The sequence below is a fragment of the Lissotriton vulgaris genome, chromosome 2_2 (assembly GCF_964263255.1).
Source record: "Lissotriton vulgaris chromosome 2_2, aLisVul1.2, whole genome shotgun sequence".
Lineage (NCBI taxonomy): Eukaryota > Metazoa > Chordata > Amphibia > Caudata > Salamandridae > Lissotriton > Lissotriton vulgaris.
In genome coordinates this window covers 195,658,023-195,802,201 of record NC_141688.1, presented here as the reverse complement: position 1 = coordinate 195,802,201, position 144,179 = coordinate 195,658,023, and the positions used below count along the sequence as shown (strand labels likewise).

The 144,179-nt window shown below is 44.9% G+C and overlaps 2 protein-coding genes across 4 annotated transcripts; both read right to left on the bottom strand.

Moving 5' to 3' along the window:
• Positions 1 to 37,339: 37,339 nt before the first annotated feature.
• Positions 37,340 to 129,608, bottom strand: SMIM38 (small integral membrane protein 38). Of its 2 annotated transcripts, none has more exons than XM_086959892.1 (3): positions 129,215 to 129,608; positions 75,949 to 76,005; positions 37,340 to 39,097 (listed from the first exon to the last, which is right to left on the bottom strand). In XM_086959892.1, the coding sequence occupies exon 3, from the start codon at positions 38,509 to 38,511 to the stop codon at positions 38,368 to 38,370; it is 144 nt and encodes a 47-aa protein (XP_086816018.1). In that variant the 5' UTR covers positions 38,512 to 39,097; positions 75,949 to 76,005; positions 129,215 to 129,608; the 3' UTR covers positions 37,340 to 38,367. The 2 variants fall into 2 exon arrangements, with proteins under 2 accessions (XP_086816018.1, XP_086816017.1); XM_086959891.1 differs by having other exon boundaries at positions 38,507 to 39,097.
• Positions 53,643 to 57,366, bottom strand: LOC147729221 (uncharacterized). 2 transcript variants are annotated; one of them, XR_015309208.1, is made up of 3 exons: positions 57,262 to 57,366; positions 56,382 to 56,507; positions 53,643 to 54,592 (listed from the first exon to the last, which is right to left on the bottom strand). XR_015309208.1 is itself a non-coding variant. In XM_086959889.1 (2 exons), the coding sequence occupies exons 1-2, from the start codon at positions 56,518 to 56,520 to the stop codon at positions 54,195 to 54,197; spliced, it is 537 nt and encodes a 178-aa protein (XP_086816015.1). In that variant the 5' UTR covers positions 56,521 to 56,574; the 3' UTR covers positions 53,643 to 54,194. The 2 variants fall into 2 exon arrangements, 1 of the variants encoding a protein (XP_086816015.1); XM_086959889.1 differs by lacking the exon at positions 57,262 to 57,366 and having other exon boundaries at positions 56,382 to 56,574.
• Positions 129,609 to 144,179: the final 14,571 nt, after the last annotated feature.

Here is a 144,179-nt window from a genome sequence, read left to right as displayed (position 1 = left end):
GAAAATTGCCATTTGCGATTCTGTAATAGCGAAAAAAAGCGAATCGCTATTCAGAAATCGCAAATCCGACTTCATGAAGAATTACGATAAAAAAAGCGAATCGCACACGATCGCAAATTCCGTTAGCGATGACCGATAATCGCAGAATAATCGCTATTTCCGGCTACCCGCGCCTGGACTGCGAGCTCGCAAATAGCGATATCGCTATTTGCGATATCGCTATTTGCGAGATCGCAAACTCGCGAGATCGGGAAAACGGGAAGTCGCATTTCGAGCCCAGTGATGACATCACAACCAGGAAGCTGCCGGTTCCCACCACCATTTTCCATAGTGAGGCTGAGAGAGAGGGAGCATTTTGGAGAGCTGCAGCTAATCAGGAAAAATACCACAGAACCACAACCCTGGTACAATGGCTGAGGAACCTGCACCTGGCACCAGCAGCTCGTCTGGGCGCAAAAGAAAATTGAAATTCTCGGAGCAGGAGCTTGAACACCTCATAGAGGGGGTGGTGGCAAACCATGACAGACTGTTTGGCACAAATTCTAGGAGGGTCCCTGAACAGGAGAAGCGCTGGATATGGCAGGGGATAGCCTCGACTGTGAACTCCGTTGGAGTGACGGACAGGTCCCTCGAGGAATTAAAAAAGCACTGGTACGACCTCCGACGCCGTGCCAAGGAGAAGGTGGCGGCGCGCCTTGGGGAGTCCTCAGGCACTGGAGGAGGAGGACCAACTGTACCACCCAATACTGCCATGGAGGACCAGGTCGAGGACACCCTGGAGAAGGAGGCCTGTGTCGGATTTACAACACTGGACTCATCCCGCACCACCCAACACACCCAAGGTAAGTGGCATGCGACTGCGACCCTGCCCCCTATGGATGTCCATGACCAAATAGGCTCCCTCAATGTCCCATAGGCATGCCATAGTTGCACATCAAGGAATGTCCTGAAGCATTGTGGGAGATGTAGTCTGGCCACAATGTTGTAGTACCACAATGCAGCCAGACAGGTCCCAAAGCACACAAAGCCACTGCCATTCAGGGAATGTCACCCAGCATGCATGTAGCAACTGCACGTCTGCCAGATACATGCAACTAATGATCCACCACTTACCCCCACAGGTGGCGATAGCAGCGACAGCGAAAGGCTGGAAATAGATGAGGGCGTCCAGTAGGAGGAGGTGCCACCACCAACCCAGGCACCAGCCCCTGCCGCTGCATCAACACCAGCAGCAAGAACCACCTGCAGCGTCCCCCCTGCGACTGGTGCAGCACCCACATCCGCTGGCAGGCCAGCCACCATTGTGCCTCCTGCTACCGCTGCTCCTCCCAGAGCCGCAGCCAGGCAGTCACTACTGTGCCCCCTGCATCTTCTACACCAGCCACACCATCAGTCACACCCCCTGCATCTGGCGCACCTGCAACACCTGCGGTCATACCCCCAGCAGCTGTCGCCTCTACATCCGGGGCTGCGCCAGTGTCCACACAGTGGCCAGCCACACACTCAGGCCAGCAGGGCAGGCGTGGCAGGTCACGCCAGCACTCCACACCAGCTAGCAGGCGGGCCAATGATCAGGGACTGGCGCGGCTCAGCGTCGAGAGACGCATGCTTCGGATTCACCAGCGCCAGGCACAGCAGCAAGGAGCTATACAGCTACAGCTGCACATGATAGGGCGCAATGTGGCCTCTGTTGCAGGCCACATGGAAGGCATGAGGGCAGACATGGCAGGTGTGGGAGAACGATTGGACAACATGACTGCAGCCATGGCAGGTGTGGGAGATGGAATGGCCCGCATGGCTGCAGCCATGGAGGCCAACACCGCTGCCATGTCGAGACAGCGCAGTGGAGCACGCCGGCGCCACCGCCAACTTATGACCCGGCTGGCCACTTACAGCAGGGCAAGTTATGTGGCAGCAAATGCTACTTCTCTGTTGGCGCGGCGCTCCCTGACCCAGCAGCACCAAATAATATATTGCAGCGAGTATATGACTAGGGTGCTGGAGCACCTCACCACGGCCGTTATAGCACTTCACCCTCCAGCTATACCATCTGTTGTGGGAGGTGATAATGCGAGTGAGGGGGCGTCCAGCGTCAGCTCTGAGTCTGCCTCACAGGTCCCACCACACATCCGCAGCACCAGGCCCACGCCATTGCCAGAAGCCCCGGAGGAGGATGCCCCTCAGAGGCGCTATGGCGCAACGCGCACTAGGCGCTCCTGAGAACTTCAGAATATGAATGGCACAGGCTGAGGTTAAGCCTGCCATGTAGTGATGCACAGCAGTATAGCGTAATACTGTTTGTTGTAGTTATTTGGACTGGAACCTTATTTTTATTTTTGTGAATTGAACAAATACATTTATTTTGCTACACACATTAGCGTTGTGTCATCATTACATTTTGCATGCATTGTTGATTTGTGGGGTGATGGAAGTGGTTGTACTAGAAACTGTTCACTGTGATGTGGTTGCGACGTCTGTGCCCTTCTGCTGGGTTCTCCCCATGTGCATGGCGCGCATGTGCAGGTGGCCGGTTGTCCCCCTCAGATTCACTGCCAGAGATGTCAACAGGTATCCTGCGCTTGGTTGCAATGTTATGTAGTATTGCGCAGACAGCCACAATGCGGCAGCACTTTTCAGGACTGTAATACATGGCCCCACCTGTCTTGTGCAGTATGCGGAACCGGCTCTTGAGCAGGCCAAATGTCCTTTCTATGCAATTCCTTGTCCGTATGTGTGCAATATTGTAGCGCCGTTGCTGGGGTGTAGCAGGGTTGAGGTATGGGTTCAGGAGGTATTCACGGAGGGCGTAGCCACTGTCACCTGAATGAGAGGAGCAGATGGTGATTGCCTGTGCTGCGCTGTTACATCTTAGCAATGTGACTTTTCCAACAAAGTGTACTTACCAAGTAGGTGTCCTTCCCCAAACTCTCCCCTGACCAGTCGTGTGTGGAGGCCGCTGTGCCGGAAAATGAATGAGTCATGGGTACTCCCTGGGTACTGTGCGACAATGTCAGTGATGTATGTCTTAGCATTGCAGACCATCTGGATGTTGAGGGAGTGGTAGGACTTTCTATTGCGGAACATATACTCCATGCCAGCTGGTGGGCAGATGGCGACGTGGGTACAGTCTATGCATCCGAGCACATGTGGAAAATGTGCTACATTGTAGAATTGTAGCTTGGTCATGTCCAATTCCTGTTGGCTGGCGGGGAATTTGATGTGACGGTGTAGCTGGGTGAGCATGGCGTCAACAAAAGTGTGGAGGCAGCGTGACATGGTGGGCTGGGATATCCCCCCAGCAGCCGCTACTATCCCCTGGAAACTCCCGGAGGCCAGGAGGTGCAGGCTACACAATACCTGCACATGTGTAGGCACAGCATTGGTACGGCTTGTTGGGTGCTGCATCAGGGGGTCAAGGTCCTGTATTAGCTGCATTATCATTTCCCCATTCAGCCTGTATTTAGCATATATCTGCTCTCTGGTTTGGCCCAGCAAGGTGACCCGCTGGCGGAATATCCTGTCCTGTATCCTGCGTCTCCTCCGTGCTAATCGCTCTAGCCTTCGACGCCTCACCACCATGTTCATTCCTGGCATTGTGGGACTCCTAATGCTGCTGATGATGATGGTCCTTATGTGTGATTGGTCAGGCCAGTACCAGTTGGTGATAGGACAACGGTTTTTTGAATGTTTTTTTTGCATGGCTTTCATGGTTACCACCTGCTTTGAGTTGTCCTTATTTTGCGCGGTGCAAATAGCGATTTTTGGGTTTTTCGCTAATAGCGATTTTTCTTGAATACCGATTGCGATTATATTGCGAATTCGCTATTATTTTCGCAGAATCCGTGGTGTGTCGCTATTTCCGATTCGCTAATGCTCACCTGCCGGGATTCTGCGAATATATTAGCGAATTCGCAAATATGTGTTTGCGAATTCGCTATTTTGATGTTGAATGCCGATTACGGAAATTGCGCCCGCATTTGCATTTTCGCAGCGATTGCGGGCGCAATTTTACTTCATGAATCAGGCTGTAAATACTTACATTAATGTTGTGCTCTAAAATGAACGGTGGGTAATGTGATCATAGGACAGCGGGTGAACCAGCAGGATCCCAGCTGAAGAGACATTAAATAGAGTGATATCCTGAGGATGAGCTGCTAAAAGGAGTTCCTGCAACAAGTGCATAAGAGAAGTGGAATGACTAATGTATGCAGGTTCCAGGCATGTCAAGTGCTTTGGTGGGACTGGGCCTCCATTAGGCTTGTGATGCAAAAAGCAGTTTGTAATAAGGAGGACAGACAGTAGGGTAAAGTGAAATCATAGTATGTGTGCCATCTGTTGGTGTTGCTGAGTTAGCTGCATTAAGAAGGAACAGGTCAGGTCTACTGTTTTATGGTTCAAAAGCATGACGAAACAGAAGACGAGGCCACAAATGCACGGGTCCCAAAGCAAATAAGTCCAGCTGCCCTCTCTGTGTGCTGCAACTTTCCGATTTTCATTGCTTTTTGCAACATCCCTTGGCATTAAGTAATTGCTGCTGCAGTGTTTTCATGCTATAATTCAGGGATGGGGTTTGTAATCAGCTGTCTGACAATTACTATGTGGGTTGTCCATCTGATTATTAATATTATTATTGTCCAGCATTTGTAGAGCGTATAGCTACCCAAGGTCACCCCAGCGCTAGCGGCTAGACAGTGGGGGGTGAGATAAGATTATGGGGTAGAGTGTTGAAATAACCAGGTTTTGAGAAGTTTGTGGAAGGGAAGATGGAGGGATTTTCATCAACGGTGTAGAGGCAGTATGTTCCAAAGTTTAGCTGAATTATAGGAAAAGAATCTTTCTCCACCTCTTAGTCAAGTCAAGTCAAGTCATAAAATTTATATAGCGCACTACATACCCAGAGGGTTTCAAGGCGCTTGGGGAGGGGAGGGGGATTATTTGTCAAATATCCACGTTTTAAGTTGTTTTCTGAACGCTAGGTGATTCTGGGTGAGGCGAAGGTAAGCGGGGAGTGATTTCCATGTTTTGGCAGCCAGGTATGAGAAGGATCTGCCTCCCATGGTGGTTTTGTTGATGCGAGGGACAGTGGCGAATGCTTGGCTGGAAGAGCGAAGTTGGCGGGAGGGGGTGTAGAAGGACAGTCGAGAGTTGAGGCAATCTGGTCCGATGTCGTAGAGTGATTTGTGTGCGTGGGTAAGCAGTCGGAAAGTAATCCTCTTATTGACGGGTAGCCAGTGGAGGTCTTTAAGGTGGCCAGAGATGTGTTCATTGCGTGGGATGTCTAATATGAGCCTGGCTGAGGCGTTTTGGATTCGTTGTAGTTTCTTCTGGAGTTTGGCGGTGGTACCTGCGTAGAGGGTGTTTCCGTAGTCCAGTCGGCTCGTGACCAGAGCATGGGTGACTGTTTTCCTTGTTTCGGTGGGGATCCAGCGAAATGTTTTTCTGAGCATGCGAAGGATGTTGAAGCAGGATGAGGATACGGCGCTGACTTGTCTGTTCATTGAAAGTGAAGAGTCCAGGATGACGCCAAGGTTCCGTGCGTGGTCTGTCGGGATGGGTGCTTTTCCGAGGGCTTCCGGCCACCAGGAGTCGTCCCATGCAGAGGGGGATTTACCTAAGATGAGGACTTCTGTTTTGTCTGAGTTCAGTTTCAGACGGCTTTGTTTCATCCATTCGGCGACTTCTTTCATTCCTTCGTGTAGGTTAGTTTTGGCGGTGCTGGGGTCCTTGGTGAGAGAAAGGATCAGTTGAGTGTCGTCCGCGTAAGAGATGATGTTGAGGTTGTGTTGGCGGGCGATGGTCGCGAGGGGGCTCATGTATACGTTGAAGAGGGTGGGGCTGAGTGAGGATCCTTGTGGTACGCCGCAGATGATTTCAGAGGCCTCGGACTTGAATGGTGGGAGGCGGACTCTCTGGGTTCTTCCGGAGAGGAACGAGGTGATCCATTCCAGTGCCTTTCCTTGGATTACCCTCCTGATTTTGGGGATGATTACGAAGTTAAGATTGGCCGATCGAAGGCCATTTCTGGGACGATAGGGGGTAATGAGGGAGCTATTAATAGCAGGGTCATTATCCCACATGGTATTTTGAGCTATGCACAGGGCCTGGAATTTAAATATTTCCAGAATAGGCAGCCAATGTAGGGACTTACGGTCTGGCTTGGCTGACTGAGTTTTTCGGGACCCCAAGCAACAGCCTAGCAGAGCAATTCTGCGCAATTCGGGGCTTCCTTACCGTTGCTCTAGGTGCTCCTAAGTACAGAGAGTTGTCATAGTCAAGGCGCGATAGAACCAAGGTCTGCATGAGGATCCACCTTGCACCCATCAAAAGGTGAGGGAGAGCCTTCCGAATTAGTTTAAGTGTGCCAAAGCAGACCCCTGTGATTTTCACTGGTTGGTGTTCAAACTTAAGAGAGTTGTCCAATCAAACGCCCAGGCTTTTGATCCTGGTCTTGCGGGTAGGAGCAGTGCCCAAGCAGGTGGCCCACATCTGTTTAAGATCCATGTTACAGGTGTTGCCTAGACACATTAGTTCTGTTTTTCCTCTGTTAATTATGAGGCAGGAGTGTTCCATCCGAGAGGCCACTTTCTCCAGACAGGTTTCAAAGTCTGAAGGGAAGTTTCGGGGACCATTCAGGGTCATCACCAGCTGTGTGTCGTCCGCATAGGTGACGTTTTTGATACAGTAAGGAAGGTTGATATCAGCGAGAGGACGCATAATACATTAAATAATGTGGGGCTCAGTGTTGATCCCTGCTGGGCTACGCAGCTGAGTGCTAGGCTCCTAGACATCGACTCCCATGAGAAGACCTGAAAGGTTCCACTGTCTAGGTAGGAGTGGAACCAGGCGATCACCTCGCCTCTCTCTAGTAGGATATTAAAGATGACTGTGTCAAAAGCTGAGCTTAGGACAAGGAGGAAAGCTACTGCTCCTCCTTGATCAAGAATGTGCTTAGGCTCTTCGACCCCTGCTGAAGGGCTGTTTCAATTCCATGTTGAGTACAGAATCCGGTCTAGGGAGAGTGCAGAGGGTCATGGGTTTCCAGAAAGTCCGAGAGGGGGTCAAATTCACATGCTTTTCTAGGATCTTGACGATCTCTGGAAGCAGCGAGATGGGACGGTATTTGACTAAGTCATATGGGGCTAAGCTCAGTTTTTTGAGTAGGGACTTTTACCATGACATGTGTCCATGGTGACCATGACATGTGTCCCGTGGAGATGGACACATTTACCATTTTCTTTCTATTTCCAAAATGGTGGGGAAGGTCACATTTCCAGCTTTGCGTAGGCGTGCTCAATGCAGTACTATTTGCATTTAAATTCCTTGTGAATTGACAAAAATTAAAAGAAGTATCAGACAATTAAAGTAACCTCTGCTGCTTGATGTATGGACTGTGTAGGTCCCAGCGGTATGCACTGAACAATGCCCATATTTTCTGTTGCTGTTGGGCACTAAAATTATGAACAGGCATTAATATAGTGCCTAACTGTGACAGGCAGTTTTCAAGGACCACAATAGTTGGGGGAGCAACACTACACTGAGCCACCGACTGTCTTATGGATGACAGAACTACTGTTGCATCATATATATATAAGGCAGCAGCGATGTTTTACTGCCCCTGTGAGACAGATTTTCCTTTGGGGATAAGGGTTTGGTATCTCTGGGTGGGGTGGTGGGCGATACTGTAAGCACCCCCCTGTCTTCGCTGCCTGGAAAAGTCTGTGTTTTTTTTAGCAATTCCTGCCCCTTTAAGGGATACAGCCTGCTTAAAATCATGTTTCATAACAGGGTATGCAAATGCAGAAATGGAGGTTTCCCGCCCCTTGCAAGCCCTTATCACTGCAATTGCAGCCATTGGGGTGGAGGATTAACAAAATGTCTTCCACCTTGAGTTAGGAGAGTTTTTCCACCTCCTACAAATTTGCATTTCACTATGATATTGATGATTACATGAGAGACATCCTAAAACACACCCCACTACACAAACTAGTTAGGACCGCTGTTGCCTTGCAGCAGCCGACAGGGAACCACCGTTCCACGGCGGTGTTGCGGCAGGCAGGAGGCGTCAATACGGTTGGCAGGACCCGCCAAGCATATTAGGAGTTTCCTCTCCACCATGATTTTCATGGCTGTTCCTCCTCCATGAAAACTCTGGCAGAGGGGGAACAACCTTGTGCCTCTGCACCCTTAAGTGCAGGCAGGGGAGCACAACATCTGCTCTCCTGTGTGCATGCACCGCAGTTCCTGCGCTGCATGGACGTGTTAGTCCATGCAGCGCAGGAACTGTTTTAGCTGTTCCCATTGCGGTGCCCATTTTTAGAGGCACCTCTGTGGGAATGTCAACCAAAAGGCCAACAGACAGGAGAATCCACCTAATCTGGCGGATGGCCCAACCACGGTTATGGCGGTGCGACGGCGGAGCGGACTCGGCGCTGCATCGCCAAAATCATAATCAGGCCCTAAGAGGGAAACTTCTACCTTCTGGTTTGTAAACAGGGCTTCCTACATCAGCTCCATAGTTCAATCTCGATTCAAAACAAGCCAAAATAGTGCAAAAGAAGTTTCCTCGAGTTTTTTGCTCCAGTGGAAATATACCCTGTACCAGGACATGAACTAATCTGAAACTACTCGGGATTCTCTACACACATAATCATATAATTCTTAACTTGTCAAATCCTCTCCACTGGGTAAACAAATATATTAGTATTACTCAGCTGATGAACAGCTTGAACTAGTCTCACAATAACTGTGTAACCTTTAATCACCCTGGTGCAGCGCAAAACCCAACTGTGACCCATAACCGGCCCTTCCTTTTAAACTACACATTATAACACATTAGCATTAAACTGTGTTTACCATGTAATACCACATTGTTAATACATACATTATTGCTGTACTGAAGGTGAATTCCTATTAAAACCAGGGCTTGATTTCAGCCAGTGGTTTCTGGTGCTCTGCACCAGCACTTGATAGTCAAAATCGGTGCTTGTGACAGTCTGCCACAAGGTGGTGCTGTCTCCATAATTTAGAGATTACCTCAATAATAGTTACTCATTAATAATATATACATTAAAAATGGCTATTAACTGCCTCAAAAGCCACTCTTATAGCTTTAGAGGCCTGAAATAGTCCGAATTGTCATACTTGTTGGAGTGTGATGGTGAGTAGTTGTGTTGTGACTATCATTGGCAGCGTGGCAGGGGCAATGTGTGGTGCAAGCTGAAGTGCCCTCCCTCCTGGCCCCGGCAATTGTAATTTTTTGTCACAAATTAAGGACTGATTAAAACATGAAAATAATTAGACATTTTTAGTTTTCTTGGGCCATGGTCTGCCTTCCTGAATATATATCAGTCTGACCAGTGGAGAAGTTTCGTCCATCATCTTTAGAATCCTGTGAATAATTCTGTAGAAAAATCTTTCTTTTTTTTAGTTCTCAATTGATGCTCATCTAGTTTTATTATATTTTCATTACTGTAGTTTGTTATCAATAGTTTATTATATATATTATCACATTTCGTACATCAATTACTTTGATTTTGCTCCTAAAATGATTAACATTCCTAGATAATTTTCATGTGGACAGCTCTTCCTTTACACATTTCTAGTTGACCAGCAGTAAAGGGTCTGCTCTTGAATAGAGGCTGCCTGTTGACTTCGCTTCATGTCGCACAGACCTTGTGCCAGTAATTGAACCCTGTAGAAACCATCTGAAACTTGCTAACTGGATTTCGACAGGGGTTGTCGTTAGGGCGTCAGTATTCAAGAGTGAAGCTACAGCCTGGAGAGTGTGCAGGGACAGCAGGTAGAATCATGATAATAATAAAACCACCATGAATTACAGAAACCAAACAAAGCCGACTAACTCACTTTAAAACTAGTGAAGAAGAGACGAAAGGGGACGTTTCCACCGAGCACTGTGCTAGTCTGGTCTATGAACACTGCTGCAGCTCCTGCAATGCTCCATAAAAATTGTGAGGAATGGCATATCTCATTGGAATCTGATAGCCTACTACATTTGGGCGAGTGTTCTTCTTGCCAGCAGTTTCACAAACCGCAGTTGCTGGTTGATTCGTAACGCCCAGCAGCTGCATCCTTCCTGTCCATGCAGCCTGGAGCATGCCACAGGAGTCTGGGGAGCAAGGTCAAATTCAAGGACTGCTGCCAAGCCAAGAATTTGAAAAAGAAAATGCAGCTACTTCCTGAGAAGTTCCTATGGGCCGTTACTCTCTTCAGTGAATGCAATGTCTTCAGCAAGTAGGTTTCACTCCAGACTGGACTTTTACAGACTATGGGGGATATTTTCAACCAAATGCCAGATAGCGGTGTTACGCCAAAATTGGTAACACCATGCTCTGACATTTTTAATATGCAGGGATGCGCTGCATTTACAAAAATATGACACAGCCCTGTGTTTCTTCTATCACTGGTGCTAATGAAGCTGCCTAGCACCACAGCAGGCATCCTGCTGCCATGCTTCAAGGGTTCAGGGGCGTTTTTTTATGTGCAGGAAAGGGGGACCTTCCTTGTACATACACAATCTTGAAAGGTGGTTTGGTCTTTCTTTGTGTGTGGAATGCAGCACATATGGAAAGAGCAAAAAACGAGGAGAAATAAACAATTTCTCTTTGCATCGCCATCCAACCAGCTTTTACCAGGCCTTAGTTTTTTTAGGCACTGCCCCAGCCTTGTAAATACGGAGCTGCGTCACAAAGCAATGGGTGTTGTGGCAGAACATCCACTACAACACCCACTGCATTCCCCTTTCACACTAGGCACGAAAAGGGGCCTTATTTACAAGGTTTGCGTTAATCCACGTCAAATGGCCATACACAGCTTTGTAAATAAGGAGAAGGCTAATGTTTTGTTTAATTCACAAACGTAAAATATAGAGAATTCACAATTTCAGTTTTAATGGAAGGGTTCAACTTTTCGAAATGTGTTTTTATTTTAAAAAGGAAAGTGATGTGCTAGACTCCTTAAGCTTAAATTTCACTGAAATGTCCCAGCCAATCAGATTAGAACTCAGTAGTCCATCCTGGCATTTATTATCTGTTAAACGACTATGGGCCAGATGTACGGCAGTTTATGCATGCGCAAACAAGTTTGCGAATGCAAAAACCAATAGGGGTATGTACCATACAAAAATAACAAGTTGCAATTTATTTGCGACTAGCTATTTGGGAATTGTGAGTCTCTATTAGAAAGGAGCATTCTCTTCCTAATAGTTAGCGAATTCCAGGTACAAATGTTTTTGCAACTGCAATTGAGGTCGCAAAATACTCGCAAATTACCACCCTCTTCAAGAGGGTGGTAATAGGGTCCCATGGACCACTGCCTGCCCTTAAAATGCATCCCGTTTTGCTTTAAAGAAAATGGGCAGCATTTATAAAAAACTACTGCTTTATTTAAAAGCAGTCCCAACCATGCTGGTCTGTTGAGTCCAGCAGGCCGCCATACCTGGAATGCTTGTTATTTCCAATAGGCTCGGAAATTGCGAGAGGCTCATTAATATTAATGAGCCTCGCAATTTGTGACCCCATTGGGAATCGCAAATAGTGTTAAATACACTGTTGTACATGGCAAATTGCAACTTCGAAATTAGTCGCAATTTGCGAGGCGCAATTTTACTGGTCGTACATCTGGCCCCTAATCTTTCGAAACTTATCCAAATGAGTCTATTTGAGATATTCGTTTTATGCTTAAAGAAAGCTATTGTGAATGCAACTGGGAGAAGGAAAAGGGATTCCAAATAACTTCAACCCAGTATATATGTTTAATAGTTTTTTTATCACCACTCAGTGAATCTGGAGCTATCCAAGAGTGAAATATCCAATATTGCTTTATGCCTCTATTAAAAGGGATAAAAACGACATCCATTTAAAGCAATCAGAATCCTTAGCTATGAATACTTTGGGCACAGATTATCAGTTGCAATATATTTCAGGGCTCCTCAATATATGAGTGTGATTACATTTAAATATAGGATAGGGTTGAATCCCATATATTCCCAAAGCTTAGATGTACGTTTTCGACCAAATACTTAGGTGGCCTCTGAGACTAAAATGTGCCTCATCTCAAGTGTACTTGGTTGCCTTTCAATTTCATCACTTCATCCAAAAATTCTTATAACCCTTTTTATTAAATACGAATGTTTGACTAGAAATGGCACCAAATTATTAATTTCTGAAATTAGATTTATGAGTGTAACATTAGCACAAGGTCAATTTTTAACTTCTGGTGGTTAGGGCAATAATGTTTCAATTCCTCATCATTAAGGGCCAGATGTCACTACATTGCATTTTGCAATTCTAAAATCGCAAATTTTTGCGGTTTGTTATTTCAGAAATGCAAAATGCAATCCACGTATGTTTCGCAAACAAAATAGCGATTTCTAAATATGCCTCGCTATTATGGAATGCATTCCAATTAATTCCTATGGGCTTAGAGGCCCATAGAAATGAATGGTAAGGCATTCTCAATTTGCGAATACCAAATAGGTAATTGCACCTATCAAAAAAGGTAAGTGTGTAAATGCGGTGCACACACATGTCCTGAGGGCATGTGTATGCGCAAAATGGCACTTGGAAAAATTCAATTTTGTGCATTTTTCTAAGGATTTGCAAATTACCACCAATCTGAAGTTGGTGGTAATTTGTGATTCCTTAAAGTAAAGCCACATTCTGAGAATGCTTCTTGTATTGCATTTAGGGAATCACAAATTGCTATTCCCTGACTGCATTCGCAAAATATGTAATCGCAAAAATTGCGATTGCCTATTTTACGAATGCATTTTCGGTTGATACATCCCAAAAGGCTTTTTGCCGTTCATAATCAGGCTGTTTCTGCAAATCGCCCCGTTTGCCACCGGCAAAACCGTTGATATATCTGGCCCTAAATATGGAACCTTGACACGTAAGAGTGGCAAATTGATAATTGCTGAAATTAGATCTATGGATGTAGAATTAGTTCATGGTAGAGTTTTACCTTCTTTAAAGGTGGTAACACAATAATGGTGGGATTCCTAATCATATAAATGTAAGTAAAAATTAAGGGCCTCATTACGATGACGGTGAGACCGTCACCGACAGCTCGTCGGTGGCGGTCCCACCCTAATCCATGGAAGCGGTTTGATTGCCGGATTACGATCCTGAGGTCGGTGGCATCATTCATATGGACAGACTGCTGCTATTCCGGGTTAGCAGTCGGACTGTAATCCCAACAATAGGGGCGGGGCTAGCTCAGGCGCTGCTGTAGGGATTACGATGTCTGTTTCCCTCTGCCTGTACACGGTGGTCCGACTGACCGCCAGGTACAGGCAGATAGAAAGGGACTTTGGGGGACCCATTGGCACATGGTGCATGGATGTTTAAAACATGCCTATTTCTATTGTGGCTTATGCTACGGCCTTTTCTGGTCCACTACACAAGCTGCAATAGAAAACTGCATGTTTATGATCGTCTGCACAGCAGTCAGATCGTAATTTGATTCTTGGAACTGCCAACTACATGTCTGCCGGTATCCATCACGCAATGATGGCGGTCGACCGCTCATCTAACATCATAAAAAGGTCCTTAGTCGTAAACATTTTTTAATGTACTTCTCATGTGTTGGCGACCTTTTATGACGTACAAATATCCCAACATATTCACAATTGATTATTACTGATACTGATAGTGGGCTAGTATCATGTACTAGTGTCCCCATGTCATTGTACCTATGTTTGTGTCCCTTTATCAGTGCCACTTAAGTTTCCAGTGCCAGTGTGGATCACCATCTCAGAGTGTTAGCCTAAGTATCACACATAAAATAACTGTTTACTTATAAACTATTTTCACCATCTTTTGTCCAATTGAGACTATTATGGATCATGAGACTTGAGAGCTGGGTATATAGATTAACAAATAGGTAGTGTCAAGAATGTTAGAAATAAAAACTTGAATAAAAGATGTAAAAAAAAAAACATTTTTGTTACAGAGTGAGTCACTCCAAAAAATACAGCATTAAGATCACTCCACACCCATAACACTAATAATCGTCAATGTGATTACGTTAATTCATTTTAACCAAGCGGGTTCTAAGTGCTAGTGATGTATTGACTATGTAACCCTAGTGGATCAATGAATTGACCACAGTGCCCGCTATCCTCGCCACCCACGTGCAATAGAGTCCTGCTAACGTAGTGTGATCCTCTGCTCTGAGTCAACCATTAGGAGCGGGCAGGTGCAAGTGTGTTAACCAAATTCCCTACTGGACAACAGTGGGGCAGAAGTGAAGTATTACATATCTCACAACAGCCAGCTAGGTCTATCCGATGAGAGTGTCCGCAATCTGTGGGCTCACCTATGGCGGGGTAACCGAACCTTACCGAGAAGTATTGTTGTCTTCCACTTCATCGTCTGATGTGAAGATATGAGGGCCCTCTCACTTCCCAAGGTGGGCCCTATTTCTGCTGCCACTTGCAGGGCTCTGCGACGCTCCACTATGATTTGTTCGAGGTTTTGGGGGCCTCTTGCTGATGTCTCCAGGTGGTGTCTGAACTGCTTTTCAGTAGATCTTCTCGTTTGTTGATGTTTATTTTTAGAGTTTTGCTATCCATGGCGGCATCTTGGGGTCTCACTTTTTGTAGATGCTGCTCTGCCCAGTCATATGCATCTTTGGCAGTCGTAAAGAAGAGGGAGCAGCCCTATTTTTAGCCACGCTGGGAAGAGCAGGGAATATTGAACCGCTTTATTCCGGAGCATGCATTTGACCTCCAGGAACAATGCCCGTTGCCATTGCACAGACCGGGAGTACTCTGGAAACAGCATAACTGTCTTGTCTTCTACTTTTATGGGTCCATGTTGTCTGCCAGCCCTAAGCACTGCATCTCTGTCTCTGAAATGCAGGAATTTCAGTAGTAGAGGTCTAGGTGGATTTCCTGGAGGTGGCTACCTTGCAGGCACCCTGTGTGCCCTTTCCACCGAGAAATATGGGGTCCATTCAAAGAGCGGAATGATTGATTTGAGCCAGGATTCTACATATTTGACGGGATTGTGGTCCTCCACTCCTTCCGGCAGACTGATCACTCTAATGGTCAATTTGGACCGGCCTTCAAAATTGTCTGTGTTTACCTCCAGGGCTTGGACTCTGCATTGAAGGTCTGTCAGAGTTTCCTGCTGAGTTTTGAGTTGGGGTACAATTGACTAGAGGGCTTTGTCTCCTTGTGCCACCCTATCAGCCAATTTGCAGTGGTCGTCTACGAGTAGGTTGAGGTCTGTGGCTAAGGCCCCAAATCTGTCTACCATTCTTACTTGTGAGTCTTCACTTGCCTACAGTTCTTTGTCCAGCTTGTCTGAGATTGACGTTGGTGTTTCAGCATCCTCAACTGTTGTGGAGTTTTTCGTGGACGGGATGGATTGTCTTGTGTTGGCTGGCCTTTATGGGTTCCTGGTTATGCGTTGCGTGCGATTCTTAGGGTAGATAAGGGCACGGTAGTATGTGGTACGGTGACTATCTATGCGCACTCCCGCGCCGGACTATTTCGTTTAATATTGTGCTCCACTGTCCAGGGACTCTCCTTTTTTTGAGGCTTATTGGTCTCCTACTTGTCTTTGGCTGTCCGTCTGGCTCCCTGCTAATCATTTTGTTCGTAGTTTGTAGTCTCTACCCCCTATAACCGCACCTCGGGTTCTAGCGCCGATCTCGGAGCCCACTGTATTAGGGGAGACAGTGGGTCTAGGAAGGCGGGAGGAAGAATGAGAGGATCCTCGGCGATCTAAGTGGGATTGTTACTGTGTAAGTGGGGTGCACCTTTGAGTTTGGGTAGAAGAGGTCGATTGACACTCCTGTGCCTGGTATCAAGCATTTGTGGTATCTGTTGGTGTTGTCCTCTCTTATTTCTGTGATGGTGCGAGGTTATGGTAAGTGACATCCACTGCGGGTTACGCCTGCCCTAGCACCGCCCCAAGGGATCCAGGTATCATGTGACGACACTGGGCCTTCTGGTTTCCAGCCAAGAGTCGACTCCCGCCAGGGCCTACAAGTGCCTTCTCAGTTGCTACGCCTCAGCCCTGGTTCACAGCGATAGTCTCCCTGTTATCAAGATCCTCTTTGACCTTCCCCTCTCTGGGGGTTCACTAATCATGTCCGCGATACTGCTGGGGAGAACGCTGGACACCGAAGTGGGATTTTGCTTCTGCAGTGTGACTTGTGACCCCACTGAAATCCACATCTTCTCCCAGTTTGGCCGTGCAGAGCACTCAGGCCTGTCTGGCCTGCACAATGTGATCGCCAGCGGGTCTTCTCCCTGCTGCATTTCTCCCTTGCTGATCGCTCAGTCGGGCACCGTTGCATGCTGGCAATTTGCCCTCTGACGTGGGCTCAGCCCCAGTCAGCGTGCCTGGGAAAACTTCCTGGCATCTTCATGCGAGCGTAACACCAGCCTCCCTGCTGCTGATCCTGACCCAGGCGTTCACCTGCAGCTGAGAAGCCGTGCGGACACTGTAGATGTCCGTCTCGATCCCTCCGAACACTCCCCGCCGTACTCTGGAATTATCGCGGGGATTCCCTCGCATCTCCGGGTGCCGCCATCTTGGGGAGATGCCTCTTACTTCAACAGGCCTTACAACCCGTTTTCCCCACGTACACTCCTTTGCAGCCTGTCACCGATTCTGCTGCCTCCCGACCACCCGTGCTCTTGGCATTGGTGTGGGGACTCTGGCTTGCACTGCCATCTCGTCTTCTCCACCGTGGGGAGCTAGGAGTCGGGCGCCGCCATGTTGTCACCCCCCGAACGGCTCGCCAGTCCCGTCCATGAACCGTAGCTGCAGCCCAATCCCGCCTATCTCAACAGATATGGAGTGTTGGGATCCTCACCGTTTACCGAGTGGTACTGCTTTGGTTTTCAGAAATCCCAGGCATCAGCAAATGCTGGTAATTAGGGCAGCCTGCCGAAGCTCTATGCTAGCGCGTCCGCCATCATAGCCACGGCCCCATTATCATGCTTGTAATTATACTATGCGTCATGATCATGCGTGCGTTTATGCTGTGATTTGTGATCATGCCTGCAGTTATTGAGGTTCCGTGAATTCTGAACCCGTTTCATAAAAGTCATGGTTTTGTTACGAATTTGATAGTAGCGAACCGTAACTAGTGAGTGCGGCAAGTACGAGTGAGTTCGCCATGTTTGACTAATGGATTCACTGTGTATTTAGGGATTTCGTTCTGAACCCTTGGGTTCCATTTTGTGTACGGCAGCCATTTTGTGGTTGCCCTCACATACACTTTAGCTGACTCCTATGTGACCTGAGCGAACTGACCCTGTTGTCTGAACATAACCTTGCTAAGCCAGTTACTTGTCCGGTAGTGGATCGAGATTAGGAACAAAGAACAGGACATTGCTGAGTTTATTGCACACCCACACACCCTTTATCTTGCTTCTCATCTGTTTCTGCTCCTTCTTTTATGGTCTGTTTATGGTTTGGGTTGTGGTTTTTCAATATGGGTTTGTCCGGCCTTTCCGAGCAAGAATGTTGGGCTTTCTTGTGTAATTGATGGTGGGCTGGACAACTGAAAAGTGGGTTTGTCGTCATGCGATACCTTTTGCAAAGTTACCTTTGATTGGACAGTTCGTAAATAATGAGTGTTTGTCAGGAAAGTGATTTTTGGCATAAAAGGCGATGTCTCTCAATACGAAAATTGAGCAGATTCTGACGAACCTACTTGTGTCGTACTTCGTAGAAGTTCTGTTCCTGGTTGCAGCCAATAAATGTGATCTTTGACGCCACCGAGAAGTATCCTGTGTCTCTGTATTCTAAGACAGGTGGACCCGAAGACTTTGGGCGTGCCCCTGGCGCCGCTGGGTTCTAAAACCCGGTTCTTCATTATGATGTGGTTCATGATCATGCCTGAAGTTATGCTGTGTGTCTGCAGTTATGCTGTGTTTCATGATCATGCCTGTGTTTCATGATCATGCCTGCACTAATGCTGTTTCATGATCATGTACGCAGTTATGCTGTGTTACATGAGTATTCCTGCAGTACTGCTGTGGTTCATGATCATGCCTGCCGTTATGCTGTGGTACATGATTATGCCCGCAGTTATGCTTTGGTTCATGACCATGCCTGTAGTTATGCTTTGGTTCATGACCATTCCTGTAGTTATGCTGCATTTTTTGATCATGCGTACAGTTATGCTGTGTTTCATAATCATGCCAGCAGTTATGCTGTGTTTCATGATCATTCCTGCTATTAAGCTATGTTTCAAGATCATGCCTGCAGTTATGTTGTGTTTCAAGATCATGCCTGCAGTTATGCTGTTTTTCATGATAATGCCTGCAGTTAATCTACGATTCATGATCATGCTTGCATTTATGCTGTGTACCATGCCTGCAGTTATGCTATATTTCAAGATCATGCCTGCAGTTATGTTGTGTTTCAAGATCATGCCTGCAGTTATGCTGTTTTTCATGATAATGCCCGCAGTTAATCTACGATTCATGATCATGCTTGCATTTATGCTGTGTACCATGCCTGCAGTTATGCTATTTTTCATGAGCATGCCTGCAGTTTTCTTGTGTTTCATCATCATCATGTTTGCAGTTGTACTGTTTTTCATGATCATGGCTGCTGCGGTAATGCTGTGTTTCATGACAAGGCTTGCGTTTATGCTGTGTATTTTTTATCATGCCTGCAGTTATGCTGTTTTATGATCATACCTGCAGTAATGCTGTTTCAGAAGCAGTGTCTAAATGATGATAAGTTAAGGTCTAGACCACTTTCTCCTTGGCAGTGACAGCTGAGGCTCACAGACTGTTGCCGGAATAGATGTGGGCACAGGAATTGAGATGGCAGGCTGTCAGTGTCAATTGGGTATAGCCAGGGACAGAAATAACGGTTTTTCCTCTATTTCAATTTTTTCTTTGGGTGTGGGGTACTATCAATTCATTGTAGTGACACAAGCAAAGTACAATAAAGTTTCTGCTCAAAAACAATCCCACACTGAGACATAATATTTTTTTTCACCCATTGCTGAAAATTCCTATTTGGAACTCTAAGGTGTGCAATCTAAACTGGTGATGGTTTGGTAGAAGGTTGTTCTATATTCTGCCATAGCATATGATACACACATGGAGAAGTGTGGCTCAGGGGTTGGAGGCGGCAGACCTGGAGCTTGAGTTCGGCCCTGGACCAGGGTTCAATTCCCCGCCTCGGCGGGTCTTGGGCTCAATAATTCCACGGACTCGTTAATTCTCGCTCCGGTGCCTTCTCGACTCACAGGTTCACACTCTGCGACTCTGGGCAATAGCTTGCTTAATCTCCACATCGGCCCCTCGCGGTGGGATGCCTGGCTTTCACCTTGTGGATACCCTGCCAGGGTTATCTCACAGGGGAATACCAGGACGGGTTCCCTAAGCAAGCGCGGAGATGCCCCAGGGTAAGTCATGCGCTATATAAGCTTCATACATCTTCTGCCTGCCTGTTTGTGACTGCTCTCTCTACTGCCTTAGCGCACTGTTATTGAATTTTGGATATTTTCAGGGTACACACAGAAGCCATTTTTGTATGCCTGTGTTTTCATCATCAGGACATGTAAAATGTATGGAGTACACCTGGACCTTAAGAAAGAATCAGAGACCTAGAGATGAGTTACTAGACAGAACAGAAAAAAGTGATAGAGAGGAGAAGACCAGAGAAGAGAAAAGAGTGGAGAAAGGGAAGAAAAAAGGTAAACATGGGGAGAAAAATGGCATGGAGACAGAATTACTGACTCAGGTGTCCCAGCTGGGGACATGAAAGCCTCAAAGGTCAAAGAATGGGAGGATACGTCTTAGGTAAGTTAGTTACATGTTTGGATAAGGTTGGAGGTGGTATTCTAAGTAGTTGAATTAGCTACAATGGTCAAATATCGAATAGATTTCTTGTGTACAGAGCGGAGAGGTGAATATTGTGGTAACCCATATGAATTGAGGTGAACTGGGTTCACACTTGTTATAAAATACATACTTCAGAATAAATCACATTAAAAAGAGAGTCCACCTAGCGACCCAATGAACGAACAGAGAATAAATGATGGTAGGCACCAACATCTCGAATGTTTACAGTGCAGCATGGTGCACACTCAAAGAGGAACTAAGAGTCAATCAGGAAATAGGCCTAAAGCAGCATTGGTTAAGCCAATAGAGTGGATTGGCATGGAGGGAGTTATGAACAGTGGAGTGTAGTATCGTAGAGTAGAGTGGCACCAAGTGGAGTAGATTATTGTATAGTGGAGAGGTGTAGAGTGTAGAAGAGCGTAGTGTAGTTGTATGGAGTGGTGTAGAGGGAGTTGCGTAAAGTGGATTTGAGTGGCATAGATCAGAGTAGATTGTCATAGAGTGGTGTAGCATGCAGTGGAGTAGAGTGTCATGGAGTGAAGTATATTGGCGTGACATAGAGTGGAGTAGTGTCAGAGAGGGGAGAGGCTTTGAGTGGAGTAGAGTGTTGTAGAGTGCTGTATGGGTGGAGTGACATAGAGTGGAGTAAAGCTACATGGAGTGGAGTGGCACTGAGTGTCTGCAGCACAGATAGAAAGAGCAAATCACCTTTATTGATTGTTTATGTGCAGGAAGCTTACCCTTCCTGCACATAAACAATCTCCCCTGCAGCGCAGGCATCCTTCCCACATGGCGGCAGGGAGCCTCCGCTGGTGCTAAGCAGCTTTCTTTCCACGAGTGCAGGGGAACTACAGAGGTGCGCCATATTCTTGTGAATACAGCACAACCCTGTGTTTTATGAATGTTGGATCATGGTGTTGGAAAATTTGGTGTAGAACAGGGCTCCAATATTTCATTTTACATATATCCCAAAGTGTCTTAGAAAGGAGTAGCATAGAATGGAATACTGTAGAGTTGAGGGGCGTAGAGTGGCATAGAAGGTAGTAAAGTGGCATAGAGTAGTGTAGAGTGGAGTAATGTGTGGTAGAGTGGAATAGCGTAGAGTAGAGTGCCATACAGTGAAGTGGAATGGAATTTTGTCAAGTAGCGTAGAGCAGATGAGAATACAGTGTCAGAGAGAAGTGGTGTAGATTGCAGTAGAGTGTGGTAGAGTGGAGTGGCATAAAGTTTTGTAAAGTAGAGTAGAGTGTTGTATCATATAGTGTTGTTTTGTAGAGTGCAGTGTCATAGAGTGTTGTTTCGCAGAGTGGAGGTACGTAGAGTAGAGTGGAGTGGTGTGCTGCAAAGTAGAGTGACGTGCTATAGAGTGGAGTGAGGTAGAGTGGAGCGTTGTAGCATAGATTGGAGTAAAGTGTTATAGAGTGGATTGTCGTAAAGTGGAGTAGAGTCTCATAGAGTGGAGTGCTGTAAAGTGGAGTAGAATGTTGTGTCCTAGAGTATTGCATCATAGAGTGGAGGGGCATAGAGTGGTTGAGCATGGAGTGAAAGGGTGTGGAATAGAGGGACATAAAAAACAGTAGAGTTTCACGGAGTCAGGTATTGTAGAGTAGAGTGGCATGGCATTGAATGAAGTGGTATAGAGTGTAGTGGTGTGTCATAGAGTACAGTGGAGAGGTGAGTCGTAGAGTGGAGGAGAATAGAGTGAATTAGAGTGGCGGGTCATACAGTGTAGTATCGTGTCATAAAGTGGAGTGGTATATAATAGAGTTCATTTGTATGTCGCAGAGTGCTGTGGTATTTTGCAGAGTGGAGTGACATGTTGTAGAGTGGTGTGGAGTGGCTTACAGTGTAATGCCATAGAGTAAAGTGGTGTGTCATAGAGTACAGTGGATTGGCGGGTCGTAGAGTGGAGTGGAGTGTCATAGAGTATAGCGGGGTGGTGTGTCGTAGAGGGGAGTAGAGTGAAGTAGAGTGGCGTGGCGTGTCGTACAGTGGAGTGGCTTGTCGTGAAGTGGAGTGGCATGTCATAGAGTCCATTAGCATATCGCAAGGTGCTGTGGTATTTTACAGAGTGGAGTGACAGCTTGTAGAGTGGTGTGGAGTGGCTTAAAATGGTATGCCGTAGAGTAGAATGGTGTGTCGTACAGTGGAGTGTAGTAGTGTCATAGAGTAGTGCAATGTGTCATAGAGTGGAGTGGTGTGTCACAGTGTGTAGTGTCATAGAGTGGAGAGGTGAGTGGTAGAGTGATTTTAAATGGTGCTGAGTAGCGTAGAGTGGTGCAGAGTGGAGTATGAATGGTGTGGTAGCCATTGCAGTCAACATATTTTAAATTTACATTTGCACAGACATACAGTTTTACTGATAAAACTACAGCACATAATTATGATGTGTGGTAATGGCATCACCTAGTGTATTGATTTGTTTTGTTTGTATTCAAATATTTGTTTCCACCACACAGAACTACAATAAAAGTGCTTCATCTGTGCTGTCCTAATTCCGATATATGCTGAAATATCTGCACAGTTCATTTCCAGACATCTAGACATCAAGATCGTCACATCAATCCTCGCACTTTAAAGTCAGAGAAAGGAAATTAAACGCCAAGCTCCTTCAGAAGGCAGGGCCTGCCCAGTTCATTTACAGACATCTAGACATCAATATTGTCACAGAAGTCCTCTCACTTTGAAGTCAGAGAAAGAAAAGTAAACACCAATCTCCCTCAGAAGGCAGGGCCTGTCATTTGATCTCTGTCTTTGAATGTACAGCAAATGTTACAAGATAAGAAACAAAATATAAAGACCTGTTTACAGAAAGCAAGCACATGTGGAAGATACCAAGGAGCCAGAAAAACAGGCTATGCTCCAAAGGAGGGACTAACTCAAGTGTAACAGCCTAAAACAAATAACTATAGCTAAAGGTAGCAAATAGATAGCAAGCATCTGTGAGCTACAAAAAACAAAGACGATGGTAAGTAATGGCTGGAATACATTCCCAGGAAAGCTTTCAGAATGTCCTCCAGATGTCTTTAGCAAACCAGATATCTGTGCTGCCTGGTTGGCTTCGACCTAAAAAGAAAAGTTGAGGTAATCAATAGTGAAGTATCATAAGAATGGGTAGACTTCACAAATAAAATAAAATATGGCTTACCCAGAAGGTGGAACAGTCTGGTGCACAAGAGACATAAAAGAGTGATGAGATTTCCTTAAGAGCAAAAGTTAGTTTGGAGGCATATTGATATCAACATACAAATTTAAAGAATGAAGAGAAGTAATAAGAAATTAAAGATGAGACTCAAGAGATAACATGTAAACAAATAATAGACACAAAATAAATACTTGAAAATGTGGACCCAAATAAAGAATGTTTGTGCAAGGCAAGCTCCTTTCTGAAGTGACTAATGTTTTTCCAATAATCTATGGAGCCCAGACAGTTTTGAATGGATCAATTTGCATGCACATCTATTGAAATATATTCACTGTCCAGGTGAAAGAATATGTAAATAAAAAGGAAATCTTCCCATTTCCTGCAACTGCAGGTATCTTAATGCTTTCAGCCAATTATCCACGGCTCCCAGTTCAAAATTGACACATCTCTAAAATGTATGTACAAATCATATTAGAACATTGGAATGTTGGGAGCTCCATTGCAGACAAAGGAGTGCTCCCTGCTTCTACGGGCCGGTAAATGCCTGCAGAGCAACTTTTTAATGTTCTTCAAAGGCTTCTCGAAGCTCGAGGGGATTTATATCCCCTCGAGCTTCGAGAACCCTTTGTTTAATTTGTTAGAACATTCTGCCCTCTAGTGGCAGAATGTTCTAATAGTCTTATAGCCCTTCGTAGCAGGGCTATACCGGCTATTAAAGTCCCGCTGTCTCGTTAAAGTTCCTCGCCTTCGGCTCGGGCCTTTAACGATTCAGCGGGCCTTTAATAGCCGCTATAGCCCGCTACGGCGGGCTATAAAGCTATATTAAATGCCTGAACAAACAAATAACGAAACAGGGATTGACACCATGAGTTTGGGGACAAACACGAGAGACCTAGAGGTTGAGCATATATTAAAGGAAGAAATAGTGATGCTAGGGAGAGAGAAGAAATTGGAGGAGTAATACCAAGATACATTTGAAGGCAGTGCCCAGTGAGCAGTATTGACGAGGTGTTGGAAAAGGAAGCCAGTGAGGAGAAAAAGAGAGGGAGAGATGTGGGCAGTTCGAAGGAGCAAGCAAAGGGGGCCGGAATACCGATTGGTGATGATGGAGAAAGGAGCACAGATCTAGAAAGGGGAAAACAAATGTTAGCTATGAAACATGGCTGCATCTGAGGGGAGAAAATGGGAAGCAACATTACAGATGTTCAACAGTTAACATCTACAAGTACATGTAGTCATGGAAATGTGGATAGAGAAAGGGACAGGCAAGAGCGAAGGTTTTTTCCCTCTTTACTGGGTGAGGGTGAGGGAGAGTTAGAGAGGATACGTAATGGGGGAGAATGATAAGCACGAGGAGAAGGCGAAAGAAAGAACATAATTACAGCTCAGATGAAAGATGGGAGGTCATCCAACAATGAATTACTGGAAGGCAGGAGGAGGTGAAATGGTGATGTTGCAAATTAATTGAGGAAAAGGAGACAAGGATATGCTGTTTACCTGCAGTGTAAATAGTAGAGCAGAGAATGACTAATGCGTCATCAAATGATGCCAACAGGTCAAATAAAATGAAAAGAAAGGATAACCTAGAGTGAGGGCGTTGGGTGACATTATGTGGAACAGTACTAGGGATCAACTTTTTGGATCAAGTAGAGGGAAAGGGGAAAGGCGAGAGTTAGGCCCTTTTTACAAGTATCCAATTAATCTAAATTTGGAGATGAAAGGACGTTAGGAAATAGGGTTTCTAGTTGAGGTGGGTAAAACCCTAAAGCACGAACTACAACTCTTGTTAAGGTGAAGTCACAAGCAGACCCCAAATTTACTTGTGATTAACCCTCTGGTAGTTTGGCATGAAAAAAGAAAAACTTTACTTAGAGGCAATGTGTGAAGTATGTATGCAGCACTTCAATCAGTAACAAAGTGAATACACAACAAAAGAAAAACCTGGAACAGAAGATGTGCAAATGTAAAGATTTTGTAGTAATTCATCGATAAGAAGCAAAATGCATCAATTGTAGCGAGATGGTTGTGGTATGCTGGCATCACGTCACAAGTAGTGTTCGGCCGAGATGGAACACGGGCTGGACACAGACGGAGTTCCATCAGCTAAACAGTACCTTGTGCCTGGGTGTGGGTGTGGAGATATGAAGCCCTTCCAATGGGTTAGGCTAGCCAGCGCTGAGGAATTGTTGACGGGAGCTTGCGATGCTAGGTGCTATGTCAAGATGCATCACACAGTGGAGTATAGATCCATCAATGCTTGCTTAGTCATTGAGAAAGCTTCTGGGGGTTGCAAAGATTTGCATTGTGTTGCTTTAGTGCTGTGGTTGAGGTGCATCATACTTGAACGGTGCTGGAGTAGTAACTGGGACTTGTGAGGATTTGCCTTCAGATGTGTCATGCTGCATCCAGCCAGGCTGGTTGTATGTGTCGCACTGAGTCAGTGCCTGTGAAGCCACAGATCAGAAGTTGCGATGCATGGTTCTGCATCAGCTTACAAGGAGCTGCTTCACACTGTGTCAGTCTTGCAGAGCCCCCAAGGTGATGCGCGGTCCTGCCTCGAGTTGGGTGGTGCAGAGAAGCCTGTTGTGTCCCTGTGGCTTGAACACGAGGGCAGCTGACTCACCCTTGGAGATCTTTGGAGTCCTGGGACAACACAGGCAGGCTGGATTTAGCAAGGCTGCTTACAGCAGAAGAGTGATGGTGCAGCACCAGCAGGCCTTGGGCAGCAGAGCAGTTCTTGGTCAGCAAGCAAGTCAGCACGGCATACTGCACAGCTGGGCAGTCCTTCCTAGCAGAGTCCACCGGTCCATAAGTCTTCTGAATAGTTAGATCTGAGAGTCCAATATTTATATTAGGTGTCAGCTTTGAAGTAGGAGATGTTTCTAGAGGTTTCCACTCCTAAATGTACTTGGAATTCCTTTACTCCCTGCCCCGGCCACAGCTTGTCTGGGGGCACAAATGACTAGTGTTAAACCCCTTGTGAATGTGCTGTGGCACATTTGTTTTTGATGAACAAATGAGGTAGGTGATAGCTCTTCCCACTCAACCTGACAGAGATAGCCTATCCGGCAAACACCTATTTCCCCTTTGTCTCATTGTCTGGGTGGAATACGCAAGGACCAACTGCTAGCTACACTTAGTCATGTGACCCAGGATGCAGGCTGCAGGTTCCAAATAGTTGGGAAAAGAAAATGCCTACTTTCTAAAGGTGTCCTTTTCAGAATTATTACTGAAAATCCAACTATACAAATTCAGCACGTTTTATATAAAAATTCTTTAGACACCAAACTTGTCCTTCCTACCAGCTCCCAACTGACAGCTATCACTTATTAAATCTAATAATGTAACCCAATAGGAAAGGCATTAGGCATTGTTGTACTGAAAAACGAATTTATGAGTTTTTCAGTACTAGGACAAGTAAATTGTAAAAGTACATGTCCTACTTTTTAAATAAACTGCGCCCTAGGGTCTAACCCAGGAGTGGCTTCTATGTATTACAAGCATTGGCATAGCCAATAGGTCTCGCCTTTGGGACATTATTAGTGTTTAGCCATTCAACAGTTGATGTTGCACCAAGGATATTGTGCTGCTTAATTAAATACTTATAAGGTCACAAAGGAGAGATCTAGTGGCGATGCCAATGCTTGTTGTATTTGCTTTCTACCTCTGCCTGTTTAGTTAATGTAATGCCCTCTCTTACCTTTAGTTTTCCCATGAACCTGAGAGCTGCTAAATTAAATAAATCAACTGTGCAGTATTATTCATTTAATTTAGAACACAATCCTAATGAATTACAGCCAATGTAATCACTTTGGTGTTTTTTTGGGCAAAAATATCAAAGGTAGTTTACATTAAAAAAACGAAATCCAGGACTTTATTTACAATAATAAAAACATAATAAGATGAAGCCTTGGTGAGCACATCTCATTGGACAATATAAGATCTCTGTGCAGCACATTCTAGCGGTTAGCTGTGTCCCTCTCATATCACTGCTGCCTTTGTTGCTTCTTATGCCAAGCTCTGCAAAGAGGGTACAGAAGGCCTCGATTCATGCCAAATTTTCTCGGCAGTATAATAAACTTAATTTAATATGTAATCTAGTTATCAGTCATTTACTTTATCAGAATGTTTCCTTTAAGTAAAATAGTTAAAGAAAAGGATTTAGTGCACACTGTTCAAACTGATGCTTGAAGCAACCAATAGCTCTGGACCAGGGTGACAGGAAATGGTCTGTACTGGTCGAGTGTTTGTAAGGCAAGTCTTAACTGCTGCCTATAATGATGATGTATTGATTAGGTTGCTTTGTTAATAAGGAAAGAAATGTGAAAATCTCAAGTGAGGCAAAGAATATAAAAAACGTATTTACTACAACTGCCTTTACTTTCCGTCTACATCAGCTTTAAGGGGTTTGGGCACTGCCCTGAAGTCGGTACACAGCGTGTGATAAGTAAAAACACATAATGCAACCACAAAGTGTTACTTGCCTCTAACCATTTGTTTGCTGTTTGTCGTGCTGTAGGTGTTCACGCACCACCGACCTCCCACGGGAATGGAAATGGAGTGGTTATTAGTTCGTGGGCATAAAATGAAAAGCTCAGTAAGGCCAGATACTATTTCCAGGGGGGGGGGGGGGAAATATAGTAATCTAAGAGGAAATCTTTGTGCTGATGAGTTGTGAATTTTGTTGTTTGAACAAGATTCATGCTGAAAATCAAAGCTTAAATCGTAATATAAACAACTTTTAATATACCGAACTCAACACTAGGTAGGTGGCTGGATAGTACACAACATGTAAATATACAATGCATGCTTCAATCAGTTGGTTAAAGTTAAGTAATGTTTTTCTCTTAGGTGAATCAGTGAAGCTGCTAGTTCTAAACAATCAATGTATTAAACAATGAAATTATACAACTACTCCTGCTCAATAAACCTCTTTAGAAGGTAGCCTATGAACTGCAGAGTGTTAAATATTGAGGTTAGTTTTATTTGTCCTGCGGTATGTAAATAGTCCATCTCATCGGATCGGCTTATTTGTATCATGAATGTAGGCATTTATTGTTACAATAAAGTGCAACAAGCATTTGAAAAGCCGATAGGACTCACATTTGTGGAAGTGCAGCATCAGCTAAAGCCTTTTTTGATATAAGACTAGTAATTTAACATAAAAAGCCAGTTTGAGGCATGGTTAACTGTTGTCTAGCATTCATGTATCAAGATATATATACATTCATGAAATCACTTTGCAATGCCGCCCAGTCTACCATCCACTTTGCTCAATAAAAGAAGGCTTAGTTGCCATACGTACATCCTTGTTTTTGTTCCTGTGTGAGGTGAAGCACCAGACCACGGTGACAGGAAATGGGCTATACTGGTCGAGTGTATGTAAGGCAAGTGTTAACTTCTGCCCATAATGATGATGTTTTGATTAGGTTGCTTTGTTAATAAAGAGAGCAATGTGCACGTCTCAACAATGCTTTTATGGGCATGTTGTGGGGATACAGCGGGAGCAAAAATAGAAAAAAGGGCTGGCCCTTTGGGGGCGGGGCCAACAACCACCCAAAGAACGAAGCTGCTGTTCTATGAGTGCACGAGCAAAAAGGAGACAGAGAGGGCAGAGCAAGTAAGTGGCCGGGGCCTGTGGCGAGGAGAGAGAGGGAGATGAGGTAGGGAGCAGGAGGTGAGCCTGCGAGTGGTGCGCATGTGCACGTTTGGGAGAGTAGTCTTCACTTTTCAAGCACTGCACTCATGCGTATGGCCCGCCGCTGCTCGCTCCTGCAAGGTGGATGCCGCCACAAGCATGAGTGCAGTGCTTGAAAAGTGAAGGCGATGGCTAAAGGCCCTCCTAGTGCAACAGATGCGCTCTGCATAGGCGAGACCTAGGATTGAATTGGCTGTTTAAAACGGAATACACAAGCAGCAATGACTGGCCTGACACATGTTTAGAAGGCTGCTAACGTGGGTGGCACAATCAGTGCTTCAGAGTCACTCCGAGCATTTAATTTTCATTCAATGGGTACATATAGTACCACTTTATTTGTTACATAAAAATAAATTAAAAATGCCAATATATTGTAAGCCAATTTCACCAAGTTTAAAGGAGAGAGCACAAGCCCTTTAGCACTGATAAGCAGTGGTAAAGTGCACAGATTCCTAAAAGTCAACAAAAGTGGGTTCAAAAAACAGAAGGATGAAGCAAAACATTTGGTGATGACCGAGCTAAAAGGGCCAAGTCCTACAAGGAGTTTTTAACTGAGTCAAGATTGTCGAGTAACATGAATATTAAAGTTTTTCTTCAACCATACTTTCTCAGATAGAAGAAGGTAGAATTTATTCTGGCTAAAGTGCCTAGAATGAGTGAGCACCTGCATAACTCTGTGTGATAACCAATAGTGGTGCAATTGTACCCCACACTGTAATTATGGTACCCTGGTACCCAGCAGTATCAATAGTTCTCAGTGCAATACTACCGTAATAGTTTGCCCCAACACCTCGTATTGGTAGGTTGGTTAGCAACAAAACCTTTAAGGTTATTCTATCCTAAGCAGTGTAGAGCCATGGGGTCAGATTTACCAGCTCCTTGCAACACTTTTGCGCCACTGTTGGATCACTTTTGAGACGCAGAGGTGGCGTAAAAAATGCAGCCAATTTACAACGTGACGCATCTAGGTAGATGTGTTACTTTTTAAAGCCCTGGGTTAAATTATACCTGCGTCAGGTATAATGTACGCAGAAAAAATCTCGTAAAAGTGACACAGTGAAATCTATACAACTACACTGCGTCACTGCTAGGACGTCACTGCATCAAAACCTTACGTCTGCTTCAAGCAGGAGTAAGGAGTGATGCAGTGCAGTGGGAATATGCCTCAGAATGCATTGCTGGAGTTGCGTCGTGATTGCGACACGACTCCAGCACTGTGACTTTTTCCCCAAAAGATGCATTCGAATTTCTGACGCATCTGTCAATCCTTGTGCCATGGTGTGCCGTACTGTAAATACGGCGCCTCCATAGTGGCGCAAGGGTTTCTCAGGGTGGCGCAGGGAAAGTGACGGCTCTCTACAGATGCATCTCTTTCTTCTACAGCTGCCCCAATGTCTTTCCTCCTCATGCTCACTGCTAACTCGATGGCTAGGCTGTGTGACTTTTAAAGTTGCCTAATTTGCTTTTGTCAATTTAGCACATACTCGAGGCTCTATATGTTTTCTCTTTGAGATTACTCATGCTGATCAATCACAGTTTATTAACTGTGCATTAATCTCCGTTTTTGGGGGGGGGGGGGGGGTTACATTGTAAATTTTAATCACTGAATTCTCTTTTTCTGCTTTTGTTTTCCCGGATAGGTGCAGTCCTGCACCTTCATGTCTACCTTTACAGTGTACCTATTTCCTTCCTTTTACTTGTAACCTTCTGTCTGTTTTTATCCTATATGTTTCCTTTACACCTAGGAAAGCCCCTAGTACAACCTGCTCTTTCCCTTTCAATTTCCCTTTAAAGTAAACCCGTCTCCCGTGCTATACATTTCCCTTAGTATCACCTATACAATCTTCACTTGTATGCACGTTTCCCAGTTTTTCCCCCATAATATTTTTGGTACCCCAAACTTAGGTATTCAACAGAGAAAGGATTTCACCAGCTAAAAATTTGCAGTATCTGGTCATGAATTATTAACAGCACCTTTCACTATAGCATCACATTCTTTTCAAATAGTGAAGGGAACATTTTGAGCACATCCAGTGACAACAGGCACATGTCAATGTATGTACTAGGACTGATGGTTTCAACCAGGGATCAGGTATACCAGGGCTATTCCTAGGACTGAAATAGGGTTTGCTGAGCTCCTAAACCAGAAGCAGGAGACTAGAACGCATATGACACCTCATCAGAAAACTCTAGGGGCATATTATCAAGGAACAGCGTTAAAATTATCGCCGCTTTAGCGGCAGGAAACTGCTGCTAAAGCAGCGATAATGGGCTTGATAATATGCCCTGGAGAATTCCAATAGAAGTCCATGTTCTGGTGTGAACACAGGCTTCTTTTGGAATTCTCCAGGGCATATTATCAAGCCCATTATCGCCACGACGATAATTTTAAGGCCGTTCCTTGATAATATGCCTCTGTAATTTTTAAAATCAGCATTCAGCATGTGTGATTTTAGGCAGAGCTTCCTAAAGGAGAATGCTGCCTTTGTTTCTGGTTTTAGTTCACGCTGGCTCAACCCATCCATGATACTTACTGTTGAGAGAAGAATCAGTAGCGTGAGATCCGCTTAGACTTTCCTTTGCACAGGATAGAATTTGTGGTCTCAACACTACACTACTTTCACTTGTGAGATGCTGTATTGAGAAGATAAGCCTCCTCCCCTTCCTTTAATCAAGAGTTTCCTTAATCAGCACCTAGCATTTGAGGATGCCTGACATAAAAGGTAAAATAAGAAAGACTGAGCTTGGAAACCGGAGCACTTCTCTAACTATAGCATTTCCTAATTCCGTATTTGCTTGTTTTGGTTAATGGTTGTGTACACGACCAATGCTGTCCTATGCACTCTACAGCTCAAAGGGATGTAGAAGAAAGAAAAGAAAGACCATCAACAAAGAAAGTATGCAAGAACACGTCACAGGAAAGAGGACAGTGGAGGAAGTGCTTCAGTGAACAACGGGGTCAACAAGTTCTTCTTAACTAGGCTACTTGAGGGCTCTCCTCTCGGTGCATTTAGTAGACAATTAACAAGTCCTTCAATCAAAGAATGCTCACTCTCTCCAAGGAACTGTTTCTAAACCTTGAGGAGCACCAAAGCGCTATATCCAAGGTGGTCAAAGGCAGGCATGCTCAGAGTATGAGCATCATTGCTGAAAACAAGTTGGGCAATGAAGAAAAAAATTAAATAAATTGGGATCTAGCCTTTGAAAGTGATGTGTCACAGGTCAAGGTTTTGAATGTCATCATATATTTTTAAGGATGACTACATCAAGAACGATCCAGGCAGAGTAAATGCATAACTAAAGTTATGATATAAAAATAATAAAATGAATTCTAAAACTTCTTATTATGAACTAATAAAATATTCTGGGGGGAACCCCCCAAAGATGATACCTTGATACCTTTCTTCTTACAGGTGCCGGGTTAATCGTAATGGTCACCTGTTAAAAGATCCGGATCAAGGTATCATCTTTGGATTGATCCCTACCATAATATTTTCTGATAGCACAATTGCAGCTGCCTGGATGGATCTCATCCGTGAAGATGTGAGATATATCCTACATTAGACATTTATCCAAAATACTCGGATTAATTTCATAAAGAAGATGAAAGAATTCTCCATATTGGACGATAAAGCATACACATATGCAAGAAACAGGACAAAGTACAAAATCCTGTTTGAATGAAACAACTTGGCAGGATGTTCTGTGTAGGAGAAAAATGTATTTATGGACACAAAGCAAAGAAAGAATAAAACATTTTGAAATATATATACTCTATGAACTATGATCTTTCTGGTGCACCTCTCCATTTACTATTGCAATTAATTTCTGATAGACAGTGGTACTGAACAATGGTGGATAACGAAAAAGAATTGCACAGAGCCATCATTTGTAGTAACTTTGAGTGAGGGGCGGTCTTCCTAGTCCGCCGTAGATTTATGCTTTTGATTACTATCATTTAATTATTTCTCAAGTGGTATAATTCCCTACACTCAATGCTATGCTTGCTATCTGTTTAAAGTTGTCAGAACACGTCAGAGGAACAACTCTTTATAGTTGTGTCTAGGTAGCAAAGTATTGTTGTTATCAACTGATCATGGCACTTTCCTTTCTGTTTGCATTTCTAAAAGGAGTTTCATGTGCCTCACACTGCAATACTCTCAATTCAATGAACTATTGCACCTAACGTAAATACTGGGGACCTCATTTATGAAAAGTTATGCATTGTTGAGTTTAGACCGAAATGCGTCACATTTCATTGCGCCCTCCTTGCGACATGCTGGGTGCGTCATATTTACAATATGATGCATTATTCGCAAGGAGTTACAGATACATCAGTATTCCTGACATATCTGTAGGCTCAGAAATGACGCATTGCTGGAGTTTGTCACAAAAGTGACGCAACTAAAGCAATGGGTCATTTAACATGGGCAAGTCCCATTTCAATGTGCCCGTGTCAGTCTTATACCTGCTGTGAGTCAGGCATAAGATGTTGACGCATTTGTGTCCTTGAAGTGGCGCAGTGAAATCTTATAGATTTCAACGCGTCACTTCTATGAGGCTTACTTGCGTCAGAATGCACACCCTGCATACATTATACCAGGCGCAGATATAATGTGGAGCAGGGGTTTACAAACTGACGCAACTACCTAGTTGCATCCCTTTGTAAATATGATGCAACGTGGAGCATTTTTACGCTGCTGGTGCCTCACAAAAAGTGACGCACCGGTGGCGCAAACGTGACGCAGGGCTCATAAATTAGCCCCTCTGCCTTTGACCACAAATATCAATAGAGGAGTTCTTCTGCCGATGCACATCACATTTACTGCCAGTGGAGCACTGATATTGCCTTACTTGATCTTGACACTTTCTTATTGTAATTTGCATCAAAGCAATCGCGCAGAGGGCATTTGTGTGTACTTTAGCCTTCTACACTTGGATCCTCATGCTAATATCTAGCACCATTCCTGTGTGGTGCACACTTTTTGTGTGGATATTTTGCCATCAAGTTGTGTGTGTGGGTTGAGTGGGTTAATATGCTCAAGTGTTAATTTCAGGCAGGTTTTCTATGTGAGTATGTCTGACCAGAGTCAGTTCCAGACTGATATGATAACAGACCATATATCACTCTATTTGGTTCTTAAATTCAAGGGACTACATATACCTAAAGTACAAACGTGCACCCAGTTGGCTATAGGACGTGATCAAGTATTTATCATGAGGTGCATCCACTGCATTTCATATAGGTGGTTGCACAAGAATCAATATATTCACACTGGTGAAAGTCACACATCTCTATCAGTAATACTGGGTCCTAGTCATCGTCAATCTAACCGCACCAAGTTTGTAGGGTTTTCTCATAGAGGTAGGTAATGGAGACACCTCGACCTCATCAAATGTACCCAGAGGCTTGTCTCACTTTTCCTCCAATTAAGGTAATAATCTTGGCAGCGATGAGTCTTGTGAGTAGGTGAAAGGGATCAACCGATCTATGTCTTTGTCTAGGTTACTTCATATATGAGACTATTTGTCATGAACTCCTAGCTGCAAGTATTAGTACAAGTATTAAAAGTCCATCTCATCATCCTGTTTTTACCAGTAATGTTTCAATGTTTAAACTATAAGATATATTGTATTACTGTAGTGTCTTTATTATGATAGTATTGTGTTCTTTAGTACTCATGCCATTAAGGAGCTTCACATTGTGACTCATTTGCTTGTGCTGACTTGAATGACTTATTCGCAGCCACGGCCGGCAGTGGGAGTACCTGCAGGGTGGTGACGTGAGGAGGGGGAGGGGCAGGGTGGGGGGTAGTAATGTATGGATTACAGAGTTTTACAGGTAAGTAAACATTTAAATAAATAAAACGAATTTCGTACCGCACACTGCATCGCATTTAGGGATGCAGTGCACTCAACGAAATTCTTTTTATTTATTTAAATGTTTACTTACATGGGAAGCTCCGTAATCCATACACTACTACCCCCCACCCTGCCCCTCCCACTTCTCATGTCACCGCCCTGCAGGTACTCCCACTGCCGGCTGCTTATTTGTTGTTCCCCTTGGCACTAGGTGTCAGTTCTAGAACATGCTGTAATGACCTGCTGACGCTGATGACTCATTTGTTTATGCTGACTCTGGAGACTTCATTGTTGTTTCCTTTTGGAAGAAGGTGTAGGTTCTAGAACATGCTTGAGGGTATCGTCTTTCGTGATGGCACCACTATTTAAAGATGTGTGTCCTTTGCGCTGCACTTGCTATTCATGTTTGGTTTTGAAAGGAGTTGCCACTGATAGGAGCCAAACACCTAAGAGGTTTTCTTGATTTCAGAGAGGTGTTTCTGTCTACCTACAAATTAAGTCTGCATGTTTCCTGACACTGTTTTCTAACTGTGTTTATCAGTTCCCACTCACCTTTAGCTGTTCTGATGAGGTGCCGCCTCGGGTACTAAAGCAGATATTCTTCTGGTGAATTGGGAAAAACAGCACTCTCGTAATGTGGCGAGTTGGGCAGAATGTTTAGGTCTGCACTAGTGGTTGGTAAAGGGAGATCAATCTACCATAGCATAAGAGAGACATTGATACTTACTTCTAGTTCCCCGTCAGTAGAGATGTGTCTGTGTATATAAAGGCGTGTTTTGGGAGCTCACAATGAACCTTAAATGGTACTGCTACATCTCTTGCTTCAGGAATATGAAGTGCCTTGTGTTATTTATCATAAGCAACTGTGATTGTGGGCTGTGCTCTCTTAGTGGAAACGACCAGGGTTTTCTTGTTTGAAATGGAAAAATAATGATTTGTAATACTAGAAGTATGGATTGTTGACTAACCCTTTTCCTTTTGGGTCTTCTTCCCCGCAGTATCCACCCTAACTACTCTACACCCTCGCTTGACAATATCAATACTCTGGTGAAATATAAAATTTAGAGTTGATGCTGCTAGAAGGAGGGCATCTTGAGAGAATTACTTTCGAGGAACCGAGCCCGACACTAATATTCCATTGTTGTGGTTACCTTGCAAATATATGTTTAGTGTGTGCATGGTAGGTTCAGTGCACTTCCCCTCTTTCCTGAAGTAGGGCCCGCCTAGCCTGTCTGTCTGCCTGAGTCTTACCTACTCAGGCAGGTGGCACCCTCATAGTGACTGTCATGCATCACCTTCCTATGTATTTCTAAGATTCTGGAGTTGCAGGAAAAGCTGCATTATTCTTTCAACATAGGGATTACTGTTTATCTTTTGTCAGACTGCAAAGTAAGAGGAGTTTTAAAGTGAATTAAGTGACAATCAAGCTGGAATGCAGTGAGCGTAAAAGGAAAGTCTGTAGGTTGTTAAAAATGTAAAAACCTGTATATGAACTATATGCATTCAGCAGCTAGGAAAGCAAAAATGAAGCACATTTGTTTTGTAATTCTGAAGTGCTCTGGACACAGAGATTTTAATAGGATCAAAACAAATCAAGACACTTCACTTGGTGATGCACAAACGATAATTTTTCACAGACACCTGATTTCCACATACCATTTGTGTACGATGTCGTTTTATCAGTAAATCTGTTTGTTTCAGTAAAGTTAGTCGCCAATTCAATGGTAAATGTGGTGTCCAAACGTTGCTTTAGTTATTTTCAAAATGTGCCTTCCTCGTGTTCATTAAAGGGAGATTCTAGAAAGTGTGGGTACCACTGCCTCAGACGAGCTGGTCATTGGTGGCTTTAGTCAGCCCGGTGTGTGCCTCTACCACTCTTCGGTCTTAAGTCTCTTAGGAAAGGCTTTCTCGCTATAGGGCCTCCTAGAGAGCATCATGAAGCGAGCTGCAAGGTACAGCAGACTCGTAGTACAGATTACAGGGCTTCTTGACCTACATTGTACATAAACTCCTAGAGCAATTAGATTTCTCCTGAAGGCTTATGCTTCAGATTATAGATTGCCACGCCTCTGCAGCTTTGCAACCAACATACCCCGGCAGGGTCCATCGGTCACACCAGCTCTGTCCTTGCACTCTACCTATCTTCTCAGGACTTGTCTCCATTCGTACTCTCCCGCTCACTTGCAGGGAAAAGAACCCCACATTTTGTAAACACAAATCCGACAGTTGTAATAGGGGCTTCGACAAAGGTTTTATTTTATTGATCCTTATCCTACACCCCTACTTTGCTTAGTCTCTAGCTACTACTTCAGATGCTGCCTTAAACATATTTATGGGCTGCGCCCTACAGTGAGCTTTTTGTATAATGAGCTATTGCTGGTAAATTGGACAATAACCTGCACCCAACTAAGTCCAATCAATAACTTCATTTGCATGTGCTTCACACCACAGGCATATTCTGAGTGAGTTGTTGCTGCTTCCAAAATGGAAGTACATTAGTCACACCTGTCCCTCATTCCGTATGTCAGTACCTCCAGCAATGATGACATTAACCATCATCAACAAGGTGAAAATGTGAAGTGGGGATTGCATAAATTTCTGTACACTTGTGCTGGCAGCACACTGAAAGCGTGTAACTTTAGGAGCGATAGAAACCAAGAGCATGCTTCACTCTGAATGCAACTGTACCTTAATATTACTGACTAGGTACATGCCTTATCGGCGATGGGGCATTTGACGGAGTGTTGGTTTACGCCTGAAGCTCCATCATGCCCTCTCAGCTGACATTTTAACAAATGTTTAGACTTTGCAATGACTTTGCAAGTACTCTTTACTTGAATCCTACCTCAATACTTTGCAGACATTACTTTGTGTAGCACCTAGAGACGTGTTTGAGTGAAGCGCATTATACATCTGTGTTCATCATCTCATCATCAACCAAGGTCCAGATTCCATTATAGTAAGGTGATCTTTATTAACTGTTAGTACAGATAAAAAAAGTTACAACTTTCACATGACAAACTTTGTTTCAACTGATTCTCCCCCTATAGTACACTCACATATGCCCTGTTACGTGGAAATATTATAGTGGGGACAGAATCCTTTTTCCATTTCATAATCTTTGCTCAGAAAGTAACAAATATTAACAGTCAGTGCTGAGTTTGTCCCTTCCTAAGTCTAGCCTCCTTTGGCCTCTACACGCTAGTTCAGCACACCAGCCCTGACTACTGTGACAAGGAGAGGGTTGGGGTGAAAAACGCGCGCTCGCCATTGTCGCTACCCCTGTTTGGGCTTGATTTTCAATAGCCTTCGTCTATTCACTGCCTGTGAGCACAGTCTTTTGAAATGGGGGCCCTTTTGTGCTGGATTTTTTTCTACAGATGCTCCAGTTTGCCTTGATGCACCGCTCCCCAATAAGACCCTACCCAAAATTCTGTTTATCTGCACTACTCTGAATGGCCTGCTAAGCGCCATCTTAAGAATAACGCTGAATAGTCACCAAATAATTACCCGATAAGCTGATAAAAGGACACGGTGGAGTAACAATGGAGAAGCAAGGCGCTCTGGGGTCTGAAAGCCCGTTGGAATGTGTTGTATTATGCACATTATGGTGATAACTAACTAACAAGTTGCTCTGATGAGCGCCGGACTCTTTCGTCTTCAGCTATTCAGCATGGGCCACTCTGCGAAAATGTTGTTCTCCGCACAGCAGACCGTATTTGGCATTCCTTCGATTTTCTCTTGGACTTATTAAAATGGAGGACGCTTTACCCAATGGAGTGTCTATGGCCTTCGTGAACCTCGTGCGGCAAGTCAGTCCTCCTTCGGGCCCTTGAGCGACTGCTTAGGGAACCGCTTGGCGAGGCGGTAGTCAAGGTAGGCGCTGAGACAAGACCACAAAATGAAGCGGGTCAAAATTATGAAAACCAGCAAGCCCATCAGGATTGGAGACTCCATACTGGTTGCTGGAGTGTGGGGATGTGGTCGAAGACAGGGTTCTACAACAGAGCGTACCCGCTAGAAGGCCACAACGCTGCAGACTTGCATATTTCCAAAACGGTCTCCCTAAATGTGATATAACAGTACAGCTGAGAGATTTGGGACCTGTAATGTACCATGAAGTCGAGAGAGGCCCCAGTAACTCGCTCATAAAGAATTAACAGCTCTCCTACTCACAATGACTCTATTGTCGGTAGAAATTCTAGAAAAAAAACGAAATAAGACCATAAAGCCGCTCCAGCCCCCTACCCCTGATGTCTCTGAAGTTCAGACTTTTTTTCCCTCCTTGTTTCCGATGCTGACGTAATCTCAAAATATCTTCAGCGGCAGCTGCTCGGCGAATCTGGGCACCCTCCTCGTCTTTTTTTCCTCTTTTCCCTTTTCCTATTTCTTTTCAGCAGCACACGCAGCAGTTTGCAGCTCAGAGCAGACAATCGCGCCTTTTATTTCGCCAATTAGCTATCACTTCAAGAGACGCGGCGCTGCCCGACAGGCCCTTAAGAATGGTCTTGCAGGAAACGAACACTGAATTTTTTGGGACAAACTGAAAGAGAGGGAAAGAAAAAAAAAATCAGAGCATAGAAATCACTGAAAATGCGTGTTCTAGTCAATTAGCCCATCCATCCTGCTTTATTCTCCGGAGCCAAACCCGGCAAACCACAGAAGCAGTGTTCACACTTTTGGAAGATTAGTTTAGACTTTTTTTTTAACAGCCGGCTCAAAGGGAAACGGAGCTTGTTATAGGAAATGTCTGGGAGTTATTAAAACAAAAAGAAAATCACACGTCTCTTGTGTTTTTGTCAGTTTTTGTTTTTCCTGTCCAACCCTTCTTACCCTGAGCATGGAGGCCCATTCAGAAAACACTTTGTTCCCTTCGAATTGGTGGCCGCGCTTCCTGGCCCGCGCCCAAGGTGTACCCGAGGTGCATGACAAGGAAGCGGCGCATGTATTTGCTCAACATAGTCGGTCGGGCCCGACCACAGGCTGTGACGCTTTATCTGGGCCCATGGCCGGGGAGCGCAGACAAGGACGTCAGAGCGTGCGCATGCGCGGTGCCATCACTCAAGTAAGCCAGAGGTGTATCCAGGGACCCTGTGGTGCACGGGGCTTCTTATTAAGGGGTACCCTGCTGAGCGCTGCATATCTATGTTATGCCACTACCTCATTTTACAGGTGCTCCATCTTTTATGCTGTTCAACAGAGCATTTTCACGTTCATGGAGGTAAGGTGTTAAAGAGATATACATGCTCAGCAGCAAAATAAACGTCTTGACACATTACTGAATTAAGACTTACACATCTATTTGGTAGAGGAAACATTGGTTAATGCAGGGGAGTCAAAATCTTCATCACGGAGTGGCAACCAGGTCGGTTCAACTTTTCTAGAGAACGATTGTAGGGGCCGTCCGATGAATGATGTCATGATATGTCTCAGAACCTCATCAAACAAATACATATTCTAGAATGTTTATTAATGGTGATTTTTAGAAATGCAGGACTTGGTAAAGACAACTCTTCTGTACCCTTCACTGGCCAGGCTCTGTAATTAACTATGAATCCTTGTCAAGGAGCCATCATAATTCCACGCCATGGCATGGCGTCCATAAACCATCACGCTCTGGCACCGTAGTCGTGGTGAACTATAATTGACTGCATTGTTAGTAGAAAGATGGTGCCTCTTTGACAAATCAGGAAGGAGATTGTTTCCTGTCTTGGGCTTGCGTGTGGCAACCTAAGTCATTCTGGATGTTGCGGCCTGCATTTGCTTCCATTGACTTAATCAGAGTAACACGCCTGGTACCAGTCATATGTGGTTGTAGTGCCCAGCATCCACATGGACATGGAGTGAAGTGGTTACCTTAAGACATACACTCTTATAGTCCACGTTAGTGAGATGTAGGCAATTCTACTGAATGGCCCTTGTGTTGCCCTCAATGAGTTAGACCAGAGGTTTTAGTTCCTTTTCCAGCTGCCAAGCGTGCACTTCACAGAATGACCGTCATTGTAAGTGCATATTGTAACACATGTACACTCCCTCAGCAGACTGGAAGAGGGTTGACTAGGTGTTTAGTGAGGGTGCTCCCTCCTAAGCAGGGTTGAGGCCAGTTTGTGGCACAGGACTTGGATCTTTGCAGTGGCCTTTCTCGTTCGGTGCCTGATCTGCATTGACACTGGCCACACTGGGATTTATTTAGAGTTCGGCTAAAAAGTGGCGAATGAGCCGCTGCCACTTTAGTGCAAATGTCCCGCATCTAGCCAACTCTGAATAAGTCCCTCTGTTTTTTAAGATTTAAAAACAAATGATTTTCAAGGTCGCTAAGCATACATTTAACAGTACAAATTATCTTAATTTGAGTTTTATTTTTTACCTCTGTGTTTTAGAGGCAAAGTTGAATACCTCTTTTCCTGAACCACATCTTCTCAATGAGACATATTTCTTGATTTTAGCTGGATTTCATGGCTGACTGTGAGCAACACTGCAACTCTTCTCTCATTCAGTGCTGGTTAAAAACACTTTCACATTGGCAGTGCTACCCTCAGAGCAATAATCAGCACACCTTTGCACTAAGCGTGGGCGGAAAATCCGTTCCGCTCGCGGATTTTGCGGATTTTCGGGAAATCCGCAATCCGCGAGATTTGCGGATTTCCCGCAAAATCCGCAAATTCGCACGCAGCGGATTTTTTTGGCGGCGCGCGGCGTTGGTGATACAATTTTTGCGGCGCGCGGCGTTTATCATCGTTTGCCGAGTTGTTTTTTTCGATAGTTTGCGAGTGCTGCGCCATTTTGGATCTTGCTGTGTGATCCCGCGGGAATTGGCGAGCGCGATTACGTCATCGCGGCTTGCCAGCGAGAGTTTGTCAACGCGAGTACGGCGAGATCACGTCTCGCGGTACTTCGCAATTGCGAGATTTGAGATGCGGCGCGCGAAAATATAAATTTGCAATTCTGCACAAGAAATCCACCAGCAAGCAGCATAAACCTTCTAGAAATGATGATTTTCATGTGAATAACTCCTTAGTTTGACATTTGCCTGCACTTTTTTAGCGAGGAGTCCATTTTGGGGAGGGGGGCAGGGGGGTGGGAGGAAGGAAGTGCCCCATAGTCTTCAACTTCCTGTTCCTGTTCAGCAGGCTCCTCCCAGTGCTTTGTCCATCTCCTGGTCACTTTTCATTCGGATGTGGACCTGGAAGGATTACCTTTTGTGGATGCTGCTGGATCTTTGGATTTGAGGCCTTTTTGACTTTCTTTGGATCACTGTTGGATTAGAAATTTTACAAGTAAGTTTGTTTGGGGCATTACAGTTGCTGCAACTAAAATTTTGGGATTTTCGATTTTTGGGCTGTTTTGGGGCCTTTTCCCAGGGGTACTCAGTGGTGGGTGGACTGATTCTTTCTGTGGGTTGTCTTGAACTTAAACATCATGGAGGCCATAGATGAATTGGGATTGTGCTGATTTTTCTGTGTTTTTCGATTTTTTTTTTTTGTAAAATTTTGTGTTTTTCGATTTTTGACCTGTTGTTGGGGCCTTGACCAGGGGTATTTGAGTCTAGCATGGGCCTAGTCTTTCTGTGGGCTGTCTTGAATTTAAACATCATGGAGGCCATGGATGGAATGGGATTGTGCTGATTTTGCAGTGTTTTTCGATTTTTGGGGGTGTTCATGGGGAGGGACATGCCATGTGGCTGGTGGCCATTTTGAGTGCAGCTACAGGCACTGGCCATGTGCTGGCAGGCAAGTGGCCATTTTGAATGCAGGCTTTGTTGTTAGGCCTCCAACCATTTTGCCTACTTTTCAACCTTTATTTATGCCAGGGGTAGTGAGTCTTGCATGGGCCTAGTATTTCTGTGGGTTGTCTTGAATTTAAACATCATGGAGGCCATGGATTGAATGGGATTGTGATGATTTTGCAGTGTTTTTCGATTTTTGGGCCTGTACTTGTGGCCTTTTCACCAGGGGTATTTGAGTCTAGCATGGGCCTAGTCTTTCTGTGGGCTGTCTTGAATTTAAACATCATGGAGAGGCCACGGATGGAATGGGATTGTGCTGATTTTGCAGTGTTTTTCGATTTTTGGGCCTGTACTTGTGGCCTTTTCACCAGGGGTATTTGAGTCTAGCATGGGCCTAGTCTTTCTGTGGGCTGTCTTGAATTTAAACATCATGGAGAGGCCATGGATGGAATGGGATTGTGCTGATTTTGCAGTGTTTTTCGATTTTTGGGCCTGTACTTGTGGCCTTTTCACCAGGGGTATTTGAGTCTAGCATGGGCCTAGTCTTTCTGTGGGCTGTCTTGAATTTAAACATCATGGAGGCCATGGATGGAATGGGATTGTGCTGATTTTGCAGTGTTTTTCGATTTTTGGGGGTGTTCATGGGGAGGGACATGCCATGTGGCTGGTGGCCATTTTGAGTGCAGCTACAGGCACTGGCCATGTGCTGGCAGGCAAGTGGCCATTTTGAATGCAGGCTTTGTTGTTAGGCCTCCAACCATTTTGCCTACTTTTCAACCTTTATTTATGCCAGGGGTAGTGAGTCTTGCATGGGCCTAGTATTTCTGTGGGTTGTCTTGAATTTAAACATCATGGAGGCCATGGATTGAATGGGATTGTGATGATTTTGCAGTGTTTTTCGATTTTTGGGCCTGTACTTGTGGCCTTTTCACCAGGGGTATTTGAGTCTAGCATGGGCCTAGTCTTTCTGTGGGCTGTCTTGAATTTAAACATCATGGAGAGGCCATGGATGGAATGGGATTGTGCTGATTTTGCAGTGTTTTTCGATTTTTGGGCCTGTACTTGTGGCCTTTTCACAAGGGGTATTTGAGTCTAGCATGGGCCTAGTCTTTCTGTGGGCTGTCTTGAATTTAAACATCATGGAGGCCATGGATGGAATGGGATTGTGCTGATTTTGCAGTGTTTTTCGATTTTTGGGGGTGTTCATGGGGAGGGACATGCCATGTGGCTGGTGGCCATTTTGAGTGCAGCTACAGGCACTGGCCATGTGCTGGCAGGCAAGTGGCCATTTTGAATGCAGGCTTTGTTGTTAGGCCTCCAACCATTTTGCCTACTTTTCAACCTTTATTTATGCCAGGGGTAGTGAGTCTTGCATGGGCCTAGTATTTCTGTGGGTTGTCTTGAATTTAAACATCATGGAGGCCATGGATTGAATGGGATTGTGATGATTTTGCAGTGTTTTTCGATTTTTGGGCCTGTACTTGTGGCCTTTTCACCAGGGGTATTTGAGTCTAGCATGGGCCTAGTCTTTCTGTGGGCTGTCTTGAATTTAAACATCATGGAGAGGCCATGGATGGAATGGGATTGTGCTGATTTTGCAGTGTTTTTCGATTTTTGGGCCTGTACTTGTGGCCTTTTCACCAGGGGTATTTGAGTCTAGCATGGGCCTAGTCTTTCTGTGGGCTGTCTTGAATTTAAACATCATGGAGAGGCCATGGATGGAATGGGATTGTGCTGATTTTGCAGTGTTTTTCGATTTTTGGGCCTGTACTTGTGGCCTTTTCACCAGGGGTATTTGAGTCTAGCATGGGCCTAGTCTTTCTGTGGGCTGTCTTGAATTTAAACATCATGGAGGCCATGGATGGAATGGGATTGTGCTGATTTTGCAGTGTTTTTCGATTTTTGGGGGTGTTCATGGGGAGGGACATGCCATGTGGCTGGTGGCCATTTTGAGTGCAGCTACAGGCACTGGCCATGTGCTGGCAGGCAAGTGGCCATTTTGAATGCAGGCTTTGTTGTTAGGCCTCCAACCATTTTGCCTACTTTTCAACCTTTATTTATGCCAGGGGTAGTGAGTCTTGCATGGGCCTAGTATTTCTGTGGGTTGTCTTGAATTTAAACATCATGGAGGCCATGGATTGAATGGGATTGTGATGATTTTGCAGTGTTTTTCGATTTTTGGGCCTGTACTTGTGGCCTTTTCACCAGGGGTATTTGAGTCTAGCATGGGCCTAGTCTTTCTGTGGGCTGTCTTGAATTTAAACATCATGGAGAGGCCACGGATGGAATGGGATTGTGCTGATTTTGCAGTGTTTTTCGATTTTTGGGCCTGTACTTGTGGCCTTTTCACCAGGGGTATTTGAGTCTAGCATGGGCCTAGTCTTTCTGTGGGCTGTCTTGAATTTAAACATCATGGAGAGGCCATGGATGGAATGGGATTGTGCTGATTTTGCAGTGTTTTTCGATTTTTGGGCCTGTACTTGTGGCCTTTTCACCAGGGGTATTTGAGTCTAGCATGGGCCTAGTCTTTCTGTGGGCTGTCTTGAATTTAAACATCATGGAGGCCATGGATGGAATGGGATTGTGCTGATTTTGCAGTGTTTTTCGATTTTTGGGGGTGTTCATGGGGAGGGACATGCCATGTGGCTGGTGGCCATTTTGAGTGCAGCTACAGGCACTGGCCATGTGCTGGCAGGCAAGTGGCCATTTTGAATGCAGGCTTTGTTGTTAGGCCTCCAACCATTTTGCCTACTTTTCAACCTTTATTTATGCCCAGGGGTAGTGAGTCTTGCATGGGCCTAGTCTTTCTGTGGGTTGTCTTGAATTTAAACATTATGGAGGGCATGGATGGATTGGGATTGTGCTGATTTTGCAGTGTTTTTCGATTTTTTTGTGCTCTACAACTGAACTGATGTTCCTCTGTCTTCCATTTTTTTTAGGTGCACAAGACTCAAGAGAACCACCAGTGCCAGGAAGAAGTCCTGCAGCGGTGTGTGTGTGCAGCATAACGTCACGCGACGTCACGTCTGGCCTCAGACAACTCTACAATTCGTGCAACTGCGGCCTGCTGTCTGACCTGCTCTGAAGAAGATGGCCCCAAAGAAAGTTCTCCGTAGCTCCTCTAGCAAGAAAGTTGCTAGTAAGGAGCAGAAGAAGCAAGTTACCAAGGAGGCTGGTGTGCCACCCGCCACTTTTTTTGGGAGCAAAAAAAAAAGTACGCCTGCAGCAGCAGGATCTGCTGGGGACCAACCTGAGAGCAGCACCCCTGCTCCATTGGGTTCAGTGCCTCCACCACCACGCCAACTTAAGTCAAAGCCCTTGAGTGCTTCAGAGGCAGTCAGTGTACTTCTCCAATCACCATCGACCAGTGATGTTGGCTCATCGCAAGAAAGTAGCAGCAATGTCCCTGAATCAACACAGGTTGTTGTAACTCATCTGACAAGTGTTGAACAACCACAGCCGCAACAACAACACCATGTGCAAGTACACGCCCAAGTACATGTGGAAGGAGAGGCAGCAAAAGGAGATGCGCAAGCAAAGGTGCATGGACGTTCACAAGTGCCCACAATAGTTGTTCCTCCCGAAGTAGGGGCACATTTGGAAATCGACATTGAAGCTGAGGTATCATTGGAAGCCACTCCTCCTGATGATCATTCATTGTCTTCCACATCCCTAGCAAGGAAAAGATCAAGGGGGGTGTCTACATCTTCTTCAAGCCCACCTCGTTCTGATGCAAGTGATCCGTCTTGGGAACCACAACTGCGGTCTGACAGTGAGGCACACCATGATCTGACACCGGTACCTAAGCGTAAAAGGAAGGTCGTCCAAAAACTCAAACCTATGGAGTGTGATGAGGCTCAACAAGAAGTGACAGATACTGCTGGTGATGAAGCCTCTCACGATGACGACGAGCCAGTCATCACAAAGGTCACTGCAGCCCCACCGGGCATGCAGCAAAGAGACATTTTGACCCTATCCCGAGAAGCTGCTGAGCGTGATGATGATGTCGGCGAGGAGGCAATGGAAATGGAATCATTAGATTTGGAGTTAAGTAGTACACCAAAACCTACCGCTTCCATATTTCTTCGCAAGAAGGTACCCACCTCGTCCTCGACCTCAATTCGTGGTGGTGAAAGTGCAAAACGTACTGAAGTTCGGCAATCCACATCCTCCACTTCATCTGTCATTAGCAGCAGGACCACCACCACCAGTATCGCCGCCTCCTCCGGCCCCCGAAGACATTTCAAGTCTCCAGTTTGGGACTTCTTTAGTGTTTGCCCAAATAAGGAAAACATAGCCATTTGTAGCCTTTGTAAGCTTCGATTTAGTCGTGGTAAGCTTGGTTCTAACTATGGTACCGGAGGCCAGAGAGGTCATCTTGAGAGAAGGCACCCTGTCCAATGGTTTCCGCACCTAGAGGCGGTCAAGAAAGCCGGAATTGCACGTAATGAAAACGTTGATTTGTCATCTGCTGATGACGAGGAGGTAGAAGAAGACGATCCAAACACTTCACTTACACCCAGTTCCCATGTCAGCAGCACACCCCATGGGAGCCACACTAAGAGTGTGGGAGAGAGTGAGACATCAATGCGGAAAAGTTCATCAGCGAGCGTAACTGGGTCGAAGAGATCATCATCCCGTAAATCATTGGTCCAGGGCAACATTAAAAAGATGTTGTTTACAGAAGCGCAATATGAACGCAACCACCCAATGACCCGTCTGTATAACACTAAGCTGGCTAAAATGCTAGCTCTGGACCTTCTCCCTTTTTCTTTTGTCGAAGGGGTTGGTTTTCTAGAATTAGTGACAGTGCTCTGCCCTAAATGGAAGGTTCCTAGCCGGTTCTATTTTGCCCGAGTTGCGGTTCCAGCACTACATGAAGATGTTCTGAAGGCGATTGGGGCAGCTTTGCAGAAGAGTGCTGTTCACACTATACATCTGACAACAGACATGTGGACCAGTGGCGCAGGCGCTGATTACATGTGCATCACTGCACACTGGGTCTCTTTTTCAGGGGCTAAAGCAAAGCTAAACTCAGGTGTTGACACTAACATTGTTTTTAAAGGTGCTCGGAAACATGCAACACTAGCCATGTTTGGTTTGGAGAAACGTCACACAGCAGAAAACATTTTGGATGTCTTTAACACAAAGGTCCTTAACTGTCTGTCCCCACTAAAACGCAAGGTTGGTTATGTTTCCACGGACAATGGCTCCAATATAGTTAAGGCCATGAGGGACGGTTACTATTTCAGAGTGCCGTGTTTGGCGCACTGTATAAACCTGGTTGTCCAAAAATTCTTGGGTAATAAACTCAGTGCAGCGTACAGTGTATTGGAGAACTGCCGAAAAATTTGCAAGCATTTCAGGCATTCTTTTAAGGCCCGCAAGCAGCTGAGGAGCATGCTATATCAATGTCAAATGCCAGTGAAAGCACTCATCCAGGAGGTGGTAACACGTTGGAACTCAACCTTCTACATGCTTGAGCGTCTGTATGAGCAGTATACGCAACTCGATCAATATTTCTTGAAAGAGGGTATAGAGGAGCTGAGGATGGGTGGGCCGCAATGGAACATAGTTGAAAGCCTAACACGCATGCTTCGTCCTTTTGAGGTCTTCACGCGTGCAGTCAGCAAGGAGGACTCTAATTTGGGAAAAGCTATCCCATTGTTGTACATGCTGGAGGACCAACTGAAGGAGGTGTGTTCTGTGTTTCGAAAAGATGACAAAAAGAAAGACTCTTCTTTGCTTCTGGCTGAGCAATTATTAGAGCTCCTACAAGGTGATGAACGTCTTCAAAAGATCCACTCAGAACAGCATTACATTTGTGCTACTATTCTGGATCCACGCTACAAAAAGGCGCTGGCAGGCAGAGCATTCTTTCCTTTTGCTGATGAAGATGTTACAAAGTACAAACGTTGGCTAGCCTTGTCAGCCAAGAAGTTTGAAACAGAACGGCTGGAAATTGAAGGAAATGGCAGTACATCAGCAGGCCATCCCCAGTCAAAACAATCCACTTCTGCACCTGTGGCTGTGGCACAAGTGACCTCTCAGCCGTTAAAGACACCGGCAACCGCATCATCTGCACGAAAGACAGCAGAAACATTGGAGGCTGAAGAGGATTGGCTAGCTCTGCGTGGGTTTGGTTCTCAAAAGGCCAGAGGCACAGCAAGAGCTACGCAAAGTGGAGGAACCTTGGAGGAGGACCTTGAGTCGATGGTGAAGGACTATCTGAATGACTCCACAGAGGTCTATGTTAATTCTGACCCATTGGCGTATTGGCATGGGAAAAAAGAATTGTGGCCACAGCTCACCAACCTGGCTTTAAACTACTTGTCTTGCCCACTCGCAAGTGTGTCTTCTGAACGGGTTTTCAGTGCGGCTGGTGGGATTGTAACTCCCAAACGGAGCCGCCTCTCGCCCAAAAATGTGGAGAGGTTAACAATGATCAAGATGAATCAGCACCTCATACCACCAGATATAAGAGTACGAGAGAGCGTGCCGGATGAAGAGGAGGTGGCCAGCACCATAGATGAGGGAATTTCTACTCTGTCAGGTGGCACTGACCTCACCCGGGCTGAATTCGCAGAGTATGATGACGAAGCCTTATTCTTATTCCTGGACCGTGATTCCGACTTCGAGCCCTGAAAATGAGACAACGAATCAATAACTTTCTTTTTCATCCTTATTCACTTTTATTCCTGTGTGTCTGTCTTTCTTTGTTGTGCACAGTTAATATAATTCAAACTTTAATCAGATTATCACAAAGACAAGCCCATCAGCAGAACTGTCTTCACTTGTTTGCTAATTTATTTGAAGGTGCCGCAGTCTGCATTCCTCAGGTTCACAAGTTCAGAAGAACATGCTCCTCTATCCTCCTCCTCCAGACTCCTATTTCCATCAAAGCAGAGGGCTGGTTTACGCCCAATGAAGAAAGACTCAGCACTTGTGGGGGTGTTGTTCTACCTCTTTGCAGGTGAGTTGACGGGTCTGGGGCCATTGCTGGGAAGCACTAAAAGTGGTTTGTGCCAAATCCGAGGCGGAAATTTTTTTGTGTTTTTGATGACTTGCTTGCCTTTGAGGTGCTCTTAGGGGGGGTTCCGTCTGTTTGTGGGTGAGTTTCATGGTCTGAGAGCATTGCTGGGACACTCTAATCTTGATTGCATTTGCTTTTCAGGAAATCCGTCGTGCCAACCCCGACTTATGGCCTAGCTACGCAGCGCGTTTGGACCGAAGGCCCAGAAATATTGCAAGTATGAGATTTTGCTTTTGGCCTGTTTGGGGGTGTTATGCTTCTTGGCGGGTGGGTTGCCGGGTCTTGGGGCATTCCTGGGAAGGTCTAATACCGGGTAGAAGTGGTTGGGACAAAATCCAGGCCGATTTTTTTTGGGCTATTTCAGACATTTTGCTCTATGTAGCGTTTTCGGGGGCCTGTTTGGGGGGCTTCCTGGTGTTTGCGGGTGAGTTTCGTGGTCTGGGAGCACTGCTGGGACACTCTAATCTTGATTGCATTTGCTTTTCAGGAAATCCGTCGTGCCAACCCCGACTTATGGCCTAGCTACGCAGCGCGTTTGGACCGAAGGCCCAGAAATATTGCAAGTATGAGATTTTGCTTTTGGCCTGTTTGGGGGTGTTATGCTTCTTGGCGGGTGGGTTGCCGGGTCTTGGGGCATTCCTGGGAAGGTCTAATACCGGGTAGAAGTGGTTGGGACAAAATCCAGGCCGATTTTTTTTTTGGGCTATTTCTGACATTTTGCTCTATGTAGCGTTTTCGGGGGCCTGTTTGGGGGGCTTGCTGGTGTTTGCGGGTGAGTTTCGTGGTCTGGGAGCACTGCTGGGACACTCTAATCTTGATTGCATTTGCTTTTCAGGAAATCCGTCGTGCCAACCCCGACTTATGGCCTAGCTACGCAGCGCGTTTGGACCGAAGGCCCAGAAATATTGCAAGTATGAGATTTTGCTTTTGGCCTGTTTGGGGGTGTTATGCTTCTTGGCGGGTGGGTTGCCGGGTCTTGGGGCATTCCTGGGAAGGTCTAATACCGGGTAGAAGTGGTTGGGACAAAATCCAGGCCGATTTTTTTTTGGGCTATTTCTGACATTTTGCTCTATGTAGCGTTTTCGGGGGCCTGTTTGGGGGGCTTCCTGGTGTTTGCGGGTGAGTTTCGTGGTGTGGGAGCACTGCTGGCTATATATACTTTACTTTGCAAGAGGTTTGAAGCAAATCCATGGTGGCTGAGGGGACTTAGGGCCTAGCTGCAGAGCGCGCGCGGAGTGATTTGGGAAATTTGTGAAAAAGTGACTAAGTCCCCATTTTTGTACTTTTGCTCTTTGGCTGTTTGGGGGTCTTCTACTCGTTTTCTCCTGGGTTGACGGCTCTGGGGCCATTGCTGGGAAGCTCTAATACCGGATAAAAGTGTTTTGGACCAAATCCCAGGCGGAATTTTTTTTGTGTTTTTGATGACTTGCTTGCCTTTGAGGTGCTCTTAGGGGGGGTTCCGTCTGTTTGCGGGTGAGTTTCGTGGTCTGGGAGCACTGCTGGGACACTCTAATCTTGATTGCATTTGCTTTTCAGGAAATCCGTCGTGCCAACCCCGACTTATGGCCTAGCTACGCAGCGCGTTTGGACCGAAGGCCCAGAAATATTGCAAGTATGAGATTTTGCTTTTGGCCTGTTTGGGGGTGTTATGCTTCTTGGCGGGTGGGTTGCCGGGTCTTGGGGCATTCCTGGGAAGGTCTAATACCGGGTAGAAGTGGTTGGGACAAAATCCAGGCCGATTTTTTTTTTGGGCTATTTCTGACATTTTGCTCTATGTAGCGTTTTCGGGGGCCTGTTTGGGGGGCTTGCTGGTGTTTGCGGGTGAGTTTCGTGGTCTGGGAGCACTGCTGGGACACTCTAATCTTGATTGCATTTGCTTTTCAGGAAATCCGTCGTGCCAACCCCGACTTATGGCCTAGCTACGCAGCGCGTTTGGACCGAAGGCCCAGAAATATTGCAAGTATGAGATTTTGCTTTTGGCCTGTTTGGGGGTGTTATGCTTCTTGGCGGGTGGGTTGCCGGGTCTTGGGGCATTCCTGGGAAGGTCTAATACCGGGTAGAAGTGGTTGGGACAAAATCCAGGCCGATTTTTTTTTTGGGCTATTTCTGACATTTTGCTCTATGTAGCGTTTTCGGGGGCCTGTTTGGGGGGCTTGCTGGTGTTTGCGGGTGAGTTTCGTGGTCTGGGAGCACTGCTGGGACACTCTAATCTTGATTGCATTTGCTTTTCAGGAAATCCGTCGTGCCAACCCCGACTTATGGCCTAGCTACGCAGCGCGTTTGGACCGAAGGCCCAGAAATATTGCAAGTATGAGATTTTGCTTTTGGCCTGTTTGGGGGTGTTATGCTTCTTGGCGGGTGGGTTGCCGGGTCTTGGGGCATTCCTGGGAAGGTCTAATACCGGGTAGAAGTGGTTGGGACAAAATCCGCGCGGAAAAGCCTTTAGTTTTGGCACTTTTTGTAACTTAGGGTTCGTTAGGGTTAGCCCTAGCAGCAGGATTGCATGTGTATCGGGGTGTTCTAGATTTTTCAAACTGAGTTCTGGGGTCTTAGAGCACTCGTGAGAATGTGTAATTTTGGTTGCAAGTCATTTGAAGAAAATCCATGGTGGGAAAGGGGGGATTTGGCACAGTTAAAGAAAGCCTTTGCCACTATTCTTAACTTAGGGTTCGTTAGGGTTAGCAGTATTTCTATTGCATGTGTTTGAGTGGGGGGGATTTCGAGTCTTGGAGCGATGCTGGCTATGGCTACTTTTGCTTGGTTGCTTGCAAGTGGTTTGAATACAATCCACGGGGGGTAATGGGTAATTAGGGTACTTCGGCCTACTTTTACTTTCAAAGTAAGTTTTGTCTCCAGTTTTCTGCTAGGCCTCGTTTTTTGGGTGGGAGCACTGCTAGGAAGATCTATTTTTGTTCTAAAACACAGTTTACAGTACACCTAGCTTGAGGGGCAAGATCCGCTACATTAATTTGCCCATACTTACTTATCCTTCAAAAGGTGACTCAGAGTACGCACTTTCAAAAACATTGTACTGTCTGTCTACTAGGAAAAACAAATTGTGACTTTTTGCACTCCACAGCCTACATACCTTATATTTATTTATCAGTGGTGTTGTAATATTATATCACTTCCTGTTTTTCGTTGAATAATTACAGGCCGGGTTTCAGTCTCTGCAATGGGGAAAAAAGGATGGAGTCAGGCTTCACAGTAGCGAGCCACAATTCAGCATCAGGCAGGCAGTGGACAGGGTGTCTTCTGGTGACCAACATCGGTGGACGAAGCGTCGGCTGCAATGGAGGAGTGCCGCTAATAGGAGGATTTTTTTTCTGCGGGCAACTTACTTACCACTTCCAACAGGACCACTACAACCACATAGATACAGTATCCCTTGCCTTTTTCTCTGACTGTGACTGCATTTCTTTGCTCTCTCTCGGCTTCTACATTGATCCCTTAACACATCACTTAGTCCACTCCACTATCTGCACCACACATAGTCATTTGTAAGTGCTCCTACGTAATTCGCAAGTCGCAGCACGCCCCAGGCCGTAGAGGACTGGGATGGCCCCAATGATGAAGCATGTCACCAAGGGGCAACCCTGGTGAGTGAGGGGACACCTAGAAAAAAAGCAATTTCTCCTTTTCTATCTACTATACCTTCTGTCAGGTTACGCAGCCCCTAAGCGCCTACCGTACTATGAAACTACATTTCCCATGAGTAGGCGGGAGACTTGCAGACTATTTAGTGAGACTATATGAGAGTACCCTTGTATGTTAGGACATCACTTCACTGATGCCTGTCTTGTCTTCTCTTACAGGTATCCTTTCCCTGCTGACCCTACCTTTACCCATCCCACATTTTTTATTTTAGTTTGTTATTTTTCTCCCTCGCCTAATGCCTCGAACACCCTGTGTTTACACTTCTGGGTGTTGGTGACATTTGGAGGTGGAACCATATTTGCATCGACTGGATCACGGGGAGTAAACGTGACACCTTCCAGACCAACCCCATTGAGTGTTGTTGTGAATGGATTTATAGTGACCAGCAAGGCTCTCGGGTATCTGGCTACAGAGACCTTATGTTGAATATAGTTATCAATAATTCCACACAGGCCCTGTACTGTCGCATTCTTTCTTTCCACAGTTGTCGATGATATATTCTTACTCTGCTTGACAAAGAACCATTGCTAATGTGAAAGAACTTCAACCGAATTAGTAGTTATACTTTACCATTTGTTAGGCTACAATGTGGCACTGCTCTACTGTACTTCTGTCACCTGCTATATTCTCAGTTGTACCGTTGAATTGCTCAGGAGGACAAACCAGATTTCATTTTCTTTTTTTTCATAGGCATGCAACTGCCACTGTGTCACACCACTACTACCACCGCTATGAGGAAATTTTATCCGACCAAGATTGCCAACGTTATTCGGTGTTTCCCGTGGAGCCAGCCCTGGGCCTAGCCCTACTTTCAAACACAAATTACAGGTAAGATAAGCGTTTGGTGGTTTGGGGGTATAATGGAGTATTAGTACGAGAGACGAGAGCCTGAAGGTAGTACTACTAAAGTCCTAGGACTCTTGGATTCACTTCACTTAGTCTGTGAGAGGCACTTAGTGTTGAAAACATTTGGGCATTTACACTTAAAGGAAGAAAATGGAACTAAACTTTCAGGAAAACAGTCAACGTTAAACCCCCACCCACCAGGCAAGCAGTAAAAAACAGGTATGCTCAGATAAAGTTTGAAAAAGTATATTTATATCCCTAACAAAATAATCTCCCGCAAGACCCTCCCTAACCCCAACGATTGTCCTTCAAAAGTCCCCAAAAACCCAACTCCCAATTCCCACCCCCCAAAAGTCTCTAAAAAAGGGGCAAGGGACACTATGGGTGGATGCTGTTAACTTTTTGGGCCAGGGCATCATGCTCCTCGCGGAGCAAGGCGAGCTCCTGCTGAAGGCGGGACACCATCAGGGTAGTGCGGCGCAGGCGTGCCTTCACTGCCTTGCAGGTGCAAGGCCTGTGAGAAGCAGCTGTTGGCCTTGCTGCTCGGCGGTGGCGTTTGCCTTTGGCAGCCCGGCTCAGTCTCGGTGGACCACTGTGCTGGGTCACGGTGGCAGCCGGTGAGGCCACGGAGGACGACGTTGTCGTTGTTGTCGACCGCACACTTTCCTCGTCCTCCAGGGCCACCAGCCGCCGATATTCCGCAACAGTGGCCTCGATTCTCCGTTGCCGGGCCGCTCTAGCCAGCTCCTTCCTCCTTGTTCGTTTGGAAGGAGAACCTATATGAAGAAAGAAAGACATAGTCTGTAACCAATGCTCTTTAAGATTAACTCAATCATTCAGCAGAAATGTGTGCTGCAGTACAACTAGCAACTTGCAAGCGCATTACATAACTATTGAGGCCAGTATCTATCTAACCTCACACTTCTTCATCCTTGCTCTAACATTAGTGGGAGTTTAAGGAACAAATTCTATGAGCACTGTGGACTTCCATTGGAGTCGACTATGAAAGTACACCAGTCTTATTCTTCTTCTTGTCTCTTGTTTTGGAAAATTGGTACGTTATTTTCTGCAAGCCGGCATAATGCCAGCGCGGTAAACTTGCACCCGAGAAAAAGAGACGCACGCCATGAGGAGTGACCTAGACTTGCGTTGCCGTTGCGTTACTGTACCCGTCCAGTACATGCAGGTGGTGAATCTCTTACTTTTCTATTACGGGTGGCACTGAGAATACTCTGTTACAACTCAAGGGCTACTGCTTAATTAATTTAACTTTCACCCTACAGTGGAAATGAGTACTAGAAATGGAAAATTGAAGAAGATAAATAATCTGATTATCTATCACTTCACATGGGATGTTTTTGCTTATATATGGGATGACTTTAGGTGCTTTGCTTTTTATTGAGTGACAGGCAGTGATACATCCACACATGAATGACTGAGTACTACTAAACTTATTAAGAGAGGTAGGGAGTGGCCACCATAATAACCGGATCTATGCAGTGCTTGCAATACAAACTACTGCTACTACTTATGGTAGTATTTGGACAAAATTAAAAGTTCTTTTCCTTGCCTTTCCTACACTGGAACGGACGTGCGGGTGCAGTGTTACATGCTCTTCAAAGTTACACTTAGTTCATCCACTGACCATCTACTCTCTCTAGATCATGGGTACTCACAAACTTTCTCTCAGGGGCTACATTTACAGTGTAGTTTGTGGCCGAGGGCCGCACTGGTGGGGGCGGAGTCAGAGGGGGCGGGGCTAAAGCAAAACGATAACTTGTGACCATGAGGTTGCACACAGGTCCCTGCAGCAGATGCCCTCATCCACTGAGCCACCAGACCCAGCATTTACATACATCTCTCTCCCTCCTGCTGTCCCTCCTGCCCTCCCTCCATCTCTCTCTCCCTCCTGCCCTCCCTCTCCCTCTGTCATCTCACTGTGTGTGTGTCTATCTGTGTCAGCCTTCAGCCCGGGTTGAGACCGCTTCCTCAACGCGCACACACAGACAACAACACCAAAGTACTTAACAGGTCTTTAAAAGACCATTAACATATTATTGAGGCTTTGTTTGTTTTAGCGCCCCTGCTTCTCCACCCTGACAATCACTGCTTGCCCGGCCCCACAGAGCAGAGGCTTTGTTCTATTTCACCTCTTTGTGGCCTTGCATCTCCACTCTGCTCTGTGGGGGCCGGGGGAGCAGTGATTGTCAGAGTGGAGATGCAGGGGCGCTAACAGGTGAAATACAAAAAAGCCTCTGCTCTGTGGGGGCCGGGGGAGCAGTGATTGTCTGCAAGGTCTGCGCACCGCCAAGGAAGGCTTGCCGGGCCACCACCGGCCCGCGGGCCGTACTATGAGTACCCCTGCTCTAGATACACATATGCTATCTAAGAGTCAGATAGTAGCATGATCCAGGTATATGGACACATACAGTTTCTGTGTCACCCACCCAGGCTGTTGTCCTTCCACCCATCATTGCTTCATCATTCACCCAGCCATGCATCTCATATTCTTGCCTTCCCAGCTAGTCTTCAATCTCAATAAGTAAGGAATATATAAGAGCTTACCTCTGGCCGCCACCACCGTCTCAACTCTCACAGCCGCCGCCGCCGCCTCCTCCCCTGATGATGAATTGCCCTCCGCCTCCGTGTCGAGCACCACCACCACACTGGCCCCGCCACCAGATGTTCCACCTACAAAGTACATTTAAGAATCTTAGAATAAAGCACTCACTAGTCACTAGTATTTGGTCTAGGAATGAAGACATGTGAAAACAATGTAATTTGTGACTGTCTACGTTAAAGTTAAAAAAAATGTCCCTTTTTCCAGGGAAGGTTGTCTTGCTGCACTTTTTGGCACAACTGATGAAGGCTGATTTTTTAACACGCACCATTTTTCTCCACACAGACAGAAGATGGACTTCTAACAACAAGATCAAGTTGAAACCAGGTGAGAGCTCGGCTCGACCACAAGAAATGTCTTCAATTAATCGTCAGCACTAACCACTTTTCCATTATCAGTTAAACGTTTAGTTTTATTATGACTTCATTTTAATAAATGTGTTTACTTTTAATAAAGCTTTTAAATTTAAATACAATCTGTGTTTTTTGGTCCTCCAGACTAGAGTGACTGAACGAAAGGTTTTGCAATTTTTGCAAGCATGAGTCCAGATAGAACACTTCAAAAGACATTATGGACAATCCCAGAGGACTGCACTAAGTTGATAGAGCTATTGCTGACTAGAATCATGGGAGTTTCGCCAACCGTGCAATCTTAGTTAGCTACACAGACAGACTAATAAGAATAATCTAGTAATACCACAGGGAGTCATAGTAGAGGCAGGATAAGAATTTAGATACAGTCTACAAGAAGAGCAAAGACAATTTTGAAAAAATTCAAATGAGGAACGCTAGGAAAAATAGGTACTAGTCTAAAATGAAAACTTACTGGGGCCAGCAGAGGAGCCCTCGCCTGCCCGATCCTGGCCCTGTTGATGAACAGCATCCGCCGCCTGCTGCTCCTGTGTCCTCCTCTCGCCCCTGGGGGGAGCTGACGTACAACATGAAAGAAAGAACAGAAAACATGGATGATTGTTGCTTGTCAATGTCAACCAAATCAAACATTTCAAAAGAACAATAACAAAATATTTCCGCGAAATTATATTGATTATGGTTACTTTTTATTTATTTGCGGACCTGTGACTTCGAAAGTCACGTAACTCACTAAACAAAGTACTGAAACGTTCACCTAGGACTGGCAGGCAGCAGTCCGCAGGCAAGACGCAAAGTGACAGACAAACTCCATTGTGATTTCAGTCAGATCAGTGACAACACTAACAGTTGCCTGCTACATTACCAGTCATTTAAATAGTCAAACTATCAATCCACCGCCACTATTTTTCTTATTGTCAGGGTTACAAAGGAAGGGGCAGATTTAAGCCCTTGCGGCTCTTTTGCGCCGTTCTTGCGTGACTTTTGTGACGCAGCAGCTAAACAAAAAAGGGCGCCATGGTGCGGCGTATAATATTATAACAACGTGACGCATTTGGGAGATGCATCCCGTTATAAAGCCCTGCGCCATCAGGGGGCGTTCCGGCGCAAGGGAGGGCATTCCTGCGCTGGAACACATCCTAATAGTGGCTGAGGGAAATCTACAAAATATCAATCAGTCACCTTTAGGACAATGATGCGTCACACAAACCCTGCACCTGCTTGAAGCAGACGTACGGCTTGACCCAGCATTGGGGAGATAGGGTACCCCAGAGCATTGATGGAGCTGCGCCATCGTTGCGACGCAACTCCAGCAGTAAAGCTTCGGTGACGTTTTGGGCCCATGGGGAGCCGCATTGCAAATACGGCGCACCATGTTTGGTGGTGGTAGCGGGCCGCACAATTAATGGCGCATCCCTGCTACTTTGCAGGGATGCGACGGTAATTGCAATTCTGCCCCTTAGGGGCATACTTACTTACGCGTTCTGGCGCATCTCCAGAGATGCGCCAGATCAAATGCGTCACGCAAAACTACCCTTGCGACACGGCAGATGTGCCTCATTTACAATGCGGCGCGCCCTGGCGCAAGGGTAGGCACTTGCGTGACGCATCTCGTCACGTAAGAGCGGCGCATCGCTGGAGTCACGTCGCCAACGCAATGCAACTCCAGTAATGCTCAGGGCCACCCAATACTTTACATGCTGTGTCAGTCCTTTCGCCTGCTTCGAGCAGACATAAGGAATTGAATTGACGTAGCAGCGTCGCAGAAGTGCCTGCGTTAAATCTTGTAGATTTCACGCAGGCAATTTTGCGAGGCGCACAGCCGCTGGACCGCCCACCCTGCGTACTAGGAACGCACCCATTGTGGTGCAGGCCCATGGCTTTATAACGTGACGCATCTCCCTAGATGCGTCATGCTGTAAATGACTTGCAGGGATGCGGCACGTTTACGCCGCTGTTGCGTCACGCAAGGCAACGTAAACGTGGCGCAAGGGGCTTGTAAATGTAATCTGCCCCCTAGTGTCTAGCATTACGCAGTTCTGTTAAGTACACTCATACATAATAGTTACTCAGGCCAATGAGACCACGAAATAGAAAACAAATAAGCATAGTAGCAACCCCACTGAGAAGGAGAGCAGTGCACCTGAAATGCACAGAAGATTTTGAAATATAATTTAACTACAATGTAATCGTCATCAGCGGCATTATTGGCTTGCTCCATGTAAAAAACAAATATTTGCAATACAACAACACAGAGCAGGAGAAAACATCATAGTAGTGAGTGATTAAATGCCAATGGCTACTACTACTCACCAAGCCCGGGGATCTCCAAGCCGAGCTGGTCCAGCAGGTCGCGCTCGCGGTCCAGGAGGTCCGTCCAGCGATGGGTGACCTGGCTGTAGGTGCGCTGGACCCCGTAGAGGTGGGATATGGCCCAGCACACCTTCTCCCACCGCTTCCGGCGCTCCCGCATGTTATAGCCGCCGGCCGCGATCCTGCCGCCTCCCGCGATGGTCCTGGGCAGGCGGCGCTGGACGAAGTAGACCAGCGCGCCCACTTCCTCCGGGCTGAATATCTCCCGGCGCGTCACCTGCTCCCCCCTCGATCTCACGCCTGCTGTCCTGCCACTGGGTCCAGCACTACTCCCCGCCGCCGCTGCGGCCCTCAAGTGCCTGGGCAGCTTCACGGCGCCTGGCTTGACCATGGTCTGGGCAGGTAAGGTAGGAAGAAGTAGAAAATTAAGAAAGAATAGGATAGGGAAGAAGAAAAGAAAAGAGTTTACAAAAGTAGTTTAAAAGTAAAGAAAAATAGCAGAAAAGACAAAAATATACAGCTAGGAAAAGAGAGGGATAGATAAGAAGCAAAATCGTAAAAAAAAAACTGAAAACAAGCAAAGGATGGGAAAGATATCAAGAGGATTAAACACCATGCCCAGACACAGGAAATGAATGAAAAACAAGATGGCCGGCGCCCGTTTCCGAGCGCGAAAGTCAGTTCGCGCGAGATTTTCCTCGCGATCTCGTGCGAACCTCTAGATTTCCCGCGCGATCTCGTGCGAACCTCTACTCGCAATGCGCTTACTGCGCGAGATTATACATAGCGGGCGGAAACGGAAATACGTCACGCAAACAAAATGGCCGCGCCCGTACTCGACCTTGGGGTAAATTCGCGTGTTGCGCTGCAAGCGGCTCGCGAATACTGCAAAAAAACTCGCGAAACAACAAGCCGCAAAAAAATAAAATGCTCATTCGCACGAATTGGCGGCTTCCGCGGTCGGTTTCGCACGACGCCGCGCCCCGCGAATAGCGCGAAAAAAACCGCAAAACGATTTCAGCAAAAGCAAAAGCAATGAGCAGGTGCAAAAGGTCAACCTCATGATTTGTAACGATTCTTTGTATTGCTTCCTGAGGGGGCCCTCCAGAATTCGGTTGCCTGCTTGCAACTATTGTGTGACCCTGCTCTGACCTTAACTGTATGCCACAAAGGTCCTGATTTACAGCTAAAGGAGCAGACAAGCAGGTGCCAGGCTGGAACTTTAAATTCTTTCAGTGACACATTAATTAGCCCCTAATTCATTATTGTCAGTTGGGGCAGGGCAGGTGTTGTAACTAATTTTGCAACAATGAAAGCACTTAGCAAGTGCAAAAGATCACTAATCAGGGCGCACTAAGGAAGCAGGTGCCAGCTAAAAAAATATTCTGTGACACATTAATCAGCCCCAAATTAATTCAGGTCACTTGAGGCAGGGAAGGTGTGCTTTGCTTTGCCGAAAATAATGTACACTGGACAACCAGAGGGTGTGGTGATGAAACAGAGGGTGGCATGGGTGGGCCAGAGGGTGGCATGAGTAGTCAGAGAGTGGCAGTGGTGACAGAGAGTGGCAGTGATGAAGAAGAGTGTCCCAAACAGGCTGGACATGTAGAAACAACAAGTTCGCAAAACTTGCGACCCGACAGGTAAGTTCGCAAATTGCGAAATTGTAAAAACCCTCGCGAACTGGCAGAAACACGGGCGAACACAAAAAAAAAAAAAATCCGCAAATTCGCGGGAATTCGCGGATTTTGCGGATTGCGAATCCGCAAATCCGCAAAATTCGCGAACGCGAGATCCGCAAAATTCGCCCATGCTTACTTTGCACACGGATACTTGATATTAGCATGTACCAATGAATCCTACTCCAATGTGTGAAAATAAAAACTTTAAACACAGAACCGTGTCAGCAAAAATGTTTAACGCGATGCCCCACGCTGCACTTTATTTTCCCATTTTCAATCTTGTTGAACATACTGTATTTTACCACTGTACTACAAAATAAAAGCACACTTTATGATACATGTTTTAATTTCTTCAAAATGTTGCTTTACATTTAACATTTGAGATATAATGATCCACATTGTTGCATGGAAATGCATGGAAATGCATTTTACTTTTTATCTCATTATCTATTCCCCAACAAAAAATACACATTTTTTAAAACATTGACAAACATATCTGCAGTCTCAGGCAAACATTGAATACTAAAAATGTCACTGAGGATGAAGCATAGAAAATGTTTCCGAAGAGCAGTAATATCAATGATTGCATTACTTAATATAAAATACGTATGTGGAATAAATGCCTTTTTTGCCATCTCGCGGTTTAGGTAATAATTACAGGCCACATTTACAGGTCGCGCGCATGTCTGTGTGCGTGTGTTTGTGTGTGTGTGTGTGCGCGCGGACCTTATGACTGCACCTTGGGGAATGTGGTACTCATTAGTAATTTGAACAATATTTTTCTTTATATGTAACGAGTGATGTGATTAATTATATCATTTAACATGTATGTGCACTGAGCATAATTCCTGTGACAACATGAAGTCCCTCATTTGATTAATTGCTCACAGAGATGCATTCAGTCGTACAGATTTGACTCCAGCAAGATGGCATTCCGTGTCCCATACTTTTGTCATCAAAACAGAACATTAGAGTTCTAGTTGTTCATAAGTGCACTTTGGAGAAGCAGCAGTAGAATCTCCTCGAGGCCACGGGGACCGCATTCTCTTGGGCCACGTAAAAAAAAGAATAGGGGGCACGCAGCCCCTCCCCTCCCCGAGTCCTCTGGCACCCCCGAGTCCTCGGGCCCATAGTCGCTCATAGAGAGGGGCCGTGCACCCCCTCCACTTAACGTATATGTGTTGACCCAGGCTGATGTGGTCCCTGGGGCAACTTGTGGCTCATTGAGAGGGTGCTGCAAGCCCATCTCCCCATTCCAAATTTCACTTGGGCCCCAGGGATGTGGTCACCAGGGCCACTAGTTACATGGAGGGGGTCTGTCTACCCCCCTCTCCCATTGATTAAAAAATAATGTCCCAAGGGGAAGGGATACCTGGTACTTTTAATGGTTTAGGGAAGGGGGATGTCCAACCCCTCCCCTAATGAAAAATCAAAGGTCTGGAGGGAAAGAGTCTCCGTGGCTAAAGTGGCACAGGCAGGGCGACTACGCCAATAATGTATATACAAATATAGGTTGGCCAACCCCATGCAGGAGTTTTAGTTACATTAGAAAATGAGTGATAGTTACTAGCGATAACTGTAAATGTTGAATTTCAGTGTTTTTTTAGTTTAAAATGTTACTTTGGGCTAGATGTAGGTAATTTGGATTTACTGATTCATAAATACCGAATTTTACCTATTCAGTATTTATGAATCGGTAAATCCAATGTAGGTAATAATTCGGTAAAAAATACTGAATCGGTAGGATTCGGTATTTACCGAATCGGTAATTACCGATTCGGTATTTGCCATTGATTCCTATGGGCCTGGAGGCCCATAGGAATAAATGTCAATTACCGAATCGGTAATTACCGATTCGGTAAATACCGAAAAATTCAAGGTTAGCAGGGTGTCACTTTGACACCCTGTAGCACCCCTGATTCGCGCTTGTGTGCCATGTGGCACACATACATGCCCTTAGGGCATGTATGTGTGCCACATGGCACAGGTGTAAATGCACATATTTGCATTTACATAGGAATTCGTTATTTACCACCAACTAATAGTTGGTGGTAAATAATGAATCCTTAAAGCCCTGTAGCACTGTTTACAGTGCTACCTACATTACAAATATAGATTCGGTAATTTTACTGATTCGGTAAATTTACTGATTCAGTAAAATTACTGAATATGTATTTTGAGATGCCCTACATCTCAGTATCTTAATACCGGTAGGTAACGGCCGAAAATACCGATTTTCGGGCGTTACCGACCGGTATTTGGATACCTACATCTAGCCCTTTGTCTCTGACTTCTTCACATATCTATAATGATACATTCACCTTTGATTTTTGCAGTGAATATATTAACATATCTATAAATTACAATTCTAGAGTGCAAAATTGGAGTCCTGAACGCACACTGGAGAATAGAAACACAAAAAGCACAATTGGCAAGTAAGATTTTTTGTGATAATAACATGACGAAAGGAATGGGAAAAAGGAAAAATTAGGGAAAGCCCATAGAGACATATTGAGTACCACAAATAAATATTAAGTAAATGGATAAAGCGAGAATGACTAAGACCAACAAATGATGGGAACTTAATACCCTTCAAAAGTTCTTGGAATGTAAAAGAATACTGAGGGGCTGACAAGCCTTACGGCGAAACACGCCGGCTTTTGTGAACCTTGTTGCTTAATAAATCTCGGAGTGTCCCTACCCTTTCTTAACCTACCTGGTTTGCAGAAAGCTTGTTGGTATATATATATATATATATATATATATATATATATATATATATATATATATATATATATATATATATATATATATATATATATATATATATATTGATGCCCACATTAAACAACATTGATGACGGCTTATTGGAAGAGTGGCAATGATCAGTAAGATTAATACTGACTCTTATCAAGCATGCTGATAGCAAATTCGAGAAAGCCACAGAAATTATTGTGAGATTGCAAAAAGAACTGGAAAATCATACACTAATAGACGTTGTAAAAAAAGCCCTAGCTGCAATGGAAGAAAGGCTTGAGAAACATGAGAAGAGGATCAAGGACAGGGAGTAGCGAAAATTTAATTGAGACAGGTTGAATTACCTGTATGGTTGAATATATAGAGTTGCCAGTAGATTTGCACATATTAAGAACGGAAAATTCATAGGCGGAAATCTACACATAAAGACAAGAAATTGAGAAAATTGAGAGGAGGGAAACCATTAAACTTAACCCTTTAGAGGAGATTAGACTTAGGTACCAGGTAAAGGAAAAAGGAATAGAAAGACAAGAGAGGAAAACCAGAAACTGGATACAAAGAAGCAAAAAAGAGGAGAAAGGCCAAAGAGAGGCAGAAAGGCAAACAAAAGAAATGAAACATGGAATGGATAATTTAGTAATACATATTTCCTCAAAGAAACACATTGATCAAATAAGCCTCTTAAACAAAGTTGTCTCTTTATGTCAGGATACTATGCTGAATGAAGAAAATGTAAGAATAGAGAATTTTTTCAAAATTTACTAGAAAACTGAAATTGAAGAAACACTTTATAAAACACCCTGGAATTGAAACCGGGGTAGAGGAAATAGAAATATAAAATTTGAATATCCATGAGGTTCCATGTTTAGAAGCCCTTATGACACTTAAAGAACATACAGAGGACACTAATAAATTAAAATATTTGGAATTATGCCCCAAAAGTGCAATAAGCAAAGACAATAGCAAATCAAAAGGGTGCAAACCAAAATTTCAATTTTGCCTACAACATCCACCAGTTAACAAAATAGACCGATTCCAGGTGGTGGGTATGAAAGCTCTCAGAAGATATTAGCAAATTTAGAGAAGTGACACACGCAAATTTAACATTGAAAGAATTGAAGGCTGTGAATAAACTGTATGGTGATTATAGTATAATCATCAAAGCATCCAACAAGGGTGGAAACATAGTAATAATCGTGGGGGATGGCATGGCTAGCAGCGGAAGAAGGTGGCTGCTTAATAAGTGAGCTTCATGACACCTGGGGCTAATCCCCCGTCATCCGACTCACAATCCTGTGGTAGGAACAGGGGTGGGAGCACACTGCTTCACCTCCCAGCAAGATTCGCCCCTGGCATTGTGGTAAATGCAGTTTCAGTTACTTGCTTGCTTCAAGAGTGTTTGAGTGTTTCGCCACAGTTGGCGCAGATAGTGCTGATCTCTAGACACATGTTTCTGGTTCTTTAACCATCATCAGTAGAGATTACAGTCTTTCAAATTTGCGGTTTGCTGAGTAGGCTGCCAACATCTTTCTCAGGTCAGGTACCTCTCACAGGCATGCGGGTGCTTCATCCACGAGCTCGTCAGCTCAATGACTCACAGGAATAATATTAAACAGAACAGGGGTAGGAGCACACCGCTTCACCTCCCACCAAGGTTCGCCCCTGGTATTGGGGTAAATGCAGTTTCAGTTACTTGCTTGCTTCAAGAGTGTTCGAGTGTTTTGCCACCGTTGGCGCAGATAGTGCTGATCTCTAGATACGTGTTTCTGGTTGTTTAACCGTCATCTGTAGAGATTACAGTCTTTCACATTTGAGGTTTGCTGAGTAGGCTGACTTACCTGTGCCACCTGTAGTGCTTTTCAGGCATAGCACACAGGCATGTGACCCATGTAAACTCTTTGATATTTCTGTGCACCAAGACACGTAGGCTGCAATGGCAGTTTTACCTGAGCTTGGTGAGATGTCCCTTAGGGTGGCACGATTTATACGGCAGCCCTTAGGGGCCCTCTTTAGACTTAAAACCCTAGGTGACAGGGGCACCATTTACTAGGGACTTACATGGAGTCTGTAGTGGTGCCAATTGTTGAACAGTTGTACAGTTTAGGGGAATAACACTGGTACTTTGGACCTGGTTAGCTAGAACCAAAACACTTACATAAAAGCAGCATCAGATACCAGGCAAAAAGTGGGGGGTAACCATGTCAAAAGGGCAGTGGCCCCTCCTCCGCAATGGTGGAGTAGAGTCGCCCCACTGCCTGGCTCTGTGCCAGGAAATGTAAAATAAAACAATGTTCTTGTATTGGTTTATTTTACATTTGCTGGCTCTTAACCAGCAGTGTTGGGAGGGGCAGGCCGAGGTATAGGAGGGTGGAAGAGGAGTGCTAGTGCACTCCACTCCCTGACTGCTCATGTGAGTTTGGCCGGCCACCACAGGCCAACCAAAACACACCTGTGCACTGCGGTTTTCTCCAGCCCGGCTGCATTGAGCAACCCGGCTGTAGAAACCCCACAGACTCCCTGATCAGAGCAAGGCATCTTTCCTGCCTGCTCAGACCAATCCCTGAGCTGATCTGCAGCATGGGGATTGGACAGGGAGTCTGTCCTGGGGACTGCTGGTACCAGCAGGCAAAAAGAGTATAAGCGGCGGGATAAGACGCAGCGCTGTAGGTGGCCGGAGGCAAAAGGTAGGTATTATTGTTATTTCTTTATATTGTCTCCCCCCCCCCCCCCGGCGCAACGCCTCCTGCGCAACCCCACCCATACCACCAGCCTTTGGTGGTGTGGGTGGGGTGGCTGGTATAAAAGGGGCACTTTCCTACACTCAACAATAAGACTTAATATGATTTTTAATAAATTACATAAAGAGATTTAAAAATTGTACATCGAAATTAGAAAATACTGATTATGGATGATGAGTTAAGAGACAAACTGCTAAACTCTCCACAAATGATATATCGCAAAAATGTCATCAGTGGCAGATATGTTGACCTTTAGTGATTTCAAGTTTATACAAAAGGAACAAGACAGGAACTAAACAGAACAAGAATGGCGTTTGGGAATGCTCCACATCAAAGGCATGCAGACATAGCATGAATACAAACATTGTTGAACTATCAAATGGGAAAATGAGAACTATCAAACAACATACAACCAGGGAAACAGACCATGTTCTATATGTATTGCAATGTACTTGCAAAAAACGATATGTAGGAAGCGCAACAAATAAAGTGAAGCTCAGAAACTGCAACACCGTAGATCTATAAATACAAGCATTGGTATAGCTAATAGGTCTCGCCTTAGGGACCTGCTGCATAACTACATACTTTAAAGGTCCCAAACGCGAGACCTATTGGCTTTGCCAATGCTTGTTTGTTTGGCACAGGGCCTCTGGGGAGCTGGTATGGTCAGCTCTGGGAGGTGGAGCTGGGGGCGGGGTTCAAGCATCCTTTGATTCTGTTCAAATCATGTCATCTCCCTGTGCCTAAAAAAAGAATGTGTTCGTCTGTAATGCAGCTGGTGATCATGTAAAGAGCTCTGATGATGACTACAGGTCAGCACTGAACAAAAATGCGTTTTCATGACATTCGTAAAATCTTCACAATCAAACCTGCCTCTCCCCCCCCCCCCCCCCTTTTTGGAGCGCCGTGAGCCATGGTGAACTGCCAATACCGCAGTTGTCTGCAAAACTTATTGGCAATAATTTTTTAAAATATACATAAAAAAGTATTCCTGGCCTCATTCTGTCGGCAGTTTTGTGTAACTTTCTTCCGTCCCCCAACAGAGGATGTGGCTTAACGCCTGGAACGGTCGACCTTAAAACTGGGACCTGGGTTCGAGTCTCGGCATCAGCTCAACATCCTGTGATTTTGGGCAAAGTACTAAATCTCCACGTACCTAACAAGATAAATGCTCCTTTTGTAATGTAACTGGTGCTCATGTATAGCGCTCCGACACCTACGGGTGGAGTACGCGCTATATAAAACCGCAACAAAAAAGTGCCTTCATCAGAATGCACGAGACACTTTGCTACTCAATGAAATACAACAATGGGGACACAGAATTTCTCTGCTCAGTGCGTACACCGCCACTTTTAGGAATGCCACGAGACCTATCATTCAGTTTCCGCTACAGAAATGAAAGACAGCTTAAAGGCGCCCCATGGCAGCTGTAACTCTGGCTCAAAGCTGTTGACAATATGCATTGAGCAGCTGGTGGACCATGTTACGGGACGAATGCCATCTAGTGGTTACCATGCGTAATAGTAGTCAAAGTGTTTCAATAGCCTCAAGTAAGAACAAGCGCGGCCCCCCAGCCGCAAGAGTACTCGTGCATGCAGAGCAAGCAGACCCACAAAGCGTTTCCCTAGCGGGAGCAGGAGAGGGCTGGGGCACCATCTGTTTGCAAGTTAATTACAGGGTATGTAAGAGTCTAATTTAATATCGGATCAATTTTATAATGTTTTATCTTTTTATGTGAATATTTTAAACTTGTGATACTGTCCCTTGTATCTGTTTAAAGACTATGGTCATAATAAACTTACCTTTGACTTGACTTGCAAGTTAATTACAAACAGATGGTGCCAAAGCTCACTCCCGCTAGGGAATCGCCAAATGTGCACGCATTGCCATTGAAACCAATGCAAAGCGTGTACGTTTTTGGCCCAAAAAGCAAATTGATTTCAAGATGTCCCCTCCTATGCAGCGCATGTGCGCTGCGTAGGCAAGACCTAAACAGGGATTTCAGCTACCCAATCGCTAAACACATTTGGAATAAACATGCAGGGAATACTGAGTATCTAAGGTACTAGGGGATCAAGAACTCATGGAGATGAGGTAACAGTGAACTAAAATAGAGAAAAGCAGAATCTATAATGATCACCCTGTTGTGCACAGAAGGCTGAGCCATAATAAAGATACAGATCTTCACGTACATTGACTGTAGAGAGTGCTGCAGATAAAGGCCGCCAATAACCAGAATACAATTTTAAAAGGAAATATCATCCCATTACATGAGAACAAGGACATAAATAAAACCTTGGGTCTCAATAAATAAATCAGCCATCCGTGAAGTAAAAATAAGACTAACTTGTAAATAAGGTTATGGAATCCCGCATTGATGAAATAGATGACTACACATCAAACTCTTAAAAATAGAGAATTTGTTATCTTGAGGACTATCAGAAAAGTGCCTTGAACAAATTAATATGAATAGAGCAACGAGTGTAAATATGCAAATGTATAATAATGGTAGGATTATTTTCACTTGAATGGAAAAAATATATAAAGAATTGTGATGTATAATTGACCAAGCGCTCTATAAGAACTGATATGCTTTGATATTTAAGTGGCATGTGAACAAAATATGGACAATTTTGAAGGGAAAAAGTGAAAGAGGAATCGAAACAACATTTAAGAACTTGGAATAAAGGGACTATGATGAACTTTGATGAAAAGATGGCATCAATAATGCTACTTTATAAATGGATTCTGTTCGGAGGGTAATGAAGCTTGGAAGGCCGGCTATGTGCCTCCCCTTTTTAAAAAGTAGACAGCCCCAGGTAGATGTCAGGTAGATGGGGTCCCTGGGTTCTGAATAAGCTAGGAGAGGGGAGTGCTGCAAGCCCCCTTCCTTTATTAATTACTCAACTCCAGGGGCTTTGGTCCCTCTGACCTAATTAGGTACAGGGAGGGTGTGCGCGCCCCCTGGCATTATTAATTACTCATCCTGGGGGATGTGACTCCTACACCTCATAAGGTACAGGGAAGAGGGATTCACGCCTCCTCCCCTTTTTTAAATTAAATTTGCCCTTGAGAGATGGACTCCCCTTCCTCTAATTAATTTACTATGGCCATGGAGGATGGGGCCCCCGGGACCAGATAAGGCTTTGTGGTTGGGGTGTGCAGCCCCCCATCCCTTTTAAAGAAATAACGGCCAATGGTCCCTGGGCCCTAAGAAAGCTCAAGAATGGGGCCATACTGCCCCTTCCCTTTCTTTATTGGTTTGGCTCTAGGAAGACAGGATCCCTGGGGCCTTAAAAGGCTTGTGGAATGTAACCACATAGCAACCCTACCCTTTTTAAATAGCTTTAGACCCAAGCGATGGTATCCCCAAGGTTAATTAAGGGTTGGGGCTGCACCCTCCCTCTCTTTAATGTATATGTTTTGGCCCAGGATGGCGATGGTTACCTCTGCGGGTTTGATACAGGCTCTATAGACAACCCTCCACTGCGCTCTGCACAAGCCATGGGTGGAGGTGGGTGTTGGCTTGCGTATGATTATAAAATATTATTTACATTAATACAAAACTAGAAATTCACTAGAAAAAAAGGTTAACGTATTGTTACAGTTTAGTGTGATTGAAAGATGTTTTGATTTAAATGAACCTTAGAAATTTACTGAAAAAATCAAAGGTTAATGTAACATTAACTCAAAAGAAATCATAAATTCAACATTTACAGTTGGGAGAGCCAACTATAACTAGCACCCCCGCATGCACTGCTAATGACCTCGAATATTACAACTCTAATAACATGTTCTATGACATCATTTATGCCATCATTGATAGCATTGCAAATTACAACATTGATGACATCATACAAGCTACTTTATTTACAGGACTCTATAAACTAGTATGGCATTAGAGGCCTGAAAAAAGAACAAAACAGGCCAGAATAATGTGAAGCATTTATCCTATACCATGCAATACACGGGTAGCCTAGTTCACATTAACAATCAACTACAGGTAGACCCCTTACTGCACATGGTGTTTATTCGGTATACAACTGTTCAGCCTTTTGCTGTATCAAACCCTTCACAGTCACCGAACCTACAGTGAGAAACGAAGTGTACATGAGTAGAAAACTGGATATTGTAAACAGTGTTTACTCTGTGGAGAGAGTTTACTTTGTACTATACTGTTTGCCTACAGTGAAACTCTCATGAGAGATACATTACATGAAATGTATTTATAAAGTACATGTTCACCCAGAAACATATTTTGGTGCTGAATAACAGATTTTTATTACCCAACTCAATGGTACTCATTTATCGAGGATGTATGACGGTACAACGCGTACCGTCACAACGCGTGCTGTTACAACGCGTCCCTTACAACGCAAGTCGATACCACGACTTGCGTTGGGGGCGCGGATTTCGAATAGTATAATTTACTATTCTAACACCAGTCCCCGTGGACACTAGGGAAGGTGTTGGAATAGTAAATTTACTATTTTTAATCTTTCGCGCCCTCCAGCGCAAGTCGTGGTAACCTCCGGGGAAACCGCGGGGAAACATCCGCGTTGTAACGGACGTTTCCCATTTATCGACCTAAGAAGAATGAAGGATGAATGGGCCTGCGGGGATTTGAACCATGAGGTCGAACACCGGCTCCTAAAGTGGACGCATTAGTCCACTTAGCCACCAGACCTGCCTACACTACAGAGTATTAAAAAGTATCTACTAAGAACAGTGTACACTCTAAGGAATACTTGTCAAAAAAGACATTACTCACCTGGAATAACCATGTCTGTAGATGCTATAGATTATACTACCAATACAGTGATAAATACGTTACAGATAGCCCATAATCTGAAGCAAAAGAACCACATATACACACGTTAGTACCTGGTGCACACAAACTACAACGTTATGTAGAAATTATCATGCATAGACAATTCTTTCTAGTAACTCACGGCTGCTTACAATAATTAGTAGCTACTATGTATAATATTTTCCCTGTTGGATACTTTTCTGCAGAACCAGAAAACCTCTGTGGAACATACTGGACGCAAGTCGTTAACTGTCATCTGCACACAGAACCATCCTTCAATACAAAGATTTCTAATGTGTTCATTACCTGTACACTCCTATGTTGCGTTTATTAACCACTTACACCCATTAGCTGGACACAGGCAATACAAAATTTGGTAGAGAAGTTATATGGTAGTTAGCTGCCACTATGTAAATTATAAAAAAAATAAGCACACTCTTTGTATGATGTCATTAGTTATGTCATAATGATGTCATAGAATATGTTATGAGTGATGTATTATGTGAGGTAATAAGCAGTGCTTGGCATGAGCGCAAGTTATAGTTAGTTTTGCAACTAGAAATGGTGAATTTCTGTGGTATTTTGAGTTCCAAACTTTAATGTTGTCACTGACATATCCATCGAACTATAACATTACTTTAACCTTTGTTTTTTCCGATGAAAAATATATATGCTATGTATGTGTATATATATATATATATACTAGTAGCCCGTCCCGACGTTGTCCGGGCATAAAAACAGAATGTCTTTAATGGTTCGAGTAGGTAATAATATTTTATTTTAAAACCTCAACACGCTCCAGCCGCGAACGTGTTTATCCGCTGTAGCCAATGTTATTTTAAAACCTTAACACGCTCCAGCCGCAAACGTGTTTATACGCTGTAGACAACGCCACTGCAGTATGTACCTTAACACGCTCCAGCTACGAACGTGTTTGTCCGCTGTAGCCGACGCCACTGCAATATGTACCTTAACACGCTCCAGCCTCAAACATGTTTGTCCACTGCAGCCGATGCCACTGCAATATGCGAACTGTGTCCGCTCCAGCCGCAAACTTTTTTTTACCACTCCAGCCGACGCCACTGCAATATGCGAACGTGTGTGTTCGCTCCATCCCCAAACGTGTTTGTCGCCTCCAGCCTACGCCACTTAGACGCAAAACTTCGCATCAACGTCCAACGCCCACAACAATGCTAAAGGTCACGCCCCCTCGTATTGGAATGCTAGTCCCACACAAAACACTTCTCGCAAGCGGTATAATTCCGCATGCTTTTTCCGAATGCCGCACCCATCAATTTACAGCACAACGCACATGCCCACAATGGACTACTTTGCACAAAACGTTCTATTCTCCTTCTAATGTATATTTTGGGCTGCTGCATAGCCTATGTCCATCTGCTGATACTGTGTTTTGCAATGCTGTATTGAGTGTCCCGATTGTCGCTGTAGTCCTGTAGTATATTTATATATATATATAAACACACGCACAACCCCCTTTAATGTTTGAAGTGCGATATAAATTGTATTCAGTCTCTGGTGCCGGTGGTAAGGCCAGCACTATGTAACTCTGTGACTCTGGGCAATAGCTTGCATTATCTTCCCTACGGCCCACAGCGTCTTGACGCATTCTGTTAATTGTTTGCGCTTTACAAATACTGGATTTATTTTATTTTATTTATTTATGCCGAGCTGGAAAGGGGCAACATTTTTTGTCATTTCTACAGCAAAGTCTTTAAAAGACTTGACACCTTCGGGTAATTGTTCACGCTCTACAAATACTGAACATTTACATTTACATTTAAGCGTAGGACTAGCTAGAACCATCTATACCAAACTGTAAAATGACAACAGCCTCTTAATACTGCTGCTCAAACAATTGGTCCCCCAACTGACCAATCGGGTCATTTGTTGGGGACTGGGTTGAAAGCACGCAGGTCTGGTCTTCCATTCAGGTTTTTCAAACAGCAGGGCAGTCCTTCTGATTATTCACTGGTCGTGGAGTGTACGGAGGAGGGTACTGGGGCTGTCATATTTATGAACAGTACCAGCCTGTGAGTCGGGAAAACTCCTGTGTAACAAATTGAAGTCTTTAAGTGCAGTATATGTAACAGTTTAGGTTTATTTAATATAAGATACTGGTAAAGTAGATAAAATAGAATAAAGCAGTTCCAATGATAGAAACTCCACCAGGAGCAGATGGACTCCAGCTCAGCCTCAGATGTAACGGTCCCTGCTTTCAAGCATATGCAATTGGAACACAGATGACATCATAGATGCCTGCAGAGCTAGAAATGAGAAACACTAAAGAAGGACAGAGAAGAAATGAAAGCAGGATGCAACATCCTGCCACTTCCAAACCATTGGGGTTAAAAGTTTCCTTGAGTGACCCTACCCACTTTTGCAGCACTTTCTGTATTTCACCATAAACTACCTCACAGTGTCCCTCTCTAAGTAAGTGCAACATGGCAGAACCTTTCTACCCCTGGCCAGAGCTCCCTGTGCCCAGGTAAAAGGCAGCTATGTAAATGAGCAAACCACCCCTTCAGATCACTTCAAACCAGTTTTGTGGCAGCTGCCCCTCCCACTTGGTTTGGGGCCAAGCTGGTTAGTAAGACAAGAGAGAGATAGCAGAGAGGCCCAGTGTGTTCCTCAGCAACCAGTAACAGGGTAAGCATTCTTTGAAGTGCATGAAGGGGCTGGACACAGCCACAAGGCCAACCTGTTTATGGAAGAAAAACACATCCACACACCATAGTCCTTTTGTCCACTGTCTTCGAGCAAACAACATCACACCAAAGAGAAGCCATCAGAAAGTCAGGTGAGATTTAAAGCATTACACTTGCAAGTCCTACCTTTTAAATAACTAAGGGCCAGATGTAGGTAGGCTTTTACCGGGTGGTAACGGCCGAATTCGGCCGTTACCACCCGGTAAAAGCAATTTGACATGTAGGTCCCTGTAATTTACAGACTCGGTAAATTTACCGATAGGTAAATTTACCGAGTATGTAAAATACCGAGTCGGTAACATTATGTCTACCGGTAAATTGGTATGTAGGTGGGACTCTTCTGAGTCCCACAAGCAGTACAAAATCGGTATTTTACCATCAAATAATACTTGATGGTAAAATACCGTTTCAGGTGTGCATGCACATGTGTGCATGCACACCTATGCCATATGACAGGCAGACCTGCCCTTAGGGCAGGTATGCCTGCCACATGGCACCCGAGCCTCTTTTGGGGGTGCCAGAGGGTGTCAAAGTGACACCCCCTGCACCCTTGTGGCTATCGGTATTTACCGATGTGGTAAATACCGACCGGTAAATGCCCGTTCATTCCTATGGGCTTCAAAGCCCATAGGAATGCATGGGCATCAACTGGTCGGTATTTACCGCATCGGAAATTACCGACTGTTTCCGATTCGGTAATTGCACATCTGCAATTACCTACATCTCGGTATTTTTATTTTCCGACCTCTGAAATACCGAGTCGGTATGACTCGGTATTTAAGAGGTCGGAAAATAAAAATTACCTACATCTGGCCCTTAGACTCTGTGCTATGGGCATTTAGGACATATCTTAGGGGTGACATATACGTGTGAAAAATAAAGGCTAAAAGCAGGGCCTAGTTAAAGGCCAGACGCTAAACCCAACAGCTCTGGTGCATAAGAAAAGGCCTTGATTATAGAGTTACATCCAATGGGTCTCAGTGCAGTGGTAGGAAAAAGGACAGGGCCAGCTACCATCTCCTCCTGGACATGTGAAAGGCCATGTTCTTCTGCCATGTCAACATCGGTCAGGGACAGGGACCTGGTAAAGTTCTTGCTATAGGCTCAGTTGTCAATGCACAAGGCTGATGGAAATTCATAGTAGGTTATATCCACATTAAACCAGGACCTTATCGCCAATATTGAAATCATGGGGTTGAATATATAAGGCCTGATACGCTGGCTTGCCCCTGCAACTAGCCATTTGTGTGCATGATTAAAGAGCCTATTTACTAGGGTTACCGCCACATTAACTTAGGGCAGTGTGATCAGGAGCATTAATACCCCAGTGCTCATATACAAAAACCCTTCTCTGCACAAGCTGCCACCTTTAATGACGATCCTCCTGAGACTGTTGAGACGGACCATACGTTTTTGCCTCAGAGACAGCTCCAATACAAAAAGGCACAGGAGTGGAGACAGAGTCTGAAGATAGAGAGTCCGGATCGGGGAGAGACGCCAAAGAGGAGGAAACAGCAAGAACAGAAATGCTATAAGAGTTACTAGGGACCGGAAGAGCAGTGGTCATTCTTGGAAGAGCAGTGGTCATTCTTGGAAGAGCAGTGGTCACTCTACAAGAAGGCGGAGGTGAGGTGTGATGATCCTAGAACTCTGTAGGTGCCCATGAAGAAACACAGAAAGACTGTGTACTTTCTTGAAGCCTGGAACCCATCCGAAAGGATCAGCTGTCCTAGCCACACTCCAGGAGGAGCGTGTCTTATGCAGGCGGGTGCTAGGGTCAGGGTGTGGGGAAGACGAGGGAGCAGCATAAAAGAGATTTAGACTGCGGGTCACTCATGAAGGTGGACACATTCAAGAGTCGAGAGTTGTAATTTTTTGTCTATTTTTTGAGATTCTGTCTCCCCTCACCCGGTGCCTATACCCTACAGCACCTATAACAACATGGGTGGCTTAAACCCGTCTTACCCCCACACTTTATAGTTACTTGGGGCTTTTCTTCCATCCCTCTCCAGGGGATTAAATCATAAACTGAACACTTTCCCTGTCAAGCACTACAATACTGCACATTAGAGAACAGTGAAGGTGAAGGTTTGACCCATACAGATACATTGAACGTACCTGCTTTTGCTTATCTTCTGTCCTGAGGGACCGGCAGGGAAATTCCGAAGCCTGGACCTGTAAAGAAGAAAGGGATGACATTCACTTAGGTGAGATTTACCTGATGCAAAATTCTTCTTATAAAGACATAAAAAGTACACATACAAAATGATTATGCTCCCTGAGCCATTTATTACATACCCATAAGGCACAAGGATCACAAGTGCCCACAGCAAAGTGACATCTGGTACAAGATGGAGAATCTAATAAACCAACTCAGAGATGGTCAGAAGAACCTCAAATGGGCACTCAAGAAACAAATGGCTCAAGCCAAACTGGATTGTATTGTTTTCACTAACAGCATTCAGGCACAAGGAGAACACCTGACCAAGATGTCAGAGGACTTGTTGCAGGACTTGCTCAAGGAAGAGGGATAATGGCACCTGGTCCCATGGCGCCCCTACTAAATGGCGTTACCGGAGAAGAACCGACTGCATTTTTTCTAACTTTCAAATGCGCTGGAAAGACTAGTTCATGGGCAATTGAAAACTGTGCTTTTTATGTGGCCCCTTTGCTGACTAATGTAGCCTACTCCGCTTACCAAACACATACCGAAATAAAAATTATTCTTTTGGATCGTCTTGGGGTTGATGACAAGACATGTAGAAATAAATTCAGGAAAGGCAGGGGCTTACCGGGAGCGACCCAAAGACTATAATTTATAAGAATGATAGATGCCGCAGACCGGGGTGAAAACCCCTGAACTCGACAAGAGAAGAAATCATGAATTAGATCTATTTTGAGCAATATCTTAAAAGCATTGCCTTATCAACTAGGGAGTCAAAATGCAGGTCTTACGATTGAACAGGCAGTGAAAATGCTCACCACATTTGCCCGAGCACAATGAATGAATGAATGATGAAATAGAATTTATATAGCGCAATGACTACCCTGAGGCCTCCCAGCGCTGTGGACGAACACAGAGAGACAGGCAAGGAGAGGATTAGGTACAGGCATTGAAAAGAGCGTTTTTTAAGAGCTATTGAAATAACAGCAGGTTAGGCTCCTTCCGCAGGTACAATGGGAGGGCATTCCAGGAATTGGCAGCGTTATAAGAAAAGGAGCCCCCGCCCCATCTAGCTTTCCTTATTCTGTGTGTGGTGACTAAGAAGGAAGACATGAAGCGGAGAACTCTAGGAGGTTGGTAGGGGGTAATCATGGAATGGATTGTCGTTGGACCCTTCATCCAGAAGGCCCTGTGGGTCGAGCCCATGCCCGTAAACTGGATACTTGTCTTAACTGGCAGCCAATGCAGGCTCCTTAGTGCTGGTTTTGCAGATTGCCGCAGGGATCTGTAGGAGCATGCGGGCAGCACAGTTCTGAATGATCTTTAGCTTATGGATGGTGGATTCGGGGGCTCCCAGATAGAGGGAGTTCCCATAGTCCAGGAGAGAGAGGATGAGAACTTGCACCATGATCCTTCTTGCTTAGAATGGGAGAAGGGGAAGGATCTTTCGTAGCATCCTCAGAAGGCCTTAGCAAATGGCTGAGATTTTAGCAGCCTGGTGATTGAAGCTGAGCGAGTGATCAAGCTACATGCCAAGGCTCTTAATCTGGATATTCGGATCTGATGCTGGACCGAGACAATTAGGCCAGAGCAGAGCAGCTCTGAGGAGCATAAGCTCGGAGGAGCATAGGCTCGGTCTTATCCGCGTTGAGTTTAAGGCAAGAGAGTGCCATCCATTTGGTAATTTCCTCTAGGCAAGGGCCTAGGGTGCTAGATGACCTCTCAGGGTGGTACAAATCTACCACGAGCTGCCTGTCATCTGCATAGTTGATGATTTTAATGCCAAATAGTTGGTCAATCTCTGCCAGGGTTCTCACATAGATATTAAACAGCGTGGGGCCAAGGGAGGAGGCCTGAGGCACCCCACAGCTGAGAGCAGCCAGTTGGAAACAACCTCTCCCTCAAAAACCTGAAAGAACCAGTCGCTGAGAAAGAACTGTAGCCATGTAGCAGTGCCGGTCACTCCTACACTCTTTAGCCAAAAGATCAGAGTGTTATGGTTGACAGTGTCGAAAGCGGCACTAAGAAGCAGTACCTTCTTGATCCAGAATCCTCCTTGCATCTTGAGTTCCTGCAAGAAGGGCAGTCTCGGTCCCTAGCTGAGGGCGAAAGCCAGTTTGGGACTGATGGATTCTAGTAGATTCTAGAAAATCTACTAGTGTAGTATTTAGATGTTTTTCTAGATTTTTACTCATCCAAGGAAGGAGCGAGATGGGACGATAATTGGCTAGATTAGACCGGTCAAGGTTAGGGCCTTACACTGTTCCCCAGCATTGCCATGCTGGGGGGACCGTACCAGATGAGATTGAGGAGTTGACAAGATCAAGGACACAAGGCGAATGGTGTCGGCAGCTAAAGTAGGGGCGGGTCAGTTGGGGAGCCTGATTTTACTTTTCCCATGATCAAGCCCAATGTGACAGGATCCAAAGGGGGGAATTGCCGAATGAGATTTGTATTCCAGCAAGTGGCTCCGGGGTCGGGGTCACAGGTTGTTGATTCTGGAAGACCGGGAGAGACATATGGATATTATGAATTTTTTGTGGGAAAAACTTGCCCACATTATTAAGTTATGAGGGCTCCCTCTGATGTTGGTTGCTTCTAAGGCAGATTGGAGAGGGTTTTGGTGATTCAAAAGATTTCTTTAGGGGAGTTTGTAGCTGAAATGATTTTCTCCTCATAAAAGGCGGCTTGTGCAGCTTTAATTTCAGCTTAATATGATCTGATTGCCTCTCTATATTTAAGTTTTATGGATTCTGAATAATTTTGTCTCCAAGATCGTTCAAGTCTTCTACAAAATTGTTTTAGTTCTCTTAACCTTAGACAGAGCCAGGGAGCAGTCTTCAGCCTGGGATTTTGTGGGTGGGTCTCTTAGGGAGAACTACATCAAGGGAGCTTTGGATCCAATGATTATACTTTTTGTTGGCCACAATGGGGTTTGGGTCACTAGCTGGTCAAGTGGCTTCAAGAACTGAGACACAGTGCTCAGTAGGTAGCTTGGACCAATTCTGTTCATGAGCCAAGATTGTGTTAGGGTAAAACATGGGTCGATGAGTTTCCCAGGTTAAGGGAATTAAGAAATGATCCGACCATGGGAGTGGCGTGGGGGTGTCTACAGCGAGCTCTTGTAGATTGCTAAAAACAGGATCGAGTAGATGACCTTTGATATGCGTGGGTTTGAGTACTCTCTGAGTGAGCTGAAGTTTCAGGAGATTAGATATCAGCTCATTGGTCGAGTAGTCAGAGGGGTTCTCTAAATGGAGATTAAGGTCCCAAAGCTCAGTAAAAATAGATAGTGTGCAAGCTAAGTCAGTTGATAGAAGCAGGGAGGGCAATAAGGAATTGTACAGGTGGTCCTGGGGGCGGTAAATTAGCAAACCGGAGAAGGACTTGGTCGGGGAGAAGTCAATAGAGAAGGCCAAGCTTTCACAGTCCAGTAGAGGGTCTATTGCAATGCGACAATTAAAAATTTCCTTAAAAACAATTGCTATGCCCCACCTCTGCCAATCTTACGATCGGCCCTGAATGAAAAATAGCCGGGAGGGAGGGTATGAATAAGGACAGGGTCAGCTGCAGCAAAGAGCCAAGTCTCTGTTAGAAAGAGAACTCTGGTTTTAATTCTTCCAACAGTATGGCAAGTTCGGTAGAATGTTTGCATAACAAGCTACAGTTCAAAAGGAACATCCTTAGAGGAGCTGAGGTAACAACAGCCTTCTCAGTTTTAATGCATGGCTGGAGGAAAAGTCGCAGTGAGGGCAATGGGCGTGTCTGTTTGCTGCATTCATAGAATGCGAGCAATTCACATTACGGTCTCTTCTCATCGTGTGTAGTGCTTGTGAACTATCGGAATGGACAGTTCCATTGAAACATGCAGGAGCTGTGGCCCCTGGTCCTGTTCGGGCACGGATGGGCGCAGATGGGCTTACCTGTGGCGCGCTGGCTACACGGAGGAACTAGCATTGGTCTTAGTATTAGTATTGAGTGAGCCTCCGGTCACCTGCCCAGAAATGGGGGGGAGAAAGTTGCTGGATACTCCCTCCACAACAAGCAGGTAATTCCTGTGGTGGACCGGGGAGAAGTGCGGGACAAGAGGTGAGTGCAAGAAATATTATAAGCGAAGTAAAAAAAGCATCTGACACACTTTAAAAATACAGATTCAATCCTGCATGCCCCGCTCAGCTTTCTGACAGCCTGCGCGTGTCCACTGCGCGGAGGAACTGGCATCGTAATTTACAGACAGAATGGGAAATAACAGGTATAGCTTCCTCACTCCCCAGTTCCAAGAATGGAAAGAACTCATATAAAGTGATTTCCGTACCCTCTAAAAATAAAGTGGTCCATCCGGACTCCAATAATAATGTTGGAACCCTGTGCTTTGAATGTGGTTAGTGGGGGCATAGCGGCCGTTTTTTGTAAAAATAAAGCAGGAATACCAGAAGGCGAACCCATGGGCATTAGTTATGCCCCTCGGTTCATCCTATATGATCAAGAGACAGGGACCATCTATTATGTGAGTCTACTTATATATATATGATAATTGGGTAACTGCTCTCTTAAACTCTGTGTGCAGACAATCTGCTCTTAAGTAAGCATGGGCGAATTTTGCGAATCTCGCGTTCGGGAATTTTGCGGATTTGCAAACTCGCAATCCGAAAAATCCGCGAATTCTCGCGAATTTGCGGATTTTTTTTTTGTGTTCGCGCGGGTTTCTGCCAGTTCGCAAGGGTTTTGTACAATTTCGCAAACGTGAACTTACCTGTCGGGTAGCAAGTTTTGCGAACTTGTTGTTTCTACGTGTCCAGCCTGTTTGGGACACTCTTCTTCATCACTGCCACTCTCTGTCACCACTGCCACTCTCTGACTACTCATGCCACCCTCTGGCCCACCCATGCCACCCTCTGTTTCATCACAGCACCCTCTGGTTGTCCAGTGTACATTATTGTGGCAAAGCAAAGCACACCTTCCCTGCCTCAAGTGACCTGAATTAATTTGGGGCTGATTAATGTGTCACAGAATATTTTTTTAGCTGGCACCTGCTTCCTTAGTGCTTCCTGATTAGTGATCTTTTGCACTTGCTAAGTGCTTTCATTGTTGCAAAATTAGTTACAACACCTGCCCTGCCCCAACTGACAATAATGAATTAGGGGCTGATTAATGTGTCACTGTTGGATTTGAACTTCCAGCCTGGCTCCTGCTTGTCTCCCTTAGCTGTAATTCAGGACCTTTGTGGCATATGTGTAACTATTCTGAGGGTCAGAGCAGGGTCACATAATAGTTGCAAGTAGGCAACTGAACTCTGGAGGGGCCCCTCAGGAAGCACTACAGGAAATGGCTACTAATGATGAGCTTGAACTTTTGAACCTGGTAAGTAGTTTCCGTTTTGCTAAGATCGTATTTCTGCAATTTAGCGCTTATTCGCGGGGCGCGAAGTTGAACTGGGAAGCCGCGAACTCACGCGAACAGTGCGAGCAAGCCATAAAATCCGCTGCTCGCGGATTTGCAGATTTCGCGGCAAATTCGCGAATCTCGCGGATTGCGAATTTACCGAAAATCCGCAAAATCCGCGAGCGGAACGGATTTTCCGCCCATACTTACTCTTAAGTATGAACTAATTTCTCTATCCCAGATTATCCCAGGACAAACAGTATGTATCCATTGTGTACATAGAGATATGACAACCTACGCAGTAGACCGCCTCTATCTGACTAATAAATCAGGACAGAAAAGCTAGGCCAAAGTTGGGGTACCCACTACCCTTCCTGAACAGATACGATCGGTAACAGACAATCCCTGTTTCTTACTGCTTTTGCAGGATAACCTGAATATGAACATAAAGTAGGAAGTTCCCAGTAGTAGCACCTCAGGAGGCAGCATTCCAGAAACCAGAGCCCTTGGTATTAGATAGGCGGTTCAGGGTAGACCAATTAAATGATGCCTCTTTACAAAGCGTGTGGCAGGTTGCTAAAGGCATTCAGGATAACCCCATCTACCTTTTTCCGCATTTTAGTAAAAAATTAGATTACCATACCATATTGGCAATGCGGATGAGGAGCCTTGACTCCTTATTTCCCTGGAGTTTAGAGAACATGCATTATTCTTTGTCCACTTGCACCTGTTAGCTGGACATAGTGTTTTAGTGAAAACCAGTCATGCCATCTAAAAATACTTGTATTGGCCGGGAATCTATGCTCAAATTAAACAGTTCGATTTCTGTGAAAACAAAGCAATAGAGGAAGCTGGGTTACCAACCATAGCAATAATAACAAAATTGTTCAGGAATGTTAGATGTGCAACTGTGGCTGGATGGATAACTCTAGTATAGCATTCAAGAAATGTATTTTAAATTATTGGCCTACGCTCTCCTCTGCACCAGACTTCAACCGCATACTCAATCGTAAACCACTCTTCCCATAGGACAGACCCAAGAAAATCAGGTAGATCCTGTCTACTGTTACACCAAACACACAGAATCAACAACATAGGGGTACTATACCGTGTCACAATTGCAACAATTGTTATAATGTAATGCTAGGCAACATGGTTACTCATCCCAGAATAGGACATACTACCAAATTCTGGACTACAGCCACATGTGACAGCATAAATGTTGTTTATATGCTCTAATGTCCTTGCGGATTAGCTTATATAGGAAAAACTGAATGAAAAATGAAAATAAGAATTAACTAACACAAAAGTAATATTCAAACACACAATCAAAAATCATGTGTAGCTACGCACTTTCAGTCTCATCACCACAATGTTAGCCAACTCTGTTTCTTTGTATTAGAATCCGTGAAACCCAGAGAAGGTTGGAACGTCACCAGATTGCCAAAGAGAAATCTTTTGGATCAGACTTCTGGACACACTGTATCCGAACGGTCTTAATGATCGATGATCAATGGAGTACAGTTGTTTCCTTTAACACATATTGACAATTTATAACACATGCCTTTACTGTTGTACTATTATCTTCAGCATCATTGCTAGTTTTTGTTATAGTTCATTGTATTTTTCCTTTTTTCCTTCGTTCACATTTGCCTAGCAACATATATCCCTTCCTACATGCATGTTTTCACGTGCACACTTCTTGTACCTTGTTTATTCACAGTAGAATAGTCAGGTTTTTTATGGCTTGATCACCACTAACCTAAGATGGCGGCTGCAGTCGGCAACCCGTTTCACTTCACCAATCAGTCCACTTTCTAGCTCCATTTCCTCCTGCTTCGGGAGACCGTTACCACATGATACTGAATATGGCCGCAGTATTAGGTTCCTTGTTTTTTTCAAGAACCTAACCAGAACGTCCGTAGCCTTTGCAAAGGTATGCAACCAACTTCACAGGCATAATTCACGAAACGTAGGAAGCCAAGTGTCTCTGTGCTCATTCCAGCCGGGAATCAGTTGCTGTCTTGCTCCGCAGACTGAAGCTGTGCTCCCTGGCTCTCACCTGTTCGACAATTAAACTCTTCTTGAAACTACCTCTTGTGTGGATAATCCATCATTACAAGTGGCGACGATTGGACGACTACGCGTGGAAATTATCATTATTTTTTTAAAGAAAAAATAATAATATATGGATTAAGAACATTTTCTAATATTTCCAGCCTCAACGTTGGACGAAGGTAACTGACGTTGATACCTGCTAATGAATCTGCAAGGGTAGTGTACTTCACCCATCTTCGTTTCCAATTTTTTCGTGAGTAGTAGCGATTTGGCTGTGTGTGACCGTTACGTTGCCGCTGCATCCTTCAAGCGGTGGCAACGTTCTAATTGGGAGGTCCTGTGACGCGCACTTCCTAAATTTGTGATGCGCACTGCCATGACTCACTACGTGATGTCAAGGCGCTAGGTCACTGTGAGAAGTTGGCCTGATATTTAGTGTTTCCAATTCTGGAACCACTTGGTATCAGTCCAAACAAACCCCAAAGATGTCTGATTGTAAGTCAACCTTGTTAGACAAGCTATCCTAGAGGTAGAATGGACTAAGCAGCCTTAAAGGCTTAACTTAAGAGGTCGTGTTAAGCGAGCTGTTTTACCACATACAATCCTGTTATCAAATGAAGGGACACCACACAAGTATATATTATAAAAATATATGTGTTTATTTCTAAATTAATCCCCAGTACTCTTTATGAGGAAAGGGGCACAAGCGTTAAATCAAAAGCACAGTATAACATACAAAGTTGCACAATTTTGGATGAGGACCGGTGGCCACTCAAACCATATACTAAAAAAAATGGTATAAGAGATACCAATCGAACAGTGGTTAGGCCTAGGGCCTAGAGAATCGCTGGGAGCAGTCAGGACTAGCAATGCTGAAGTCGGGAGTAGCCCACGGAATTCGGGTGCAGCACGGAAAGTGCGGCTTGCACCAATGCAATGTCAATGGTGCGTAAAAGTTACATAAAGTGAGTTTAAAGATACTTCCGCTGAACCTAGAGGAACAAAACTTAAGACACAGACCCTACAGGTGTGTACCAGTGTGGAAACACCGGCGTTGCAATGTTACCTCACCCACAGGAAGTGGGTGCACAGGGTCGAAGTGGCGTCGGGTTCTGACACGCAGGCTCTTGGTGCTTGGAGCTGAAGAAGCTGCAGGCGATGTGAAGCAGAAGTGTCCGGTGTGATCCAAGGGCGGATCGAAGTCGAGATGTACCTGAAAGCAGAGGGGACAGAGTCTGGGTCACTCAGCAGTGACCAGGGTGGAACCAGGACGGAACCAGGCATTGTTGGGCGCAATCAGGTGGTTGTCGAGAGGCTTCTCTCTGCTGTCACGTGGGCTCTGGGGCATCTGCGATGTCCAGGAGCAGGTCACGATCTGTCCCACGCAGGCTCTCGCAGTCAGCACCGTCGGCCTCAAGATTGCAGCAAACAGCACTTGGCAAAAGCAATCCACGCGGAACCGGGAGATTGCTTCTCACTCAAACCGAGAGGGTCACAGTGGGGGCTCCTTTTCACAGGAGCTGGTGCAGATCTGGAGCAACCAGAAAAGCAAGTCGTATTCAAGTTTTCGTCGGCACAGGGGCCACAAGCCAGCTGGCAAGTGACCGGGCCAACGCGTCGAGCCAACACAAACAGAAGGGCCCCACGCAGCACTCGTCGAGTGTGGAGGGGGTAGCTTTGGTGCAAGTGTAGCTCGGGGTAGGGACTTCTCAAACCCCGGTGTACAGTTTCAAGGGTCACTCGTGGGCTGCACGGTCAGCGTCTCGTGGCCTTTTCAAGATGGCGTGCCCCACACTTCCGGGCACCTCCACTGGACTCAGCTCTGCAGGGACTGTGGATCGGGCTGGGAGAAGGCAGGCAAGCTTAATCTCGACGATCTCTGTCGCTCGAGTTCCGGCGGGAACTGCAACAAAGCAAGGATCGAGGGTTGGATGGTACCTGTTTGCACAGGGTGGTCACTCCTTGACCACAAGGGAGATTCTTCAGTCTTCTATGTTGAGTAGAATGTCGAAGGGTCCAGAATTCGTTTCTTATGTTTCTTCAGGATGATCTGAGTTGCATTGGCACTGCTCCCACTCTTATTCCAATCTGAGGGGTGGATCTCCTGCTAGGTCCCTCCCCTATGGGTGGGACCAGGAAGGGGGGGGGTGGTTACACCCCCTTTCCTTTGTCCAGGTCTCACTGGAGCTGTGGCTGGGCTGCCCCAGAACCGGTTTGACCGGATTATGCAAGGGGAAGCCTTGTGCTCCCCAGGCACTGTCTGGTTTCTTTCAAACCTCCCTGCTACAATCCACTATCTCCTGTCTGGGGTGGTGTGACACCTCCCTGTGACAGGAAAGCCTTTGTCCAGGCCTCCTCTGCTGAGTTTCGGTCAGCAGCAGGAGGTCAGACATGTGTCTGTGGCAGAAGCATCCATTTTGTGGATCTGAGGCTCTTTTAAAAATCAACTGCGTTTTAGCAAAAGTAACATGTCGTCCCCTCTAGAGGGGTGGAATGCTACCCCCGTCGCCAGGACTGGCGAGGGGGTAGTATTCCAATTCGTATGACACCGTACACGACATGTTTTGATAAAGCCAAACCAAAGTTGACATATAACCGCGAGGATTATAATGCACTTAATAGTATATGGTTTGGCATTATCCCGGAACAGCTAAGGGAATTGGTCCCGACAGCTGCAGACAGGCTCAGCTCATGCTAAAGCACCATCTCACATTAAACCACGCACTCTGCCTTCAGGATTGTTAAGGCCTGCCATAGGAGTGGCTCACAGGTTTATATGTGTCCAGATAGGTTTAGATATAGGCATACTATATCTAAGCAAGGGGTGATTACACCACCTTGCCCCCAGCTGAGTGATCAGCCAGTTGTGTCAATTTTAGATAGCCAGCCAGGGGAGGCAAAAGATATGCTGCAGCCCCTGGTAGGCCTTGGATGCACCTATGCCCTGGGCACCTATAGTGCTCTGTACAGGGGCTGATAAGGTGACCCAAGCCAATCTAGTTATGCACCTAGGGTACATGGAATCCATTTTACAGAGAGAGCAGATAGCCTGGGGCCCTGATTAGCAGGGAACCAGGCCAACTAAGTCGAAAACCAGCTAAACACAAGGCAAAAAATCTGGGGTAACCATAGTCAGGTAGCCACCTTCCTACACAACCCCCCCCCCCCCCAAACGAAAGGAAATAAGGCTATCCTTGGCCAGGTAAGCCTATATTGCCTGAGTGGCCATATAAGGAAGTACCTGCACTAGCATGGGCACCCCCTGTCTCATGGTCCACTAAGCAGTCCCTCACCCTAGGGGTATTAGAGGGTCTCCACCATATGGAATCACTACCTTGGGTGTGTTTATGCAAAGTTAAAGGCTGGTTTGGATATGGAGTATTGAAGTGAGGCTCCACTAATTTTGGGCTCAACTTCCTCCAATTATCTTCCACCATGTGTGCCTTTCTTTCTCCAACTGAGTTGCACTGAGCTCTCAGGGTCAACCTCTGGCTACCTAAAGCTGGAGGCTGGGTCCCTCTGTTTGGCTTGGTGGAGGGACAGTTCAGGTTTGGGCCCTTGGGGTCCCAGGTCTGGCTGTGCCCAACAGAATCCATCTGTGGGAGGTCCCTAACTGTTTTTAAGGGGGCTCCCTCAGGAGTTTTTAAAGTTTTCACCATACTAGGGCTACTAGTTTTGGTGCCCCTAATCTGTTGTTGGGGGTGCTTTATTTCACAGGGGGCCCTCTGGGTCTCACTGTCCTACTTGTCCTCTGCAGCCCTGGGCTGACTAAGGCAAGGTAGAGAGGGGCAGGTTACCTGCTCCAGACTGGGTTCCACCTGAGAAGGGTCCACTGCCATCAGAGGCTCTGTCAGGCCAGGCCTAACAACCTCTGGGGCAGTTCCTTCATCAGGGGTAAGATCAGTTCCCTGAGGAGGCTGATCCTGTCCTAATGTCTGGTGAGGGGAAGATTTCTCTTCCTCCTCCATGCTCTCAGTTTGGGTGGAGTTATCCATCATTTCAGGCTTCACAACAACCGTATCTGTTTGAGTTTGGGCTGTGGCCATCACAGCCCCACCAACCTTTTCAGGAGGAGACTCAGTTTGGGTTTCTGCTGTTATCATAACAGCTTTGCTATTCTGTTTTGGAAGAGCTTCTGTTACAGATGGGGCAGAGAGTTGCTCAGCCCTACCAACCTTTTCAGGAAGGACATTTTGGGTTGGGGCTGTAGCTATTACAGCCCCACTAACCTTTCCATTGGAGTTTACCATTCTAGAATGGATTTCCTGTTCAACCTCAGCCCAGGCTGAGATTTCTAAATCATTACCCAGTAGACAGTCTACAGGCAAGTTTGGTGACACTGCCACTCTCTTTGGGCCAATGACACCTCCCCAGCTGAGACTTACTACTGCCATGGGATGATTTGTTTGGATGCCATCAATGTTTGTTACCTGGTATGTGGGACCAGGTAAAAGTTGCTTAGAGGGGACTATACAGTCAGCCACCATGGTGATGCTAGCCCCTGTGTCTCTAAAGGCTACAACTTTCAAACCATTGATGATGGGTTCTTGTCTATATTTGCTCAAGGTATTTGGGCAATCAGAGAAGTTGGCAAACCCCATGCCAGTCTCATAAACAATATCATTTGGGGATGGGGACCTGGATAGGCAAGGGTCCTCCTGGGCTCCAAAAGTAAACCCACCCAGATTCCTGGGTGTGCTCCCACCTCCTTGGGGATTACTGCTGACAGTAACAGGAGGTGTTGGAGCTGGCTTTGGAGGTATGTTTTCTTTATTGCCATTCTTGTGACAACAGCTGTCTGTTTTGTAATGCCCAACCTGTTTACAGGCATGACAATAAGGCTTTTTCTCAGTTGATGAAGTGTCTTGGGATCCACCCCCATTCTTGGAGTTTTGGGGCCCTGGGGAAGTCTTTTCTTTACTTTTATCCCCACCCTTATCTTGAGGCTTGGTAGACTCCTTCTTCTGGTTACTGTCCTGATTCTTAGGCCTAATCCTGGTTCTGACCCATTTATCTACCCTCTTTCCCAATTCTTGGGGAGAGGTCAAATCTGAGTCCACCAGGTGCTGGTGTAAGAACTGGTTCTGACAATTACTTAGGATCTGCTCCCTCATAATCAAATTATACAATCCTGCGAAGTCATGTACTTTGCTGCCATTTAGCCAACCCTCCAGAGCCTTAGTTGCACAATCAACAAAATCAATCCAGTCCTGAGTCTGTGTCTTCTGGGTGTCTCTGAACTTTAACCTGTACTGTTCAGTGGTTAAGCCAAACCCATCTATCAGAACACTCTTCAGGACTTTGTAATTGTTGGCAAACTCATGTCTGACAGTGAGGAGCCTATCTCTCCCTTTCTCTGAAAAGGAGTACCATAAGATTGCTGACTACTGTTCCTCAGGAACCTGCTGTACCATGCAGGCTCTCTCCAGAGCAGTCATCCATTTGTGGATGTCATCCCCTTCCTTGTAGGGGGGCACAATCTTTGTCAGGTTTCTACTATCATAGGACCTGGGTTTCTCTTTAGGAATATTGCTGCCACCAGTGGCATCTACGCCACACATTTTCTGTTCCCTTACTAAAGCAAGTTTAGCTTGGGCCAAGGCTACCTCTTCCCTCTCTATCTGGAGTTGGACAGCCCTCATTCTGGCCCTATGCTCTTTTCTCTGGGGGGAAGTCATTCCCCTTTGAGATTCTCTTGAGACACTAGAAACATGAGAATCCTGTTCCTTTTGCTTTGGTCGCTGTTGCTGCATTTTATTGAGCCTCAGTTTCTAATCCTCCTAACTCCACTGCTCGCGGAAGGCGGACTGGTGGACTGGCGGACTGAAAGCCTCGACGAGGGGGAGAGACAAGCAGGGCTGCGAGCTCGTTGCTGGCGCAGGACTACCTGTCCCAGGAGCGCCAGCAACCACCCCAAATTGGGACCAGCTGGGGCGCTCTCCCTGCCGGCTCCTCCCTCGCCCTACTCGCGCTGAAAAGCCCTTCTCACCAATTTACCGGTGGATTCCTTTTGCTTTGGTCGCTGTTGCTGCATTTTATTGAGCCTCAGTTGTAATCCTCCTAACTCCACTGCTCGCGGAAGGCGGACTGGTGGACTGGCGGACTGAAAGCCTCGACGAGGGGGAGAGACAAGCAGGGCTGCGAGCTCGATGCTGGCACAGGACTACCTGTCCCAGGAGCGCCAGCAACCACCCCAAATTGGGACCAGCTGGGGCGCTCTCCCTGCCGGCTCCTCCCTCCTTAGCTCAGATAGCTTAATAGTAGTTGAAGAGTCCCGCTGCGTTGGAGCGCCCGGGAGGGCGCCGGGAGAAGCCCGGGACAAGGGCGGGACCGACCGTGACCGACAGAGACTGATAGAGGCTGGGCTGGGCCACATCCCTTCAGCCTCCTTTTTTATGTAGATTGTGGTAGTATCTAGTATCTCTTCATTATTATATATTTTATTATTGTTATTTGTTGCATTTTATTGTGACCCACATTTGTATACTCTTCTCTCATATAAGATGACTACCAAGAAATTAAGATCCGGGCGAGTGGTAGTCGGTAGAGCTTGTTCTAAAACCAAATCCAACCCTTTGCGAAATAGAAATGGGCCAGCTCTACAAGTAAAAAGTACATGCCAACTATATTCTCTATGGGATAAGGGTAAAGATAAAGTGGACCGAGAAGAAGTCCTAATTGAAGATACTATTATTAGTACTAAAGAACAGGTACAAGACTTCTATATTAATAAAAGAGATAGTACTTTACCAGGTGTTACTGCCCCATTCCACTCTGAAGTTTTAACCTATAAGAACCAAGAACAAGACTTAGCTCTCTTTCCAGAAGCCCAAAATTCGGCAACAAAAGCGGTAGATCAAGGTTCTCCAGTAATAGCAATAGTTCATAATCTTTCCCCTCTTTTAAACAATGATCAAAAAATATGTTCTGGTTCATCTACCTCGCTGCATTTCCCTCCAGAGGACTATACTCTCCCTGATATTAATCTTGAGTCCCAGAAAGTTTTAATTCAGAATCTTACCACACGACAGGATACTATGGCCACTCCAGTGTTACACCTTTTTAGCAGCACACCTTCAAAAAATTCTGTCTTTTCTACCCCTGAAATGAATTTATTTGCCAGCCCCTCCCACGACCAAAATCAAGATAATGATCGTCAAAATTTATACGCACGAGAAAATAATGTAATCTTTGATTCTTTAACTGCCCTAGAGCGACTTATTTCTTCTATTTTAATGCTCTTGGAAAAATTAGTAAATGGGTCGGACAACGTATTCGATACAGTAACCTTGATCCTAAAGGCACTTTTGAGTAATCATACAGGATTGAAAGATATCATCTATCCAAAAATAATAAATTCCCCAAAAAACTTAAGTAAGGAAGAACAAAACGAAATAAAGGATAAAATAATTACTGATCTACCTACTACGTCTGATCCCCTGGATAAGACTAATACGGACCTTATAGCCCCGATTCATTCTCCCGTCCAAAGGAATGAGAATCTAAATAAAAACAATTGTGTTGCTCTTATTAGTCAAGAGATCAAGATATCTCCTCCTATAGAGAATAATGAGTCTAATACCTTACCCCCGATTTTTCCTATTTTTTTCCCCCAAACAAATAAAGAAACATTAAATCATCTGGCTCCATCGGACAAAGTTCCTCCATTAGAAGAGAATAAATCTGAAATAATAGTATCAAAAAAACAACGATGTAAAAAAAGAAAACCAAATCGTAGATTTTACAAAAAGAGGCAACGGAAAATTACTTTAGAAAATGATAAAGATTCTCCACTGAATAATTCCAATCTTGTGGACTTGGATCTTAATTTATCACATGAACAAGTGGCAAGTCCAAAGGTGATCTCCACAGTAGTACAACAAGAACTATTATGCCGTACAAACCAGCAATATTCTGATGTTCAGCGTACGTTTGTAAACGATCTAAATTTAATCCCCGCCTCTGATTCTACTCCAAGAGTGACTCTCAATCCCTTGGCTATCCCATTTTCACAAGTAGTTGTATCTGAAACCACATCTAAGACACGCCCCAAGACTAGCGAAAATGTAGATACTCTCTTTCTTGATTTTATTCCCATCTTTGATCCGGACCTTATCTTAAATAGATCTGCTCTAGTTAATTGTTTTCAGGAAATAGAGAGTCTAAAATTAATACAATCGGTAGACATAGATGTTGTAAAACTAATAAATTCGAAAAATGGAAAGATAGCACGCGTAAAATTCTACTCTAAATTGGTACTAAATCACATACTACAGTGGGCAGAAGAATTTCAAATAAGAGGAATCGATGTCGATCCTTTTATACCGGTCAAAATAGACGGACAAAGTTGCCAGGGGTTGTTAACCTATCAGGGCTCAAATGCATATCCCTCGGGCAGTCTTCCTGTAAAGACTGAAGAGTTGAAAATACGTATACTAAAAAATAAGCGGCAGGTGACAGTTAATAACCCGCTCCCGATAAAACAAATTAGGGTAAAAGACGCTGATTTTGAGTGGAGCTGGCTACCCTCTATTCTGTCGAACAAACCTGGTCCTACATCTAGAATAAATCCAGATTTTTAGCGATAACTTAAAAATAATATCATGGAACGTTGCTGGTTTAACCCAGAGTTCCGATAAGTTGCTATTTCTAAACTCTTTAGATGCAGATATAATCTGCTTACAGGAAACCTGGTTGATAGGGAACTCGCCGGCTGTGAAAGACTATTATGTGCTGGAGAGTAATGCCACTCCCTCTATAAGAGGCCGAGCGAAAGGTGGGTTAGCTTTTTTTCTATCAAACAAAGTTAAATGGAATGATACCCACTTTGTAGATCCGAACAAATTATTTCAGGCGATCACCTTAACAAATCTTGTTAATGATGGCTCTAATAAATCAGTCATAATAATAAATGCTTATTTACCCCCTGACCTAAATTATAATTGCGGAATTAAGATGATCTGTTCTTTTATATTCAATCTACAGGAATCCTGTCCCCCCCTTATATTATATTGGTGGGTGACTGTCATATGGATACTTCATTACATATATTGCGTTAAGTTAGCATGAGTGTATTACATGTTTAAACAGCCGCTTTGCCTTCGGCTTCAGTTTTGCACACGACACGTACTTGTTGTTGTAGCTTTCACCCTAGAAGCGGTGAGGTGTTTTATTTGAGAATAATATGTTATTCCTATGCTATCAGCTTTGCCTCGTACACTTGGTACAACTGTCTGCACACTGAGAGCTGCACACTCTAAGATTAACCTAACACAAGGTTGCTGGGAAGTCTGATCCTCGCACCACATTAGACATTAGACATAACACATATAATGTTGATGCCAACATTTTGGGCTCTACGCGGGTTTAAGATAGAGTTACACGGAATGAACGGAGACACTTGGTGCTGCGCATGGAGAGAGCTGGTAGCTGTTGATGTGAACTGCTCCTACTGACATTGAGAGGTATGGGGCCGCCCTGCTAAAGCCCGAATGAGACCTTCTTAGATATAAAATAATATACTAGATAGGGTGCGCGAAATATAGGTGATATCGATTCTATAGGTTTTGCATTATAACATGCTAGCACCTTTTGCTTACTATGGATTAGTGACTATGCTGCTAACTCTGATTTTTATAATCTGCATTTTGGTATTATACAAGATACTGCGTTTGAGAACTTTGCATTGAATAATAAATATTTCAAACTTGCATTTGTGTTCTTTGACTCCCTGTTTTGGTTTGAAATGATTATATAACGAAAGAGTGTTCATGTGTTCCACGATTCCTGAGGTATTCTAAAGATCATGTTCTGGTTTGTCTAAGATATGGTTCATTACATAATGATCCATGAGACACTGTAGCTAGCTAGGTAAGGAGATTTCTGACACTGAGATGAGTTTTGGATCATCCTAACTCACTGAGGTTCTAGATCTCTATGCACAGTTCTGTGGGAGAACGGAAACCCTGCTACATGGCGCCCAACGGATTGGTTGGCCGTATTTCATGACACTCGAGTAGTATATCATTCAAACTTTAACACCTTCATTCCCGTTTCCGGTAAACGGTGGTGTCGGAAAAACCTACCTATTTTTGACATAGGTCTTTTCAAGCTTGAATTCTACATTTAAACGGTTTCTTTGAATTACTACCCAGTTGTGCTACAAAGTGTTCTTTGTCCTTTTTTCACTTCCGGTGCTACCATGGCCGTGGAAATAGCGCAGCATAGCCGCGTCGCGGTTCGCAACCACTTGAGGGCATATAATGTCCCTGCGGAAGGTTTGGCTGTGGTTCTAGTGGTGAGTGCGGAACATGCGTACCCGTACGAATTGTTTTATTCCTGGGTGACGTTTCCGGAAGTAAACGCTAATTCGGGCGTCTACCACTCGTACACTGCCTCGGCTGTTCCGGCGGCTTATGCTCCGTACAGAGCACTGGAAGTACCTATCGATGCTTGGCAGCACGGAGTTTGGTTTGGTGGCGTCCTACCCCACTCTTTAACGGCTCCGAGGTTAGGTCCGTTGTCCATTCCGGGCACAGCTTGGCCCGCCTTGGGCGGATTTACTCCTCATCCAAATCGCGCCACTTGTAATGTGGTTGATTTGCGACGTCTGCATGATGTCGCGGTTGACGTGATTAGAGCGCTTGTTCATTACATTGGTCGTAATATACATGGCGCTGCCCCCGCAGGTGCGCAGCTTCGAGCGGAACAGGCTGGTTTGAAAATCAGTCCTGTCATGGTGAATTCCGTAATGGGCAGAAAGCCAGAAAATAAGGATGATTTTCCTTACTGGCTTGCCGAGAAATTCGACCAGCTAGAGGCTGTGTTTCCTAATACGACTCCGGGTGAAAAACACCGGATTCTTACGCTTAGTTTACCGAAGGATTTAGCCCCTGAACTTGCTGACTGTGAAACATGGGGTAAGACTTTTGCAGCGGTTTACTCGAGGTGCTTTGGCACACCGACAGTGTCGAACCTGTCTGCGATCCTCAAACGTGTTCAAGATGATCACGGACCTGAGTCGGCGGTTGAGTTGGGTATGCGCCTGAACGGATCATTTGAAACAGTTTGCGGTATTATCCTTGCCAATGTAAAAGGGGATGCTGTGAACTTTCAAGTGGCCAATGGTCTGGCGTTAATTCCCGATGCCGAGAAACCCCGTCAGCTGGCAAAAATTATTGTGGCGGCTTATAAAACGGTTGGCCGCAATTCTAAGGGCGCAAAGGTTTTTCTTGAAAAAGAAAAGAAGCAGCCCCAGGGACAGTCTTCGGAAACAGGTGGACAGCCCAAGTCCAAAAAACAAAATTGGCCTAAAAAGCAGAATCAGGGTAAGCAACAACAACAACAGACACAGGTTTCGAGTCCGGCGCCTTCACAACCTGCGCAGTCAGAGCGAGTTTATGAATTGCGCGATCGCGCTACGATTAAATCGCCTGAAAGATATCAGGCATCTGACCAACGCTCTCCTCGTTCCTTTCAGGACTCATCGGCTCCGTCAACCGGTGGTGGAGGGGGCGGCAGGGGCAGGGGTGGCCAGCAAGGACGTGGCCAGCCCCGCACACGAAGTGAAGGGGATCAGCGGGACGACTCTACGCCAAAGAGACCGCAGTTTGCCAAGAAGAAAGTCGCTGCCTTAACGGCGCATCGATATGCCCCAGATAGTGAGAACGCGGCTTCGGAATCTGACGTGGGCTCTGACCTTGCTGGACAGCGCGGCGGAGATTACCATAGTGAGAGAGGCCCTCCGTCCACTGTTGAAGGTGACAGCGACTGAGACTTTTATTGTGATTGAAACAGCTGATACACATGTTGCTCCCCCTGAAAGACTTTTTGAAATTGTCCTGTTAATTGAAGGTGACATGCAGCGAACTGTAAAAGGGGTATTTTGGGAAAATCTTTCGGATACGTATGATATTTTGCTTTCGGAGGCTGACTGGCCCCCACCTTTTGTTCTCGCAGCTCCGCGAGGGGAGGAGGTAATCCTCCCCAGTTTCGCGCACACTGTGCCAAGAGTGGAAGCGCTGCATTTTGCAGAAGAGTGGGCTCTGGCGCTTGCGCCGGCTGTGTACCGGAATCAGTGCGGCTGGGATAAATTATCCCCGAGCCATGAGATTCCGTTACGGTCACAGCCGCAGCCACAACCCCAATATCCCATACGACGTGAAGCTAAGGCTTCAGTCGCGGCTATCCTTGAACAATTGGAATATCAAGGTGTAATTGAAACGTGTGTGTCACCGATGAATAATCCCCTTTTTACTGTTAACAAGCCGGACGGATCATATCGTCTGGTTTTGGATTACCGGCATTTGAACTCGCATTGCCGTAACTGTGCAGTACAGAATACTCACAGCTCTGCCCTAGTGAATAGTCTTGAGCGTAAACGGTTCAAAACCACGCTTGACATTTCAAATGGTTTTTATGCACATAGATTAGATGGTCTGAGTTCCCAATGGACCAGTTTTACGTGCGGCGGCGTACAAAAAAAGTTTAATCGACTCCCAATGGGATATAAAAATAGTCCTGGAGTGTTTTCCGCCCGCATAGTCTCTCTTTTGGAGAGTTTCGATCCAGTTGCATGTTCATATGTGGATGATATTTATCTCACAGACGACGAGCTTTGGGTGCATCTGTGTCGAGTAAACAGCATAATTTGTAACTTTGCAGATATGGGTTACAAGTTTAACTTTGCAAAATCACACATTGCGGAGTACACAGTGTTGTTTCTAGGTTATGAACTTAACCATGAAGGAAAGGGATTGGCTCCTCAGTTCCTGGAGAAGTGCGCGCAGTTGCGCTCTCCGACAACGCTGAAAAAATTACAGTCTTTGCTGGGTTTTTTAAATTTCGGGAGGACATACATTCCGGAATATGCCCAGCGTATCAAGCCTTTATATGCCTTGGTACAACCATCTTTTTCCAAATCATGCTGGCTGCCTGAGCATTCAGCCATTCTGCAGTCCTTGCAGGCTGATATGCTAGCTTCTGACTACTTACAGACTCGTGATAACCAGACCAACCTGGTGATAAGAATTATCCCTGGGACGGTGGGTTTCACGTACCTGACTTTTAATGAAGGGGATACTGTACCTATTGCTTACAAGTCACACTTGTACACTTCGGCTGAACTGCGTTTTTCCACTGTGGAGAAAGTTTTAACGGCTGTGCAGATGGCAATTCTTAAGGAACGTGCCCTGTCGCAGGGAAAGCGCATGTTGGTTGTCACCCCGTGTCCAGCCTTGGAGGCGGTCACGAAAGCCAGTGTACCAAATTCTAAAGCTTTGCACCCTCGGTGGATTCAGTGGGCTACATCCTTGACATCTCAGGATGTCACGTTTATTTTTGACGCCGCTTTACGGTCGCAGGAGTATTTACAGTATGAATTTGTTCATCCTGCTCCTTTAGCAATGAGACCGTTGGAGGATTTCCACTGTATCATTTACACGGATGGTTCGGCGCAGGTTGCGCATGGCTCTAAACATGCCTACGTTTCCGCTTGCGCCATTGTGGTCGGTGCCATGGTGAACGATGAGTTCAAGTCCAGTGTTGTGCACACACAAACGCTAGGGGACTGCACCGCACAGTTGGCAGAGCTTCGTGCTCTTATGCTTGCATTGGAGTACGCTGATCCTTGTGTGACGACTTTAATCGTAAGTGATTCTTACTACTGTGTCCAGTCTTACAATGAGAACTTGTTTTTTTGGATTCAGAATGATTTTCGTGATTCCAAGGGTAGCACAATAAAACATAAAATGATCTGGGTCCGAGTGGCGGAACTTAAAGAGAAACTGCCGCTCGTGTTTGTGATTCATACTCTCGGCCACCAGCGCGTGGGAGTCCACGCTGTTGGCAACTCGCTTGCTGATGAAGCAGCGAAGTCAGCGGTATCAAAATACTTAGTTGCAGCGGTCACGAGGTCCAAAAGCAAAATAGATGATGACATCTTGGCGGCTGTTGCTGCCACAGCGAAGGGAGGTAAATATCCTGCGGGGTTCCCTTCGAAGTACACATACCACTTAAGTCCCGATAAGGTTCCTTATGTGAAAATTCCTGAGGTTGGAGAGCGTTTAGTTCCCAACTCGGATCGCAGAGCTTCTCTGATTACAGCGGCTCATGAAGGTGTGGCATCTGCGCATGCGGGCGTCTCAGCCACTGTATCTCAGCTACAACAGAGGTTCTGGTGGCGGGGACTGTACAAACAGATGCGCGATTATGTCCTTATGTGTGACATTTGTCAGCAGATTAAGCCTTCTACTGCTGCGCGTCCGCCTCAGACACAGTTGTGCATCTCTAATAAACCGCTTGGTTGCGTTTATTTGGATCACTGCGGTCCTTTTTCTTCTGATACTGCTTGTAAATACATCTTAGTAGCAGTTGACTCATGCACACGCTTTGTATGGGTATGGCCGCATCGAAGCGCTGATTCGTGAACTGTCATTAAGGATTTGCGTGTCTTTGTGGGAATCTTTGCTTGTGGTACTTTCCATTCGGACCAGGGTCCGGCTTTCGCCTCTAAGGCGTATAAGGATGCTATGGTTTCGTTGGGAGTACAGGTGAAGTTTTCAAGCCCCTACAGGCCTGAGGGCAATTCTGTAGTAGAAAGAATGAACCGCGACTTAAAGCAATCTTTGACAGCCCGTGTTATAGGCACTGGTAGAAACTGGCTGACCCACCTCTATGGCGTGCAGCGTGCGCTTAATAATCTCCCTAGAAGGTCTCTGGGTGGGCGGACCCCATACGAAATGCTCTTTGGTATCAAGATGTACGTCCCTGACCTTGATGGTGCAGACTGCCAGGCCCAGGCCGCGGCCTTTGACGTAGATGAACATTGCAATGTTTTACAGGATCTACAAAAGACCAGAGACAGTCTTGCAAAGGAACACTTGCCCTCCACATCGGATGATGCGTTGCAGATCCCGGTAGTTGGCTGGCTACCCCAAGTTGGAGAACTGGTTCGAGAGAAGATCGATAACAAGAAAGAGTTTGGTCCCTCATATCGACCGCCGGTTCGAGTCCTTGGAGTGAAGGGCACAAGAACAGTCATTTTACCACCACTTCCAGGTCGTAAAGAAAACAGATTTATTTCTATTAACAATGTCAAGACACACAGGGTGGCCGATTCTTCATAGCATGACACCGGCTGCATCCTGTCCTTCCATGGTGAGGAACTCTGTGCTGGCTATTACATCTGGTACAGATCAGGAGGTGTCCCTCGAGATGCCTGCTTTATCCAATCCTTTATTAAATACTATTCCTCTTGCTAACATTGATGAGCTGACCTATGCAGATCCTGCTGATTTATCTATGTCCGACCTACATGCCCGTTTGGCTAACCAGTCCAGATTCTCTTTTGACTCTGATTCGGAACTTTCAAAGAAACCATCGACTATTGCAAAATATGCCACGTTGTTTAAAAAACATTTTCTAATTCCACCTTGGACATACGTTTGGCTGATACTATTTTCATTTTATCTTTTTATGTCAATTGGTTTTGTGTTTTATTTTTTCCGCATGATCGATGGCCATTATGTGATAGAAAGAACAGGAATTCGGTACCTTAATGGAACATTGGCCCCTCTGTCCTCCTCACATTCAGTACACAGACTAAAGAGAGACTTACATTCAGTACAGATTACTGCTTGGCCAGTCCTTGATGGGATTGTGTGGGATGCGGTTAGGTTTCAGATACATGGCCCCACAGAAGTTATTAATGTTCCTAATGTGCTTAGAGTAAACATGGGAGATGTGATTAAGCAAAATATTCATTCTGATGACTGGGATCTTCAGGCTGTAGAAGCATTATTCTCTGATTTGAAATATTATGCGGCCTTTGATGCTGAGGATTTGTACTTAGATTCTGTCAATTATGGTGATTTGTTTTGCTTTCAACATTATGGGAATCATTTCTTACACAAGACAAGTTCCAGGAGGGTTCCTGTGAATTACACTCAGTGGGAACATTGCCCTGCTCCTTTACAGGGGAGCTCAAGTACGTTTCTGGGAAAATACTCTTATTTTACAGACTTTAATCAATCAAATCCTGAGTCGTTTTATTTTAAAGTAAACCAGAAATTCATGCCCAAAGTCAGACTTACTGATACAAAATTGCTGTATTCAAAGTCCTTTCTAGAAAGGTTATCTGTAGATGGCTATGAGTTATGGAAGGATACTATTGACCTTAAATCGGTTTGGGGTACCAAAGATTGGCAGGTACAAGGCACTGAGGCTTTGCATCGTGCATGTCTCATCCCGAATCACATGTTGTTTTTAAATTCATCTATTTCCCAAACAACATGTTTTGGATTGGCTACATCTAAAAAGTTAAATACCCCTGCTATCCCTGATTTGGAAGAATATTCAGGTTGGAGTAATTTCAGTACATTGTCCATCAGTGAGATACAAGCACTTTTGCAGAACTCCTCCTTTAATGTTTCCCATTTCGACCCGGAGGGGTGGCTCTTGTGGCAAAGGAGCTCTGATGCTTGCCAACGTCGTTTTTTGGGTTTGTCTGAAGGGTTTACACACGTCAGGCCAGATCCCAGGTTTGAAACAGATCACACTGTTACTACTTATTCAGTAGGAAAATTGTGTCAGAACTGGTTACAACATTCCACTTTGGCTGCAGTTAAACTGCATCTGTCCCAGTTGAATGAAAATATAGACCTAAATGATTTTATAAAAGGCCCAGCTAGGGGTAGATCTAAACGCTTTCTTTATGCTATATACAATGAGATTTGGAAATTTTCACAAGTTGAGGCAGCAAAGCGCCTGAGAGCTATTGATCAAGCAAATTTGGAAAAAGTGCTTGCAGTGGTCGATAACAGTATTAACATGCTTTCTTCCAGAATTTACACATTGGATAATATTGTTTCTTCTGTTGTTGATATTGTACATGATGAAGTGTCCACGTTATACCATGGTCAAAATCAATTGCGTTCTGTGATGCAGTTTGCATGGACGCTACAGACTCTTAAGGCTGGTCGAGTTCCCTGGACCTCATTGAACGTTTCATCCCTTTTTGCTCCTTTTAATCTTACTGAGAAACAGCGCATGCTTTCAATGCGTGATGCTTCATTTTCTATGCTACATATTGAAAAGCTAGAGTCCTTGCCTTTCTCTGTTGCTGAAACCACTACTGCCACGTGGCTTATTCATGGATTAATTACATTACCATTCCCTTTATATAAATTTACTAACTGTATGCGTTATATTGCTATAGGACGATATGAACCGCTAGGCAATGCATTCCTACATGAGGCATGGTCATTACCATACACATACAGATGTCTGAAAGATGGAAAAGAGGTTAATCTTAATGGTGAGGAATGCACACAGTCACCTGACCATTCATTAATATGCAGACACATTCAGTTACACGGTTCTTGTAATCAGGACCGCCCAAATTTAGCATGTGTTTTAAAAGGCACGCCAGTTCCAGCAGTAGTGCCCACATTTACATTATTAGCTAATGGGAGTTATTTGCTTTTAAACAACGAATTATGTTGTGGTTTATTAATTGGTGTGGCTTATATAGTTACTGTATCAGAGCGTGTAGTGTGCTGCAAGAACGTGCTATACCCACCCACGCATGGCTCTTCAGATGTCTCCATCTGGCCACGGATCCCAACCTTGGAAGCGAAATTCAATGGTTTAAGCAGAATAAGGGCCCTTTTGTCTCAAAAACAAGTGACCCTGAGTTCGGCCCGGGAAACTTATGTCCTTCACATAGCCAACACCCGCACAGAGGTGCAGGCGCTCTTAAACACTGATTTGCCATTTCATTTCTGCGAGCTGGTACAACAGATTTTTAATGCTTCTTCAACGACTGGCCTTGCACATTTTTTTAAACTAGTAAGCAGTGGCCTCGTGACTACGTTTGAAAAAGTTTTTGGTATCATTCCCACGTTTTTCCACACTATTTTTTCGAGTTTGTTTGGTGGACTACCTGTTTTGCTGGCTGTGGCCGCAGGCTTTCTGTTGGTGTTTTTCTTCATAAAACATGGATGCCCATCCTGCGCAAGACGACGTTCAACGCCTCCTGACCCTGTGTCGTAATCGGATGCTCAATTACTATGGAACATTGCCGCTTGCAGCATTAAGCACGGCCTATAGATTGTCATTTCGGTTCACCGACTTCACGTGTGTCCAACCTGTCTTTCACTGCCTGAGCTGCGAGTTCGATTGGGCCATTGATTTATGCCTATGCTTGAGGACTGCTCCTGACGTCGATTTTGATCAGCTAATGCGTCCCGTTGTGGCTCACGAGCTGATCTATTCTGGCGAGAGAGTTATGGCCTTGGCAGCAATAAATGGAGTTCTGGGCCAATGGGAGATCTCTGCAGCGGCGAATGCCTTTCTGACACACAGCGAGCTGGTGAACCCACCGAGTTGTCCTCTGACGTTGCAGGAGGATCCGATGCTGGAGGAGCACGTATGTTCTTTCCCATTGCTAAATTGGATGGCTGAACTATTTTCGGATGATGGCAGTGATTTCATACTGGAGGCTGTTGCAACTTTCTTTGCATATACTTTCCAATCGTGAGATGCCTGGAGGGAATGCTTTGTGGTGATATATAACTTTCCCCTCGCTGAAGTGGAGGGATGGACTATGTTCAGCTGATGGAAAGTTCACTCACGTGATGTCGCTGGAGATAACGTCTAGGTGGCACATGACTTTGGATATCGGATAAGTGCCTTGGTTTTTTCTCTTACAAACATTTGAAAGGATGCGACCTGGTCATACATTTCATAATTTTTGGACCTGGCGGTAGACTTTTGGTTCAAGACTTTTGTTCTTTTTTTAGATTTGAGGCCACTGTAGGCATTCATACATATTCATTCATACATATTCATTCATACATATTTTTAGCTTATTTTAGCTCAAGATTATTGAATTTTGCTTTCAATTTTTGTATCTGATTTAGTATTGCCTTTTCCCTTATGATTGGCGGTGCTCGGACCAATGGGGGGGTGTCATATGGATACTTCATTACATATATTGCGTTAAGTTAGCATGAGTGTATTACATGTTTAAACAGCCGCTTTGCCTTCGGCTTCAGTTTTGCACACGACACGTACTTGTTGTTGTAGCTTTCACCCTAGAAGCGGTGAGGTGTTTTATTTGAGAATAATATGTTATTCCTATGCTATCAGCTTTGCCTCGTACACTTGGTACAACTGTCTGCACACTGAGAGCTGCACACTCTAAGATTAACACAAGGTTGCTGGGAAGTCTGATCCTCGCACCACATTAGACATTAGACATAACACATATAATGTTGATGCCAACATTTTGGGCTCTACGCGGGTTTAAGATAGAGTTACACGGAATGAACGGAGACACTTGGTGCTGCGCATGGAGAGAGCTGGTAGCTGTTGATGTGAACTGCTCCTACTGACATTGAGAGGTATGGGGCCGCCCTGCTAAAGCCCGAATGAGACCTTCTTAGATATAAAATAATATACTAGATAGGGTGCGCGAAATATAGGTGATATCGATTCTATAGGTTTTGCATTATAACATGCTAGCACCTTTTGCTTACTATGGATTAGTGACTATGCTGCTAACTCTGATTTTTATAATCTGCATTTTGGTATTATACAAGATACTGCGTTTGAGAACTTTGCATTGAATAATAAATATTTCAAACTTGCATTTGTGTTCTTTGACTCCCTGTTTTGGTTTGAAATGATTATATAACGAAAGAGTGTTCATGTGTTCCACGATTCCTGAGGTATTCTAAAGATCATGTTCTGGTTTGTCTAAGATATGGTTCATTACATAATGATCCATGAGACACTGTAGCTAGCTAGGTAAGGAGATTTCTGACACTGAGATGAGTTTTGGATCATCCTTACTCACTGAGGTTCTAGATCTCTATGCACAGTTCTGTGGGAGAACGGAAACCCTGCTACATGACTTAAATGGTAAAATATCTAACGGAGCTTTAGAGTTATTTAGAAATAAAGCAAAGGAGGAAATGTTCCAGATACCTAAAGCCATATTCCCAAAGAATATTAAAACAAATAAAAGAGGGAAATTAATCCTGGAGAGTTTAATCGAGGCAGATTGTATCGTAGTCAATGGAAGGTTCCCCTCTGATAGCCCTGCCCATCTAACACATAAATCAGGGAATGGTGGTTCAATTTTGGATTATGTGATAGTCGATAGCACTTTTTTTAGCTCTTTAAAGGATTTGACAGTGTTTGTCACCGATCTTAGTGACCATAATGTTTTAATTGTAAAAATGCATGTATCATCTTCTCAAAGAGATTTATGGAATATTGGGGATGATCTATTGAACCTCAATATTAAAAAAAGGAAATGCCACTGGAAGTCTGGGACTATCAAAAACCTGACCAATTTATTAGAATATACAGTAGATAACTTAACTTTATGGGAAGGCAGACAACTAGGCTGCTTTATGTCATTTTTACAAACCTTAAAACTAAAAGCTCGAAAGCCTCTATCAGTTAAGATAACGCCCAAAATTCCTCCTGATCTTCGTAATTTAAATAAAGAAATAAACAAATTGGTCAGGGCCCAATACCTTTCCCCTACCCCAGACCGTAGACAAAGAATCTCACTTCTGAGGAGAAGAAGAAATAGGTTGAAGGTTAGATTAAAATGTGAGAAGGAGACGCTCTTTGGAGTAAACTTTGTGAAGCAGCTAAGAGTGGCCAGTCCAAGACCTTTTGGTCATTAACCGGGGAGGGTTGTGGGATAAGATCCAGACCTTCTCCGATATCAATAAATGAGCAGTCTTGGGCAGATTTTGTTCAGAGTCTATATAGCAGTAATGGTGAAGAGTTTGACCCCACTAAATTGCAGGAAGATTTATCCCCTTACGATCCTCCTTCCGAATTAGAAATCACTGCCACAATTAAAGCTCTCCGTTCGTCTGGTGCATTAGGCCCGGATGAAATACCAATTTCAGGATTGAAAACTCATAGTACCCTATGGGGAAAAATTTTATACCCTGTTTTTAAAGCTTGTTATACCAATGGCATCGTCCCACACTCTTGGAAAGGGAGTTTGTTAATCCCTATCTACAAAAAGGGCGCTAGGGATTTACCCCAAAACTATAGACAAATAGCACTACTAGATGCCATAGGCAAGGTTTTCACTAAATGCTTACTGAATTCTATAAATGACTGGGTGACTATGTTCGCAATTCTCCCACTAGAGCAGACCGGTTTTAGAAAACAACACGGTACCTTAGATAATCTTACCGCTCTACAAATCTTGGTTGAAAAATATGTCACAGTCCGTAGAGGAGGTATTTATGGTGCTTTTATCGACTTCTCTACGGCCTTTGACAAGGTGGATAGAGTTTTGCTTTGGAGTAAGTTAATAAAGTTAGGAATACCCACGAGCTTATTGAAACTAGTTATCGCACTTCATACAGACACCTGGTGCAGAGTTCTAATGGGTGGTGAGAGAGGACTTTCCAGGATAATACCCACAAATAATGGGCTTAAACAGGGCTGCCTATTGGCGCCCCTGTTATTCTCCTTATACATTGCAGATCTACCCAAAGCCATATTATCCATTAGCAATGGTATTGCACCTGTATTAGGGGGATCACCCATTGCATGCTTAATGTATGCTGATGATATTTTAATTCTGGACCTCACCCCAAAGGGCTTGAATCATCGTTTAAAAGCTTTGAACTCCTACTCTGAGTCTCATTTTTTAAAAATTAATATTTCAAAAAGTAAAATAATGTGCTTCTGTGGAAGGAGAAAACCTAAATACAATGAATACTACTGGTCTGTTGGGGGCGAAAGACTAGAAGTCGTTAAATCCTATCCCTTTCTTGGGAAGATAGTCACGAGCAATCTATCCGAAAAAACTCATACAGAGAACAATAGTAGGAAAGCTCTTGCTCAAGGGAAGAGTCTTATCTCCTTATATAAAGCGACAGTTCGGAGGCATTTTTCCATATTGCTCGAAGTTTATCGGGCAAAAATTCCTGCATCCCTAATCTACGGACTGGAAATAGTGGACATGGCATGCTGGAATTTTTTGGACTCAATTGAAGGAAGAATTCTTCGTAATTTAGCCTCTGTAAATACTGCAAGCTCTACGTCTTCGTTAAGACAAGAATTTGGCCTGCGCAGTGCACGGTCTCAGGCAGTTGCGAGTGTGGTGCGTTGGGTTTTTAATATAGCTGAAGGAAAGCCTGGCACTCTGAGGTTTCAAATAAAAAATGAGTTGTTGGGTTCCTATAATGTCTACTCCTCTATTGTAAGGAACTTCAGACAGGCAATTACTTTATTACAGATAGATGAACAAAGTCTTTTTTCATCATCAACTGCCCAACTAAAGTTATCCTTAAAGACCACGTCTTGGGAGTTGAGTTTCAGAGCAGATAGTAGGACCCGTAAAGTTAAGAGAGGAATGTTCTCTTTTGGTAACTCTTGCGAAATTAAAAAACTTCAGCCATATTTAGGTTGGAATCTTCCTCATGCAGTTAGGCGATTTATTCTTTTGTTAAGATATGATTTACTCCCATTGAATTGCCTTTTGTTTAAATGGCACGGTGGTACAGATATCTGTGATTTTTGTAAACTTTATTCCCAGGATTTATACCATGTTGTTTTTGTTTGTCCAGCCCTTATGGTACACAGGCGTAAATGGTTAAAACCTTTGTGCTTTCAGTTGGGTATTTTTACCGCTTATGATTTTATTGCAGCTATGTTTAATCCCCCAAATGAAATGTTTTGTTTCAAATTGTTTTCTTTCTTTAAATGTTTTCTAACATTGTACTGACATTTTTATTTATTTACGTATTTATAGTTGTCCTTCTTTTTGTCTGATAAACTGCTATATGGATCTCGACAGAGTTCCGTTATCATAAATAAATAAAAACTTGAAAAACTTGAGAATCCTGTGAAGGAGATCTCACCCTTCTGTTGCCTGGGATAATTAGATTATGGGATCTGGGGAGGTGCTGGCCCTCTCCATTCCCATGTAGGTCCAAGTTGGCTTGGCTAAGCCTCCCCACTGGGACCTGGGTATTCCTCTGACTCTGAGTAGGCTCATCTACTTCTGAGCCATCTTCCTCCTCTTCTTCCTCCTCCTCCACCTCTGGGGTGGTCTCAGACTCAGGGGGGTTCCTCCATCTTCTGACTCTAAGGGAGCCTGACTCACCTTATCTTAGTCATCCTTCTTCAGGATGGCTATCAGGGAAGGAATGGTAGGGCCTCTGCCCTTCTTTAGCCCTCTTGCAGTGCACAAGGCACACAAGTCTTAGGGTTGTCCTTAGGGTTGTCATATCTGGAAGTTGCCTTGGTAGGGTCAACTATCACAGGGGCAGAGCCTGAAGCTCTTCCTGTGTCGGACATGGCTGCTAGTGAGGTGTAAGTGGTGCACTTACCTCCACTAAGTGTTTTCCTACTGTACCTTGCTAGTGAGTTGTAGTCAGGGTGTGCTAATCCCTTTAATCTACAACTACTAAGTTCAGTAGAACTTAATATGCTAAGCTTTTGATTTTATATGTACCTAAGGTACTTGATGTGATCTTTCAATTTGATATAAAGATTGCAATGGTAAAACAAACAGCAAGCTCAAATCCGCACCGCTGCGCACCAATGTGAGAAGTTGGCCTGATATGTAGTGTTTCCAATTCTGGAACCACTTGGTATCAGTCCAAACAAACCCCAAAGATGTCTGATTGTAAGTCAACCTTGTTAGACAAGCTATCCTAGAGGTAGCATGGACTAAGCAGCCTTAAAGGCTTAACTTAAGAGGTCGTGTTAAGCGAACTGTTTTACCACATACAATCCTGTAATCAAATGAAAGGACACCACACAAGTATATATTATAAAAATATATGTGTTTATTTCTAAATTAATCCCCAGTACTCTTTATGAGGAAAGGGGCACAAGCGTTAAATCAAAAGCACAGTATAACATACAAAGTTGCACAATTTTGGATGAGGACCGATGGCCACTCAAACCATATACTAAAAAAATGGTATAAGAGTCAAGTCAAGTCAAGTCATAAAATTTGTATAGCGCACTACATACCCGGAGGGTTTCAAGGCGCTTAGGAAGGGGAGGAGGATTATTTGTCAAATATCCACGTTTTAAGCTGCTTTCTGAACGCTAGGTGATTCTGGGTGAGGCGAAGGTAGGCGGGGAGTGAGTTCCATGTTTTGGCCGCCAGGTATGAAAAGGATCTGCCTCCCATGGTGGTCTTGTTGATGCGAGGTACAGTGGCGAGGGCTTGGCTGGAAGAGCGAAGTTGGCGGGAGGGGGTGTAGAAGGACAGTCGAGAGTTGAGGCAATCTGGTCCGATGTCGTAGAGTGATTTGTGTGCGTGGGTAAGCAGTCGGAAAGTGATCCTCTTATTGATGGGTAGCCAGTGTAGGTCTCTAAGGTGACCAGAAATGTGTTCGTTGCGTGGGATGTCTAATATGAGTCTGGCTGAGGCGTTTTGGATTCGTTGTAGTTTCTTCTGGAGTTTAGCGGTGGTACCTGCGTAGAGGGTGTTTCCGTAGTCTAGTCGGCTCGTGACTAGAGCGTGGGTGACTGTTTTCCTTGTTTCGGAGGGGATCCAGCGAAATGTTTTTCTGAGCATGCGAAGAATGTTAAAGCACGAAGAGGATACGGCGCTGACTTGTCTGTTCATGGAGAGTGAAGAATCTAGGATGACGCCAAGGTTCCGTGCGTGGTTTGTCGGGATGGGTGCTTTTCCAAGGGCTTCCGGCCACCAGGAGTCGTCCCATGCAGAGGGGGATGTGCCTAATATGAGGACTTCTGTTTTGTCTGAGTTCAGTTTCAGACGGCTTTGTTTCATCCATTCGGCGACTTCTTTCATTCCTTCGTGTAGGTTAGTTTTGGCGGTGCTGGGGTCCTTGGTGAGAGAGAGGATCAGTTGAGTGTCGTCCGCGTAAGAGATGATGTTGAGGTTGTGTTGGCGGGCGATGGTCGCAAGGGGGCTCATATATACGTTGAAGAGGGTGGGACTAAGTGAGGATCCTTGTGGTACGCCGCAGATGATTTCTAAGGGCTCGGACTTGTATGGTGGGAGGCGGACTCTCTGGGTTCTTCCGGTGAGGAACGAGGTGATCCATTCCAGTGCTTTCCCTTGGATTCCGATGTCTCTGAGGCGTTGTAAAAGGGTGCTGTGGCAGACTGTATCGAAGGCTGCGGAGAGGTCGAGGAGGATGAGGGCGACTGTGTCTCCATTGTCCAGTAGAGTTCGAATGTCGTCTGTTGCTGCGATGAGGGCGGTTTCAGTGCTGTGTTTGGCTCGGAAGCCAGACTGTGAGGGGTCCAGTGATTTGTTGGCTTCGAGGAAGGCGGCGAGCTGGATGTTGACGGCTTTCTCGATGACTTTGGCCGGGAATGGAAGAAGTGAGATGGGGCTGTAGTTTTTGAGTTCGGTGGGGTCCGCTGTTGGTTTTTTCAGAAGGGCGGTGAGTTCAGCGTGTTTCCAGTCTTCTGGGAAGGTAGCGGAGTTGAAGGAGCAGTTGATGACGTCTCGGAGGTGCGGAGCTATGACGGAGTCTGCTTTGTTGAAGATGTGGTGAGGGCATGGGTCTGTGGGGAATCCGGAGTGGATGGAATTCATCAGGCGGATGGTGTCCTCGGTGGAGATTGGCTTCCAGTCGTTAAGGGTGTTTACGGGGGGAAGATGGTCAGCAGATGGTAGGGTGGGTTGGCTTCCGGGTTGGTTGTCAAAGCTGTTGTGGATGTCAGCGATCTTGTTGTGGAAGAATGAGGCTAGGGAGTCGCAGAGGGTTTGAGAGGGGGTGATGTCGTTGGAGTTGGCCGAGGGGTTGGAAAATTCCTTGACGATGTTGAAAAGTTCCTTGCTGTTGTGGGCGTTGTTGTCAAGTCGATCCTTGAATGCTGTTTTCTTGGCCTTTCAGATTAGTTGGTGGTGGGTGCGGGTGGCGCTTTTGAAGGCGTCCTTGTTGCTGGTGGATGGGTCTTTTTTCCAGGCTTTTTCAAGGGAGCGGCACAGTTTCTTGGACTTCTTGAGGTCATCGTTGAACCATGAGGCCTTCTTGTTGCCAAGTTTGTGATGACGTTTTTTCAGTGGTGCTAAGGTGTCGGCGGTGTTGGTTAACCAAAGGGTGAGGTTGGAGGCGGCTTCGTTGGCGTTAGAAGAGAGGGCCGGGGAGGTTCGAAGGAGCGATGTGGAGATCTGATCCGTGGTGATTTTGTTCCAGTTTCTTTGTAGAGTAGGTTGGAGGTGGATGCTGGGTTTTGGTTTGTTGTAGGTGAAGTGAACGCAGCTGTGGTCAGTCCAGAGGAGATCCGTAGTGTGGCTGAAGGAGACATGTTTGCTGGAGGTGAAGATGGGGTCGAGTGTGTGACCTGCGATGTGGGTGGGGGAAGTGACCAGTTGGTTAAGTCCGAGGTTGGCGAGGTTGTCTAAGAGGGTGGCGGTGTTGTGGTTGCTGATCTTTTCAAGGTGGAAGTTGAGGTCTCCCAGGAGGATGTAGTCTTTGGAGGGGAGCGCGTGTGGGGTGATGAAGTCCGTGATGTCTTCACTGAATTTTGCGCGGGGTCCTGGGGGTCTGTAGAGGAGGGTGCCTCTGAGTGTGGTCTTGGGGTCGATGTGGATCTGGAAGTGAAGGTGTTCGGAGTTGGCGAGGTTGGCGTCAGAGCTGGTTGAGATGCGGATAGATTTCTTATGGACGATAGCGATTCCTCCTCCTGTATGGTCGGTGCGGTCCTTGCGTGTGATCTTATAGTCATCAGGGATAGCGATGGCGATGTCAGGGGCGGAGGAAGCGTTCATCCATGTTTCCGTTAGGAAGGCGACGTCGGGAGAGATGGTGTCTAGTAGGTTCCAAAGGTCAATGGCGTGCCTGTGGACTGATCGGGTGTTGAGAAGGATGCATTGTAGGTGGTTGGGGTCGAGAATCTGTGGTGTGGTCGTAGCGGAGATGTTGTCGGTGCCGCTGAATTTGCAGGTGACGCAGGAGAACGGTCCATGGGTGCGTCCAGGAGCGGCTTGGACGCAGTTGGGGGCGCGACCGGGGTTAAGGGCTAGGAGGGTGGCGGCATCGTAAGTGAGGCGAGTGGGCTGGGCAGCGCGAGGGGCAGGGGGTATGGCGCTGGGCGCGGTCCAGGCGCGGACGGGCGTAGACGGGCTTACCTTTGGCGCACCTTCGGCGCGGGTTGGGCGCGGACGCTGCGCGAGGACGCTGCGCGCGGGAAGAGCTGTCATATATGGATAGTGAGAAGGGGAGGGGCGAGGGCGTCTCAGCTGGGAGGCGGGGCGGGCTTCTGACGACGACAGACAACAAACAAAATGGAGGCGGAGGGGGGGAGTACAGCCAAACACGCAAAGCACAGTGAAAACAATTCCTAAAATGCACTTAAACAATGCAGGCAAGCGGAGCGCCGATCTGGCAGGTAGCAATCACAGACAATGTTGAATTATTACAAATAAAGCGGCACAGCGCGCAAAACAGTCCCAATTCGGCACAATAAGCTATGTGAAGCACGAGTGAGCCCAGCAGCGGTCAGGCAGGCGGCAGGCACAGAGAGGAATCGCTTTAGAGAGGCAAAGCGCTAAAAACGAGGCAAAGCGCTAGAAACGATACCAGGTCTTTCAGGGGACGCTGGGGAGCGACTACTCAGCTCGAGGGAGGAGATACCAATCGAACAGTGGTTAGGCCTAGGGCCTAGAGAATCGCTGGGAGCAGTCAGGACTAGCAATGCTGAAGTAGGGAGTAGCCCACGGAATTCGGGTGCAAACAGCACTTGGCAAAAGCAATCCACGCGGAACCGGGAGATTGCTTCTCACTCAAACCGGGAGGGTCAGAGTGGGGGCTCCTTTTCACAGGAGCTGGTGCAGATCTGGAGCAACCAGAAAAGCAAGTTGTATTCAAGTTTTCATCGGCACAGGGGCCACAAGCCAGCTGGCAAGTGACTGGGCCAACGCGTCAAGCCAACACAAACAGAAGGGCCCCACACAGCACTCGTCGAGTGTGGAGGGGGTAGCTTTGGTGCAAGTGTAGCTCGGGGTGGGGGCTTCTCAAACCCCGGTGTACAGCTTCGAGGGTCACTCGTGGGCTGCACGGTCAGCGTCTCGTGGCCTTTTCAAGATGGCGTGTCCCACGCTTCCGGTCGCCTCCACTGGTCTCAGCTCTGCAGGGACTGTGGATCGGGCTGGGAGAAGGCAGTCAAGCTTGATCTCGTCGATCTCTGTCACTCGAGTTCCGGCGGGAACTGCAACAAAGCAAGGGTTGAGGGCTGGATGGTACCAGTTTGCACAGGGTGGTCACTCCTTGACCACAAGGGAGATTCTTCAGTCTTCTATGTTGAGTAGAATGTCGAAGGATCCAGAATTCGTTTCTTATGTTTCTTCAGGATGATCTGAGTTGCATTGGCACTGCTCCCACTCTTATTCCAATCTGAGGGGTGGATCTCCTGCTAGGTCCCTCCCCTATGGGTGGGACCAGGAAGGGGGTGGTTACACCCCCTTTCCTTTGTCCAGGTCTCACTGGAGCTGTGGCTGGGCTGCCCCAGAACCAGTTTGACCGGATTATGCAAGGGGAAGCCTTGTGCTCCCCAGGCACTGTCTGGTTTCTTTCAAACCTCCCTGCTACAATCCACTATCTCCTGTCTGGGGTGGTGTGACACCTCCCTGTGACAGGAAAGCCTTTGTCCAGGCCTCCTCTGCTAAGTTTCGGTCAGCAGCAGGAGGTCAGACATGTGTCTGTGGCAGAAGCATCCATTTTGTGGATCTGAGGCTCTTTTAAAAATCAACCGCGTTTTAGCAAAAGTAACATGTCGTCCCCTCTAGAGGGGTGGAATGCTACCCCCGTCGCCAGGACTGGTGAGGGGGTAGTATTCCAATTCGTATGACACCTTACACGACATGTTTTGATAAAGCCAAACCAAAGTTGACATATAACCGCAAGGATTATAATGCACTTAATAGTATATGGTTTGGCATTATCCCGGAACAGCTAAGGGAATTGGTCCCAACCGCTGCAGACAGGCTCAGCTCATGCTAAAGCACCATCTCACATTAAACCACGCACTCTGCCTTCAGGATTGTTAAGGCCTGCCATAGGAGTGTCTCACAGGTTTATATGTGTCCAGATAGGTTTAGATATAGGCATATTATATCTAAGCAAGGGGTGATTACACCACCTTGCCCCCAGCTGAGTGATCAGCCAGTTGTGTCAATTTTAGATAGCCAGCCAGGGGTGACCAAAGATATGCTGCAGCCCCTGGTAGGCCTTGGATGCACCTATGCCCTGGGCACCTATAGTGCTCTGTACAGGGGCTGATAAGGTGACCCAAGCCAATCTAGTTATGCACCTAGGGTACATGGAATCCATTTTACAGAGAGAGCAGATAGCCTGGGGCCCTGATTAGCAGGGAACCAGGCCAACTAAGTCGAAAACCAGCTAAACACAAGGCAAAAAATCTGGGGTAACCATAGTCAGGTAGCCACCTTCCTACAGTCACGCTGCGTGACCTTTACGTTGTGGACATTTTGCGGACCTACTCTAGAACGGAGTAGAAAATTTTGTTTACTCGGTAACACTAAGAGGAAGATGTATTTCCAGTAATACGTTTTATTGACTGCAGGAAGAAACTAACATTATATCGGAATATTCTGAAAAGGTGAGGAGGTTGGAGAGGCAGGTATTTCGGTTAGGATTTTCACATTTCATAATTTTTGTTGGAATTCCTTGGTGTTTCTTCATTGGACTTCATTCTCATTTTTTTTATGATGTATTGGCATTGATATATTTTTGAAGGAGGTCTTTTCTAATATACCAGTATTATTAATTTATATTTTCAATAATTATATGGAAGAAGGTGATCATCAACAATAAGAGACAATGTCTCAACAAAACTTCACTATAAATCCTTCTCATTTCTTTTGGTCTTCAGGATCGCGTCCAGCTATGGAATGGCTAGAATGGAAAAATTATTTCATAAATTACATTAGTGCTGTTGACGTAGCAGGTAAAATGAAACCTGATCAAAAGAAAATAATACTTTTACATTCCTTAGGTCCAGTGGGAATAAAAACTTATTCTGCACTATGTTTGTCTACAACACTTACAGACACGTAGCTGTTATACCTCCGGATTTGCTATCTTTTTCAATCTATTTCCATTATTCGTTTACAAAAGAAAGGAAAGTACACAGTACTCATTACACGTGTTTGTAAACCACAGCATCTTTGTGGCATGTACGCTATTACGTTTTGTAACAGCAAACACGTTTGTTTTCCACCCAGCCACAGTTGCACATCTAACATTCCTGAACTATTAAATGTTGTTATTATTGCTATGGTTGGTAACTCAGCTTCCTTTTGCACATCTTTTTCACAGAAATCGAACAGTTCCCCTGATGAAGGGCTAAACCAGCCCAAAATGCAGTGGGTTTGATTTATTGGGATTCAAGAATTGATGGATTATATATTTTTCTGAATGGTACTAATTTACAAAGGTACCTGTCTACATAAAGAATTTATAAGGATGATAAAATAAATCCTTACATATGCTAACACTAAAACTGATTATCGTTTGCATCTATTGAAGTGATGACTCCATTCATTTGGACTACACAAGCTGTGAAACAAGGGGATGCCTCCCGGGATGGGGGGACGCTACATTTCATTTGATTTTCACGCTTGTGGACCAGAGAGCGATCTCCCTTATTGCACGCAAAATTTGGTAACTGTATGAAAGAGGAGTCTCTAGGAGTGTAAGTACCACTCTCTACATTCAAATTAAACAGTATCATCAGGTTGTGATTTATGCCAGAAGAAAAACCCATATCAACCTCAATGAATACCTTTACAAAGCATCCCTATTATAGAGAGGCCATTTGAAAGAGATGGCATGGATCGTATTGGTCCTTTACCATGCACAGCCAGAGGATGCCAGCATGCATGGTTACTAGTGGATTACGCAACACGTTACCCTGAAGCTATATCATTAAGGACAATTACCACTAACTCCATCGCCCACTATCTAATAGAAGTATTCTCCCGCCTTGGCTTTCCTAGTGAGATTCTCTCTGACTAGGGTATCCATTTTTTTCTCAACCTTAATGAAACAGGTACGTAGGCAATTGGATATTAAGCACCTAAGTGCATCTGTATACCATCCCCAGACAGACGGTCTGCACGAACAATCTGATGGCAGTCTAAAATTAACCCTTAAGAAAATGCTGTCCGGGGATGGTAAACACTGGGACTAACTTCTACCTTTAGCACTTTTTGTACTCTGTAGCCTGGTAAAAAGTAGCCTAGGGTACTCCCCTATTGAACTCCTTTTTGGCCAACAACCTCATAGTCTCTTAGAGATTAAGAATAAAATGTAGGAAAAGGATACAGATGATGAAACAGACTCTGTCCTATGCCACTCAATTAAAATCCCATCTGGGAAAGCTACGATCCCGGTCCCACAGGAACCTAGAGAAAAGTCAGCAATCACATAAATTCTTCTATGATAGGGGAAGAAATGGAGAGAGTATAATTTAGTGGATTGGGTCCTAGTGCTGTTATCATCTTCCAGCACCAAAATGAAAACTGAGTGGCAAGGACCCAATGGGATATGACAATCGGACAAGTTACTTATCAATTAAAATTAGTGGCCAATAATAAACAAATCTATCATATTATTCATCTAAAAAAATGGTATGTTTACCTGTTAAGGACATACATGTACTGCCATCCAGTCAGACCCTTGGGGATGCCAACATCAATGTTGCCCTCATCTGTGAAGAAACAAAAACGCCCTAACCAAAGTTATTTGAACTTTCCCCGACATCTTTTCAGATCTATCCGGTTGGCTCACCTTCATGTACACCCTAATAATGCCCCAGAAGCAGTAGCAATCAGATAACATTCCTATTGAGTGCCAGAAGTCCTTCACAAAGCACTCCAAATCAAAACTGAGCAAATGCTGAAAATGGGGGTCATTGTTCCCTCCACCAGCAAATGATGTTCCCTGATAGTGTTGTTATCGTGCCAGATGGAAGTTTGCGCTTCTGTATTGACTTCAGAACTATCAACAAGGCTGCTAAGCTATACGGTTATCCCTTGCTGAGGGCCAACAAAATGATTGAGAAATTATTACACGCCCATTATAGTACCACAATAGACTTAACCAAAGGCTAATGGCAGGTCCCTTTACATCCCAGTGATCCAGAGAAAAGTGCCTATTCTACCCCTGGGGTTCTCTATCACTTCACCATACTCTTTGGGCCTTCATGGGGCTCCAGCTACCTTCCAGAGGCTCATGAATTCCTATTATGACATCAACAGGATTCTCATCAGCTTATCTGGATGGCATTGTCATATATAGTAAGTGCTGGGAATAAAATTTAGATTATCTTCACTTGATACTCACGGAGCTACAAAGGGCTAGCCTCCGCATTGATGCGAAGAAATCCAATTTTGCGTATAGCAAAGTCAAATAATTAGGATATCTCCTCGGGGAAGGAGTCATTGAACCCCAAATTGACAAAGTCAAAGCTATGGAAAGCCGTGGAAAGCTTGAAACGCTTCTGTTCCCTCTTGTGTAACCTTTATGCCTTTCTTACCTCTCATGGCTTTTTCTTTTTACACCTGCCTCTTGTGAATTAGCAGTTTTCAGCGCGGGACACACTGTCTTCTGTGTAGCCAGGCGCTTTAAAAGTGGTTTATTATTTTATTATTATTACAGAGACCCCTTTTCAAAGACTAAAAGAGAAATGAGGGCCTTCCTGCGTTTATTAGGTAATTATAGGCATTTTATTCCCCAGTATTCTGATCTACCTGCACCTCTAACAGACCCCTTGAAGAAATTAGTCCACCCAAAACTTTTTGAGCTACCTTCAAGCTTTCATAAGCTAAAGACAGTCCTCATGACTAGTCCAGTTTTAAGATCAACCTGACTTTAACAATCCCTTCTTTGTGGAAGTGGATGCATCTGATATAGTTATTGGGGCCGTTTTATCACAAACAGAGCATGATGGCAATGAAAGACCAATTGTTTATATTAGTAGGAAGTTATTCTCCTGTGAACTAAAATTCCCCACTATTGAAAAGGAGTGTCTTTCCCTAAAGTGGGCCGTAGAAAAACTTTGATACAACTTAGAAGGGTGACCCTTTGTTCTTTATACGGACCAAGCCCCTTTTATGTGGTTGTGCAATAATAAGGGTAATAACAACAGAGTTCTACATTGGTTCCTGTCTCTGCAACCCTTTAATTTTAAAGCCGGACACAGGAAAAGCAAGGAGCAAGGCAAGGCTGACTTACTCTCCCGTTTTTTTTCAATTTTTAACAAATGAGAAAATCATATGGAGGGCATATATGATTGAGAGCACTATTTGCCAGAAGCTCATATACAAAGCCGCTACTCTTCGTAAGCTGCCATCGGCCCCTTTAATGACGATCCTCCTGAGACTGGGGAGACAGACCATACGTTTTTGCCTCAGAGACAGCTCCAATACAAAAAGACGCAGGAAGCATCATTGGAGGTGGAGGCTGAAGAGCGAGAGGCGGGAACGTTGAAAGAACCCGGAAGAGACGCCAAGGAAAAGGCACAAGCCAAGGAAGAGATTGGCAAGGAACCGAGAGAGTAGTGGTGACTCCAGAAAAAGTTGGAGGTGAGGCGGGATGACCCAACTGCTCCCAAGGAATCGACAACAGTTCACTGAAGGACCGTATACTTTTTCCAGCCAAGAACCCTGCCGGTGGGCCAGTTGTCAAAGCCACGCTCCAGTAGGAGCGTGACTTATGCAGGTGGTGCATGACAGGGTCAGGGAGTGAGGAAGACAAGGGAGCAGCATAAAAAAGATTGAGACCGCGGGTCGGTCATAAAGGCGGTCATAGTCAGGAGTTGTGGTTTTGTTTATGATCATTTTTGAGACTATACGCATTGGCAACTATAACAAGTGGGTTGCTTAAAACCGTCTTACCCCTACCATTTATAGTTACATGGGGTTTTCTTTCTATTTGTCTCTTGGAAATTAAATCCCAAACCGAGCACTAACTCTGTTAAAGTCTAGAATACTGCACATGAGAGCATAGTGAAGGTTTGACCCATAAAGACACAGAACGCTTACCTACTTCTGCTACACTTTTCTCTTGAGAGACCGCTGGGAATTTCCAAAACCTAGACCTGTAAAGAAGAGCCAGGCAGATTTCACTTTGGTGGACTTTACCTGATGCAAAAGACTTCCAATAAATAAATTAGAGGCAAACATATAAAATTATTATGCACCCTGTGCCATTAGTTACATACCCAAAAGGCACAAGGGTCACAGACACAGCCAGTCCAAAAGCAAGTTCCCGCCCCAATCCCTCCTCTGCATGGCAAAAACGCGTTCAGTAGGCAATGTCCATGCTAGAGCTACTAAAACCTAAACATCATGAAAGTTTCTAGTTTTCATGAGCAGCCCAAAATGGCTGTTATAACTTCACACATTAGGTCATAGATGACATCACAAATGACATCATAGATGACATCACCAGTCTTCAGCCAGAGTCAGCTAACTCTTTATACAAGGAATGGACTCTGTTCATTACGAGACGCCAAATCCTTGATCCACAGGGAACTACTAATGTCCTTTGGTCTAGCAAACCTAGTTATGGGAGCAAGACATGCGGCCAAATTCATGAACGGAAAATCGTCTCGCAAAGGGCCAGATTCTGAGAATCATTTGGGATTCATCATCCCAAATGCAAATATCGCTATTATAGAATTCGCAAATTTGCGAGGAATTGCATTTAAGGAATCTCTATTTGAGATTCATTAAATGCAATATCAGTCTGACTCGCACTCGAGCTTGGAGTGCCAGAAGAGACAACGCGGATTTGGCGTTTGTCGGATACGGATTAGATTTTGGACCACTGATATTGGGCCATCTGATACTACCTCCACATCCTGAAGAGATTAACTTATCACACTCCACGGGACCATGTGGCCTGGAATTATCGCCACATGAAAGAAACACATCAATGGCCATATATACAGCCGTGAACAAGTTGCATGTTCTTATCTGTACAAGAAGCGACGTAAAACACGTGTTGGCTTGGCTTGGAACACATGGACGCCGAACTCCGGGATGTCTGAATGAATGAGAAGAACATAAAGAATAAGACTCATCAATTTTTGTTGCATTTACTTTTTCTGTAATTAGACTGAATTGAATTTTACGTGTGCTAGGGTACCTGAAATGTGCTCTGTTCTGTTGGTTTTCCAATCAGAGGTTTAAGGAGGCAGGTGGTTCTCCTTTACCCTTTAGCACCGTCGATTATTATTGCCAGATTACACAAATAGCTACGAGTGGATTGCCCACCAGCGCCTGTGGACCTATCAAAAATACCACCTTTCCTTTCTCCATAAAAAATCTTGGTGATTATTGTCCAACACAGATTTCAGAACTGCCTTGTGAACCGCGCCCATCGTGTGATGGCAGCCAAAGTAAAATCTTCAATCTGTTGCAGTCAGGCAGAGTGCTGCTCTCCTTGACCCACGAGCATAACAGGAAAAACAGCTCTATCAGTCAACCACATTTCTTTAATAATAGAAAACTGGTTCTCGAACCAGCATCAAACCCAACCGCCAATGTATACATAATATTAACCCTTTGAAACACACCAGTTCCTTTTTTGAACACACAACTATCTCAAAATGTTAATGTTTTGTTAATGTTAAAATGTTATGGGTGTCTTATATAGCGCTCGGCTACTCCAAGGAGTGTCCCGGCGCTTTCTGACCCACAGCAAAGCTACAGAAGGAGAAAGAAAAAGGTGGAAAAAAAAAACCAGACCGATCACTGTCCATAGAGCCACGTTTTCAGACCTTTTCTAAAGGCCAGTAGGTTTGAGGTACAGCGGAGCGACAGGGGGACTTAATTCATTTACACCATACTACAAAATGGGCCTTTTCTGAGTCACACCAGTGCATCTGTTTTTGTTGTTGAAGAAAAAACAACTTTACATAGGATTTACAATGGGAAATGGTAATTTTGGATCACCCCAAATAATTGCGTGCTTTTCCTGATTGATGGTTGTGGAATTTATGTTTGCTTTGTTAGAGGAATGTTAAAGTCCGAACAAGATTTCCAAAAGAGTCAACTAATAGGAAATAAAAATGGCATTTCCTATAGAAAGGGCAATGTATACATAAGTAAATTGACAATAGCGACAACTGTGTGTGTAAGCAGTGGAGCAGTGTGTGTATGTGTAAGCAACACTGTGGTGCGTTGGTGTGTTTCTGGGTTCTGATATGTAAATAGAAACATTGACACGAGTAAACGAACCTTAACATCTATTGGGAACTATAATATCACTTTCACATGAACTTCTACAGCGCATCTGGCATTTTTACATAATGCACCTAACCACAGTCTCGCAAATTGCTATCACTCATTATACCGACCCCAGAATGATAAACCACTGAGTCAGGTTTCCCACTGAACCCAATATTATCCTTGCCAGCAAGATATATTGGTTAGGTGGATTTGCTAGTATATAGATCATTGCACTAATACATGCACGGAAGAGAAAGAATAGTGTGCAATCAGAAGGAAACACCGTTGTGAGCTTGGGTCTGGTGTGCAGGCATCTCTGTTTATACTGAAAGTATGAGCTTCTAATCTGTGACACCACAGAAGGTAATGCACAAATGACATTGGCTTTTGTACACCTAGCAGGTTATAGGCGTGACCCTAGAATGCTATAGTACCCTTACATTCACCTAGTTCACACCTCTCAGTTCATAAAAACCAGCGTCCGATTGCCGTAGCTGTGATGGTCACAATGTGTGTTCATTATGTCAGCCATTATCAATAGAGACACCTACCATGGAATCTCTTCGTACTCATTCAACCCTTGGGTCACAGTGCCTAGGATGTGCATCCATTTGCATTCCCGCAAATTGAGAATGTCAACCATACTACCACTCCTTGGGCCCAGAGAGATGTTTTCTAACACTATCCATCTCAGACTTCAGCCAGGTGAGTATGGAAGTGTCCATCATATGCGCCCCTTGAACCTTGCACCTGATGCTACTACAGTGTTGAAGTATGCATACTTTCATTTTTTATTGGTTCTGGCCAATTTACAAAAATCCACAAGGATATTCCATAACATATACCACATCTACACTATTACAGTTTGTGTGTCCTGTCATTGTGAATTCGTTCGTTGTGGTTGAATGCTTTTGTCTCCATCCGTCAAATCACATGCCTTGCAACGCCCACATTTACAATGGCCAGTGACCTGAGGTAAATTCCAGTGAAAGTATGGAGGGTGTAAAAGGGCCTTCTACGTAGGAACTCACGGCATCATCTCTACTGTACTTGCCTTTCCTGAACGCATGCATTGGTGTCAATCTCATCTGCCACTAATGCCCAGTACCTGTTAATACCCTATCTTATCTAATCACTCCAAGTGCAGTAGGTCGTCACACATATCATCCTATTCTGTGTGTCACCCGCCTGTTGTTTGGGTTCAAGCAGGACTTCCCTTGGCTTAAAACAAGTCCTCTTCTGGGCCTTCTTTAGTAAGATCGTTGGGTAACACCTCTCCGCCAGTCTCATTAGTGGGTCCTATGACTCCCTAAAGTAATCCACTGTGCTTGAGCAATTCCTTTAAGGTCTGAGGAATTACCCATAAGGCAAATTATCCCTCAGATTTCTAGGATGGTGGCTTGTGTAACGTAGGAGGGTGTTTTTCTCACTACATTTCCTAAACAGTGGTGTAAAGTTCTCCCTTCTCAGCCTTAATGGAAATGTCAAGGAAATCAATACTGGTGGAACTGTATTAAATAGTAAACTTGATCTCTTGGGATCTCTCATTAAGCCACTGATGGAAATGCTCGAGGTCTGTTTCGTTCCCTGTCCAAATCAAAAATACATCATTAATATACTGTCTCCAAAGAGCAATAATGCCCAGGTTTGGATTATCATTATTAAAGATCAATATTTTCATAGTTGTCCATATAGAGAGTATCGCTAAATTTTCCCCCAATGTACTCCCTTAGTTTGAAGGTAATTTGAAGGTAAGAATCAATTCTTCATCATGGCGATTTCCAGTAGCTCCACAATGAAGTCAGTGAGAACCAGTACTGGTTGATACCTCTTTTCCAAACCCCCGCCTAATGACATTCAAAACTGGCCTCGGGGAATGTTGGTGTATAGGGATGTAACGTCCATGGTTAACAGTAATTGTTCTTCTGGATTGAAGGCGAGTTTATCTACCAGTCTGATAGTCTCCATTGTGTCTCCCAGGTATTCTCTTGTGGACTCAGCATTAGGTTTCAAGAAAAAGTCCACATATTTGCAGATTGGTTCCAGTATGGAGCCAAATCCTAAGACTATTTGGCGCCTGGATGGTCTCTCCAAGTTTTTGTGGACTTTAGGGAGGGTGTAAATTGTGGGCAGTCTTCGGCTGCTTTTTGTTTAAACAGTCATGTTCCAATTTAGTAAGTAATCCCCACTCCAATCCTGTATCAGTCACTATCATGATATAAAATGGTTATCTCATTTGTGGGGTATGCATTGAGATTAGTGTAGCTTATTCCATCTGCCAGTTGTGCATTGATCGCAGTTTTATAGTCATTGGTGTTTTTTACAACTAATGCACCCCCTTTGTCAGCCGACTTAATTAAGTTGTCCCTATTGTCCCTCAGAATCTTGATTACCTCCCGTTCTAACCTGGAAATATTGCACTTCACATACTTTCAAGGTTCACTACAACCCTCTAAACCACCTGCTCATATGCAATTATTTTATGGGGCATTAGTTGTGTCCTTGAGGCTTAAGATAAGGAGGCCAGACAAAAAGCACTTTGAGTCACTTTGGGTTCTGTGTACAAGAGATGTAGATCCAACCCTTCTCAATCAGGCAAGGGGGCAGCAGGCAAGCAGGCAGCAGGCAGCTCAGCATAGCAGGAGTCCAGCAAGGGTCAATCCTGCAGAGTGGCAGGGCTAGTAGCAGCTCAGTAGTTCATCTTCCTGGCAGAGTATCTACAGTTCCAGAAATGTCCTGAAGAGTTGGTGTCTGTTTTCCAGTATTTATACTCAGCTGTGCCTTTGAAGTGGGGATACACATCCAGCAGTTTCATTTTAAAGTCCCTGGGCATCCTGCCTTCCCTACCCTGGCTCCAGGTGAACAACAGTGGGCATGTAGCACTTTATGTTGTGGCAGGACACAGCCTATTCGAGTGTCAGTAGGGTTGTGCCCAGATCCTACCTTCCATCCTGATAGTGATGGCCCATCCAGGTCTACACAAACTCCTTATTGTGTGTGGTTGTCTAGGTGGAATACACAACGCTCAATTGAAAGCTACACCAAATCAAGGGACCTGAGACAGGCTACAGACATTAAATGGCAAAGATAAAAAAAATGTGTACTTTCTAAGAGTGGTATTTTCAGAATTGCAATTTAAAGTCCAAATTCACCCAACATTTAACATTTTGAATTGTGATACTAGTGACACCAAACATATACTGCTTATTTATTTATTTATTTATTTTATATGCTTCTATAGCGCCTGAATAGACCCCCGAAGGGGTATCTCTGCGCTTTGCCATACAGAGGAACCAGCTATTGTGCCCGAACAGTACTAGTGGGGGTGGGCGGCGGGAAGAGAATTAGATGTTGGAAAAAAGATGAGTTTTTAGGATTTTTCGGAAAGACAGGTGATCAGTAATGAGCTTTAATGACAGGGGGAGGGTGTTCCAGAGAACAGGTCCTGTGTATGCCAGAGCCTTGCCTCCTTGGCGGGTTTTTTTAATTTTCGGAACCTTAAGGAGCTGGAGATTGCTTATCTCTCCCAATTATAAAATGTGAATATGCAACTCCAAATTTATCCTATGGGAAAGCTAGGCTTTGTGGTAGTGAAACATGAATTTACGTGTTTTTTACTAGCAGGACAGGTAAAACTTAAAAGTACATGTCCTACTTTTCAAATACATTGCGACCTGCCCTCTGGGCTGTACAGGTCTTCAGCTAAGGGTGACATATGTATTTAAAATGAAGGTTTGAGCCTGGGAAAAGATTTTTTTTGCCTGTTCGAAATGGCAGTTTAAGAGACACACAGGCTCCGCAATGCTAGGCCTGTGATATGTTTACAGGACTACATAAGTGAGTGGCAAAATCAATTCTGCAGTCCCTCGAGTAGCATTTAATTTACAGACCTGGGGTACATGTGGTGCCACTTTACTAGGGACTTATAAGTGTATTAAATATTCAATAGTGGATAAGCCAATATTATCATGTTTCAAGAAGTGAGAACATGCATTTTAGCACTGGTTAGCAGTGGTAAAGTCAGCAAAAATGAGATCAGGAAAAAAGGAGGTTGAAGGAAAGAAGGTTGGGACTACCCTAAGACTAACAGGTCTAACAGTTAGGTAATGAGCAGGGCCTATACTTGAATTCAGTTTTTAATATGTTTTGTGTAAATGTTCATTATGTTTTTATACACAACCTCGTGATTCTTAATGATGTCCCTATGGGGAAATCACAGCTGGTGAGAATTTTAGGGGTGTACGTTAACCGCATCGCTGCTGCGGTGATTTTTCCGCAGTGCTGCACAATTCAAAAAGCAATGTTACATGACGAGCTCAGCTCGTCATCCGCACACGCCACCCGTGGCTGATGACGAGCTGAGCTCGTCATTAGCATCGAAGGGGTTAATGGGGAATTTAGCAAAATGATACAAGTTGTATACCAATGGTGGCTCGCCGAAGGAGTACAGTGGGGTGATGGGCGGGTGGCGGAGGGCCAGGGTGGGAGGGTAGTGCACTCCGACATACTGCGGAACGGAGTTAAGTTAATAAATAAATAAAGCAATTTACATTGAGTGCGCTGTATCGCCAACTTTGCCGATTTGTTTTTATTTTGCTGAGTGCTCAACAGCTGCTCCAACACTAACGTTTAGGAAAATAACAACAAATCAAAAAAAGCATTGAAAAAAACAAAACAGACACATCCAATGTCCTACACACTGGCTTTGCCAATACTTGTTCATTTGAGGTCAGTGCATGAATGTACAATCACAGGCTTCTGTGAATGCTAAACAGCCTTAGGGATGGCATGGCAATTCAATAAAAATAGTTTCTGCACAAGATTTTTTATATACAATTTTCAGCAGGAGTATCCTAGCACAAAACAATTCGTTTGTGTCAATTTGCCACTGGAAATTGCTCCGTTTTCAGAATTTTCCATATGTCCTTTGGCAATTTTATATCCTTCCCAGCTTTCTTAAGTTGTACAATTGGGAACTTCAAGAAAAAAGAAAGTGGCAACATTTGAAAAAACCTACTTTACAAATTGGGTTCGCACCTAACACTTACCTCTCCTGCACACATCCCAGTGACTCCTGAAAGCCTCTGCCATAGATGCGAAATCCTAGGTGGTGCAGACAGGACTATGCGTGAATCTGGCATATAACTTATAGGCAGCTATACTTTGGCACAGTATCAATTACAGATGTGCCAATAAAAATTTGACAGAAGTCATAGCATTCATTATACCTTCTGGCCACATCTCTCCAGCTTCCAGCATCATATCATGTATACAAAGTTCAATAAAGACAGCAACCATCTGGCATTATCACAGGTTTATATTTCGCACATAAATCTATTACCTGTCCTCACACTATGCAAATTATATCACAAAGTCTTAGAACTGACTCGAACCTAAAAAACAAATAAACACAGGATGGCTCAAACTAGTTAGGCAATGAACTACACGAATGCCAATAAGAACACTCCATGCATCCCTTGCACCCCCACTGAGTTTCTGTTCTTCTGGAGTTAGTGGACAATGCTTCAGACTGTAGTCTTGAGAACAATTACACTGTGTTACTGGCTATATGTGTTGCATACTCACAACTCTAGATAGAGTACTTGGCATGGACTACTGAGTCTAACCTATCGGGACTAATTTTATTACCCAGCTTCTCAAATCACTCTTTCATGCTTGTCTCCTCTTCTGTATTCAGTCATTAAAATGTCTTCATCTTGCATCCCTCTTTACTTGCAACGTTGCATGTCTTACTGATAACCATTCTGAAACTGAAAAAACCGAATGATGTCTATAGGTCAAGATGCGCTCAGATAATATCTACTTATCATAAAAATTCCCCAAATACAGAAATTGGAAGAACTACCATCCTCTGACAGTTTTGCCTCAGAGACGTGGAGTACCAATAACAGCATTGACATAAACAGGAACATAAGGTCTGATCATGGCCTCCAGCTTTTCACATTCTCTACATGTTAATGTAGTAATCAAAAGCACCTATTATATCAACACAACGTTTCTTACTTCTAGGATGCTCTACAGAAGCGTCAGACTGCCATCTCCCTTGTTATGTTGTCAATATGCAAACAGAATTCAACAAGTACTTTTCTTACTGAGAAGGCTACAAAGAATTGAAAACATAATTGAAAGATAACTGTTGCCCACCGACCTACCTAGTCATATCTCAGAGGCCATAGAAGCTCTTCTCTTGCTTCCCATTGCTTAATGTAGAACCTTGGAGGTCCTCACCATAAGGCAGAGGGCAGTTGTCCAGCCTTTCTGATAGCAAAGCTCAGAAGATATACACAGAATTCTCAAATCTAGACGGCCATCTTGATTGATCACCCCACACTACAAGAAGTCAATGCGAGGAACCCTCTTTTAAATACCAGCAGCTAAAATCTGGTACTCTTTTCCGGCAAGGAAAGAACCATCGACAACCATCTGGAATCCAGGAAGACGGTGAAGACCTGGGTCTTTCCAAAATGAGGCCAGAAGGACACGCCTAGAGCAGACCTAGCAAACTATCATGACAAGGCTAGAGTACAATTGTGCTTTGTCTATGTCTCCATTAACCTGGCCACAGGGAAACTTTATAATTGTTTACAACTCCCACTCTTGTGTATGCTCTGCTAAGTCCTATCAGAACTGAAATGTAAATTTACTGCCAGCATATAGAGTCGTGTGAACAGCTCTTAGAGTCTCTGCCGGCTCCGTCAGCTGTCTCCCATTGACAGAGACCTGTCTTCTGCCTTTGCAGAACTAGGAGATCCATGCTACAAACTGTGACATTCCTACTTCATAGTTACCTTGTCTGGGACCAGGGCAGAGACACAAACAATGGCTCTTACACAGTATAAGAAAGCTGCTTGTACCTGAAGGGTATTGGTATTCGTCAGTTTTGGCAGTAGTGTATGCGCCACACCAGCAGATGCAAATAGATCCCTGCCAAGCCACCTATCGGCTCTGACTAGGACAAGGGTCCTCTGCTGGAGGAGGAGGTGATACATGCAGGGCCATATCAACGAGGCTAGGTTTCCTTTTTTGTTGACCACTAAGAGCCCATTTTGAATTAGGTAGGCCATATTTAGAGATCTCTATTTCTGTGCTACCAAAGGTGCTACTGCAACAGCAGTTCCTCATAAGACACTACTCGTTTGCTGAGCATGACCGCCATGTTTCCTGCAGCTGGTCAGCAAAATGTGAAGCAAAACTTTGTGTTTTACAAAACACAGACTTCCAAATTGACAGCTCATATTTGTAAAACAAAATACTAATAACGCTGATACCTACGTATTTTTCCTTGGATGTTGTATCATGTATTTATTTTAACATGCATGCGACCACTGGGCTTTTACTAGCAATGCTAAACAGAAAATAATACATCAGACCCTATGCTCTAAGTCTGATGTACTTATACCAACACCCACTAGTCTGCCGCGTGCTAAATGTAAGGTTTCTACCAGCAGAGTCAGCAGGAAACATGATGGTCATCCTCACACTAAATGAGGCAGGCGGACTGCCAGTGTGGCAGAGAGGGTACCGCATTTGTACCACATGTGTGATGGACTACCTGTCTGGCAGAGCTGAATTTGTAAAACAATAAGTGCTGGGGCTTGCGTCAGGAAGCTGTCCCAACTTATACCACCCATTGCACTGCTAGGGCTGCCAATGACAGTACATACGCAGCTACTAGCTGTCACACTGCTTCAAGTGCGACAATTCAGACGCTTCGAGGCCCTCGAAAGCTATAATAATGGCTTGCGAGGCAGGTATTAGTTGTTTTAGGGCCTATTTTATTAAAGCCTTTGCTGCGGGTGTAATTCCCCCATGGCACAGGGGGATGGGGGGGGGATGTGGCGCCGCATTGCTCGTGACGAGACCAGCTCATCATGAGTCACAGTGGAGTCACAGTGGAGCTGTGATCGTCACGAGCTGTGCTCGTCACGACCCCACCCACTGATTAATTCGCCCGCACAGGCGGTGAATTAATCGCACGAGGGTGGCCGCGGCCGTTATGACGAGCTCAGCTCGTTATGAGCACAGCTCCACAGTGACTCATGACGAGCTGGGCTCGTCATGAGCATGGAAGAGGTTAATGAACAAGTGTTGTTGTGCTCGTATTTATTTTAAACAAACAGCGCTACCATATGGCAGCTGTCATAAGATTTGATGTTGACAATTAAGGCCCGTGCCGAGCACTGGAAACCACTGGCTGAAATTAAGCTCTGCTGTTCCAGCAAACACTAAAGAGGCCCTAAGTCTAGAAATAACATAGTGACCTGCCATCTGTTCCCGCTAAAGACACAAAGGAGCCATCCTCTTTGCCTCTTCTGGGGCATAGCCGTGGTCTGTCTTCTAAACTCACAATACTTGGTCATGCATTCAAACCACTTCTTAAAAATGCATGCAAAATGCTTCACCCAAAAAACCTGCTGCCAAAAACAGAACTCATAGCATTCATGATGTCTTCTGGCCACATCTCTCCCGCTTCATATCAAGTATACAAAGTTCAATAAAGACAGCAACTCTCTGGCATTATCACAGGTTTATATTTCACACATAAATCTATTACCTATCCTCACACTATGCAAATTATATCACAAAGTCTTAGAAACTGACTCGAACCTAATAAACAAACAAGCACAGGATGGCTCAAACTGGTTAACTACACTGATGCCAATAATAACACTCCATGCACCCCTTGCACCCCCACTGAGTTCTGTTCTTCCGGAGTCAGTGGTCAATGCTTCAGACAGTAGTCTTGAGAACAACTACTCTGTGTTACTGGCTGTATTTGTTGCATACTCACTACTAATATCATATGGGCCTGATTTAGAACTCGTGGGATAACCTGTCCGAACAGGTTATCCCATCGGAACAGTGATGGATTTCATGTCCGCCATATATAAATCCCATAGGGTGTAATGGGAGTTATATTTTGGTGGAATAAAGTTCCTATAGGATGTAATGGGATTTATATTTCGGCTGATGGGATGTCCCTCTCCGTTGTGAGGGAGTAACCCGTCCGCCGGGTTTTTAATCAGACCCTATGACTATTAAATACATCAGCACAATGCAGAAAAATAAAGGATATCAGGGCTGTGGTATGGGACAGGGTTGCTCAAAAATTAAGGTTAATGTTAAACAATGGGAACTAAGGTCCACTACTTTTATTTTTTCTGTTATTTAGAAACATTTTCATAGACCTCTACTTTTCCCTTTGCAATGAAACATTCTCCATTGAACTCTGCAATCATATTTGATTATCTCTTTAAAACGAATTCTGTTACTTGTGCGCCTGAAATGCTTAAGGGAATCTGCACTATTATATTTTCTAGCTACCTCAACCACCCAAGTATATCTGTGTGTTCCCCCGTAAAATCACCGCCCAATCTACCAAAGTTCTGTTTTTGAGGCACTACAGCCTTTTGGCTTTGATTGAAACTGTTCTGTTATTCTCAAACTACAAAACAACTTTAGACAAACCTAGAATTATCAAACATACATCAATGCAAAAATAAGCACCTTACCTTCTTTAAGTAGTGAGTTAAACATTGATTCATCTCTGAGACCATCATCCTATGTTGAAAAAGAGCATTCTGACAAATTTTCTAGGTCCATCTTAGAAGTAGAATTTGTAGATCTGCTGCGCAAGTTGATGTCCTGGAGTGAACACTCGGAAATATATTTCTGGATGTTGGCTGCAAACATAGACAGCAGCTAACAACGAGATGCTTTTGAAGCAAAAATGTCAAACTCCGCAAAACAAAATACTGTTCAGATTCAACCGGAGTCTGGTCCTCTTGAGTGACTCTCTCAGTGAAGGGAGCGTCTGAGCTCAAAATGTGGGCAATTTTACAATGGCTCAGAAATATAATTTAAGAGAGTCGACATTTACCATCCTTTACAACCCCTTTTCTACTAAATGTGAACGTGCGCAGGTAAAGTAAGGTTTTCTCCCCTGCCTAACAAAACATACTTCAGGTAGATAACTTTTACATTTCTTAGAAAAGCAGCGTGGGAATACAAAGAAGCTTATCTGAGTCAAACAGTATAGGCAAACACAAAACCAAGGGTATTTGGGATAAGCAGAGGGCATTTCAGGTATCAGAGTTCCTTTAATGAGCAGAGGACATTTAAAGAAACACGTGTAGTTGTAGTAAAAAGGGAATTTGATGCAAATATGGACGCTCAGAACCACTAGAAATTCTGCACCTCAATGGCGTGCCCAGCTGTTGTGTAGATTGGGGATGGTGTTAACCTCAAATCAAGAGGCAGTGTGTCCCATAGGCATGGTCCCAACAGCATTTCAAAATACTGTCAATAAGAATAGGACTCAAACAAAAAGTGAGTATTAAAGCAGAATTTAGAGAAAAATGAAGGTTTATTTACAAAAATGTAACAGTACGACACATACATAGTAAAATGCTGATGCAGCAATAGTCTCAATTGAATGCATAGAGTCATTGTCAGAAAGACTTTCAGTTTTAGGAACAATGTAGAAACACTGAAAATCAGTAATGGGCCAAATCTAAAATGTGCTGCAAAATCAGTCAGAAATTGGGCAGCATCCCTAGGAGAATGTTACACAATGTCATATCTCCATAAGAAAGCACTGAAACTATATAGGCAGCATGATGTGATCAAAAAATTACATTTTCAACAAATCATGTTACAGCATTATGTATCCTTATATAACCCCATCATATTAGCACGAACCCACTACATGAATCTTGAGTCAGCACTTCTAAATTAATAAGTAATTCACAAATAAACAATCCACATTTTCTTGCATGTAGTGTCTGGTAGAAATATAAACAGAGAATAAAGATGATGATACAGCAACCATTTTCAACAAGATGGCGTTGAAGCCTGGGGACAAGTCTGCCTAAGCTAAAAAAACACACTTTAACATGTCGTAGCAAGTTAGGTTCAATGGTAATACCGTTATGGACATGTGAATTCAAGTGCAGATTAATTGCTCTGCACACTATTAATGATGCACATTTTGAATGAAACGCCCAAAAGCTCTAACACAAACAAGTACATTTGAGAAAAGGCAGCTGTGGCATTGGGTCCTTTTCCTATGTTGTGCACTTTGTTGAATGTGGTTATAAAGTTTTTTATTGTTTAGAATGTTATTGTACAAATGAAAGGGAATTCATTATGGACCTGTGAGCTGGCAGCAGCAGATGTTCACTTGCATCAGAGTTGCTATAAAAACCCAAGCTTGCCACATGCTGTGGGTTCCTTATGGAAGAAAGACACCTCAATTTAGGCAATGAGTTGTAGCCCTGGAGAAAGAAAACCCAGTGAAGTTCACCGAACTGCAGTTCTTGCTGAAGCTGTGGAAGGAGGCTGTTAAGACTGCAAAGCACAAAAGGAGGAAAAAAACGAGCAACCAAGGACTTTAACACTACATTGAAATTCCTGCTGTTGGGTTGCCTTTTTGAACAGAATTAAAAGGGGAAAAAACTGAAGTGTGAAGCAAAGACAGGCAAAACGAGTTGTGCGTTGTCTTACCATATTAACGGTGAAAGCCCTGGCAACAGCGCATTCTAGAGGGACCCGTCTTTGCTTCATGTTAGTGGGTCCGCTGTGACGCCGTAATGGTGTGCCATCACATAAAACTTCTGGTCACGGCTGTGACCCCCTGTATGCGGCCATCTTGGATGTGATCAGCGCTCTCAGAAGTAATTGTACCAAAAGCTCGCCTTGGTGCCTACATTAAAATCCATGTGGTAAAAGAGTGCTGCGCTACACCTTTCAATAGTTTTATTTATTTATTTAAATGTTGATTTTTTTTCAACAAAAAGTGCCGCAATCATTGAGGTACAAGCATCTAAAGCACAGTATCAGGTGTTCTCCATGGGCGGCAGCCTCTCACATACAGAAATTCAGGTGACAATGATCTGGAAGAGATGAAGTGCCCAGGTTCGAGTTGGGCACGCTCCGCGATAAGTATTCTACTAGCGGCCCTCAGATGTACTCAAAAGTGAAGGAGTCTGTTATAACGCCTCCCATGCGTTCCATAGTGAAGGCTTGCCACAGGCATGAATTCCATTAGGTCATAGATGGTGCAGCCTCCTGCTTCCATGGCGCTGCCACTGCCATCTGTGATGCTCCCAGGCATAACCACATTATGGATCTATCCCCAACTGTCTGACATTTAAGTGTGTCTGACCTCAGGCCTCACAGTATCAAGCCCGGGTCTCCCAGTTTGGGGTTTCTCAGGATGTCTTTAATTTGTGCCAGTATTTCTTACCAGAAAGGTCTAATAGTCAGGCAGTCCCATCAGATATCCTTAAAATTCCATTTAAAGGGGGGTAGATACAACCAATGATTCCATTTCCCTCTGTGGTTATGTGAGATTGGGCAGATATGATTTTTGTGAGGTTAACCCGGAGGGCCGCCATCTGCTCAAATCACCTGAGCTCCACCATTACCGAAGGCAGTGACGACTCTGGGTCTGTTACCGATAGCTGCATGTTGTCCACAAATAGAGATTTTTGTGCTCTTCTGCCCCAAACGGTATACCCCGAATTCTGGGTATCTTGCGTATATTTGCTGCTAAGCGTTTGATGCTTAGGGCGAATAATAGTGGCTAGAGATGACATCCCTGTCTCGTGCCTCTCTTTAGTATGAATGTATCCAAGGTCACCTCGTTGACTAATACCGGGCACATGGATGGTATAGTTGGCCCTCAACATGGCTATGATTCTGTTGCAAAATCCATACTTCACCAGTGTGCAAAATAAAAAGGGACAGTCTACTCGGTCAAAGGCCTTCTTGGCATTCAGCGCTAACAAAACTGCTGGTAATGATTTTTAGATGCCTTCTCTACCAGGTGAAAGACCTGTCATAGGTTGTCATATCAGGCCCATAGAGGAGAAATCCGTTTTCCGATTTTTGGTATAGTTACTTGAGGTCGCCCTCTAAGTTTGTGTACTGTGTATGCCAGGTTCCATGTGAGGTTGAACTCTCCCATTAAAAAAAATCTCCCCCTCGGCGAGTTTCCCATAACGTCACCAGGATAGAAGTCACAAATGCTGCTTGATTAAAGTTAGGTGCATATATGCAGACAAACGTGCATAGGCGACCCTGTAGCCTGCCTTTGACCATGACCATTCTACCCTCTGTATCTATTTTGTTGCCCTCTGGTTAGAATTTTAAGGAGTTGTGGAAAAATATTGCCATCTCATTATGGTAATTCGAAGCTGAAGATCTGTATACAAGCTGGTGTGCCCTTTGTCATAGTCGGTGTTCTTCTCATTGTTTCATGTGTGTTTCTTGTATGGCTACCACATTGTGTCTCTGGTCCCAGAAGTATTTACATATTTTTTGTCAGTTGGCTGGTGAGTTAAGCCCCTTGAGATTTAATGTGAGTGTGGTCAATACCAACAGTCCTTTGTATTAGGCTTATTATGAACATATTGGTCCAATACCGCATATGGTGAGTCAATGTAGTTCTAGACAATTACTATTTTAGCTGCCGAAATACGGTATTACAGAGTTGTCTCTTCACCCGTCTACCACTGGTCTCTAGCCTTGCCGTAGATTGCTATGCCAGGACCTGGGTGCGGAGTGACTCCGTGTCTCTAGGTATGCTAGTACAGCTCCTCATCTCATAGATGTTCTATCACCGGTGTCAGAGTCTCTTTTTAATTGTGCGATCTGACTGCCCCAGCTCTCCCCATTAGCATACATTCCTCTGCCTATCTGGTCTATTTCCTCTGCTGCTGTTTTTGACATTTCTGTGTCTGCAACTGCTTGCCCCTGCCTTCAACAGGCCTACCTCCTATGGCATTCGAAGTGGTCTTTGAGGTCTGGTGGTTCTTGGGCGGCAGACCCTGTGCCTCCGCCGCCTCCGCGCAAGTGGTGACATGGAGTAGTTTATTTTCGAAAGTGAAAGCTAAACCGAAGGGTATGTCCAGCGACACCTTATTTGGTTGCTACCTTCACTAAGCCTTCTTGTCTCTGTGAGTGAGATATAGCTGGAGACTCTGTTTGCCGCATCTTTTTGGGTGGCATAGCGTCAGTATCTTTAGTGGGCGCCACCCTCCAGCATTGGTCGCAGGTGCAGTGAAAGCCGAAGGCCACCCAAGGGGGCCAGGGAAGAGGCTCTCCTAGATCTGATCTTCCCCACCAACAGGTAGCTATGGTCTATAGCTTGTGTTAGGCGGATGTTGTTATTGTCTGTGGTAGCTTGTGTCCTGAGGGTTACTGTTTTCTGTGGCTGTCCCCATGCATCTCTATATATTGACTCATGGACAATGAGGCCCTTCGAGGCCACCAACTGTGTCTATTCCCGCCGGACTCTGAAGGTCGCCTGCACGATAGTGTCTGTTTGCTTATGTAGATTAGCCCCTTCCTCCATTTGTTTTGTTCTCACTCTCCATAGGTTGGGTAGTAGGCGATTTATGCCTTTTAGTCCTGAGGTGCCCTGACCAGAGTCAGCATAGATCTGCTTTTCAGTCTGCTCCTCCCAGAAAAAGCGGGTATGGCCTTCCTGACCAGTACTGTATATGGTGGAGTGAGTCTGACTGCCCCTGGTCTCCCCCAATCTTCCCTCTCATAGGTGTAGTTGCTGGCTGCCGCCATGCTGAAGTCTGGCATCTCTAAGTGCTCTACGAGGTCTGCCGGCGCTCTTGTTTATTAGAAGTTATGCTCCCCCCTTGGCTCTCCTCTATGCGCCTTGCACCAGTTATTGCCGTTGTGTGCCTACCGGGCTCACTCGCTCCGCTACTCTGTCCATGAGCTGTCCAGCCGCCATTTCATGGTGAGGCATGGCCCTCGCGAATCGCCACTCCGGACTTGCCGCTGCTAGATGACCCCTCCGTCCATTCACCAGGCCTGGAACATCCCTCGACGAGCCGGTTTCTCCTTTCCTTCCTCACCAGGTGGTCGGGCTGGGCGCATTTAGAAGTATGATGCGCTGTTGGTGTGCGGGGGTAGCCGGTACCTCTTACCGCCGCCACCCTGAGCTCCTCCGTACTATGAAGCAATGTATGTACTCCCATCATAGGCTACACACCCTCAGTGCCGCCTCCTACCTTCTTCTGATCGAGCTCAGGGATGGCCCAGCAGGCTTGGTAGCATCTATCTTCGCCTGCTACGTTGGGCTTGTGTTTTTTTAACCCCGTCGCGGCAATACCCTCTCAGCTAGGCCTCTTCGTCACACTGTTTCTCGGCCGTCATCCACCCACTGCATGTTGTGTCGCTGCCTTCTCAAGTATTATTAGCCCCGATCTCTCATTTGTATCGTGGTATTTCATCCTGTATTACTTGTTTAAGTGATTAATCTGCGAATTCGCCGCGGAGCCTCAATGGATTAGGTCTGTTCGGCCATCTTGGTTGGCCAGGCCCATCAGTAGAAGGGTTTTTAAGATAGAATGCGGAGGAATAAAAGGTGTATCATCTCAAGGGAAACTGTAAAGAGACAAGGTTTAATTGTCTCATTGATGGCATTCTACAGATGTATATTAGCAGAAGGAAGGAATGCATTCTGGAATTAAGCATGATGATTTATATGCATCGCAGAGCCTCTACTGTAACGGTCCTTTTACAATCATGAGGGGAAGAGTTACTTTTATGTAATACAACCAACACTGGTTGTCGAAATCTAGAAAGGTGAAGTCCCAGCAATACCTCTCCTGCTATTTATTGAAGCTCCTGCAGCATGAGATAAGTCTTTCTTCTTTAATAACCTATGCAGCTATCACTGAAAGGTCTGGTGGGCAAATTACCAAGGGGGACGATAGGCAATTATTGCCGATTTAGCGGCCGTTTTCAGACGCTAAGCGGCAATAATTCTATCGCTATATTAGCTAGCTGTCGCTAACTGATGTTAGCGACAGCTTTTAGTCAATAGCAAGCGGTTTGGGGCCCGCTTTGCATGTCAGCGATATTTATCGCTAATGACATGCAAAGTGGGCGTACCCAACCTGTTAGCGACTGAAAGCAGTCGCTAACGTCGCTATAGACAAGGCGGGCGTAGCGATGGAAATATTCCCACTATCGCCAAAAACTAACGCCTGCTCAGACCAGTTCTTAGCCATGTTATCCAATGGGAGGTGGATAACACGGCTAAGAGCATTTCATCGAGAATGCATGAATATCGCTGTATTCTCAGCGATATTCACGCTATCGCCGGAAAATTTATCTCTTTGGAGATAAACTTTGCTAATAGCACGTTATCTCAGCGATAATTTCCGGCGATGCTTAGCGATAAAAAAATTGTTGCTAATCCTAGTTAGCGATAAATATCGCTACTCGTTGGTAATATGCCCCCTCAATTCTTTGAAATTAACGATAGTAAACCATCCATAAAGACAGGTGAACGTGTTACTGATCTTTCAGTTGTTGCATGGAGAGTGTGGCAAGTTAGACCCTCGATGGGAATGTCACATACTCAGACATACTCAGACAAAGGCACCCTTTGCTAATAAAAATGGGATGTGCAGCATCCCCTACTGGAAGGGCAGGAGAACAAGTTTAATCACAGTGGTTTGCCACATAGAGGCACTTTAATACACGTAAGTACATTCTCCTAAGTTTGTTTATGCCACACACTGGAATAACCAGAGATTCGTAGACTATACCACACCACTGATGTGTAGGCACATGTGTGAACGTAGTGGCGGTCTGATTCTTTAATCTATAGCTCCATCTAACCCTCTTGTAGGTGTGGTTGAGTAAGTGTGTGTCTGTTTATTTAACTGTAAGAAATTTCTGCAGGCTGAAAGAGATGCTCTTTTAGCATTCACTCTTCATTCAGACTTCTAGATGGTGCCCCAGGGGTGTCTGTGTTTGAGTGCATGAGCAAATCTCTCTAAAGTTGGGTTAAGGGGGTTCAGAGTAACTTCTGCTGTACAGCTAGGCATCACTTAGTTTGTTAGTCCTGGCTTTCCATGCCTCTAAATTGTCGCCTGTCGATAGCACTGTGCTGGGTCGGGACCCCTCCGTGTGGTCTCCCATGCAGCTGTATCTAGGGGTGCAGTACTTCCATGTGGAATGCTTCCCATAAATTTGTATAATTAAAATGTGTGTACCTTCTCTATTTGTATTAGCTAGCAGCAGCCACCTAGAACTGATACCATTTCCCAACTTAGTGTGTGTTTGAGGCCCATGTTCCTATTGCTTTGAACTCTACCTACACTGCCTGGACTGCAGTTTACTCAAAATGCCATTTTTTAGCGCCCTTGTCAACCTCAAGAGCAAAATCATAAAATGTTACAGGTTCTGATTAGCTGATAAAGGTTGGAAAAATCATTATTTGGTTCTCTTCATGATGTAACTGTACATATAACCCCAGATCTTTACATCATTCTGTCCAATCGCCTTGTGTCAGAGATTAGGTCTGGTGGCATAGTGGACTAGAATGCCCTCTGTAGGGGTCTCTGTTCGACCTTATGATCACAGATTCAAATCCCGGTGGGTCCACTCAGCCTTTCATCCTATTGAGGTAAATAAAATGAGTACCATTGAGTTAGGTAACAATAAACATCTGTTATTCAGCTCTACGATACCCTTCTGTTATGTGTCCGGATATTGCTGAAGGCACCGGCCTACTCATTCCAATCTTCAAAGTGCACCGAATATTGATAAATGTTATCCTTTACAACAATGGGAAGAGCAAGTTGCAAGCTATCCATGACTTACCACTGATATTTCAAAGCAATTGTAAAATTCCGAAATCACTCATGCATTCCATACTGGTTAGCTAGGCCTCAACCACTCACGATTCAACAGTATTACCAATGTTTCCAATATCCTGAACCAACCCACCCAGAGTGCTTCTGGTCACTAAACCAGGACAGTCTCCCTCCTCTTGTTTGGCCACTGATCTGTCAGCATGAAGTCCTAATAGATAGGGCCAACAGGACTAAATAAACTGATCAGGTACAGACTACAGAAGAATTTAAAAAGTTCAGACTTTCACACCAACCAATGAAGCCCACAAGCACCCAGACTCTTCTTCTTCCTCCTGACTCATCCCCCCATAAACAAATTAGATTAGCTGTCAAAATGCCGGGCACAAACTTATTAAAATAGTCAATTTTGTTGGCAATCTTGCAAACATAGCTTGATCAAACCTATTTCCCAACATCAATAACCTACAGTCAAAACAGAACCAAAGAAGATGGCAGTTGTATATCACAACCCAAAAATGTAAGGAAGACCGAGGTTCACGATTTGAATAACTTGAATACTGGATTACAACTGCATCGGCCCTTCATTTTCCTTCTCATGTGTGTTAATATATTCGCTGCCTCCCCTTAGAGTGTATTCAATGTTCATATCATATGTTTTTCTTCTAATTCATTCTAGAGGGTCATAATGTTGGGTATCATATGTATACTGCAAGGCACATGCTTATGTGAATTGAAGGCGTGCTCATGCACTAAAGTAAGCAGTTTCCTGTGCAGTTCTAGATGGATCGGCAAAACTCAATTCTCCATGAATGGCCAAAAAAAGACACCATACTTTTAGAGCATGTGATTCCTTTATATTTTCCTCTTGCATTGCCAGACTCTGTGAGATCTCAACCAACATCATCTTTCACATTTGGCAATTTGGGTAGCCTGTATGACAAACATCTTTTCTCCAGCCATCAAGTAAACACTACACCCTATTAGTGTTTTTATTGCTCTTTTTAGTGACCCCTAAATTACTGCATTGACACATGCTATGGTGTTTTGCAGTCCAAGCCTGTACATGGGTCTCTCATAGAAGACTTTAAAAAAAACTGCAAAAGCACCATATCAAAGCTGCTACAAGCTCTATGCTGCTTCAGCTAAGGAGAGATTACAACTTAATGACATCTGCACAATCCAGAAATCGTTCAGTAGTCTTGCCCTACCTACCACAGCATAGTCTTCAAGGGTGGCTTGAATATTTTGACTTATAGATTACTTGTGACAAGGTTGCATGTTTGGTATGTGGGTTTGTACCCAATGATAGGCAACTATGAGAGCCCTGTTAAATTCTGAGGGGTAAGATTCCCAGCCCCGAAAAGCATCATCTGCATTCACTGCTTCCACGTTTTTTCACAATTGGACTCAAGGACCCCAGAGCTTTATCGGCAACCCTGAAACAAAACCTAGCATTTCTCCCCAAGCAGGAAAGTGGTGCGCTATGATCCAGCCACAGATTTTGCTACACCTTGGCACAGACAGAGTTGCTAAGGACATCATGTGCACCAATGCTGCTCTTGTCACCTGCCAAAGAAAAGAGCATCCAGTCACCTCCTAAGGGTGCTCTGTGGGTTGGCTGGATGGTGATGGATAGCTCTAGTTTGATAGATCATGCCGATTAGGCCTCACTATAAGGAACCTAAGGAAATCAAAGGGAGACAGCTTACTTGGTCCGGATTGGATCCCAATGCAAGATGGTCCTTTGACCTCACAAGAAGAATCTAGAGCACACCACTAAGTAAGTACCTATAAGTGAACATTGAGTCTATTAAAGAGGAAAGCACACTTTTTCATCCAGGAAATGGTTGTCACAACTGGCAGTCTTCCTGTTGATAGAAAAGCTTGGAGACCTGCTAGCATGAGCTGTGCAGGTGGTGGGATCTATCCAGAGGAGATGTGCTGCTGTATTTCAGCAGGCAGAAGCCTGAAGGGCACTTGGGAAGGCTTGAAGCTTTCTGGGACTGCAGTTGGAAGACTGACAGAGCATTTCATTAGCTGGGAAACCAATACACAACCATTGTGCGAGTAAATATTTACTTTTTAAAAGTTTTTTGAGTGCATCCTTTGTGGTGATTTCCCTCTTGGACTACCTTTGGTTTGTCCTTTGTTGCACAGATTAGCTGTTTTAGGCTGCCTTTGCTTTGCACAGCCACACATAAGAGATTGTCAGCAAATAGGCCGATCTTGGAACAGAGGTATCAGTTATATGCAAACTGAGTTTACACCTAGGATACGGACTAGCTAACTACACACACCAAGTAAGGGATCCAGCACTAATCCCAGAGATCACTATTATATCCCGGTGCTCATTTAGTGAGGGTAGGCCTATTTAGACATATTAGTTGCCATGGTTGGGTTGTTCATTGTATACTAGTACAAGTCTGCTAGTAGTGTTGATTACGTTGCCCAGTTGTATCTGTTTACTATTCACAGCATACTTGCTTCAAAATAGACTACAATAGTTTCAATAAATATATTGTAAACTTCCTCTCTGTCTTTTTTGTTTACTATGGACTTGATGAACGATTTAGAATGCAAATTGATGATCTGTTTCCACGGTTTCCTTGGGAACTAGAGGTTCATGTTCTAGGTTTGCAGAAATTATCTGCTACTCTGGAAAGGTTAGGAGTTCAGTTAAGACACTGCAAGCAAGTTGGTTTTGGGCCTAAAGGTACTGCTGTGGTAGAGACTCATGGCCAGATGTAGGACCATTACAATTGGTGGTTCGCAAATTGCAATTTTTTTGCAACTCGCAATTTGCAACTCACAAAACAGAATGTGCTTATGTGTCTCTGGCACATTTAGCGATTCCCAATGGGGTCGCTCTTGACCTGACTCAGCAATATTCATGAGGCAGGTCACAATTTGTGGCTCATTGGGAATAGCCACCAAACACACGGACAAGATCAACAGGAAGGGGACAGCAGACCACCATTTCTGTGTCTGCCTTTTAAATAAAGCAATGTTTTTTTCCAAATGCAGCCTGATTTCCTTAAAAAATATTTTCTAGGGTTTGTGAGTCACTATTAGGAAAGGGCGTGCCAAGGGCACCCCTTCCTACTACGAGTTGCTGGGGGTTGTACAATTGTTTTGTAGTAGCAAATATGAATGCAAAACAATCGTAGTTAACACCAGTTTCCAATTGGTGGTAAGCCAGTCGCAATTGGGAAGGTGTCTCTAAAGGACCCCGTCCTCTCTGCGTTTGACAGAGAAAATATTTTTTCCATTACAATCATCCTATCCTTACTCTAAACACTACAAACCACAAAAAAATATGTAGGGCCATATGTATGTAGGACAAGATTTGCGATTCGGAATTAGCGATTTTTACCGAATCGCTGATTCCGAATCGCAAATTGCGATGTATCAAAAAAATCGCAAATAATAAGCGATTCGGTATAAATCACTAATTAACTGCGAGAACGTGAAAAGCGATTCCTTAAACCGGAAAAAAACGCAAATTTGCGATTCCTTAACGGGAAAAATTGCAATTTTGCGAATTTTGCTAAATAGCCAATCGGAATACTGGTGCAGTCTGATGACATCACCACCAGGAAGTAACAGACTACCCATGCTGCAACAGTGTTTGTAGAGGGAGACTCACAGAGAGGGAGTGAGTGAGACTGAAGACTGCTCCAGGCACACCATGGCTGAATGTGGCAAAAAGGAAATGGCTGGGACACAGCAGCAGGAAGGAGAAAATGACAGAAAGAGGAACTTGAAATGTTCTGAGGCTGAAATTGAGACCCTCATTCAGGAAATGGTGCCCAACCATGACTAGCTATTTGGCAAAAGTTCCCTGAAGGTGCCAGAGGCCAGGAGAAGGAGGATTTGGGCTGAAATACAGGCAAAAGTAAATAGTTCAAGTTCAAGTTCAGGAATTTGTATAGGGCACTACTCACCCAGACGGTCTCAAGGCGCTTGAGGGAGGGTGGGTGCATTACGTATCGAATAGCCAGGTTTTTAGTTGCTTTCTGAAGGAGAGGTGGTTCTGTGTAAGTCGGAGGTGAGTGGGGAGAGAATTCCAGGTTTTGGCCGCTAAGTAGGAGAAGGATCTTCCTCCCATGGTGGATCTGTGGATGCGTAGAATTGCGGCGAGGGCTTGATTGGATGATCGTAGTTGGCGGGTGGGTGTGTAGAAGGACAGTCGTGTGTTGAGGCATTCGGGTCCTAGGTCGTAGAGGGCCTTGTGTGCGTGGGTGAGGAGACGGAACGTTATTCTCTTGTTGACGGGGAGCCAGTGGAGATCCTTCAGGTGACCGGAAATGTGAGCATGACGGGGAATGTCCAGTATGAGTCTGGCTGAGGCATTTTGGATGCGTTGGAGTTTTTTCTGTAGTTTGGCTGTGGTCCCGGCATAAAGGGTATTTCCATAATCCAATCGGCTGGTGACCAGTGCGTGGGTGACTGTCTTTCTTGTTTCGGTGGGGATCCAGCGGAAGATTTTTTTGAGCATGCGTAGGATGTTGAAGCATGAAGATGAGACGGCGTTGACTTGTCTGGTCATCGAGAGGGAGGAGTCTAGGATGAAGCCCAGGTTACTTGCGTGATCTGTAGGTATGGGTGCTGTACCCAGGGCCGGGTGCCACCATGAGTCGTCCCAGGCAGAGGGGGATGATCCTATGATGAGGACTTCCATTTTGTCCGAGTTAAGTTTTAAACGGCTGTTCTTCATCCATTCGGCTACTTCTTTCATTCCTTCGTGTAGATTGGTTTTGGCGGTGTTTGGGTCTTTGATGAGGGAGAGGATCAGCTGGGTGTCGTCTGCGTAGGAGATGATGTTGAGGTTGTGTTGGCGCGCGATGGATGCGAGGGGACTCATGTATACGTTGAAGAGGGTGGGGCTGAGTGAAGATCCTTGTGGTACACCACAGATGACTTCGGTGGCCTCTGATTTGAATGGGGGGAGGTGGACTCTCTGGGTTCTTCCGGCAAGGAACGAGAGGATCCAATCCAAAGCTTTTCCTTGTATTCCAACGTTGTTGAGGCGTTGTATGAGTGTGCTATGACATACTGTGTCGACGGCGGCGGAGAGGTCGAGTAGAATGAGGGCAACTGTTTCTCCGTTGTCCAGTAGCGTTCGGATGTCGTCTGTAGCTGCGATGAGGGCGGTTTCGGTGCTGTGTTTGGCTCGGAAGCCGGACTGTGAAGGGTCGAGGGAATTGTTGGATTCAAGGAAGGCGGAGAGCTGACTATTGATGGCTTTCTCAATGACTTTGGCAGGGAATGGGAGGAGTGAGATGGGGCGGTAGTTCTTAAGTTCAGAGGGGTCTGCTGTGGGTTTCTTCAGAAAGGCGCTGAGTTCGGCATGTTTCCAGCTTTCCGGGAAGGTAGCGGAGTTGAAGGAACAGTTGATGACATCGCGGAGATGGTGTGCGATGATGGAGTCTGCTTTGTTGAAGATGTGGTGGGGACATGGGTCGGTTGGCGATCCTGAGTGAGTGGAGTTCATCAGGCGGATGGTGTCTTCAGTGGTGATTGGGTACCAGGCGAAAAGGTTGTGAGAGTGCTGTTTTGGTTCGGAGGTGAGTGGAGTGGGCTGTTCATCGGACTGGTTTTCAAAGCTGTTATGTATGTCGGCGATTTTGTTGTGGAAGAAAGAGGATAAAGAGTCACAGAGGTCTTGGGAGGGAGTGATGTCGTTGGTGCCGGCGGTGGGGTTGGTAAATTCTTTGACGATGTTGAATAGTTCCTTGCTGTTGTGGGCGTTGTTGTCGAGTCGATCCTTGAATGCTGATTTCTTGGTGGATCGGATCAATTAGTGGTGTTTGCGGGTGGCGTCCTTGAAGGTGGTCAGGTTGTCAGAGGTTGGGTTTTTTCTCCAGGTTTTCTCGAGGGTACGACATAACTTCTTGGATTTCTTAAGGTCATCGTTGAACCAGGGGGCCTTGTTGCTACCTTGTTTGATCTGATGGATTTTCAAGGGTGCTAATACGTCAGCGCTGTGGGTGATCCATTGTGTGAGTTTGGTGGCAGCTTTGTTTGGGGCCGATGATATGGCAGGAGGGTTTTGGTTTAGCGATGTGAAGAGTTGGTCACTGGTGATTTTGTTCCAGTTTCTTCGAGGAATAGGTTGTGGGGGGTTGTGGGTCGTGGTCTTTTTGTAGCTGAAGTGAACGCCGTTGTGGTCTGTCCAATGGAGAGCTGTGGTGTGATCGAAGGAGATGTGTTTGCTGGAGGTGAATATAGGGTCGAGCGTGTGTCTGGCAAGGTGGGTGGGGGTGTCAACAAGTTGTTTGAGTCCGAGATTGGCCAGGTTGTCCAGAAGGGTGGTGGTGTTGCTGTCGTTTTTAGGTCTCGCTCGAGACCTATTGTTATTAAGTCGGCTCTCAAGGGACGTAGACAGGGGCACGCGCGGCGATTTCACAGCGTTGACGCGCATGCCCCGCCCCCCGGAGCCGTGCACATCTCAGTCAGTCAGCCATGCCTCTCTCTCAGTCGCGCGCACACACACGCAGGCACACACACACGCAGGCACACACACACGCACACACGCACGCACGCACACACACACACACACACACACACACACGTGCCAAGCCCCCAAGCCCCACTTACCGCATCAGTGGCCTCAGCCACCACTCCTTCTGCTGCCACCAGTCCCCTGGGCCATCCACTCCGTGGGCGCGGGCTTCTCCGAAAGACATAAGTCCCGCCCCACGACAGCCGTGAGCGTTCACATCCCGAAACCGGAAGTTCGGGAGAGTGCACGCTCACGGCTTGTTACCTCTTGCAAGCATTCACCGCCGGAGCCGTAGCACATTTTTTAACCTCCCACTTTCCTGTTGAAATGTTTTAT

Excerpts from the sequence above, each read along its gene's own strand:
- LOC147729221 (XM_086959889.1), bottom strand. The coding sequence starts at position 56,520 with ATGTACTTTGTAGGTGGAACATCTGGTGGCGGGGCCAGTGTGGTGGTG. Across the intron at positions 54,593-56,381 it reads GACGGTGGTGGCGGCCAGAG|GTTCTCCTTCCAAACGAACA; the intron begins GTAAGCTCTTAT and ends TTCTTCATATAG.
- SMIM38 (XM_086959891.1), bottom strand. The coding sequence starts at position 129,262 with ATGATGGTCTCAGAGATGAATCAATGTTTAACTCACTACTTAAAGAAG. Across the intron at positions 76,006-129,214 it reads TAACTCACTACTTAAAGAAG|GTCCAGGCTTCGGAATTTCC; the intron begins GTAAGGTGCTTA and ends TCTTCTTTACAG. Across the intron at positions 39,098-75,948 it reads CAGAAGATAAGCAAAAGCAG|TTTGTCCCAAAAAATTCAGT; the intron begins GTACGTTCAATG and ends CCTCTCTTTCAG.